Source organism: Tachypleus tridentatus, chromosome 4 (genome assembly GCF_004210375.1).
Source record: "Tachypleus tridentatus isolate NWPU-2018 chromosome 4, ASM421037v1, whole genome shotgun sequence".
In the NCBI taxonomy this organism is placed as follows: domain Eukaryota; kingdom Metazoa; phylum Arthropoda; class Merostomata; order Xiphosura; family Limulidae; genus Tachypleus; species Tachypleus tridentatus.
Window position 1 is genome coordinate 13553970 of NC_134828.1, and position 117460 is coordinate 13671429.

General features: G+C 32.6%; 3 protein-coding genes across 3 annotated transcripts; 1 reads left to right on the plus strand and 2 right to left on the minus strand.

Moving 5' to 3' along the window:
• Window positions 1–570: 570 nt before the first annotated feature.
• LOC143248595 (uncharacterized) lies at window positions 571–37010 on the minus strand. The gene is given in 16 exon segments (XM_076497081.1): window positions 571–813; window positions 1157–1273; window positions 4184–4454; window positions 5025–5124; window positions 5541–5853; window positions 7687–7845; window positions 7847–7975; window positions 10351–10652; window positions 15677–15751; window positions 22703–22777; window positions 27052–27132; window positions 27392–27634; window positions 28286–28347; window positions 30943–30998; window positions 31393–31460; window positions 36921–37010. Coding segments are annotated over 15 exon segments (2169 nt in total). The 5' UTR covers window positions 31450–31460; window positions 36921–37010; the 3' UTR covers window positions 571–684.
• A 7898-nt stretch (window positions 37011–44908) lies between these two features.
• LOC143248597 (RUN domain-containing protein 1-like) lies at window positions 44909–94894 on the minus strand. Its single transcript, XM_076497088.1, is given in 19 exon segments — window positions 44909–49604; window positions 50259–50353; window positions 52446–52543; window positions 53447–53539; window positions 60690–60803; window positions 61256–61351; window positions 61887–61992; window positions 66062–66201; window positions 73068–73163; window positions 76708–76766; window positions 77848–77938; window positions 79189–79210; window positions 79212–79275; window positions 79278–79338; window positions 79599–79706; window positions 80344–80430; window positions 80722–80866; window positions 92599–92779; window positions 94757–94894. Coding segments are annotated over 18 exon segments (1716 nt in total). The 5' UTR covers window positions 92733–92779; window positions 94757–94894; the 3' UTR covers window positions 44909–49497.
• A 4330-nt stretch (window positions 94895–99224) lies between these two features.
• LOC143248598 (cytochrome c oxidase assembly factor 7 homolog) lies at window positions 99225–104084 on the plus strand. The gene is made up of 3 exons (XM_076497089.1): window positions 99225–99542; window positions 102041–102179; window positions 103365–104084. The coding sequence occupies exons 1-3, from the start codon at window positions 99443–99445 to the stop codon at window positions 103816–103818; spliced, it is 693 nt and encodes a 230-aa protein (XP_076353204.1). The 5' UTR covers window positions 99225–99442; the 3' UTR covers window positions 103819–104084.
• Window positions 104085–117460: the final 13376 nt, after the last annotated feature.

Genomic DNA, 117460 nt, shown 5'->3' on the forward strand with positions numbered 1-117460 from the left:
AGTGTGTGGGTTAAGGTGATGCTCAACAATTGATGAAATTGAATTTTCAAAGACAGTTAAAAAGGTAAAGTATAGCAGTATGATGGCTTCTCAGTTTACCATGTTAATTATATATAAAAACTGTTTTTATCTCACACGCATATAAAAGTCATATGAAACATGTTACTTCTCTCAGCCATGCATGATGTAATCTGATCTATTTAACTCTGATAATAAAAAGAAAAACTTGTTTTGTGTGTTTTTACATATCTCCTCTCACACATACAAAAGCAACTGAATTATAAAAAATAGACCATGCAAGAAGTGATATGAAACATTACTTCTGAGATATGCATGATGTAATTTGATTCATCTATTTAACTGTGATTACATTAATTCCAAACATACACACACACACGTATTGTTTGTATATCATTCTACAAGAATTAAAATTAAACAATATCTGACACGTTAACTAAAAACCTTTGAAGTCTGAGACAGACTTCTGAAGCCAACCTTTTAACATCAGCTTAAAACTTTAGGCACTTATGACAATTGTGTAAGACGTGTTTATAATACGTACGACAAATATACAAAACGAATATATTTTACTGATTTCACAGTAATAAAATACAGTGTTCACAAACAAAAAATGTACAAGAAATTATTTAAATGGAAAACTTTCATCTTGAATGTTCAACACATTCAATCCCACTCTTCTTCATCCACAAGTGGTGAGCTGAAGTTGTCCGAACTATAAACAGAAGGTGGTCCTCCGTAAGTGGACGTAACATCTTCTTTGGTTTCCCACGCGTCGTTTCTTCTAGAAGCTCCCTAAACAAAGAATGGAAGATAAATACCAGAAGAACGGAAGATAATTACCAGATACCCTTCAAAACCAGTCACCAGATTTTGTAATTTAATATTGCATTTGATTAGATTTATAATAGATGAAGCTATGTATGGTATAGTTCTATTAAGTTCTAATAACCAAACAAAGAACTTTCTGCCTGATGTAAATACATTTTTCATTTAATTAGAAACAAAATGTATAGGACAGAATAAATCTCTGGGCACAAGAAGTTATGAATCTTATTTTGATAGAAAATAAAGAATGTACAGAATATATTTTTTACTATTATAAAGAGAAGAAACTATTTGTCTCTAAACAAACCACCTTTGCACGAAAGTCACGAGCCCCATAACGGCTTCGAGCTCCTCCAACAGATGGGACACCAGTACCAGTTGCATATTTAGCTGCTTCTTCTAACCAAGGAGGAATTTCTTGATTGGCCTCAAAATAAAAATTACAAATTCAATACATTTACTGGTCAATGAAATGTTTTCATGAATCCTTAATATCAGGTAGGTGTCAACATAACATCTTACAGAATTTTACAAAAGATACAATTAACATATTTTAGATTCATTTCCTTAAAATAAAAGTATTTAAAAAATGCACTAATGCATTTAAAAAAAATAATTTATTAATTATCTAGCACTCCACTCTTACGCTGCATTATCCCAGTTTATATTGCCTAACACTCCATTCGTACGCCGCATTATCCCAGTTTATATTGCCTAACACTCCATTCGTACGCCGCATTATCCTAGTTTATATTGCCTAACACTCCATTCGTACGCCGCATTATCCCAGTTTATATTGCCTAACACTCCATTCGACGCCGCATTATCCCAGTTTATATTGCCTAATACTCCATTCGTACGCCGCATTATCCCAGTTTATATTGCCTAACGCTCCATTCGTACGCCGCATTATCCTAGTTTATATTGCCTAACGCTCCATTCGTACGCCGCATTATCCTAGTTTATATTGCCTAACGCTCCATTCGTACGCCGCATTATCCTAGTTTATATTGCCTAACGCTCCATTCGTACGCCGCATTATCCTAGTTTATATTGCCTAACGCTCCATTCGTACGCCGCATTATCCTAGTTTATATTGCCCAACGCTCCATTCGTACGCCGCATTATCCTAGTTTATATTGCCCAACGCTCCATTCGTACGCCGCATTATCCTAGTTTATATTGTCTAACTCCATTCGTACGCCGCATTATCCCAGTTTATATTGCCTAACGCTCCATTCGTACGCCGCATTATCCTAGTTTATATCGCCTAACGCTCCATTCGTACGCCGCATTATCCTAGTTTATATCGTCTAACACTCCATTCGTACGCCGCATTATCCTAGTTTATATCGTCTAACACTCCATTCGTACGCCGCATTATCCTAGTTTATATCGTCTAACACTCCATTCTTATGCTGCATTATCCTAGTTTATATTGTCTAACACTCCATTCTTGTATTGCCTTAATATTGAGTTTATAATGAAAATCTAGAAATTAGTGTTTCACCAGTCAGTGGAATATAACACTAATTAAGAAAGTTTGGTAAAAATTTTAAAATTAGTATTTGAACAATGACAAGGTTGATCTCGTTCATGAGTATCTGTTTTGTTAACAAGACAAGGTTGATCTGGTTCATGAGTATCTGTTTGGTAAACAAGACAAGGTTGATCTGGTTCATGAGTATCTGTTTGGTAAACAAGACAAGGTTGATCTGGTTCATGAGTATCTGTTTGGTAAACAAGACAAGGTTGATCTGGTTCATGAGTATCTGTTTGGTAAACAAGACAAGGTTGATCTGGTTCATGAGTATCTGTTTGGTAAACAAGACAAGGTTGATCTGGTTCATGAGTATCTGTTTGGTAAACAAGACAAGGTTGATCTGGTTCATGAGTATCTGTTTGGTAAACAAGACAAGGTTGATCTGGTTCATGAGTATCTGTTTGGTAAACAAGACAAGGTTGATCTGGTTCATGAGTATCTGTTTGGTAAACAAGACAAGGTTGATCTGGTTCATGAGTATCTGTTTGGTAAACAAGACAAGGTTGATCTGGTTCATGAGTATCTGTTTGGTAAACAAGACAAGGTTGATCTGGTTCATGAGTATCTGTTTGGTAAACAAGACAAGGTTGATCTGGTTCATGAGTATCTGTTTGGTAAACAAGACAAGGTTGATCTGGTTCATGAGTATCTGTTTGGTAAACAAGACAAGGTTGATCTGGTTCATGAGTATCTGTTTGGTAAACAAGACAAGGTTGATCTGGTTCATGAGTATCTGTTTGGTAAACAAGACAAGGTTGATCTGGTTCATGAGTATCTGTTTGGTAAACAAGACAAGGTTGATCTGGTTCATGAGTATCTGTTTGGTAAACAAGACAAGGTTGATCTGGTTCATGAGTATCTGTTTGGTAAACAAGACAAGGTTGATCTGGTTCATGAGTATCTGTTTGGTAAACAAGACAAGGTTGATCTGGTTCATGAGTATCTGTTTGGTAAACAAGACAAGGTTGATCTGGTTCATGAGTATCTGTTTGGTAAACAAGACAAGGTTGATCTGGTTCATGAGTATCTGTTTGGTAAACAAGACAAGGTTGATCTGGTTCATGAGTATCTGTTTGGTAAACAAGACAAGGTTGATCTGGTTCATGAGTATCTGTTTGGTAAACAAGACAAGGTTGATCTGGTTCATGAGTATCTGTTTGGTAAACAAGACAAGGTTGATCTGGTTGGTAAACAAGACAAGGTTGATCTGGTTCATGAGTATCTGTTTGGTAAACAAGACAAGGTTGATCTGGTTGGTAAACAAGACAAGGTTGATCTGGTTCATGAGTATCTGTTTGGTAAACAAGACAAGGTTGATCTGGTTCATGAGTATCTGTTTGGTAAACAAGTTTTGTGAATAAAAACAGGTTCTTTCATGATCATATATCAAATTAATTTTTCAGTTAACCCCATTTCTATTTCTCATAACAAATATGATTCACTGTTTTCTAACTTTTCCATTTGGTATCTAGTCATACATCTTTACATAAATTCAGTTTGTAACCCTTTTAATACAGATGGGATGTGCATTTCCCAGCTGCAGTGAATGGTGCAAGGCTGCTAGTAACTTCAATGGTAGAAGCAGAGAAACGTTTTGTGCTGGGTTTGTAATTGTATTAGAAAAATGATTCAAGTTTGTGAAAAACAGAAAAGTCCAACAAATCTACCAAAACTGCCTACACAAATTTCCATACTCAATATGGAATCATCCAACTCATGGAAGTATTTGAAAGTATCAGTTCTTTCTATTCCTATTAACAGGTCTAGAACATCCAAAAAATTAGGCAAACTCACTTCAGCCAATATCTTTAACAAAGGCCTAGCTAAAGCAGAATCAACAGACGAATCATAAAAACTAGTTGCTCTCCCAACATTTCCCACACGACCCGTGCGTCCAATTCGATGAACGTATTCATCGATTTCTTGAGGCAAATCGTAGTTTATAACATGTCTCACATCCTTGATGTCCAAGCCTCTGGCAGCAACTGCAGTAGCAACCAATACTGGCATTCGCCCAGTCCTAAAGTCCATCAGGGCTTCCTCCCTTTCTCTCTGTAGTCGGTCACTAGAAATAAACATACGTCTGTCAATCAAATGATAACATTATGAAATGTGTCCAACTTCTGTAAACTTGCAAGAGAAAATCAAGATAATTCTCAACAGCCATGGCATATGAAATTCTTTTAGGCACGATTAGAGTAACTTAATCTACGAGACATTTCGACCTCCTGAGTCCAAAGAGATAATTATATCTCAAACTGGTCAGGAGATGAACCTACGAGTTAAAAGTTTGTACTTTTTTATAAGCCACTATGCTATGCCTAAAACCTATTCTGAAACATGATTGACCTATGCAATGTTGTTAAGAAAGAAAACTATTGTGAAATGTGACCAATATATATAAAACATTTTGAAACCTGATGGGCCTGTGCAATGTTGCTAGGGGAAGAAAAGACAAATCAACACATTAAGAAACACAACTTTCCCATGAATGCTGGTTGTAGGAAACCCCTTCTGACACATGTATGAAGCTATGAAATCAGCAGTTCTCTTAACTTACCCATGTATGCTGGTTGTAGGAAACCCCTTCTGACACATGTATGAAGCTATGAAATCAGCAGTTCTCTTAACTTACCCATGAATGCTGGTTGTAGGAAACCCCTTCTGACACATGTATGAAGCTATGAAATCAGCAGTTCTCTTCTGTCCAACAAACACTAGTGTACGATCAGTTCCTGGAATGTACATACACAAATTTTAATTAGTGGGAACTAAAAATGTCTTGGTTCCCTTTTAAAGGAAGATTGTTTATAATCAATGATACATATCATAAAGCCATAATTTATAACAACATACACTCAAGACCAGATTAAATTTTGAAGTAATGCAAATGTTATTCTTTAAATACTTATTTTATAAGTTAAAAATTAAAGCAATTCTAAAGGTTTTATTTTTAATACAATTCTCTGTGGATAAATCTGTTAAGTCAGAACTTGCAGAAATGTTGCAGAAGATAAGAGTCACGTTATACGTACAACTGGGGAAAGTTGTTACCACTAGAGTAACTTTTTCAATTAAATAAACAGCTGCATTTGTTTTCTTGATTTGTGTATTCAAAGCAGTTTGAACAATAACAAGCCTTTCCTAATACCTGAATTGTTTAATATTTCCACGAGTTTCTGCCTCTTGTCATATTGCTGGACTTGGTAGAAATTCTGTTCGACATCCATATTAGCAGAGCCAACAACACCAACTGCTAAAAATAAATAATCTGGCTTAAGAAACTCTGCTGCTAGTCGTTGTATTTCTTCAGGGAATGTAGCACTAAACATGAGAGTCTGACGCTTCGATTTTACTGTCATGGAAGGATCATCCACCATTTTTTTCACAGCAGGTATAAAACCCATGTCTAACATTCTGTCAGCTTCGTCTAAGATCAGATAACGAACTTGAGAAAAAGCCACCTGTCAAAATAATAAAATAACTTAACAGAAAGAGGTAAATAACCTTGTCAGCTTCGAACCTTTTTTATTACTACTACTACTACAGGGAGCAAAATAACATTAAGCTTTGAAAAACTTAATATATCCCCTCAAACTTTCCTCCAAAATATCTTATATGATGAGATATCAACAGTTCTTTTGATCTTTTATAACAATGTGTTTCAGATAGAGTAAGCAAAAAACTGAAACTTTTGACCATAATTTGATTTTTATTCCATTGTAATAACTATCAAAATGGTAGAGACTTAAATTTTCAGCATATGTGAATACAGTTAGGTACAGACTTAAACTTCACTGCACAATTTTTTGAAAAGTTTTTGCTAATTGTGACAGGTACCTGGTGGGTATGCACAAATATAGTTTTGGTTTTGCTTCATCACGTAGGAACTCAGAGAAATAGACAGTTAACTGTTTGCCGACAATAACGTATTTAATTGTGTTTATGTTTCTAATATGCTATTAAGTTCAAGTGTTTTGCTCCTGATTTTCGTTTGTATTCAATGTCCGATGCATCACGTTGCAGTGTCCAACAGTAGTCAGCAAGCATTGACGGATTACAGTTACCCTGATAGTTTTTCCATTGTAGCAATGTCCCAGTGAAACTGAAGATTTCAATAAAACGGTACGTGATGGGCAAATTTGGAAGTGATTTTCGTGATCATAAGCCAAAAATCTACAAGGAACACCCAACAGTGTTCAAGAAGCAAAAACTTTGTTGTGTAGTGTTTTCAGCATATGTGAATACAGTTATTCAGTGTATAAAACTGAGTAATAAATCTATAGAATTTGCTTTCAACTGAGGCCTATTTTTAGTTCAACTAAGTTGAAATCAGTGAATTATTGAAGTTGATGTAAAAAAAGTAAAATTTAAGTAGCTGCATGTTTTACTTTAGATTCTCAATTTTCTGAAATTTACAAAATCATAAATATATTGTTTGAAACCTGAGATTTTCCTTCTTTTAACCTTCCTTCCTTCCACAACTACATCCCACAGTAAAGTTGTAAAACAGCACATTTTGAGACAGCCACATTCAACTTTGGTAGCAATGCCTTTCCATTATTTAAAAGCTCCTTACTAAGTCCCCCCCATCTGTTTTGGTTTATGGTTATCAACTTTATGATTTCCAGGGTCATATTTTGCTCTGAGGTAAAGGAAAGTGTTACATTTCTTGAAGACGTACATAAATTAGTATAAGGACAGTATGCAAGTTTTCTGTATACAGTGGAAAAACACTGACTATTTATATTAGTTTTAATATTTTAATTTACCATTGCTCCATATCTAATAACAATGTGCCCTATTATGGTCTATGTACAAAAAACTATCAGATGAACAGTTAAGTAGGTCAATGCATAATAGCATAGCAAATAGTTATCTAGTAGTTTTTATTGTGCAATAAATAGTTAATTGACCAAAAATTCAAGTTGACACTAAACTGTCCCACAAGTGCACTTTACAGTCGGTAATTAATGAGTTACCATTCTATTAATAAGGTCAAAGGTTGTGTTATACTAATCACCACATTTTAAAATGGTTAATAAAGAAACTTGGTCCATAGGGATAACCATAAGAAAAATTATTATACAATGTTAAACATAAGTAACCCAAAATAAATTACTGTAACACGTACAAAAATTAAATGTTTTTTAGTAATCTTAGAAACTTTGATTTTTGTGAATTATATCCAAAGGACATTAAACTTTTCCAAGACAAAAATATTAAATATCTTTGGAACACACTGACGAGTTTTTAAACAGAACATTCCAGAAAAAGTTAAAGATAATTAAACACACCTTTCCACGTTCAACAAAATCCAACAGCCTGCCAGGCGTGGCAACAAGGATTTGGCATCCTTTTGATAATCTTTGAAGCTGGTAACCACCTGATGTTCCTCCGTACACCAACTCTGTCTTTATTATACTATCATGTGAAAATTTTCTTGCCTCATTAAAAAATCTGTATTGCCAATTCACGTGTTGGTGAAATCACAACTGCTAATGGTTCTTGAACAGTTTTAAAGGAAGGGTTTGAAAGATCAGGTGAATCAATCAGTTCTTGAATCATTGGTAGGAGGAAAGCAGCCTATATAAAAGCATAAAAAGAGCAAAGGTCTCTAATCTTTATTTATTCATAGATACTGATACTTCTGCCTAACAATATTTGACAAGCACTATTACATTTGTTCCAGACTTAGTTAGAGAATTTTAAAAACCCTATTAATTAGTCACTATTATGCTACAGATTATGACTAGAATTTCATCATATTAGGAAAACACCAACAGCTTTCTAAGTATTTAAAAGTGCTTGTTTTTGTCTCCCAATTTCATAAGGGAAAGTTCAATCAGAATTTTACAAGCTGTGCAATGCACGTGGAAGGACAAGTCAGATCAAACAGTTTACTTCACCCTGGTTACAACACCAGGTTTGAGAACAATTAGTCCACTAGTTTTGCAGTTATAAACAAACACAAACGTAGACATTTATTTAATAATGGTTTAAGGTAACATGTGATGAGAAATAGACATTGAATTGTCAATATTGTAAAAACATCACCTTCATTTATCCAAGTAAGAATGGTCTTTCTCAAATGATATTAAAAAACTAGATAAGCTCTTAAACAGCATTTTAAGCCATAAAAATATAATACAATTTATTATTTTAACAGTTTACAAATGCAAGTTTTTAAGCTATAACTGTACTTGTAGAAATCAGGGAAATCCAAATTAAATTATCAATAGAGATGGTTCATAAAAACAAGATAAGTACAGCTATATTTGACAGAGATTTGCCAATTAGTTGGCAACTAATTAATAACTTAGTCAAAAGACTTGTCTAATTACAATGGTAATGTAGACAAAATAACAAAGCACCCATTAACTGTTTCAACACAGCCCCACAAAGATTGTGCTTGTTATAATTTTCTTATTGTAATTTCTAAATTAGGTATATGTTCAAGAAATGAGAAGCAATGTTTTCTCATCCCATTTTCTTTTTGAATGTTGACTGTCCAACATGCAAAGTAATTTTCATTAAGTACTTCTGTGCATGTAAAACATATCACATGCAAAATCCTTATAATGTTCAGATAATTATCGCACAACAAAGAAAAGCTGTATTTTCAGTTATTTTTACTATGGAATATGTACAGATTTGGTCAATTTGACCAACCTTGTAGCCACCATAAAAATTAAGATGTATATATTACAACACTTTTGTTCTAGAATGATGACAATGTAAAAACAATTGTTTGGACTAAATAACTTAAATCTTACAACATTATACATTTATATCTATTACTTTTATTATATTCACCTTTCAGCTGTCCCTGGTTGACAATACAAATGTTAAAATGATATGGTATACATGTACCCATGTTACAATATCCAAGAATATAAAACTGACCTTTAGTCTATACAAAGCAACCTGTCTTGGCTGTGTTTTAGTGGACTAGTATTTTGTAAAACAATCACATATCAATTATCATATGTTACATATATGTATCCAAACAAAACGCACACATCATTACTATTTACAAATAAGTAGTTAAACTAATTTTTCTTAAAACACAGGGTAGTCAAGAAAAAAGTAAAGCAAACAGTTCTCTAGTTATGACCTTTGTACTCATTTGTTGCTTGTCACAGTTTACTTAGCTTTAACAAATTTCACACATGGAAGATGTGGATGTTCTCTTTAGGTTTTATATATAAAACCTAAAAAATTAAAAAAACAGATGTACACATACATTTGAAAACCAAAATATCACAAATTACTATATCTATACCATAGAATTTGGTATATTTTGGTCTTAAAACATATGAAGTTGACCACATTAAAGACTCAACTGACCAGCTTGAAGTTTTGTATCAAAAGAATGAGATGAAGCTGTAATACTTGAATATGGCTCAGAAAGCCACTAAGACATTCTGAACTTTTGACTGGTTATTCACATGTCAGACAAAAGTATGTATGGGAGTGTTTCCAAAAATGGAAAGAGGTGGGTAGGGTCACCGTGTTTGAATCAGTACATTAGCAATACTTCATTAAACAGAAAAAATAGATGGTTCTTATTTTATGTTACAGCTTAATAGTAGTTTCAAGTATAATCTAAAGATTGATACCAAATTTATTGATATAAATTAGGTATAAAATAAAAGTTCAATGAAAGTTTGAATGTAAAGCAACAAAGGTAAAGATATGGCCTTTGACCCTCATGGAGATGGTTAACCAGTAGCTGGATTTTTTTTTTTTTAAATCAGTACATCCCGAGTACTTTCAGAAAAAAACTGTCAAAGGAAGAACTTTTATTTTGGAAAGCAATTTAGAAATTTGTCAAACAATGAATATTTTTTGGTTTCTATGAACATATTTTAATATTGAATGTCATATTTCAACAGTTTAACTTTGGACTACCTGCTTTACAGAGCAGAAGAAAGTTAAAATCATTTTGATTTACATACCGTCTTTCCAGAACCCGTCTGAGCACAAGCCATCAAGTCTCGTTTTGCTTTAACGATGGGCATAGCATATTTCTGCACTGGTGTTGGTTTATCGTATTTGCATCTCCTTATGTTTTTCATGATGGTTTCTCGAAAACCAACATCTTCAAAGTTGTTGACTGGCCTAGGAGCATTACTACCACTCAGTTTCACAGGAATCTCTTCATATCTAGCAAAATTAATTCCCTGTGGAACACCATCAAATAGCTCATTCTCATTTTCTGTGGGCTCGGGTGGAATATAAGGTGCTTCTCTTGGTTTTCCTATAATTTGACATTTTAGTTTGTTTTCTAATCGAAAGAATGCTTTTCACATCATCACACATTTCCATACAAACTAAACTTTTGTAGTTTCAATGACACACAAAAGCTTCAATATGTTGATTAACTAACTAAATAGCAGATAAATATAATAACTATATAAGCCATATACACCTCAAAGTTACAGCAAATATGCTATGATGCATTAGAAAAATTTGCTTATAGATTTATATACAAGTGTACACACATGCAGCGAGCTCCAGGCTGATGTTCGTTTGGTTGATTAGAAACAAACATATAGCGAGGTTTGAATTATGAACTGTCCACTGGTTCTCATTTTATATTACTTTCAAATACACCAAGAAGTAAATACGTTTAAACTTTGTAGAATGGACAGCAACTGCCTGTTGTGGAGACAAGTGTAAAGGACGACATTTTGAAAGGCAGAAGACTTCAAACATCGTCCTCTATACTTGTTTTGTCACAACAGGCAGTTGCCGTCCATTCTACAAAGTTTCATCATGAATACTCTGTCTACACAATCTATCAAAGTTTTATAACATGTATTACATACATACCTGCAATATGAAGAGTTGTGCACATATAATGAATGCATAAGGAGTTACACAACAATACCTGACCAAGTAAGAAGATTCAGGTATAAACTAAGATACATTTCAGACAGTATCAACAATCAACTGTTTATCTATAAACCAATGCCTCCACAGCAGAGAAAACTGAGAAAGTTTAACTTTATTAGACTGAAAACAAATTCCAGAAACTAGAGGATGAGGAGAAACACATGCAAATAGGCTGCTGCTAACTTACTCTCTTCGATTATCACCAATTATTGAACTAGCTTCAGTCTCGAGTTCTGCAAATTACAAGAATCAACATAATTCACTCAATTAGGTGACAGATGTACTTGCTTATAGGTGTGTACATTATTTGGAAAATAATAAATAAATCTGTACAAAACAAACATGTCTTTGACCTAAAAGTCAACATTCTGGTTCGTGATATCAATCTGCTGGTGTTAAAACTGCCTGAACCAAACACACCTACAATGAAAAAAATGTTTTTAAATCTACATTACCAGAAATTAAACATCTTACACTCAAGTTCCATACAAGTAGCTGGTGCTGTTGCTTTCAGTCAAATTACATTATTAGGAATTGGATGCCAAGTGATTAGTATTAAAGAAAATTAAGACTGAAATTTCACTTAATGTCTTTATTGATAACTTACTGGTTATGTCAAGAAACTTGATGGATGCTACTGAAAGTTTAGTTGAGGAAACGTTATCTGGTCAGACTGAAAAATTAATAGTTTTAACAGCAAAACTTTCAATGATATATTTGATAATCTTTATGCAGCCAAGTATCTTAAATGTACTGAATTAAAACATTGTTTGCATTTTAAATCTCAAGTCGCAGAGACAGTTCTTTATTATAACTATACACTTTCAGCTAGTGATTTGGGTACACCACCCATGACTAAAACTGGATTTTAAAAAGATCTATTGATAACTGTATTTAAGTTGAACTATAGTTAAATATGAAAAATTCTTTCTCACCTACAACTACATGGAAACCACAAACTAGGGATATCACAAACCTAATGGATGCTTCCTCCATGATCAATTTTAATCATTACAATTTTAAAAACAGGCATCACAAACAGTGTCATGCATTTCTCTGTAACTGAGACTAACAGTAACATTAGCATGTTTTAACCTGAAAAATAACATTGAAGACCTAACAAGAGCCCAGTGATCACATGTTCATAAGGTGCCTCAGACAGCAGACAACAATTAAGGAAAATTTATTTCTTACAACTTATGTTTGAGCTAATACAGTATGTTCAGTATGCTTTACATGTTATAAATTGTACCATGTAGTTCCCATGTACACACAAAAGCTTATAAGAGAACAGTTTTGGAAAAATAAACCTAGGATAAACATGGGTGAGTTTCCAGTGAACATTTCACTGAAATATATGTATTAGCTGGAGATTTAAAAGCCACCTAGCCCTCTTCCTCCAAAGCTATGGTGTTGCACATATTTTTAGATGCATATTAAGCCATCCTGGACAACTTTCAGTACGAAATAAATAACTTGTAAACAAAAATCAGAAATCACTTGTCATTTTACCACATGAATCAATCTGACAACCACATAAACCTAGTAAAGTATTTGAAACTAATACTTGTACCTCATACATATATCCAATTAAGTTTTGTAAAACCTCTAGTTCAGGCATGCCAATGACATTTATGAGAAAAAGAGGAAAAGGTATATAGCCTGGCGCCAGAGGCGCCACAGCCGTGCCTGACTAGGGGGTCCAGGGGAACTGTCCCCATCAGAATCTAATGCTGTACATTATTTTAGCAAATGTAAAGTTTAAGTCAAAATAACTTAAAGGATATGTTTAGATTTAAGCACAAAGTTACATGATGGGCTATCTGTGCTCTGCCCACTGTGGATATCAAAACCTGGTTTCTAGCATTGTAAGGTACGTAGATGTATCACTGCCCCACTGAGGGAGCAGAAAAAAGGACAAGCATCTACGATACAGAAATTGTTCCTGTGAGTAATGGCTAATGAGAATAGTGTATGTCAATATCAAATTAAGGCCACATATGGGAATGTATTGATTCATTTTGTCTCTCCCTAAATCCAGATTTTGGATTGAAAAATTCTGTGAAAAACAATCAACAAACTACATTTTCATTGTTACAATGATACCAAACAAAGCTTTATAAGGCTCAGATATCCAACTAATGTTATACGTATAACAGGAGACAAAAACAAGTAAATAGAGGAATTATTCTAGTAATACCATGATTCTTGCTATACTTAAGTGTTTACCTTCTTACTGATATATATAAAAAAAGGTTATTTCTTTTTAGTTAAGTATATAGCTGCACAATGGGCTATCTGTGCTGTGCCCCACCATTGATTACAAATCTTTAAATGTTTTGTTCCACTCTGATAGTTAAGTAACTGCACATCTTACTGTCCTAAATAACAGATCTTAACACTTGTGATGGAATTTGTAAATACCAATATATCCATTTAAAGAAGTGTTGCTGTAACAGCAATGTTTTTATTACTAGGCTACACATAAGAATGCTAATGTTCATTTTAGATCTAAGCCTAAATCTAGTATTTAGATTGCAAATGTACATATATAGAGGTATCCACACTTTCACTGTAACAATGGTAAATATAAAATATATAAACTCAGGTTCATAACACATGCAAGACTTGCAAAGTCTTATCATTAGAATACCTGAAATATTTTATTATTAATAACATCAGTCTGTGCCAAGATAAAATTTAGAGCAAGTTATAATATTCATTTTTTTTAAATACATGCCATGGATTTCCAGACCTGGTTTGTTGAACAAACCAAGTAACATATGCATGAGAAACCTTATGTAAGCAGACATTTTTGCCACAAATTCATAAATTAAGAGTACAAAAATACAAAAGTTTAAAACATACAAAGTTGGCCTTTCCAGTCCTGGTACCTGGGGAACTGTAATACGCCATGGTGGGAATGGGCTGACCAGTGGATACTGCAATGTTATCCAAGGACAGAACCAATTCATCTAAATGCACCTGGATACAAAGACCAAAAGGAGCAATGGCAGATCATCTATTCTGAAAAAGTATGGCCCACCAAAGAAGGAAACCACAACCCCAGGTGGGATGCTTTGATAAGGAATGAAGTTTTGAAGCATATAGTAAAGACAGTTGGCAAACGGCAGAGGTGCAAAGAAGGTTCACGAGACTAAGTATAAGCTCTGAACTGGGGAGGTGCAAAAAGCCCCAGTGCAGAGCTGAAATCCTTCGTGATGAATGGGGTACAGCATCTTTAAGGCCAAGGGTCTGGTAGATCCACAGCCAAGTTTCAATCGAATAAAAGCACGATACATCTTTAGCAAAGAACATCAATCCACTCTCCAAGTGGTGGTAAAGAGGACACAGAGGATGTTCAGTTATCTTGTACATTTGACCTGTAGCTGCTTAATGTGTGGTATAAAGGTCAGCTTACAGTTAAAGATAAGCTACAAGAACTTTGTATCAGTGAAGTTGTGCTGCCTGTGGTCCCTGAGACAGAGTTCATTGGCAGCAAAAGTGCATGCAAACAGTTTTAGTGAGAGAGAGAAATTAAAACTGTTTGCCGTGGTTTACTTCAGTAAACGACTGAGGGCAGTCTGTAGTTGCTGCTCAATATACATCATGTTCAATGACTGACATGAGATGTGAAAGTCGTTGAGATAGAGCCTGTTTGCAACAGTGAGAGAGAATTGTTCAGTGATGGCATTAATTGTTATACTAAACAGTGTGACACTATTTTATCTAAATATTTATTTGGAGGATCCATAAGAAAAAAGGAAATTTCAGTGCCCACTGACCCCACCCACCATGGAGCCCTACAAGGGGATGCACTACAATGTCAAGCAAGGACACTGCAGCAACGCCAGGGTTTCGTGAGCACTAAACCCAAACACCAGCAGACAATGTCCACAACACCTGTTGAGAACTTCCAACGTTGGTCCTTGGTTGACCCTAGCCCAAGTGGACCAGCTGATTGACCAAAAGGGGGCCACGCCAAGGCTGCCTGTCTTTCGGAATTCAAGGCCAAAATGGTGTGTTAGGGTTGAACCCCTCAACCACCAGTATCCTCTCCTCCCCTTCACGGGTCGCCACGCATGGAAAACACGTGGGTGGACGTTTAGATCCCAGAGGAGGTAAACTGAAAGAACAGAACCTTCCCTGGGAGGTCCCCTCACCACATACAGGAATCCATAATGAGGGGCATCTTAGTGGAAAAAGTATACTTTATTTCATGTTTTTCTATAGCTGATTGTTGCATTACCTATCTGGAAGTTAAATACTGATGATAGTGTAAGTTCTGTAACAGGTTTTCTTTAAGTTTTTTCAACTTTTACATGAATTACTCTTACAAGTAAACCTTCAATGCAGTAACATTAATACAGTTTATATAAAACTTACCATTACGTCCAACTCGTTTGTCAGGATTTTTACAGTCTCGTGACATGTGTCCATCTTCACCACAATTAAAACATCCTGTTAAGATGGTTAAAGAAATACTATGTAACTATATGCATGTATTGTCACCCTAACTAAAAATAAATTAAAACTTAAGAGTTTAATAAGAATATAATGTTATACATTTTTCATGTTGATTTAAAAAAATGTATAATAATCTATATTAGTGTTGTAAGTTGAAAGGATTAGTTAGATTTGATACAATCTCAAACTAAGGAGTCATGTTAAAGCAGAAATTTGAATTCTAACAAAGTAATAAGATGCAGAAACTTAAACCATGTTCAAAACAACTTAGAAAAACTTTCCCCCAGAAAAATTAAATGTAAAAGATGAGCCACAGTGAACTCCATAATAAAGATTGTATTGTTCTGTGTAAAAACTTCGAAGTTCATCCCCAATTAATTAATATACTACAGGAAGTGAAGCTACTTTGGTTAGACATGAGTAGTGAGTGATATCAAAGTGACATTTGACTGTCACTCTTATAGCACACTCATGTTTTTACAACAACAGGTTACAAGTTATAAAATCTTATATTAATAGTTTTAACATTCTAAAGTCTGGGCTACATCCAGCCTAATCAGATAAGGATACTGATTCTAATCTATCCAACCTAAGTATCTGCAAGAGCTAAGTCTTAAGAATAAGTTAATAACCATTTCCTTGTTAATATTATAAATATAATCTAATATGAAATTGTTTGCTTCTTTATACAGGTAGTTCACTACTGCCCATGTTTTACACCAACCACTGTAAACTGCAATACTGTGAAAAAAATGCAGCCATGAAGAAAACTTATTTATGGTTTTAGTTTCTTTCAGACAGGTAGTCACTAATGCCAGTTGCTACATGTAATATTATATTCTGTGATATCAAACTGGTGTATTTTTAATGATTCTTGTGAACAACAAACAGCTTTTTCCTGAATCAGTACGTTTTCAGTTTTCTCCCAGTTTAGAATAGTCATTAAAAACAATGTGCCGTGAAAAAATAGATTATCTGAACCTATACTTAAAAAATTCAGACATAAATAACAGTTACAAATGAAAGGACATTGACATTGAAATTTCATTCTTTTTGGTGCAGAGAAACGTTGTTATTGACATGTATTTTCACACAAGGATTAACAAATTGTTCTTTACACTTTCAAAACTGTCATCAATAAAAATTCACATCTTATATTCTAAGTCCCCCCCCCCCAACTTTCCAGATCAACTAACCTGCACACATTTACAATGCAATTATGCTTTCAACTTTGACTCATAATACTATAAAGTAACACAAATGCAGCCTATTAACTTGCTATAAAAGAAATTGCAACGTAAAACATTATGAAAAATCTTCAAACAAGAACAGTACAACTCAACAGATAATAAAAGTATTATATTTGTGTTTATATATATAAAAAAGTTTAATCTAACCTATCATGTATTTAACAAGGTAATTATTGCCAGTTAACACTATAGTAACAGATTATAATTACATCAGAATTAATCAATAACTGGTATACCTGAGCAGCATACGTTGGGTGCAGAATTTGATTGATATAAAAAGATGAAACCCATATTTCTTAGGAATTCAAATAAAAACAAGTTAGTTTGTATTATACACCAGTATACACAATATGTATGTAAAAATGGCTCGTTTGGGTTGAGAAAATATTTTAGGTAGAGGAGCAAACAATGTTTCGACCTTCGGTCATGAACCTGACAATGACTGAAGCTCGAAACATTGTTCGCTCCTCTATATAAAATATTTTCTCAGCCCAAACGAGCCGTTTTTACATATATTTTTCTCTACAAGTGGGTTTTCTCGACATCACTGATTAGTATACACCATGTTTTTGTTAAAGAACACCATCAGTTTTTATACTCTTGTATTAACAAACATGCTTTAGAATTCTCAATTTTCAAATATAAAAACTTTAGACAATAAGAACCCTTGACATTATCAAATTTTCTACTTACATTATTTGGCAGATTATTATAAATAGAAATCATAAATTTAGAAAAAAAAGGAAAATATCTGAAGAATCTTTCCATCATTAGACTTATAAATTGGTATTCTATATTTAATGAAAAACTGTGCCCAAAGACAAAGATTACTTCAAACCTATTTATAACACTACTTCATAAACAACCACTTCTTTAAACTTAACAAGTAGTATTAACATTACAACAAATAAATAAATTTCTTCCAATTTTACAGCTATGAAGTTAACATTTTTCTTACCCAAAAATTTATTTCCGATAGATGTTGATTTTCTATACAGAATAGCGTGATCTCAGGCATGTGCCCATAAGACTTGCATACTGACACCATTTTAAATCGCATTTAATGTGAACTGAACATGATGAAATCCTACAATTCTACCTCTCCACCAACAGGAGAGCAACACAACCTTCTTTCACAGCATCTCCCCATAAACACTTGCACTTGAAATAATGTCATTCTTACAAGAGGCAAGAAGGAAGAACACCAGAAGTGAGGAAGATGGGTAGGAACCTATCACAGGTGAGTGTCCATCCATCTGAAACATTCTCAGGTCACAAAAATGTTAGAGATATTTCATCTCTATGGACAAGACGCACGGAATCTTATAACAAAATGGTGGTGAGGCTGATGTAAACATTAAACCTATATGTGATCCTTACACAAAGGAAATTAAGTATGACACTTAACAGCAAGGGCTCTATATGGGATGCATCTATGGAAGACTAATCTTGATCAGGGTATACTATTCTTTAACTAAAGGCAAAAGACCCCTATGTATCACAGATGGATGAAATTTCATCATAACTAACAAAGTACTTGCACACAAGTTATCAGAGAGCCAAGAAGTGTTGTGTTGTTAGGACACAAACCATATGGTGTGTGGTTCACCTCAAATCAACTTGACACTTGCTGCAAGATGGCTGTTTGAAGACAGATCTAAACTACACAAACAGTATCACAATTAATGAGGAACTCTCTATGGTTCACCACCCTAGTGGCTAGGAACTAGCAAGTGACATGGGTCCTCCAGTGCTCCACCTCAACAAAGGGAGAAGAATTTACACTTGGGAGACCTGAGGATGAGTCAAGATCCTCAGACACCTGCCAGAAATGTCTTTTACTGGAGACAGTAACATGAGACTATTTTTAAAAGTCTGCAAGAGCAAGTTCAAGAAGTTGACAGACACCTTCCTGGCACTGGTCTTTTCCATGACAGTCCATGGAATGGTACATGCTGAACCAGGCAACTAATATAAGTGTAATACCAAGAATACATCTAGCAACCTTGCAGATTGATTGATTGATTTAGTGTTTTATGGCACAAAGCAGCGAGGCTATCTGCGCCAGACATTCGGTAAAAATGTAAAATAAAAATAAAAATAAATAAATAAATGTAGTAATAGACACAAATGGAAATGAAGGTAAAACAAAAAAGTATAAAACCGATGTTGACACCTAGTCTACAATGTTAAGATAGAAGGCAGAGTATAAGAAGTTGTAAGGTATTTACTCTAGCAAAAAGGTAATGATCATAACCCACCAGGAAGACTAACAGGTAAGTTCAAGAACCACTGTCAGTCACCTGAAGGTGGCCTTTCCAGTCCTGGTTCCGGGTTATGTGTCATAGCAGCTATTATCAAAATGTAAAAGAATAAAAGTTTTAAAAGACACTCCGCAAAATCGTAATAATGAGTAGCCAAATGTCCAGTAAAAAGATAAAGTCAAGTAAATGGAGTAAAATTTGTAAAAGTAAATGAAGGTGAAAACAAAACAGCAATTAAAACAGAAAATGGTGTAAAAACCAATGGTGACATCCAGTCTTCAAAGTTGTAAAATATTTACTCTTGCAAAATGTTAATGATCATAACCCGCCAGGAAGACTAACAGGTAAGTTCAAGAACCACCGTCAATCACCTGAAGTTGGCCTTTCCAGTCCTGGTTCCGGGTTATGTGTCATAGCAGCTATTATCAAAATGTAAAAGAATAAAAGTTTTAAAAGACACTCCCCAAAATCGTAATAATGAGTAGCCAAATGTCCAGTAAAAAGATAAAAGTCTAGTAAATGGAGTAAAATTTGTAAAAGTAATTGAAGATAAAAGCAAAACGGCAATTAAAACAGAAAATGGCGTAAAAACCAATGTTGACATCTAGTCAACAAAGTTGTAAAGAACTACCTGTAGCAGAATGGTAATGATCGTAACCCGCCAGGAAGACTAACAGGTAAGTATAAAAACCACCGTCAGTCACCTGAAGTTGGTCTTTCCAGTCCTGGTTCTGGGTTATGAGTCAATATGGCCAGTACTAAAAAGTTAAGTAGTAAAAGTGTGAAATGATATGCAGCAAAAGTATAATAACAACTCGCCAGGATGACTAACGAGTAGTTCAAACTGATAGTTCAAACAGGAGCGTTAGTCACCTGAAATTGGCCTTTCCAGTCCTGGTGTCGAGTTATTTAATGTTCTGGCCATTGTCCAATGTCAAATTGAAGGAGAGAGATTAAAACTGTAAAAAAAGGAACCACAATGAAAAATGTGTAATGAATAAATATGCAACACTTAAATGAGATTAAAAAGGTTAATGGCCATTAAAAAATTAAAAACATTATCAAGGTGGACAGAGTCACCATCACCAATAACTCTGTCCAATGTTACAGACTGACCCTGGGAAAAAATATGTTTAAAATATTGCCGTCGTTGAGAATTGTAACGATGACAAGTAAGTAAAACGTGGCTGACAGTGATTTGAGTGTTACACAAACTACACATTGGTGCATCAGTTCCAGATAAAAGAAAATGAGTTAAAAAACTGTGACCAATGCGTAGCCTAGTGAGAACAACTTCCTCCTTCCGAACTTTACCGAAAGCTAGATGGCCAAAGTCCAATTTTGGGTTTGATTTGAAAAAGTTTGTTGTCACGTTGCTCATTCCAAGTGGACTGCCAGCTGGCACGAGCCGAGCCTTGAAGACAACACCATAGTCCATGTAATGGAATAGGCATAGGAGTGATGGTGCTGAAGCAGACATATTTAGCTGCCATGTCTGCGAGCTCGTTCCCTCAAATACCAACATGGCTTGGTATCCAGAAAAACTGGATTGAAGTAGCTGCTAATGAGAAATGGGCCAGTTGGTTTCGAATATCGGCGAGAATAAGATGTGAGCTTACGTGTAGCGATTCCAAGGCAAGTATAGAACTAAGCGAATCAGTATAAATAGTACAGTTGGAGTACTGCTCAGCTGCAATATGATCCAGGGCAAGAGATATGGCATACAGTTCAGCAGTGAACACAGAAGCTGTAGGAGGGATTCTGCACGCAACTACTGACCCATAGCAAACCATAGCAGAGCCCACTGAATTACCTGATTTGGAACCATCTGTATAAATGGGAACTGAATGATTGTTTGAAAGATATTCATTGAATAAAAGACGGTACTTCCAATCTGGAGTATCTGCCTTTTTTAGGTGACTGAAAGAAAGGTCACATTTGGGGGCTGTAATAAGCCATGGTGGGATGGACCAACCTGTGGAATCTGCAATGTTATCCAAGGACAAACCCAATTCATCCAATTGCTCCTGGATGCGAAGGCCAAACGGAGCAATGACAGATTGTCTCTTCTGAAAAAGTACTGCCCACCGAGGAAGGAAAACACATTTCCAGGTGGGATGCTTTGGTAAGGAATGAAGTTTCGAAGTATATTGTAAAGATAATTGCAAACGGCGAAGGTGTAGAGAAGGTTCATGAGATTCAATGTATATACTTTGAACTGGAGAGGTGCAAAAAGCCCCAGTGCAGAACTGAAATCCTTCGTGATGAATGGGGTACAGCATCTTTAAGGCCAAGGGTCTGGTAGATCCACAGCCAAGTTTCAATCGAATAAAAGCACGATACATCTTTAGCAAAGAACATCAATCCACTCTCCAAGTGGTGGTAGAGAAGACACGGAGGATGTTCAGTTATCTTGTACATTTGACCTGTAGCTGCTTAATGTGTGGTAGAAAGGTCAGCTTACAGTTAAAGATAAGCTACAAGAACTTTGTATCAGTGAAGTTGTGCTGCCTGTGGTCCCTGAGACAGAGTTCATTGGCAGCAAAAGTGCATGCAAACAGTTTTAGTGAGAGAGAGAAATTAAAACTGTTTGCCGTGGTTTACTTCAGTAAACGATTGAGGGCAATCTGTAGTTGCTGCTCAATATACATCATGTTCAATGACTGACATGAGATGTGAAAGTCGTTGAGATAGAGCCTGTTTGTAACAGTGAGAGAGAATTGTTCAGTGATGGCATTAATTGTTATACTAAACAGTGCGACACTATTTTATCTAAATATTTATTTGGAGGATCCATAAGAAAAAAGGAAATTTCAGTGCCCACTGACCCCACCCACCATGGAGCCCTACAAGGGGATGCACTACAATGTCAAGCAAGGACACTGCAGCAACGCCAGGGTTTCGTGAGCACTAAACCCAAACACCAGCAGACAATGTCCACAACACCTGTTGAGAACTTCCAACGTTGGTCCTTGGTTGACCCTAGCCCAAGTGGACCAGCTGATTGACCAAAAGGGGGCCACGCCAAGGCTGCCTGTCTTTCGGAATTCAAGGCCAAAATGGTGTGTTGGGGTTGAACCCCTCAACCACCAGTATCCTCTCCTCCCCTTCACGGGTCGCCACGCATGGAAAACACGTGGGTGGACGTTTAGATCCCAGAGGAGGTAAACTGAAAGAACAGAACCTTCCCCCTGGGAGGTCCCCTCACCACATACAGGAATCCATAATGAGGGGCATCTTAGTGGAAAAAGTATACTTTATTTCATGTTTTTCTATAGCTGATTGTTGCATTACCTATCTGGAAGTTAAATACTGATGATAGTGTAAGTTCTGTAACAGGTTTTCTTTAAGTTTTTTCAACTTTTACATGAATTACTCTTACAAGTAAACCTTCAATGCAGTAACATTAATACAGTTTATATAAAACTTACCATCACGTCCAACTCGTTTGTCAGGATTTTTACAGTCTCGTGACATGTGTCCATCTTCACCACAATTAAAACATCCTGTTAAGATGGTTAAAGAAATACTATGTAACTATATGCATGTATTGTCACCCTAACTAAAAATAAATTAAAACTTAAGAGTTTAATAAGAATATAATGTTATATATTTTTCATGTTGATTTAAAAAATGTATAATAATCTATATTAGTGTTGTAAGTTGAAAGGATTAGTTAGATTTGATACAATCTCAAACTAAGGAGTCATGTTAAAGCAGAAATTTGAATTCTAACAAAGTAATAAGATGCAGAAACTTAAACCATGTTCAAAACAACTTAGAAAAACTTTCCCCAGAAAATTAAATGTAAAAGATGAGCCACAGTGAACTCCATAATAAAGATTGTATTGTTCTGTGTAAAACTTCAAGTTCATCCCCAATTAATTAATATACTACAGGAAGTGAAGCTACTTTGGTTAGACATGAGTAGTGAGTGATATCAAAGTGACATTTGACTGTCACTCTTATAGCACACTCATGTTTTTATGACAACAGGTTACAAGTTATAAAATCTTATATTAATAGTTTTAACATTCTAAAGTCTGGGCTACATCCAGCCTAATCAGATAAGAATACTGATTCTAATCTATCCAACCTAAGTATCTGCAAGAGCTAAGTCTTAAGAATAAGTTAATAACCATTTCCTTGTTAATATTATAAATATAATCTAATATGAAATTGTTTGCTTCTTTATACAGGTAGTTCACTACTGCCCATGTTTTACACCAACCACTGTAAACTGCAATACTGTGAAAAAAATGCAGCCATGAAGAAAACCTATTTATGGTTTTAGTTTCTTTCAGACAGGTAGTCACTAATGCCAGTTGCTACATGTAATATTATATTCTGTGATATCAAACTGGTGTATTTTTAATGATTCTTGTGAACAACAAACAGCTTTTTCCGAATCAGTACGTTTTCAGTTTTCTCCCAGTTTAGAATAGTCATTAAAAACAATGTGCCGTGAAAAAATAGATTATCTGAACCTATACTTAAAAAATTCAGACATAAATAACAGTTACAAATGAATGGACATTGACATTGAAATTTCATTCTTTTTGGTGCAGAGAAACGTTGTTATTGACATGTATTTTCACACAAGGATTAACAAATTGTTCTTTACACTTTCAAAACTGTCATCAATAAAAATTCACATCTTATGTTCTAAATCCCCCCCAACTTTCCAGATCAACTAACCTGCACACATTTACAATGCAATTATGCTTTCAACTTTGACTCATAATACTATAAAGTAACACAAATGCAGCCTATTAACTTGCTATAAAAGAAATTGCAACGTAAAACATTATGAAAAATCTTCAAACAAGAACAGTAGAACTCAACAGATAATAAAAGTATTATATTTGTGTTTATATATATAAAAAAGTTTAATCTAACCTATCATGTATTTAACAAGATAATTATTGCCAGTTAACACTATAGTAACAGATTATAATTACATCAGAATTAATCAATAACTGGTATACCTGAGCAGCACACGTTGGGTGCACAATTTGATTGATATAAAAAGATGAAACCCATATTTCGTAGGAATTCAAATAAAAACAAGTTAGTTTGTATTATACACTAGAATACACAATATGTATGTAAAAATGGCTCGTTTGGGTTGAGAAAATATTTTACGTAGAGGAGCAAACAATGTTTCGACCTTCGGTCATGAACCTGACAATGACTGAAGCTCGAAACATTGTTCGCTCCTCTATATAAAATATTTTCTCAGCCCAAACGAGCCGTTTTTACATATATTTTTCTCTACAAGTGGGTTTTCTCGACATCACTGATTAGTATACACCATGTTTTTGTTAAAGCACACCATCAGTTTTTATACTCTTGTATTAACAAACATGCTTTAGAATTCTCAATTTTCAAATATAAAAACTTTAGACAATAAGAACCCTTGACATTATCAAATTTTCTACTTAAATTATTCGCAGATTATTATAAATAGAAATCATAAATTTAGAAAACAAAGAAAAATATCTGAAGAATCTTTCCATCATTAGACTTACAAATTGGTATTCTATATTTAATGAAAAACTGTGCCCAAAGACAAAGATTACTTCAAACATATTTATAACACTACTACATAAACAACCACTTCTTTAAACTTAACTAGTATTAACATTACAACAAATAAATTTCTTCCAATTTTACAGCTATGAAGTTAACATTTTTCTTACCCGAAAATTTATTTCCGATAGATGTTGATTTTCTACACAGAATAGCGTGATCTCAGGAATGTGCCCATAAGACTTGCATACTGACACCATTTTAAATCGCATTTAATGTGAACTGAACATGATGAAATCCTACAATTCTACCTCTCCACCAACAGGAGAGCAACACAACCTTCTTTCACAGCATCTCCCCTAAAACACTTGCACTTGAAATAATGTCATTCTTACAAGAGGCAAGAAGGAAGAACACCAGAAGTGAGGAAGATGGGTAGGAACCTATCACAGGTGAGTGTCCATCCATCTGAAACATTCTCAGGTCACAAAAATGTTAACTAAGATATTTCATCTCTATGGACAAGACGCACGGAATCTTATAACAAAATGGTGGAGAGGCTGATGTAAACATTAAACCTATATGTGATCCTTACACAAAGGAAATTAAGTATGACACTTAACAGCAAGGGCTCTATGTGGGATGCATCTATGGAAGACTAATCTTGATCAGGGTATACTATTCTTTAACTAAAGGCAAAAGACCCCTATGTATCACAGATGGATGAAGTTTGATCATAACTAACAAAGCACTTGCACACAAGTTATCAGAGAGCCAAGAAGTGTTGTGTTGTTAGGACACAAACCATATGGTGTGTGGTTCACCTCAAATCAACTTGACACTTGCTGCAAGATGGCTGTTTGAAGACAGATCTAAACTACACAAACAGTATCACAATTAATGAGGAACTCTCTAAGGTTCACCACCCTAGTGGCTAGGAACTAGCAAGTGACATGGGTCCTCCACCTCAACAAAGGGAGAAGAATTTACACTTGGGAGACCTGGGGATGAATCAAGATCCTCAGACACCTGCCAGAAATGTCTTTTACTGGAGACAGTAACATGAGACTATTTTTTAAAAGTGTGCAAGAGCAAGTGCAAGAAGTTGACAGACACCTTCCTGGCACTGGTCTTTTCCATGCCAGTCCATGGAATGGTACATACTGAACCAGGCAACTAAGATAAGTGTAATACCAAGGATACCCCCTAGCAACCTTGCAGAAGACCCTATCTCTTGACAGTGAGAACTGACCACTTTTTATTTATTTGTAGTGGAGGAGGTAGGGTTTTACCCTTTCAAAAGAATTTCAGTCGTTGAAACACAAAACTATCATGTTTAAACTTGTACCCACAAAAGTTCATCTAGATTACAGAAGAGATATAGAGAGCAAGTTGTAAAAACACAAGCAATCATACCTAAAGATATTTCAACTAAATGTACATCACAATACCACAAAACTGAAGAGTTAACTGTTTAGTTCACAGGAAAAGAATGTAATAATTTTGAGTACAAGTGCTTGAAAGTAGATACTGAGCATGGAAGATGCATCATCCTCCAAGTGAAGAAGGGCTATCATCACGTTGTCATGCTCCATTACAGTTTATCCAAACAAGATTGTTAGGTGAGAATCAGCTTGAGGCTGGTAGCACACAAATGTCATCATCTCCAAAGCCATATTGTCCATATGAATGCCAATCTATTGGTAACCTGATCTAATAACTTATGTTGGAGCTTCATCTAGATTTTGGCTTGTCTGTATAAATAGGTCTGAGTTTTTCTTTTTAGCATACCAATAAACACTTAGGAAAATTTATCAGAAAGTCTAAAATTAACAGTAGAAACATTTTATCTGTTGCTTGTTATTCTTCTGTTAGCTGTCTTACATCACAGCTTCATCCATTTATCTGTGTGCAAGAAGTTAACATCTGCAAACCTATATTTTATTCTGGTTCTCTCACATTAATATTATTTAACACCTGTAACCTATGGCCAGTTTTCCCTTTGGACAAAGTATTTTTCCAATAGATACAGAGGCAAATCTTTTTTATATTGAAATTGCTTTACACTTTTTGTTTTAGATTGTTAAACAATAAGAACAAGCAATCATTTGATTTTAAGAGAGAATTACCAACCCCAAAATCTGTCACAGTAACACTCATTTGTAAGTACCATGGGCAACTTTCCATTGACTAATCCCTCTATTCTTCAAAAATGCTAATTCTCAAAACATTATATAAACCAATTTACCTTTTCCTTTATTCCGTCTTGGTCCACTATTTTTGGGACAATCTCTACTCATGTGTCCCTCTTCATTGCATTTGTAGCAAACTGCAATAATTTCAAATTTTAAAAACTAATTTTAAAAAATGTACATGGAATGTTTTACTCATGTTATAACTATGTTAGATAGTTTTATAAAACATTTTGAACATGCAGTTGGACAGTTATATTTAATATAACTACTTTCTAACATATATAATGCATAGCTGTTAGAGGTTGCACATGAAATTCAGATTTTCTCGATATATCAAAAAGCCCAAGCAAATAAATTTTTGGCTATGAAAACAAAATCTACAAATGCTATTACCTCTGCTTGAACGATCACCAGTACCACCTCCTCGAGGGATTTCTCTATCACTACCATCAGTTGAACTAAATCTGCTACTAATTCTACCAGATACACTGTTCTCACCACGTTTAGGCTTAAAACTCTGATTTCTATCAGATTGCATATTACATTTGGCTCCATACGATGAGGTCTCGTAATCGTCCCAGTTATTGTTACTGTGACCATTAGTATGACTGCTATCTGAACCTGAAGTCTCTTGACCTAGTGAGAGAAACATGCATGAAACTACAGCAAAAAAATATTCAAGTGTTACATAAGATTGTGTACAAGTTTAAAACATTTAAGACTTGTGTCATGAGAGCTTATCCCTAAAGGTTTTCTTAAAAAAAAATGATTAAATGACAACAGCAATCACCATATACTTAAATAAATATTGCAACAAGCTGTATTAATAAAATGTATTCGAGAACAGCTAGTTGGGGCATTAACACTTTTACTGCTAAGCAGGGAACAAAGTTTCAACCTTCCTACGTCATCTCCAGGTTAACATCTTTAGAGATGAAAGGTGGAAGACTTTCTAAACGTCGTCCTCTACACCTGCATCTTCACAACAGGCAGTTGTCATCCATTCTACAAAGTTTCATCATGACCTAGGAAGGTCAAGACATTCTCTGCTAATCAAGTGTTAATACCAATACCAGCCATTCTGTAATACATTTTTATTTCAAGTGAGTTTCTCATCATCAAGAATGTATTACAAAAAGTATCTACTACATATTCTTCAAATCCAGTGGTATATAAAAAAATCTTAATATGTATTATATATTAAATGTACAAACAGAAGCATTAAAAACAATTACTATGCAAAAAGTATTGAATATAGCAGTAGCAATATTAAAAACACATGCTTACCAACACTAGGTAGGGACTGTCTGAGAAATGTCATATTGCCAAAACCTCTTCCTCGACCAATCCTACAAAGAGAATCATTTTATGTAGCAGGTTCTTGTGTAGTTATTCATTTTAAAGATGTTAAGTGATTAATAAACTTGTAATTAAAAACTTTGAAGCTCTAAAAGATTACAATGTTCTTTACTATTATAGTTTGTTAGTCAACAAACAACTTGCTAGATTTTACTTATTTTCCTCCCAGTATCAAAATATCAAACTGTTTAACCCTACAGTAAGTTTTGTTATTACTGAAAACTTAAAAATTTACAAGTAAATAATTTTCCATGTTTGACAATTGTTATTCCAAGATTTAATGCTACACAGCTCATATGCCACAAGTGACTAAAATATCAAATCTTGCACTTTCACAACTAAACAGCAAACATCAGATTGCAGTGTTGAGTTTCCACTGATAGACTAGTTTGTGAAGTGTTTAATATCATTCTAAATGTTTTCTTAGATGAACAACAAACCATCTTTTTAAAAATATTATAAAACATAAAAAATTTAACTAAAAATCTAAACTGTGGTTTTCAGGATGTAAAGTTCAAAATGCTCTAGATAAGAGACAATACTTCAAAATAAAATATTCTGGAATTTAAATAACTTAACTTTTATGTGTACATATAAACAACAGGACTGAAAAATTTATTACTTTTAAAAAATGTTTATTTTAAAAATATAGTAAACTTAGTTAATTTCATTACAACTAAATTTAACAGGTTAGGCCTCTTCAGAAATTTGATACAATCACAACAAATTATTTAACAGTTATTACTAAATACTGAGAATGACATTTTAATACTTCACAGAACTCAAAATAAACAAGAGGGAATTATCAATAGCTACAGTATTTGAAATTCTTTTAGGCAGTATTACAGTAAATTAATCTACGAGATCTTTTGTTTGCCACCAATACCAGGGGTGGGAAGTGCATATACTCAATTCATGTTTATTGCACACTGGGATACTTACCAGCTTACCCTTAAATTTAAAATTATTTTAGGCAGGATTAGAGTACATTAATCTGAGACTGGGTCCAAAGCTGTAATCAGATCTCACATGGAACAAGTGACAAAGCTAGCAGCCAAACGTTTTTCAAGTAAAAACAATTTGATCCGTTATTAAGTCACTATGCCACAGTTAAGAATTAACTCTACATGGTATTGAAATAATAAATTCTAATCAGTTATGAATATACAACACAAATTATAATTATTCAACAATTATCCAATATCAGTTCAGAATCCCAATGAATTTGGTAGTACCTAATAAACTGATTGCAAACAGCATACAAAGTCTTAACGGCAACCTTAACATGCTACATCTGTTAAACATTCTGATTATTCAGTAATTTATATCTTCTATTGATGCTATACACTAAACTTATGAACATTATTCAAAAATACTATAACAATATCAGCTAAAAAATACCAAACTTCATTAAGTAAGTTTTAAAAACACTCCAAACATTCTTTTTTGTCACTTATGACAATGAAAGAGAGGAATTGTCTGGTACTTGTTCATTACCATTGTCACAGACTGTTACTAAACCACCTTCAAAAAAACCAATGTGAGCCATAACACAAATAAGCAGATCAATTCATAAGTTAATTTATGGAGCACATGGATTAGACAATCAAGTCTGAGAACCCTAGAATTCAGCTTAAAACTGTTGACCAGACAAAGGAAGTACAACTGATCAACATCTATGAAGTTCCTGTTAACAAACGAAAATCAAAATGAATAATTACAGTAACAACATTCTCACATGAAGCACTGTCATGGTTTAAACTTTCTATCATATAGCCTGTCACAATAACCACAAGGTCATGTCTAACTTCTGGGAAAATGAACACCCATCAAGCTTGGTCTTTTCCAGAAATATCCATTATTTAACTGCATTATTTAATACATTAAATATAATTCCATTTCAGGGTTTTGGGGATAGTTGTACTGATATACCATGTTATGACATCATACTATACTAGTTATATCCCAGAATTCTGCATTAGATCTACTGATGTTTCCACTAGACAGTTACAACTTCCTGTCAGTAGTGTTGTGATTATTGTCAATAGCACTGACCAAATAAGAGACTTCTTGTGCAGGTCTGTTTTGATTAAATATCTTCAGCACATTTCAATCATAGTCCAAGGAGACTTTTAATTCAAGTGAAATACTAATATAACCTACAATCAGCCTCATTCTTGGTTATGTTAGTATTGTACTGTCAGAGTTCGGTGCTCATATTTTAGATTATTACTATGTGACATAACATCTTCAGCATGAAAAAAATTCTTCCAAGAATGACTTCTCCAACAACTGATAAAAAATAGATGTTTATTTGTTGAGACACTTTAACAGACTCATGTTGAATTAGTTTTATATAAGCCCAAACCTATATTATGTCCTATTCATGTTCTTCATAATTAAACTACATGGTACCAACACTTTTCCTGCAGTAATTATCACTAATCATTTATTTTGAAAAAAAAAAAACAGATGGAGGTTGTTTTGTTTTCTCTGTATTTTAGTTAAAAAACTTACTAATAGATAAATAAAAAACAGTATCCCTAAAAGTATAACTTCTGAAAGACACAGCCAGCAATACTTACCCCACTCCTCCCAAGGACTTGTAGCCTTTCTCAGCAGGTTTATTTAGAGATATATTCTGGAAGAAAAACATTTAACAATCAGTACATGTATGTTAGAGGAAAGTTAAAACCAAAGTAACACACTTTACTCCTGTTCATGGAATACAGACTTGTACAAAATATCATGCTTCAATTCAGATTTGCTCATTAATCCAAGCTGGAGTAGTCTTAACATAAAGAAATGCCATAGTAGTATGAAACATACACATCAACCCAACTACAGCAGACCGTCCTCTATCCATATCTCACTTCTTATAGATCTGCCCACTGTTTCTTTATCTAAGGTCTCAGTGATCTGATTGTTTCATATGCTACTTAAAATGTTCAACATTTTAAATCAGAAGCTTTTTAATCTATATAAATATTGGTTTCAGAAGAAAATACTTTCATAACTTTAACCACTTCACTTACCACAGACGTCTGCAGGTTCTCAGTTGGTTCGTCGTCCTCATCCCACATGCTAGACATTTTACATGAACCTAAAGGGCATAAAAAACATGCAGCACACAGACTCAAAAACATACAAAACATCTTCATGAAAAGTAAGTAAAACTGTGTGACAGTTCATTAAAAAATAAATAAAAAAAATCAGCTGTCTAAATGAAATGTTTGTAGAGAACTCAAGTACAAAAGAATTTAGTAAACCAGAAACAAAGTGGATATGGAAATTTATATATTAATTAAGTATGCATTATTTTGTGCATGGTTAAAATTGAGCTTAGTGTAGTTGAGATTCTAAACTTTGATTTTATTACTACTGGTACACAAACCAAGAAGTTTGGACATTAAGTGTAGTACCAGGTAATTAGATATTTTTAACCCCCTTTAGTTGTTAGGTTAACTACTACTAGATTATAGGATAACAGTTATTAAATATTAGATTCAAATACAGAATTTTAATTAGTGTCAGTCAAGTAAAAAGTAATTTGATTAACTTAAATTACTATTTCTATTATTTTTTCTTACCTGATGAGAATTTCATACATTATACCAAATTTTGCAATTGAACATTTAGTTTATTGTAACAAGAAACATGGTGTACATCACAGTTGTGGTACCGATATTAATTATCATACAAATATTGGTTGATAGAGAGTTTTAGTGTAATGCTCGTCTACTATTTAATCTACAGTTTGACTTTAAAAGTTGTAATGTAAATGAAGCTATTATAATTCAAGCTTGTTCAGTTATTGTTAGGTTACAAAACATGCTGAACAAATTGTATTAAAATATATTCTAAACATCAGTTGTCATTTTAAAAGACAAACTTAATTGGCTTAGAGAGAAGGTAATGACAGTAAAATATTTCATTGTTAACAAGACTTAACAGTATCTAATTGGGTACTTGGTGTTTATTATTCACTGTTTACATACTATGGTAGTTAATAGTGCAACTGTCAAGTGCTAACTATTTTACATGTGATAGGTGCTAAGAGTAGGCTTTACTTAGGAATTCAGGGATGACTTGTATTGAATAGGAAATTAAGCTTTGCATGCAAAGAATGCAGTAGCTAATAAGCATCAGGTAGTTTACAACTACTAAAAGGTGTACTAATAGTGAATTTGATTACAAAGAGTGGGTTTTGTCAAGCAGTGAATTTCAGCTTTTACCTAGTGCAGCTGATAGGGATAAATAGAAGGTATTAGGGCCACAACTATTGGGGACTTAATTGTCAGGATGAAATAAGTAGGTCACTAAGATTGAGTGCTATGTACAAGGAAGAGCAGGTTGACTGGTTGTATCATTTCAGTGGTAAAAGATCTTTTACCACTGAAATGATACAACATTTAAATAAGGTAAAAGGTAGCATCAAGCCACCTTTTTTTTATATACAATGGATTTTACTGTAAGGGCAACTTTAAACTAGACTAACACTAGACACTGGAGAAAGGGGTTATAGTGCAGGAACAGGAAGTAAAGGTAGCTTTAATGATAATGTTAGGATTGAAGTGTGACTTTTGAAGGATTATACAGGAAGTGTCAAATATAAAAATATAAAGTGTGCAGGGAGTATTAATTTACTTTGAAAGTAAATATTTTATGATTTAGTGTTTGCAAGTTACTGATGTTGAGGATAGAGATTTCTAGAAGGCCTATGTGATAGGCATATAAAGAGCAGGAAGTAGATGAAAGAAGGTGGGAAGAAAGAAAACGTTAAGCCAGCTGACAGAGATTTGGTCAGAAAAAGGTTACAAAACTTAAACTGAACTATCACAGAAATGAGCAGACTAGTAGTTGATGTGTTAAAGTAAGATTAACAGTTTTCTGATATTTTAAGATAATATGTTGTCTTGTCAAAGGGTATTCTAAAGCAATCAAACTTGCCTGTGTAGACTGACAAAAAAATAATTATTTGGAAATAGGCCTAAAACTGAAGAAGCAGATGAGTATTGGAAGTTCACAATACAACTGTGGTAACTCACGAAGGAGAGGAAGTAACTTATACACCGATACTATTATGACAAAGAAACAAGAAAGAGAAGAAAATAAATAAGTGAATTATACACTGATAATGTTCAAGAAAATAATTGAACTGGTCTAAATGGACTTTTGATTTACACAGTGCAGAGACTTTCTGTAATATGCTATTTCAAAACAAGCAGAATGCACGCTCTTCTTTCATTGCTGAATTTATCACCAACAAATTACAGACACCTACTGTAAAAGAACCTTTAATCCAACACACCCATGAAAATATTTGCAATACTTCAGCACACACACACATGCATGCATACTTTTAAAAAGCAAGTTACTGACAAAGGTCAATATCCAATATTCATGAATGACTTAAATTCTTTTTATCCAGCTTTTCCTAGTGAACTTAAATATTCCTTGGCTGGAGCAGCTATTAGAGGAAAACAAAACTCAATAAGATGATCATGTTAATTTTGAGACTTAAGAAAAATGGGGGTGGAGCGAGGGGCATAAAGAATGATAAAGATTTGTGGCAGTTAACCTTAACCAAGGGTTTTGAAGGTTAAGGATTTGATATACAAGTCACTTCCTACGAATTTATTCGGTCTTTAAATAGTGGACAGAATTCAGAAGACTAGAAGTTGCTAGTATTATTTTTCTTTTCAAAGAAGGTAATAAAAACTTCCAATAATTCTAGGTCTTACAAAAGTGGATAAAAAAAAGTTTTAAAATCTGATAAAAGATGCTGTACAAAGCCATTTAACAAAGATTAAAATACTGTTGGTTATTCAGCAAGTTTCACTAGGGAACACTCTTATCTTGATGTTTTCTTTTCTTACATTCTTTGAAGAGGTTACTGCTTATGTATGAGGGTGTGTATTGGATATATCTGAATTTTCAGAAAGTATATGACAAAGTACCAAAGTCTTGTATTAAAATAAAATTGATATTTATCTTTATGCGAATAATTTGGTTCATTAGATAGATAACTGGCTAGATAAAAGAAGGCAGAGGTGTGTTATAAATGGAGATTAGTCAATGAGAAGAGTGTAGATCATTTACCACAGAAATTGTTTGTACTCTGCACAATGAATTAGAACCACATACTGTTGACTTTTCCTTAATTACTGATGTCAGCACAGATACAAATGATTCAAACTGTGAATTTCTAGGTAATAGAAAAAAATCAATCATATTACATAATTCAAGCCTTATAGGTGAAAATAATTTTCACATTACATACCTCAAGGATTATGGATATTAAAATGCCAAGTCAGAGTATTTTGGAAGCAGCCAAAGATTTTAATTCTTTGCCAAGTGAATCAATACCAAAGATAAGAGGATTTTGAGTGGATGGTGAAAATGTCAATTTAAACAGGGTGTAAAACAAAGCTGGCAAGTACAGCTCGAAGGTTGGAATTTGCCATGAAGGGCATCCATTCACCTGTACTAATAAAATTCTTCAAAGATGCTTAGAGAAATATGAAGTAGCTTAATATAACATAATCAAACTGCTCTTTCTAAGCTTCTGACTAACTGGCTGAGCATTTTACTGCAGAAAGAACAGTTTCTGAAAACAACCAAAACTAACACAAAAAAACTCAGATTTAAAAACTTGTTTGACTTGAGGTGGTTTTGGAAGATAAAAGCAATAAATTCACATAGTGTCAACAAAATAACATTGTATACAAGAATATTAGACATCTCTTATTCAGTAAAGTTTCTAGTATTTTTCAATATTTTCTCGTATAAACATGTATGCATTATTACTAGAAGATGCTTGAGGAGAGCCTGTTCTAACTTCCTGTATAATAGTAGCAGAAATTGACATTAAAACCATCTGTCATCAATGCTTTGGAATAAGTGACAGTGCAATGCTACTTGGACTGTGCACTTGCCAATGTGTTATAAAGGGATTCTATAACTGGGAGGAGGAGATCATGTGCTAAACTCTTTCTGCTTGTAAGTCAGACCAAATTAATTTTAGCAGTAAAATTTTGGAAATGAATATGGATAAATTCCTTTCACCCTAGCTAATCATTATTCTGGATCATTACCCTCTGGTGTCACCTGTACTTCCTTGTAGAGAAGATCACTGTAGTACCCTAAACAAAATCAGTCCCAAAAATTTTCCACTAGAGAGTTAAATGACACCTTGAGAGTATTACCTCTTATTTCTCCAAGAGAGCACAGCAATGCAAAGACCTTCAGTCAGATTTTAAATTATGCTTTGGTCTACTACTTCAGCTTAATTGCACTGAAGCTCTAATTTTGTTTTTATTGTTAAACAAAGATTGCTTTCACCATGCTTATAGCTTTGTGTTCAGTGTCCTTAACCACCACCTCAATCAAAACTGAGAGAAAAAAAAAAGATTTCTCCACATGATTCTTGAACAAATTAGGTACTGAGGTCACTCCCTGACAAGTCAAGATAAACTGTATCCAGAAGTACTATAACATCACTATACCCACTGCTTTGACAAAACAAGTAAATGCACAGACCATGATTATTTCCAATGTAAATAATGTTCCAACAATGTTAATAGCCATCAAAGTGCAATGATTACTGGTCTACCTTAAACCTTTAAATGTTATGATTATTGCAGAATTATGCTCTAACTGTAAGGAATTTTTTTTTAAATTACTATTTCTGTTATCAAGCAAAAGTTGTCAAGAGATAACAAATAATACGTTATAATAAGTTAAAAATCAGAGACTAATTTGATAATGTTTTCATAAAAATGTAATTTCAATAGTATAACAAAAACAAAGTTCAAAACAGTAGACTGTTACAAAGTGTAGAAAATAGATTACTGACTCTGGCTATTCACCATTACGTTTTGCTTGCTGATGTATTTTGTTATCACATGAGCAGCATCTAATTTTCTCTAATACAACCATTATTTTTCACCCTGACTTTCAACATATACATGTTGTATATTTTAGTTTAATCTAATTTATCATTATAGAAAACGTGCGGTTCTAGTCAAATTACAAAATTTTTGTGCATTATATTTATTTTATCTGTCGTATTAAAATTACTTTCCTAAACAATATAATTATAAACCTAAGTAAAAATATAAGTAAAATACGCGGTAAGCCTAACATTACAGGTTGAATTATATTAACTTATAAATTTGTTTAACCTACGTTATCATTATACAAAACATGTTTGTGGTTCTTATCAAACTACAAAATTTTTTGGGCATAATATTTATTTTATTTCTAGTGTTAAAATTACTTTTCTAAGCAATATAATTATAAACCTAAGTAAAAATATAAGTAAAATACGCGGTAAGCCTAATATTACAGGTTGAATAATATTAACTGTATTATAAATTTGTAATAAAACAAGGCGCGAAAAAGTCTAATTGAACAAGTTATTCATACTGAACAGAAAAATTTCTAAAACGCTGACTTCATTCAAACACACACAGGAAAAACAGACGTTCCTAGATATTCTAGAAATAATATTAAATAACATAGCCGAAGACATTGAAATATCATTAATACCTAATCTCACCCAATTCAATCCGAACCAAAACACCCCCAAGTTTTCTCAAATACAAAACCAAACCTAGCGTTTGGTACGGTTTTATCCTTCGAAAAGTTAATTGAGCAGCCCTCTATAATTATAAGTTAAAAAAGAAATATTTCTTAAAAATCAACAGCGCCACTGCTGAGATAGCCCATCTTATTTTTTATGTGCCATATATTAAATATTTCCGAAAAGTAATATATATCAATAGTACTCATACAGGGGTGTAGAAACTGACTTTGCAAATCCCGTGATGCGGGATCCCATGTTAACTAGGGACTCATAGCAAGCACATGAGGAACCCGATGGGAAAATTCGTGCGACAGTCACACATTTTGCGCTTAATCTATACATACCAATTTTTGAAGTAACACTTAATAGACGATGATAAAAAATACATATTTAAAGTTTTATATTGAGAATTTCTTTAACTTTAATGTCTAAAGCAAAATGTAGTTATAACTAACAAAGCTTATCAGTTGTTTATTCCTAAATTATGATTTTTTTCTCATAAAACAAAAAGAAAGTATTAACATTTATACAAACTAACAAGTAAACTTCAACAAACATATTTGGCTGAAAATCTAATATCAGATTATCGTGAAAACTTGACGACTAGTAACAGTAGTAATCACCACCTGCTATTTTTACAGGGTGTTCGAAAAGTCACTGTGCACATATATATTTATTAACTGACATGTTTCAAAATAGAATACAGGAGGTAAATATGAATAACAATTAGAAACAATGTTGAAAGTGAACCCCGTTGACATCAATACAGACTTGGATCCTTCTTATTTTGTTTCTAAACACCGCTATCAGTTGTTGGCTTGAAATAGACTGAATGAATGTTGTTATCGCTGCTTTCAAGTCATCGATCTCGATACACTGCAGATTTTGCTGCTTCCCATAGATAAAAGTCTGGTGGATTAAGATCTGGTGAGCGTGGGGGCTACACGTCTTTGGAAATAATGCGGTCTCCAAAACATTCCTTTAATAACCGTATAGGGCCTGGCATGGCCAAGCGCGTAAGGCGCGCGACTTGTAATCCGAGGGTCGCGGGTTCGCGCCCGCGTCGCGCTAAACATGCTCGCCCTCCCAGCCGTGGGGGCGTTATAATGTGACGGTCAATCCCACTTTTCGTTGGTAAAAGAGTAGCCCAAGAGTTGGCGGTGGGTGGTGATGACTAGCTGCCTTCCCTCTAGTCTTACATTGCTAAATTAGGGACGGCTAGCATAGATAGCCCTCGAGTAGCTTTGTGCGAAATTCCAAAAAAACAAAAAATAACCGCATAGATCTGTGGGCTGTAGCACTATCCTGTTGAAACCATGAGTAATTGATTTCATCACTTGTCATCTGACCGATGAAGGTGTGAAGAATCTCCGAACAATAGCGCTCGCTGTTTATTGTGTTCATAAAAAATATAGGGCCAACAATTCGACGTCTGGAAATCGCAACCCACACACCAACCTTGAAATCATGTAGGGGTGCTTCGTGCAAACTGTGAGGATTATCGGATGACCACAATCTTGAATTTTGTGAATTAACGTAACCCGAGAGATGGAACCATGCTTCGTCGGTGAAAAAGGTCACATCCAATACATTAGCCGCATTCTCTTCGATAAATCGGTTAAACCATCTGCAATAGCGTATTCATTTTTCATTATCAGTTGCTTCCAGTTCTTGTACCGCCATTATTTTGTATGGAAAGAGATGTAATTTCTTTCTGACGGCTTTATGAGCAGTTCCAAGACCAATATCATGCTGCTGAGCTTACTTTCGTAATGGTTTTGATGGACTATCAAAAATATCCAACAGTTTCTCCTCCGATAGCTTTGCTGGCCTTCCACAGCGTTTGGGATCATCCACTGATCCTGTTTCCCGAAACTTATCAACAAAGTTACGGACTGGTTTAAATTTCTTAGTTTCTTAACGATCGTATGAGCGTGTACTATTAATAGTGGTGTAAGGTATGTTAGTTCAGACACAATGGTAACAGATAAATACAAACACACATAGAAACACAAAGACTTACACTTCTCGTACAATCGCCGTGATGAAATTTTTAATCAGTGATGTCGAAAAAACCCACTTGTAGAGAAAAAATATATGTAAAACGGCTCGTTTGGGTTGATAAATTTTTTTTACGTAGAGGAGCGAACAACGTTTCGTCCTTCTTCAGTATTCGTCAGGTTCACAAAGAAAGAAAGAGGTAACTGACCGGAAGCTGACCACATGTTTGAAAGGGGTTGTGTAACTGAGTGTCGGAATGTAGAGGGCGTGCTTAGATGTTTGAATATATAATTTTATATTATTTATTTTATTGTTATTATTTATTATATTGCGATGTGGAACAGGTGTATCTGGAAATGTTTCAGCAAATCGCTGTCGCACAACATCTGTGTATCTACCACCTTCTCGGAATAAGTGTTCGACGAGCCATACACGTTCTTCGGTTGTTAAAACCATATTGGGATCAAAATCTGAAATATAATAAAATATGATTACAAAACTGCACAGTGACTTTCCGAACACCCTGTTGTATACTGTTTACTTCTATCTTTTTCTGTTTTTAAATTTACGTTGTAGAAATACATTTTTCTGTGCAGGTTGACTAATATGACCATGATAATAATTTATTTATCTTGTAAAAATACCTCGCAACTTTTTGTAATAGATAGGCATAACATGTATTTTCTACATGCTTCAGTGATATATAAATGTTTACATTTTTACGTATAGTTAGTTTTTATGAGGTTTTAACACAAACACGTAGTTCAGAAGTCGTTGCGGTCATCTAAGAATGAACCAATAAACCTTATCACCATTACCATAACTTTCTACTCAAAGAAGGCTTGACCAATAACAATAATTTACTACTGCATAACAACGATAACCCCAATTATGACAAATACAATAAATTTTCTCAGGGTCCGAGAAGAACATAATGTTCAAACTTAAACAGCATGAGATCCCACTAAACTCAATAAAGCCACTGGAAACAAAAATAAGTTTTGACAAGCACGTGGATTTTATTGAACGTATCTCAACTAGAAGGAATTAAGGTTTGTTTGTTTTTTTGAATTTCGCGCAAAGCTACTCGAGAGCTATCTGCGCTAGCCGTCCCTAATTTAGCAGTGTAAGACTAGAGGGAAGGCAGTTAGTCATCACCACCCACCGCCAACTCTTGAGCTACTCTTTTACCAACGAATAGTGGGATTGACCGTCACATTATAAACGCCCCTACGACTGAAAGGGCGAGAATGTTTGGTGCGACCGGGATTCGAACCCACGACCCTCAGATTAAGAGACAAGCGCCTTAACACGCTTGGCCATTCCGGGCCAGAATTTAAAGGGTGTTATGAACAGATTATATACACACATATATATTTTTACATTATCATGTTATTTAATATTTCCTAGGTGGGAGAGTGTTTCGCAGCATTACACTGACAGTCTAAAAGCCAGGTATCGAAATAAAATCAACGGGGTAAAGAAACGTCCGTGAAAAAAAAAGTCGGTACGCAAAAAACTAAAACAATGAAATTAATTTAACTGTATTCCTGCCATTACCAATTATTTTATACATTCCCTAAGCCTTTGTTGTATATTAAAGATTACCAATTGTTATTTTACACATTCCATAAGCCTTTGTTGTATGTTAAAGATTATCAATTGTTATTTTATACTTTCCCTAAGCCTTTGTTGTATATTGAAGATTACCAATTGTTATTTTATACTTTCCCTAAGCCTTTGTTTATATTAATATTACCAATTATTTTATACATTCCCTAAGCCTTTGTTGTATATTAAAGATTACCAATTGTTATTTTACACATCCCATAAGCCTTTGTTGTATGTTAAAGATTATCAATTGTTATTTTATACTTTCCCTAAGCCTTTGTTGTATATTGAAGATTACCAATTGTTATTTTATACTTTCCCTAAGCCTTTGTTTATATTAAGATTACCAATTGTTATTTCATACATTCCCTAAGCCTTTGTTTATATTAAGATTACCAATTGTTATTTCATACATTCCCTAAGCCTTTGTTGTATATTAAAGATTACCAATTGTTATTTCATACATTTTCTAAGCCTTTGTTGTATATTAAAGATTACCAATTGTTATTTTATACTTTCCTTAGCCTTTGTTGTATATTGAAGATTACCAATTGTTATTTTATACTTTCCCTAAGCCTTTGTTGTATATTAAAGAAAGATGTAATTAACCAGTTGATATAAATATATTTTAATAAAATTAATATTTTCAAATACATCATAATTTAAAATTTTCATTTCATCTGACTTGAATTTCCCAGTATTTTAGCTAAGATAAAGTAAATGTTTGTACTTAAGGTTACGAAACTATGTTATTCACAAGTTGACGGTTTCCTTCATATTTTCACTCCCTCAGGAATTAAAGCGCTCTCACATAGTGCAGTTTGGACACCCTGAGATTAAGACTAACTAAAAGATTTTTAAGTTCATTTTTTTTTTTTTGTAAAACTCGTCTCTAATACTGTTCCTATCTAGTAATATAGTGAAGCGTGGAATTGTGGATATAGCGAAACATTTTGAAGAAACTCTTATTCATCGAGTTTACTGTTCTCAGTTATTTCATTGCAAATGAATCAAAGTACAGACACAGCAGATAATGCCAATTCAATGTGCTTTATAAGATATTATTATAAGGACACAATTCATGAAGATTTATTGTATTCTTTGATAGATTGTTTAGGCAGAGTATTCGTTATGAAACTTTGTAGAATGGACGGCAACTGCCTGTTGAAGAGACACAAATGTAGAGGACGACGTTTCGAAAGTCTTCCGCCTTTCGTCTTCTGTAGAATTACAGTTGCCGTCCATTGTACAGAGTTTCAAGATTTGTTGTTTTAAACCACTTCCAACAAGAACAACGAATGACGATATTTTTAATTAAATCAATAATAGAGCTCGTTAAATGGCAGGTTCCCACAGGAGTTTTCCAGAGGATCCGAGCAGTGGCACCAGACCATGAATGGTTACATTCACAGAAGAGGCGTTAGCTGTGAAGAAAATACCCTTACTTATGAATTCAACTGTGCAAGAATGTGTTAAATTCATAAACTATACAAAATCTAGTTCATTGAATTCCAGAATCTTTACTGCTTTGTGTTAAGAATTAGGAAGTGAACACAAGCTTCTCCAACAACACTGAAGTTCGGTGGTTGTCAAAAGGAAATCTCTTAAAAAGACTCATCGAAATGAAAAATAAAGTTACCTTGTTTTTGGAGCAACATCACCCTCCAAGAAAGGATGTAATATTTGAATTTAGACAAAAGTTTCATCATTTGTATTGGTTAATTAAGGTGGCCTATTTATGCGACACTTTTGGCTTCTTAAATGCGTCAAATCTAAATTCACAAGGTGCTTACATAATTATTTTTAAAGTCCAGGAAAAGATTGAAGCAGCCATAAAAAAAACAACAAAAACTTGTGGGTACATTTAGTTGCAAAGAGAAATTATAATCCCTTTTCTACTTTAAAAGAATTACAGAACCAAGATGAAAAAGGTAATATTCCAGATGAGATTTTTTCATCAATCAAAGAGCACCTTGTGGCTAAAATCATGCTTCAGGGAATAAACTTTTCCAACTGATAACAGTAAATTGTGGATTAAGAACCCTTTTATTGGTGACGCGAGGAAGGATTACAACTCATTGAATCAGAAATTGATTCTGTTATTGAACTGTCCTGTGATATTGCACTGAAAGACCGTTTTGGCCAACTTTTGTTTATTAATTTTTGGCTGAGCTGTCGTGTTGAGTATCCAAATTTATCATAAAAAACAGTGAGATTCCTTTGTCACGACTTATAAATGCGAATTAGTTAAAATTCAGTACTAAAGCACATGTGACGAATACATTTTTTTTTCTTTCCTTATTAAATCTTTTACTATTTTGTGCGGGCCCGGCATGGCCAAGCGTGTTAAGGCGTTCAACTCGTAATCCGAGGGTTGCGGGTTCGAATCGCGGTCGCACCAAACATACTCGCCCTCCCAGCCGTGGGGGTGTTATAATGTGACGGTCAATCCCACTATTCGTTGGTAAAAGATTAGCCCAAGAGTTGACGGTGGGTGGTGATGACTAACTGCCTTCCCTCTAGTCTTACACTACTAAATTAGGGACGGCTAGCACAAATAGCCCTTGAGTAGCTTTGTGCGAAATTCAAAAATAACACTATTTTGTGCCCGGCAGATTTTAATTTGAAGAAAATGCTTAACATTCACGCATACGTATATTGTCTATTGGTCAGACTGCTTTTTATTTTGTTAAATTAATGACCAGTTGTTAAATGCTGATGGTAAAAAACGATATTTGATAAGATAAACATTCCTAAAATCTCGAGAACCATATACTTTTGTTTGTAATAATCAAGACAGTGAAACTGTAGCTTTTGTTTACTAAAAGCTTAACTCTAAGATAAATGCTTAATGGACGTATCTTCCTACAGCAATTTTTATCCAAAACCAAATTACACTAAAACAGTATCTTGAAATGTACATATTACTGCAAACCTAGTAATATTAGAATAGTGTCTTGAGTGTGTCACGAAGTATTCATATTATTTCAAAGCTGATGACACTAATAGTGCTGAGTATATAGATATATGGACACACATATGTAGGTATACGTGTGTGTCTATATATTTGTATACCCGAAACACTGTTTTAGTGTTGGAATAATATTATATATTCTGGGTATATAAATATTCTGTGTGCATGTCATTCAAACATAGTGATACTAGAACAGTGTACGTGTTTGTCACTGTGTTTACATGGGATTTTAGGCAAAGTAGACATAGTAGATTTGAACACTATAATGGACTACAACTGCCTGTTGGTCGACAGGAGGACAACATTTGAACCTCTATATTAAGGGCTAGTTCGGGCCACTGTAGGAACTGTGTAAAGCCTCATAAACATAAGCATAGCCTAGTGGAAAAGCTCATGCTCTGAGGGTTTGGTTTCTAAATTTAGTGCAAAGCTACATGAGAGCTATCTGCGCTAGTCGTCCCTAATTTAACAGTGTCAAACAAGAGGGAAGGCAGCTAGTCATCACCATCCACTGCCAACTCTCGGGCTACTCTTTTACCAATGAATAGTGGGATTGACCGTCACATTATAATGTTCGCACGGCTGAAAGGACGATCATGTTCGGTACGACCAGGATTCGAACCCGCGACCCTCAGATTACGAGTCGAGTGCCTTAACCACCTGGCCCAGGTTGCAAGTACAGTGATTAGCAGATCTTGTCCGTTGCTATATGGAAATTTTAAGCAAAGTTTACGACTGGAAACAAAGAAAAATCAAAGATACTATTTTCATCATGTTTCACAACCTGAACTCAACATGACAATGATATGTACATCTGCAACCTAGGAATATCCACTCTCAATACATTCTACATGTAAAATAATGTTGCAGTTCGACGGACAACACCTGTCAATCACCATGCTCACTTTACCCGACAGTCCAAGTTTTATCACTGAGCTACACTTATTTTTATTTAATAAGACTTTACACAAGGTACCAGAGTCCTCTGAAGAAAGCCTAAGTGTAGAAGATGAAATGCCATCCTATTTTCAGTCAACAGGCAGTTTTAGTCCATCAAGTTTTGAAACCTGTTCTCATATTACCTAAATCTGATGATACTGTAATAGTGTCTCATTGTGTTACTGAGCGCACGTTATTCCAAACATGAAAATTTACTGTCTTGTGTGCAAGTGATTTGGTAGTAACTAAACAAAGTTAATTTCTGTATAAAAATCACATTGGACTATGGAATGGAAACACCTGATTACTACATGTGATTAATTATTGTAAAACAAACTACAAAAGAATGTTTCATCTTTCTGTAGTAAATTAATTAATTTAATTAATAAATATTTCAACTGAAAAACAATCAGGTCTCACTACAAAGAGAACAGAATGATGCTGAAATGAAAACATTTAATTTAGATAATACAGAGGTAAGAAATAAATCATACATTTTGGTCCAAACCTCTAAGTAAATGGAGATTTCCTGGTGTTTCAAAGTTACAAACAAAGTGAAGAACAGCAGTACATGTTACTTCTAAGATAAGGCAAAGTTAAAGAAATAATTTTCAGTCAGTCTATAACTTTTCTTATGATTAATTCTGTTTATTAGAATCAACAAACACAAATCAAATTTCTAGCTACTTCAAGTTCTATAACCAAACAATTTAAATACTGGAACACAATGTTTTCTTAAAATGTAACCGACCACAGACACATTTTCTCAATACAGCTTTTTATGTGGAACTTTTGATAACTGAAAATGAATAAACTGACCTAAGATCAGAAGGTTTGATCACAGCCACCAATTTGTCTAAATTTAAGTTGCTAGAAAAACATATTACTCTATATTAATAGTCAAACGTAAAAATACCAAATGACAAGATTAAACTAAGTTTATTCTTGACTTCTGTATGATTTTTAACAAAATAACATGATTTTTATATTTGTTATATTAATAGTCAAACATGAAAAATAAAATGACTAGATAAAACTAAGTTTATTCTTGACTTCTGTATGATTTTTAACATAATAACATGATTTTTATATTTGTTATATTAATAGTCAAACATGAAAAATAAAATGACTAGATAAAACTAAGTTTATTCTTGATTTCTGTATAAATAATGCAACATGTTTTTTAACCAATCTAACATAATTAGACAATACAAATTCTGTCTCCTGGATAATTATACTTAGAAAAGAAGAACTGAATCTTTACATGTATACAGACAGACTGACATAAAAACAGTTGTTTTTTTAATTTGATTTGCACAGTTTCAGTCACAGCATTAGCAAACAACTTCAGGTATTTCTGTTTACAGATTAACTGACAATCAGCTTTTAGAACATAATAAAGGCATAATAAAGTGTCCCAAGACACTTACTAGCATTAAAATTCACAAAAACATCTGGTAACAATGCTTATCCCAACAATATTCTTGTTAGTCCATGAACTGGTTACATCTGAAGATGGGGTAACAGTATTTAACTCAGTGATAGACCAGCTACAACTGAAGATGTGGTAACAGTATTTAACTCAGTGATAGACTGGCTACAACTGAAACTGGGGTAACAGTATTTAACTCAGTATTAGACTGGCTACAACTGAAGATAGGAGCTGTAACCATCACTTGAAACTTAATTAAATAAGAAAACAAGGGATAACAATCTTTATTTTTATGTCTTCATTAACCTCCATCAATATTTTTCAGTTATTAAATCTATCATTTCTATTCAGTTCAATTTGTTATTAAATGACTTGGACACTAACTAGTCAAGTTTCTTTCCAAAGGTCAGCTTCATTTCCATCTAATTTAATTTGTTAGTATACATTTCCAACACTAAACACGTTGAGTCTCTTTCTAGGGACCAGGTAAATCAATATTTTTCAGTTATTAAATCTTCTAAAGTACTTGTGACAAAGATGGCTCTCCCTGGTCCACTGTGTTTATTAGCAGTCTCTCACTACATAATGTTTTATATGTATCAGCTTAATTTAAAAACTACAGGAATGAAATTTAAATATCTTGCACACAATAACAGTAAAACAAATTGAAAGCTCACAGTCCATGTACATCATCTATGTCCAGTTTCACAGAAAAAAGTCAAATATCTCATCAATATTAACACAACTCATATTTACATCGTTTCTTTCTAGCTTAAAAGTAATAATTGCACTAATTGATACAAATACACACTTTAAGTTACAAATATTGCCACACTTTACAAATGTATACGGAACATGTACACCTACAATCAAATGTGACCATTATCTTCAATGAAATGCTCCACAAATTCAATAACAGATCACTACACTACAAAGAAAGAAGTTACAAATTAGTTTTTCCTTAAACAAATCAACAATTAAAGTTTTCTTTTATAGAAATTCATCAACTATTGACATTGTGTTTTATTTGTCTCAAAATTACTGACAGTTATGAAAAGTTGAAAGCTTAAGTCTCGAAAACTGTTTGACTTCAGAAGTTCTTAAAATTCTACTAACAAATGTATAACTTGGAAATACGAGTTGAACACAATTTTCGTTTTGAACCTTCTCATGTAATTAGCTGTGATTCCAAAATCAAATATAAAAACTACCTTTTTTTACAAAACTTTCATGTGTAGGGATAAAGTACCTATATCAAGGATTTCATATTTTTGAAGAGGTGAAAAACTGACTTATGCAAAGATAGCATGCATTTGTTTTCCTTAAAGAACATATTAATTTATTTTCTACAAACATTTTGTGAATGAACAAGAGCCACGAGGATATAATTTAGTTCATACATTTCTATCTTCTCAAACATTTAATAAAAACTTGAAAGTTTGTTTATATGAAGGAAAATTAGGATTACCCAATTAAGTTTCTCTCTGAAATTCAGCTTTGTCTTTCCAGTTTAACTTGTCAGTATGGGTCTTCAACACGAACCAGTTAAACCTTTGTCTCTGTATAGTTTAACTTGTTAGTGTGGGTCTTCAACACGAACCGGTTAAAGCTTTGTCTGTCCAGTTTAACTTGTCAGTATGGGTCTTCAACACAAACCAGTTAAAGCTTTGTCTGTCCAGTTTATCTTGTTAGTACAGTTCTTCAACACAAACCAGTTAAGTCTGTTTGTAGATGTCAATTTCATCGCAACCTGGTTTGATACATTCGTGTAAGACAGCCGTAACTAACTGTTCAAGCTAGTTTGTACAACAGAACTCTGAAACTATATAGTAAAGTCTGTTCCAATCAATTTTTATAGCTTATCCACATTTTGACAAGTAGAGAAGTTACAAAATTAAATCAAGTTATTGGTGTTGTTAACCACTCTTAGTTTTTTGTTTACCTTCTGAAGGAGCTGTAATTAGATTACAACTATTATTGGCTTTCTCTCAGTCAAGAGCATAACTAAGGTGGGTACAGAAAGTTACTTAACAGTAAAATAAATATATTTTTTTCCAAAATCATTGAAAAATGAATTTAAAAACAAACAAACAAATTTCTAGAGTTGTATCACAGGAGTACCTCTCACGTTTTACCATAAAGTCTGGGTATGTTCTCTAATATCAAGTACGAACTTCTAATAAGTTAGAAAATCACAGTTTTAACTCCTATGTAAAATGCGATTTGATTTCAAACTAGAATAATCAAACTAGTAGTAAAAGCAAACCAGCAGCACCACAACAATTATAGATAGTTTAAACATAAGCTGAAAAGAACAACTTGAATATTACAGTACTGATGTACTTCAAATTACCAGTATACCCAGATACATCCAACATGGAGGAATGAATAATTACATCAAAAGTTTTTGGTATATAGACGACAGGAGGAAAAAAGGAAACAACCTGTATATACTTATACAAGTATATCTGAGGAGTATTTAAAGTTGGCACATTATCCAGTGTAGTGTATTTCTATTTACATTCACTGGATTTTAAAAGATAAATGTTTTTCTGCAAACCTTTACAGCTTCAGTACAACAAGATTGAAAAAACTTAATGGTGAGGTATCTCAAATAGAACAAATTATCTTATCTTGCGAGTTTACAGAATTACGCTGTGGTATTTCTGTTTAATTGAAAAATCGCAGAAAGTTATAACTGTTAAAGGCTGACTACGTGTATTTAACTGTTGTTCACTTACATTAATTAGACATCAGATCTGTTGCTGCTCAGGTGAAAAAACATAAAAACAATGAACACATCTTAGATTTTAACCACTTGAAAATTTCCTTCAGCATAGCACATCTGGATACAGCTCGAACTTCCTCACTAGAAAACAGTGTTTCTATATTGTTGTTACCAGGGTTTGTAATTGCAATGTTTTAATAGTGACATTTTATTGTACAATTAAGATTAGCATATCATTCAACTTTTATTATCACAAGCAAATGCACGTCACTTTTAAAAACTACTGGAAAACAATGTTTAACTAAATATATGGTCAGACAAATGTGGACAAGTTTAAAACCACCTATTGTCATCTATAGGCTTAGCTCAAATAATTAGGTATTCAGATTAATGCTACAAACTCCTGAACAAATGCTTAAAATAATAAGACATATGAATACGTGATACGATTCTATATCTGCCAAGTATTAATGTCATCAGAATTTTATTACAGGTCATTATTTTCCATTAGCTTGAAATTACGAGGTAATTTAACAATTTTGTTTAATATTAATTATAATAATAAATCTTCGATAAAAACAATGACTGTATTTTTTTTCTCCCCAGAAACGTTTTAGGCTTTTGTTCTTCAAGCATTATTTCAAAAAACAGCCATATTCACATCAAAATCAGAACACACTGTGTGTTCAAGTGCACACCACAGTAACAGTTTCAGTAAATACATGTGAAAGAGCTACAAGAAGTGGAAACATGTACATAAGTGTTACAGTTTGAAGGACAATCTGCAGTATTTCTTTTAAGAAAACGGTACTGACATTGGACTAGAAGAGAGAAACTGGGCACATGCAGAGTTTCCAACAGTTTGTCAAAATGCGTCTTTAATGTTCTGAAGCTGTCTAACTGCCAAGTCCATTGGAAGGTCAAAGTCAAACTGATTCAGTTGTTCTAAGGATCGTAGAGAATCTTCGAATCCTTGGGTATTAAATACACAAACATCTGATTATTTATGTATAACAAGAACTAAAATATGCTGATTCACTTCTAAAAACAAAGTTTATGCCTTTAAACTGAAGCTTTAATTTTATACGATACTATTACGCAGATACAGAAAAATGATCTTTTCAGACTGATGTACAATAAAAGTTTTTGAATTCAATCAGACCAATAGTTAGTTAGATTTTGTAATGGATGTAGAAACATAAGTTTATTTGCAGATTTAAACAAATTATATTTTTCCATACTGGTGTTTTCAACCTGAACACTGACCTACACAACACATAGGCTAGACAATCAGGTCAAAGACCTCTTAAAGTTCAATTAAAGCCATTCCTAGAAGTACTGACTAAAAGTAAACCATTCAACAGTAAATGACAGCCACTACAATCACTCTAAACTAAATGTTGCTCACAATTATAATACTACCACAGCTGATAGTGTGGGAGAGAACGTTTAACGGTAAGTTGTTGATTGAACATTTTGATCAATAGCTCATCACACTGACCAATAGGCTATGATCAGCTCAACATTTTTTAAAGTAATGATTCATTCAAAATTTAATAATTTAGCATAGATAGAAAAATGTATACATTTTAAAAAAACTTACAGTATTCATGTGTTTGAACTTACCTGTCTTAACAACATAGCTCCATGGCTGATAGTACCTTTCAATCAAAGTACGGCTTCTCAAGATAAGTCTTAACCACGACACCAGCTTTTTCTCACTATCATTAAACAGTTGATGGAAAACTTTATCATCATTAAACAAAATAAATAAATAAAATAGAATTAAGCTATATAATAAAAAACAGTTGTACAAACATTATCAATGTAAAATCAGCTGAATAGAAAGTAGAAGAAAGCATCGAACTTGACGATGACCAAAGAAGGTCGAAATGTTGTTTGTTCCTCTACGTTGTGCTTTCTCTATCCATACCAACCATTTTTACGCATATAATTTTCTCTAAAAGTGGGTTTTCTCGACATCACAAGTTCTACAAACATTTGTTTGTTAGGAAATCTTACAAAACGCTTATATTTATTTATAGAAAATTTTTCAGGCAAAAGTAAGAAACTTAGAAACTACCCATGACACAACAATTACACATCATGCTTACTATCAAAAAGTTGCCCTTTGTCACGAAACTAGAGGAAAAGCTGTCTGAGCTGTGCTCATCACAAAACCTGGTTTGTCGTGGTACAAATCTGCAGTCGTACCACTGTGCTATTATGGGACTATCAAAAGATACAATCTACAGACGAGATAAGTAAAAGACTGAGGTTCTTCACTAAATATGCAAAGACATTTCACGCTTAACACGTTGGCTCCCAAGCCTATTTTGCCGATACTTTCAAGTGTTCCACTAATTATTCTACAGTCACTTTTTTTAGGAAGAGTGTAGCTGTTGTTTGTGTTCCCACCAATAAGTGGCCCTTTAAAAAGAAAACAGAATACAACTAACTAGTGGTTCATGTAAGTCTTACTGAAAGACTATCATGAACTCGCAAGTGGGTTGTGTGGGAGTCGATGTATTAAAGTGAATGTTAAACAAGTAGAAAGTAGAAAATGAATTAATTAACTGTTGGTTACCACATGACGTAAAGATTTCGATATTACATGAACTAAAGCTAAATGTATTGGATAATCAAGCAACTTTAAACAAAGAAATATATGAATTTATATAGAAATATTAAAATGGATAAATTGGATAGTATACTTAAGACTAAATCCTTTATGAAAAGTTTTTTTTTTTAAGTGGTCTAATGCCTAATATTTAAGACCTAGGTGCCATTGTACTTTTATGTATATATTAGAGTTACTGATTATTTCAGATGATCAGTTAGAATGTTTTTTTTAATTTATGAGGTTTATACTGTTAACTATTTCCTTTGTCATACCATTTTTTTGCACTTTTATGTTCTTATAAAACAAAGAAAAACAAGAAGTGCATTATTTTTGTGAAGATTTCTTTCTTCTACAGTTTGGTGAAACCTAATTATTTATAGAATTAAATAAAAAAACACTGACTGACTTAAAAGTCATATTTAATAATTTTGATAGGAATTTTCTTAAGTCAAAACTGAATGCTAACTAAATATTAATAGATCCACTACAAAATGTAAGATACTGTTTAAGAACTTTTTATCTCAAACTATATTGTCAAGATGGATTCCATTTCTGAGTTATGGATAAACGTATTTCCAAATTTGTGGGAAACTTTTGGAAAAAGCTAAAGTTACATCAGAAAGCACTTAACAGAAGTTTTTAGGATGTAAGTAGTCAGAGCTTGACCCTACTAATTGACATGTATTACTGTTTGTGACAACTTCCTTTAATATTACATATTTTGAACGTAGTTAACTGCAAATAACAAAGGTTATGGTTATAAAACCAAGTGTTACTTAAAAGCAGAAGTTACTTACTATGGGTTCAGTTTATGTACGAGAAAGCTGTCTTTTATACAGAAAATCTGTTAATAAGTGGTTCATATTTATACTGGTTCTACTAAAAGAAAACTCTTAGTATGAGTGAAGGAACGTGTGAATTTTAAAGTTTGTGAATAGATTAAATGTAAAGAAACATATAGGTATGTGTAATGTAGTTGTTCACTCAAATACAGATTTTACCAAGGGTCAGAGTTGAATGACCCTTCAGATAAAATTGTGCTCCACTAAAAGTGAGGTCAGAGATCAAACAAGCAAGTTCTGTTTTTAAGTTAATTGTGGTTAACAATATCTATAGGGATGCGAGTTAACATATTTCAAGATCATACATTACTACAAATGGAAGCATGTTACAATACTGTAAAAACTTACTTCAAAGCATAGCAGATAAAAGCTTTGAAATGGGAATCTTTACTCCTCTTCAGGGGTGTGTGAGTGCAGATGATGTTGTCAATGGCTCCCAACAGGGTCTAGAATAAATGGATGCATAACTGAATTATGCTACCCTTTGCTGTAATTATTTTTAGTTCCTATACTAACACACAGAGTCTAGAATACATGTGTACTCAACTATTCTCATGGAAACTCCTTACAGTAAGCATGCATGCTCCATAAACTAAAACACAGCTTTCGTTTTCTGTGACAAAAAATGAAATGACTATTAGTTTGTTGTTATTTGATAAATGTGGTGCATTTTTCACTTCCATTGTTGTATATTTTTGTGTGATCGACCCTAATTTCTATTTCTTGAAATGACAACCTTTATATTTTAATATCAAACCAATAAAGTTTTTCTTCAGCTGCAATAACAAGTGGACTTCAAAATACAATTAAATTCTGCTGTTTGGAACACTTACTATCATGTAGAAAGTAGATGTGTAGAGAGACACCGACAAACAACAGAATTGCTATATTCATTAAGTTTTTTTTGGAAAACTCATTCTTATGAAAAAAAATTGTATTCATGTAATTTAGGAAACCGTTAAATAGCATCACTTTTATTGAAAGAGAAATATATAACAGCTTCTGGTTTGGAGGAGAAAGAAAAAAAAATTGTAGTTGTCTTATATTGATTTCAAACAAACATTCATTTTTAGTCGATGCCTTTAATAAGAAAGTTTGGTATATAATTAATGCATTATCTACATTGCGAACTTCATTAAAATAAATCAGCAGAAACAAATGAAATGTTTTATAGTAGTAAAAAAGATATGGAACTAATTGTTTCAAGATGAATAAGCTGATATGCAAGTTAAAATATTTTCAGGCTAACATTCACTTGTACTATTTAACAATACTTTACATGTTCTGTTATTCAACACTGATCATCTAAATGCAGACAGGATTTGAAAAAGATAAAATAAAATGAGCACCTGTTTAGGAGTTATTGCAATTCCTCCTATGATTTCAAGGTTAAAACTCTGGGACAGTTTCCTAGCAGGAGAGGTGTTATACTGTTTGCCGTTCTGTAATACAAATCTCTCAAGTGACTAAGAAACGTTTTGAAGTAAAATAATGTTCTTCAGAAATCTTTTTTAAAAATCTCTGTTTGTAATCAGACATGTATAAAAGTAATTTTGAAGGATATAATAACATATTAAGATTGATGACCAGCTATCTTAAGTACTTTTACAAGTAATAATACAAACAGTTAGGTTACATCAGAATTTTAAAACTAAGTATTTTAAAATAAATGGAATTAGCAGGTATGTGTTAATAATACATCTGTATACACACGTAACAAGTATTTAGTAAGAAAAACAGATCCATCTTAATAACAGAGTGGGTAACAAGTCATTTTTGATAAGTCCAAGTCAAGTGACAAGTCATGAAAGCCAAATCATTTTGTTCAAGTTCAGAATGCATTTGTGGGTCTAGTAAAATGATTTATAAGAGAGAAAGTGTACTGTGCCTTTTTGGTAGCTGATAATGAAGGTCAAAATATTGTACTCTCAGTTTGTTTCTACACACCCTCTGTAATAGTTTGCTTGGAAAGAACCTCTTCCAGTATACATAAACGAAATAAGTTGAATATGATTTGAATCTGATATCGTGCCAAGACAAATAGATGGTACACTATACGTGTCTCATATGTCTGATATCGTGCCAAGACAAATAGATGGTACACTATAAGTGTCTCATATGTCTGATATCGTGCCAAGACAAATAGATGGTACACTATACGTGTCTCATATGCAACATTATGGTACACTATACGTGTCTCATATGCAACATTATGGTACACTATACGTGTCTCATATGCAACATTATGGTACACTATACGTGTCTCATATGCAACATTATGGTACACTATATGCGTCTCATATGCAACATTATGGTACACTATACGTGTCTCATATGCAACATTATGGTACACTATACGTGTCTCATATGCAACATTATGGTACACTATATGCCTCATATGCAACATTATAAAGTGTCCAACCAGTGTGCTTACACCTTGTGTGAACTTCAAGCTAGAAATGTACACATACAAGACTGATGATAGACTCAACTTTATTTCAGTCCACATGTGTGTGTATTATTTTTACAATAAAACACAAAAAAACATCAACTGTTCAAACCAGTTAAGCATCAAATGCAGAGCAATCTCTGTCTTTTATCATTTTCTGGACTTTCTTAATACTCCACGAGATGTGTGTACACAGCTGTGAATATGCTACAGCTTAACAGATATAACCTCAAGTTAGTGGCAGACTTATTGATTATAATTGGATGGGCAGTCACAACAAGGAATCCTCTCATCTGTGTGTCTGACCAGATGTATACAGTAGAAGACACCCAGGAAGTTTCTTATAGTTCAGCCATGATGATGTCTTGTTTGTAATCATGTCACTTACAAAGGATGATACGGTTTCTTTGTTAACTGGCTCATATTTGCCAATTAAAATACCTATGGAGTGACAAAAACCACCTGGTTCAAGTATTGATAGTAGGATCCCACAGTTAATAATTAGGTGGGATAAAGTGATACCCCACATTGAACTTCACTAGTTACAAAGGATGGAGACGATCTCTGGGTTTGATTCGTAATTTCAGCTTGTGTGTTTGAATCAGAATCTCTTTATACCTGAGCAAAGATTTAAATATATGAAACAAGAACATTTTAATAATTTCTAAGAAAAATGGTGAAGTGGAGATAAGGAAATATATCATGAAAAGTAAACTTTGATGGGTGAGTGTGACTTGAGGCCAGGTAAGTCTTACTGAAAACAAACTTTTCAAACAAGAAAAATCGTTTTTTGTTTTTTTGCCAAGTTGACTAAAAAATGGCCTTTAAATTTGGATCTCTGATTTAAACGCATTTCAGCAACAAAAATCTTGTTTGGTTCCTATAAGCTTTGTAGTGATTTTAATAATTCCACAATTGGACACATTCATGGACACGATCCAATCAGAATGTGGTTATGGTTAATCATGTGTATAACAAACATTTATATTTAAACAACAAGCAATTGCTAATTTATAAATTATGAACACTTAAAAAAAAAAGACAAATTTTTGTGGTAGTAACTTGTGGTTAAAAACAAGACAAGTGTATCAAGTGTATTTATCAACTCAAGAATTATTTCTCACAAGTAAAAAAAATATATAAATATGAAATTTTTACACCTTTTAAAATGCCAAACACTTGTTTTCATTCTTTCAACTAATATGATAATGTTATCCTCTTCTTTTCAAATCTGACACTTTATTGGAATTGTAAAAGAAGTAAAACTCACTGCCTATTCAGTATACACCTTAACTTATAATTAAAGTAGATGCTGGTATTGCAATGATAATGGGATAATATTACATCAAACTCTGATACTCACCCTAGGAAAATTGCATTGTAATTTAAACCTAGGCTTGGCATAGATGATCTAATACAGATAATGGAAAAGATGCCCACCTCATAGCATGGATTTAAGTGCTACACAAAATTTGAGGTAGCATCTGGTTCATCAATGACCTTATTTTTTCAGGTAGTGCAGAAAGTATATCTTTTCAACATAGAACACTTGTAGTCTCTAAAACCTAATGATATAATTCTGAGTCATACCAGGTCCTGCAGTAACCATTTTGTTAGCTTGTTGAATTAATAGTACATTAACAACGAACACATACACTGTACATATACAGTCAACAAATGTTGAGAAATCACACAAGGAGAAATGTGTTCAGTTCATACTGCATAGCTACTTACATAAAGTGTACACACAGGCTAGCCAATGACATTTGATAGTAACATCTGACATTTATTGGTACAAGGTTCCCACATCTTGCACAGAATGGCGAGGTCCATGATGTTGAAAAAAGCAATCCAATTATTACCATTGATTTCTGTGATACACAAAAGCACTAGAATGTACTTTCAGTGTCTACTGGATGGGCATCTGGGCAAGTCTTGTTTGCAAGTTGTAAATGATGGTAAGCTGCTGAGTTCTGGACTATAACTGTTCATCTTTAACTTTGGTAACCCTTACAATGAGATTGTAAGAGTCTGCTGGAACATGTTTAAAGACTTGTGTGTACTTTGGAGATTATGCCAACACTACATGGCATGTCCATTTGGCAAGGTTGGTTGTGGGAAAATACAGCAATGCACTTTTTCTAGTTGGATTGTCAATAAGTCATTGAAGTTGTAAATTGTAATGGGTAGGTTTTAAAGTAACGTTGCAAGTCATTTTGTCCACGTTCCATATTGCATGACTTGAGTCTATAACTGTCTAATAATAGACACGTATCATGTAATTAGTACAAAGTCAGCAGGTCCATTCAAATAATACGTACATGTATTGTGTAAAATAGTAGCAAATTCATGATAGTAATACAGGAAATACTGTGTACTTAGATAAGTGTTAGCAAATCAATGAGAATAATAGATTCATACATCGTGTATTTAGTAAAAAGTCAGCAGGTTAATTCTAATTATACTTGTTAAACATGTGTCAACTATTTAATAAAGGAAGATAGTATGGGTAAAACAAAACATGTGTCAACTATTTAATAAAGGAAGATAGTATGGGTAAAACAAAACATGTGTCAACTATTTAATAAAGGAAGATTGTATGGGTAAAACAGAACATGTGTCAACTATTTAATAAAGGAAGATAGTATGGGTAAAACAAAACATGTGTCAACTATTTAATAAAGGAAGATAGTATGGGTAAAACAGAACATGTGTCAACTATTTAATAAAGGAAGATAATATAGGTAAAACAAAACATGTGTCAACTATTTAATAAAGGAAGATAATATGGGTAAAACAAAACATGTGTCAACTATTTAATAAAGGAAGATAGTATGGGTAAAACAGAACATGTGTCAACTATTTAATAAAGGAAGATAGTATGGGTAAAACAAAACATGTGTCAACTATTTAATAAAGGAAGATAATATGGGTAAAACAAAACATGTGTCAACTATTTAATAAAGGAAGATAGTATGGGTAAAACAGAACATGTGTCAACTACTTAATAAAGGAAGATAGTATGGGTAAAACAAAACATGTGTCAACTATTTAATAAAGGAAGATAGTATGGGTAAAACAGAACATGTGTCAACTATTTAATAAAGGAAGATAGTATGGGTAAAACAGAACATGTGTCAACTACTTAATAAAGGAAGATAGTATGGGTAAAACAAAACATGTGTCAACTATTTAATAAAGGAAGATAGTATGGGTAAAACAGAACATGTGTCAACTATTTAATAAAGGAAGATAGTATGGGTAAAACAAAACATGTGTCAACTATTTAATAAAGGAAGATAGTATGGGTAAAACAAAACATGTGTCAACTACTTAATAAAGGAAGATAGTATGGGTAAAACAAAACATGTGTCAACTACTTAATAAAGGAAGATAGTATGGGTAAAACAAAACATGTGTCAACTATTTAATAAAGGAAGATAGTATGGGTAAAACAAAACATGTGTCAACTACTTAATAAAGGAAGATAGTATGGGTAAAACAAAACATGTGTCAACTATTTAATAAAGGAAGATAGTATGGGTAAAACAAAACATGTGTCAACTACTTAATAAAGGAAGATAGTATGGGTAAAACAAAACATGTGTCAACTATTTAATAAAGGAAGATAGTATGGGTAAAACAAAACATGTGTCAACTATTTAATAAAGGAAGATAGTATGGGTAAAACAAAACATGTGTCAACTACTTAATAAAGGAAGATAGTATGGGTAAAACAAAACATGTGTCAACTACTTAATAAAGGAAGATAGTATGGGTAAAACAAAACATGTGTCAACTACTTAATAAAGGAAGATAGTATGGGTAAAACAAAACATGTGTCAACTATTTAATAAAGGAAGATAGTATGGGTAAAACAGAACATGTGTCAACTATTTAATAAAGGAAGATAGTATGGGTAAAACAAAACATGTGTCAACTATTTAATAAAGGAAGATAGTATGGGTAAAACAGAACATGTGTCAACTATTTAATAAAGGAAGATAGTATGGGTAAAACAGAACATGTGTCAACTATTTAATAAAGGAAGATAGTATGGGTAAAACAAAACATGTGTCAACTATTTAATAAAGGAAGATAGTATGGGTAAAACAAAACATGTGTCAACTATTTAATAAAGGAAGATAGTATGGGTAAAACAAAACATGTGTCAACTACTTAATAAAGGAAGATAGTATGGGTAAAACAAAACATGTGTCAACTATTTAATAAAGGAAGATAGTATGGGTAAAACAAAACATGTGTCAACTACTTAATAAAGGAAGATAGTATGGGTAAAACAAAACATGTGTCAACTATTTAATAAAGGAAGATAGTATGGGTAAAACAGAACATGTGTCAACTATTTAATAAAGGAAGATAGTATGGGTAAAACAAAACATGTGTCAACTATTTAATAAAGGAAGATAGTATGGGTAAAACAGAACATGTGTCAACTATTTAATAAAGGAAGATAGTATGGGTAAAACAGAACATGTGTCAACTACTTAATAAAGGAAGATAGTATGGGTAAAACAAAACATGTGTCAACTATTTAATAAAGGAAGATAGTATGGGTAAAACAAAACATGTGTCAACTATTTAATAAAGGAAGATAGTATGGGTAAAACAAAACATGTGTCAACTATTTAATAAAGGAAGATAATATGGGTAAAACAAAACATGTGTCAACTATTTAATAAAGGAAGATAGTATGGGTAAAACAGAACATGTGTCAACTATTTAATAAAGGAAGATAGTATGGGTAAAACAAAACATGTGTCAACTATTTAATAAAGGAAGATAGTATGGGTAAAACAGAACATGTGTCAACTATTTAATAAAGGAAGATAATATGGGTAAAACAAAACATGTGTCAACTATTTAATAAAGGAAGATAGTATGGGTAAAACAGAATATGTGTCAACTATTTAATAAAGGAAGATAGTATGGGTAAAACAGAACATGTGTCAACTATTTAATAAAGGAAGATAGTATGGGTAAAACAGAACATGTGTCAACTATTTAATAAAGGAAGATAGTATGGGTAAAACAAAACATGTGTCAACTATTTAATAAAGGAAGATAGTATGGGTAAAACAAAACATGTGTCAACTATTTAATAAAGGAAGATAGTATGGGTAAAACAAAACATGTGTCAACTATTTAATAAAGGAAGATAGTATGGGTAAAACAGAACATGTGTCAACTATTTAATAAAGGAAGATAGTATGGGTAAAACAGAACATGTGTCAACTATTTAATAAAGGAAGATAATATGGGTAAAACAAAACATGTGTCAACTATTTAATAAAGGAAGATAGTATGGGTAAAACAGAACATGTGTCAACTATTTAATAAAGGAAGATAGTATGGGTAAAACAAAACATGTGTCAACTATTTAATAAAGGAAGATAGTATGGGTAAAACAGAACATGTGTCAACTATTTAATAAAGGAAGATAATATGGGTAAAACAAAACATGTGTCAACTATTTAATAAAGGAAGATAGTATGGGTAAAACAGAAGAAACTAACTTATCTGTCATCACCATGTCACAAAATTTTTAACTTTCAAGAATACATTTAAAGTTACATTTTTAGCTTTTCCAACATCACAATGGCTTACAACAAATACAATATGACACACTCAATATTATGTATTATTTCAATATATAAAACATTTCTGCCTTTCATTATTTGTATAGTATAGGATGTTGGATAAGTTCAGGAGCATTGTGAAATTTATCGACATGTAAATAACTGCTTGTGTTCAACAAGCAGAAAGAAGAGTATTACAGAAAGAAAGCAGTATTACAGAGCAGAACATATTTGTAGATGTTATTAAAACATTAGAATCAACAGAAAGCTAACTACTTAGATAAGAACTAAGTAGTTAGCTTAAAATAAATATTTAAATTGACAAACTGATTAAAAATATTTACTGTTACAATACATTACATGCCAGAAACATATAACAAGTAATGAATATGTGGGCCTTAAATCATTAGTTTAGGGTCATCACATTTAACACTGTTTACTATGCACAAAAAACAACACTGCAAAATTACTCTTACATATTTAAAACTAAGAGGGTTGGGTAAAGGTTTACACATATAATCAACGAGAGAATACTACCCTCACCTTTAATTCATAATATTTCAACACTAGATCCCACAAATGCATCATTCTGGATACTGCTGTTCCTGATCGTATAGGAAAACAGCCGACTGGAACAAGACTAGTGCTCTGTCCTATCTGAAATTGTATAATCCACAAGATCAGCTACGAATTAACAGTACATTTATTTTCTTATGATCAAAATACATAAACGACTGTTTATTGTATCTTTGTTATTATACCAGAGTCAGTCAGTTTGACAAATTGTTTAGGTACTTAAGACTTCAAGAACTAAATGTGATCATTAGCAGTTGCTTTCTATTACCATTGGAGCCAAACCAAACTTTACAGAATCAAAAAACAAAGACAGAAAATTATATTAACATAAATCAATGACACTGCCATCCACTCCAATAAAGAACTTGTAAATAAACAAAACCATTTAAAAGTCATGCAAAACTGTTTCACCAACTACACAATAAACACGTATAATCTAGATTTCTCCTTCACAAAGTGTACTGCTTGGACTGATTCTTCAACATTTTATTTTGTACATTACATACAAGAAAATTCAAATGATTCTCACTTACAGGCATTAACCCATGTTGTAATAAATCCCTTATGGCACAGGCCAGATCTTTTCTTACAGCTGCTGTTAACTTTTCATTACAGAAAATTGCTGGAGTCTAAATGAAAGAGAATACTAAACTTGTATGATAAAAACCTGTGACCACCAGTACTCAGAGTTTAATTAATGTGATAAAAACTTGTGACCACCAGTACTCGGAGTTTAATTAATGTGATAAAAACTTGTGACCACCAGTACTCAGAGTTTAATTAATGTGATAAAAACTTGTGACCACCAGTACTCAGAGTTTAATTAATGTGATAAAAACTTGTGACCACCAGTACTAAGAGTTTAATTAATGTGATAAAAACCTGTGACCACCAGTACTCAGAGTTTAATTAATGTGATAAAAACTTGTGACCACCAGTACTCAGAGTTTAATTAATGTGATAAAACTTGTGACCACCAGTACTCAGAGTTTAATTAATGTGATAAAAACTTGTGACCACCAGTACTGGAGTTTAATTAATGTGATAAAAACATGTGACCACCAGTACTCAGAGTTTAATTAATGTGATAAAACTTGTGACCACCAGTACTCAGAGTTTAATTAATGAATGAGCGATTACTATAGATAGAACAATGATACCTACATCTTCAGAATCACTCGTGTAATCACTATCAATGTTCTGTGGTTCTTGCTGAGCTGCTAAATCAGCAACTTTGGTGATAGCAACTTCTAAGTTCGCTCGCAGGTCTCTGTTGAAAAGAAATTTATGTAATCAAGCATTAATAGGTACATACTTAATATTTTCTTTTGTATTATAGTAAGTACGTCAAACTATTTAATGATGTGGTATGTGATGGTGGATATAGAAAAAATTATATGCATTGAAAAACAAAGGGGGGGGGGGTAAAAGGCCCTTTTACACAAAAGTTTAAAATTAGCATATGATTAATCTGATACAAAAATATTAAGTGATAAAGGTGTTGTATTGACACATCATGATATGATATTAATAGTAAAATTCTGCCTGCAAGCTTAACCCTATAGACTCTACATCCATTTTTAAACTTCTTCCTCCATGGTACTGCATTATATTCGAAATGTAATTGAACCACTTGAGAATCAATGTATTTTAACAAAATTACATCAAAACCAGAAATTAAAACTGCAGTTTTTGCTGTCCCATGATCTGCTCGTGGTTATAATTCTCAGCTTTCAAGAGCTCATGTCCAAGAAATTGAGTATCTAATATAGACTACTGTTTGAAGAAGACTGAAATCCAACATACAGTGGTATTTTAATACCATACGGGAATCCTTCAAGAGTTTTACCTAGAGGTAACAATTGTAAGTTTTCATGCAAAGTTGAAGCTATGTTGCTAAGTGAGTTTGAACTTCAATAGCATGCTTATAATCAACACAAAGAGAAGATTTTCTGCTAATTTTCTACTTAGGTAAAGAGACATTACCAGTGTATGGTCTTGTATGTATGAAATACTAAAGCTTAGTCCATTGTCAAGAATGGGTTCCCCTAGCATTTGGCCATACTTTATTGTTTTATACATATTAGACTGACAAGAAGTTAAACTGTATTTAGGTTTCACTTTTACATTTTTATTAGTTATGTATTATTTGAAATTTAGAATGCATATTTGAATTTTTTTTTATTTATTTAAAGTTTGACTTCTTGTCTCTTGGATCGTGAAAGCTCATGAACACAATATGTATATAAACACAATTTTGTTTTTCAATGAGTCTGTGAATGAAGTCTGTCTGTTTTGAATTTTGCACAAAGCTACTCGAGAGCTATCTGTGCTAGCCGTCCCTAATTTAGCAGTGTAAGACTAGAGGGAAGGCAGCTAGTCATCACCACCCACCGCCAAGTCTTGGGCTGCTCTTTTACCAATGAATAGCAGGATTGACCATCACATTATAATGTCCCCACGGCTAAGAGGACGAGCACGTTTGGTGCGACGGGCATTCAAAGCTGCGACTCTCAGATTATGAGTCGAATGCCTTAACCCGCCCGGCCATGTCAGGTGAGGAATGAAGTCTGCCAAAATAAGTTCGTAAAGCCTTGAAGGCATCAGATGATGTACTGTTAGAAACAGTGAAAGATGAAGAATATGAAAGGCAAATTAAAAACAGACTATAAGTGAAAAAAATAAAACAAGATTAGCACATAACAAGACAGTGTTTAAAAATCCTTTTACAAAGAATTGAAAGGTATGTATATATTTGTTTGCTACTTTTAAACATTTTATTACATAGTAAGTTGTTGATAACAGAGTTAGTGATATAGTAGAGAAAATATAAACATTTACTTTAAAAACGTTTAATAATAATTTACGAGGTTCTAAATATTATATAAATGAAATGTGAAAACTATAAAATAAAAAACAGTACTTTTATACTTTATATAAAAATCACCTTGCAGGTGAACTATTGAGAGTGCAGGGAAAAAACTAGGTTAATAAAATAAAGTTTAATATTGTATTTTTCTAAAACTACACTTTTAAAGATGTTCTTGGGAAACTTCAAATACATTTCACCCACTAGTTTTATTTTTGAAACGAAATATAAAGATAGCAATGTTAGGTGCTATTGGTCACATCACTTAGTGCATGCATAGTTAATTCATGTTGTTTATCAGTTAGTTTATGTGTTTACTTGTGTGATGGAAGTAACATGCAGCAAATTTTATCATGTACAGCACACAAACAGTCTTTAGTTAACGTCAGTTTATAAAATATTGTTTTAGGGTTATTTTAATTTAGATCTTTGTTTGCCAGAGCGCCTGTTATGATGTGATGATGGTGACAATATTTCGAAGATTTTATATAAAAGAACCAAGTACATAATAAAAAGACTAAACAGAGTTAACCCGTTTAGTGTTGGTTACTGTATCTGTTTGTCAATAATCAATTTAATCAGTATGTTTGTTATCTATCAATTAGAGATGAAATTTTGTAAGTTTATAAATAAGTTAGGCATAAGGTAGTTTCAGGTTTTCTGTTGTTTGTGAAGTTAGGCCTACCAGTGAATGTAGCAACTGTTTATGAAGTAGTAAATTTAACTTGTTACATGGATTTTGTGTTTTTTCTGAAGCATTATCAAACTTAACATTTTTTAAAAAGGATCCAGTTCCTGGGACCAACATCATAACCATTTTGTATTTGTTACAGTTTTCACGCTACAGTTTTTTAAATTAATATGCTCACAAAGTTTGACAGATTATCAGTAAATATTAAAAAGTTTTCATATGCACTATATCAGAATTTTTTTTATTAAGTCTTAAGGTTTGTTAAACAACGTTTTTCTTGTACTTTTTATATTTTTGCTTATTGCGCATTCAACACGCAAAATAAGTTTCATTTTAATATTAAAAAATACTTTTATGCATAAGCAAATTTTCAAATTTCATTTGCAAAATCCTTATAATGTCCAGGTAGTTTTATCAAATGTTTCTTAAGAAAAAAACTTCATTTCAATTATTACAAATTGTATACATTTACAGATTATTACTGTTCACAAACAAGTTCTAAAACTTGTTTTTCTGACAACATAGAATAGTAAATATAGAAACAAAACAGACAATTATCTCTTCTAGTAGTTACAATCTTTGTACTTGATTGTAAGCCACTTGTAGCTTGCTAGGCCTAAAGACATTTTGCATATGAAGGATGCAAAACAAGATTTGTTAAGGTTTTAAACATGCATTTGAATAACTGAAAATTCAAAAATTACTTCATTGATACCACAGAATTTCATTTGTAATTTATCATGTTCAATAGCTAAGCTGAATTGTTATCTAAAGAAATATTAAATATTGACCACACACTATAGAATCAACTTACTAACAAAAAGTCTGTCTGAAAAGAGAGAACACTGTTGCATTTAAAAATAGCTGAGAAAAGTTAGAGCATCTGACTGGTTATTCATGTCATATATTAAAGTGCATGTATATAAAGGACTGTTTCCAAAAAATGGAAAGAAATGAGTGGGGCCACTGCACTTCATTCATTATGTAAGCCGTATCTCAGCAAATTGAAAATATACATTTATTTCCTATTCTAGCATTGTATATTATACAGGGTGTTCAAAAAGTCACTGTGCAGTTTTGTAATCATATGTCTATTCAGTCTATTTCAAGCCAGCAACTGATTGCGGTGTTTAGAAACAAAATAAGAAGGATCCAAGCCTGTATTGATGCCAACGGGAGTAACTTTCAACATTGTTTATAATTGTCATTCATATTTACCTCCTGTATTCTATATTGAAACATGTCTGTTAATAAATATGTAAGTGTACAGTGACTTTCCAAAAACCTTGTAGCTTGTCAATATTTGTTATTTGAGTTCCTAATTCACAAAAAACTACAGACTTTGTATTCTGAAACCGGACATATTTAAATTTAACCAGTACTGAATTCGACATATCATGTAACACATAAAAATCAATGTTTGTGTATTTGTTCATTTAATATTTACTTTTAAATTAATAAATTAAATGATGTATAATAAGAAAATCTGAAGTACAATCTGTAGTTTGATACCAAAAGTAAGGATATAATTTCATAAAATAACAGTTCAATAAAATTTTGAATGCAAGTCAACAAACATAATAACACGGCCTCTGACTCATGACTCATTGAGACAGGTTTAATACAACAGTATATTTTATAAATTTATAATTTAAAGATATATTGAGAATGATAATTTAACATTTCATGGGTTACCTAATAATGTTAATAATTTCTCTGCCTATGACAGTACACTGATTAACAAAATGATTTCCTAAACATGTAGACACAATGACATACCCCCAATGGTTTCCCTTCTCTGTCTTTTTCAGCATGTTCTTATGGAAATTCTTATCTCCACAACCAAACTGAGCTAATGTGAACATGTGCAACAACATCAAGGCTCTCCTAATGATTTTTACACCTCTGTTATTCATATCCTAGAAACAAAATTCCTCTTTGAATTGAACGAACATGTTTGGTACACAATTTGATCTTCAAGTATTATAATGCAAAACCATTAGGCATGTTACTTATAATATGAGCAGATAATATGATTTTAGTATTAACAATCATAAAACAAAGATGTCAGTATAAGCTATCACAGTATCAGAATATTCCAGATTTAAACATCATGGTACAAAGAGATTTTAGTTTTAACTATCACGTTACGGTGATATATCACTTTTGACTTAATGGCACAAAAGACACAAGTGTCAACTGTCATGGTATAAAAATAATTAAATACTAACTCTTTCGATAAAGATTTCGACAATGTGACCAACCTTTTAACCATAAAGTAACCATCATAATTTTCATACAATAACTTTTAATATAGTAAATGTATCTTCATAAAAGTTGGTAACCTTTCAAACAAACGTAAAATCTTTTAAACACAAAAAATCAAATTCTTTAAGTATTTTTATTAAAGATTTGTCTGTGAATATACAGAGTCAATTTATATGTCATATGTCAGTTTATGACATAACACACATACCACTATGTGTAGCTAGTGTAACCATATTTAATGACATAACACACATACCACTATGTGTAGCTAGTGTAACCATATTTAATGACATAACACACATACCACTATGTGTAGCTAGTGTAACCATATTTAATGACATAACACACATACCACTATGTGTAGCTAGTGTAACTATATTTAATGACATAACACACATACCACTATGTGTAGCTAGTGTAACTATATTTAATGACATAACACACATACCACTATGTGTAGCTAGTTTAACCATATTTAATGACATAACACACATACCACTATGTGTAGCTAGTGTAACTGTATTTAATGAAATAACACACATACCACAATGTGTAGCTAGTGTAACTATATTTAATGACATAACACACATACCACTATGTGTAGCTAGTGTAACTATATTTAATGACACAACACACATACCACTATATGTAGCTAGTGTATCTGTATTTAATGACACAACACACATACCACTATGTGTAGCTAGTGTAACCATATTTAATGACATAACACACATACCACTATGTGTAGCTAGTGTAACCATATTTAATGACATAACACACATACCACTATGTGTAGCTAGTGTAACTGTATTTAATGACATAACACACATACCACTATGTGTAGCTAGTGTAACTGTATTTAATGACATAACACACATACCACAATGTGTAGCTAGTGTAACTATATTTAATGACACAACACACATACCACTATGTGTAGCTAGTGTAACTATATTTAATGACACAACACACATACCACAATGTGTAGCTAGTGTAACTATATTTAATGACACAACACACATACCACAATGTGTAGCTAGTGTAACTATATTTAATGACATAACACACATACCACAATGTGTAGCTAGTGTAACTATATTTAATGACATAACACACATACCACAATGTGTAGCTAGTGTAACTATATTTAATGACATAACACACATACCACAATGTGTAGCTAGTGTAACTATATTTAATGACATAACACACATACCACTATATGTAGCTAGTGTAACCATATTTAATGACATAACACACATACCACTATGTGTAGCTAGTGTAACCATATTTAATGACACAACACACATACCACTATGTGTAGCTAGTGTAACCATATTTAATGACATAACACACATACCACTATGTGTAGCTAGTGTAACCATATTTAATGACATAACACACATACCACTATGTGTAGCTAGTGTAACTGTATTTAATGACATAACACACATACCACTATGTGTAGCTAGTGTAACTGTATTTAATGACATAACACACATACCACAATGTGTAGCTAGTGTAACTATATTTAATGACACAACACACATACCACTATGTGTAGCTAGTGTAACTGTATTTAATGACATAACACACATACCACAATGTGTAGCTAGTGTAACTATATTTAATGACACAACACATGCCACAATGTGTAGCTAGTGTAACTACATTTAATGACATAACACACATACCACAATGTGTAGCTAGTGTAACTACATTTAATGACATAACACACATACCACAATGTGTAGCTAGTGTAACTATATTTAATGACATAACACACATACCACAATGTGTAGCTAGTGTAACTATATTTAATGACATAACACACATACCACAATGTGTAGCTAGTGTAACTATATTTAATGACATAACACACATACCACTATATGTAGCCAGTGTAACTGTATTTAATGACATAACACACATACCACTATATGTAGCCAGTGTAACTGTATTTAATGACATAACACACATACCACTATGTGTAGCCAGTGTAACTGTATTTAATGACATAACACACATACCACTATGTGTAGCTAGTGTAACCATATTTAATGACATAACACACATACCACAATGTGTAGCTAGTGTAACTATATTTAATGACATAACACACATACCACAATGTGTAGCTAGTGTAACTATATTTAATGACATAACACACATACCACTATGTGTAGCCAGTGTAACTGTATTTAATGACATAACACACATACCACTATGTGTAGCCAATGTAACTGTATTTAATGACATAACACACATACCACTATGTGTAGCTAGTGTAACCATATTTAATGACATAACACACATACCACTATGTGTAGCTAGTGTAACCATATTTAATGACACAACACATACCACTATGTGTAGCTAGTGTAACCATATTTAATGACATAACATACATACCACTATGTGTAGCTAGTGTAACCATATTTAATGACATAACACACATACCACTATGTGTAGCTAGTGTAACCATATTTAATGACATAACACACATACCACAATGTGTAGCTAGTGTAACTGTATTTAATGACATAACACACATACCACTATGTGTAGCTAGTGTAACTGTATTTAATGACATAACACACATACCACAATGTGTAGCTAGTGTAACTATATTTAATGACAAAACACACATACCACTATATGTAGCTAGTGTATCTGTATTTAATGACAACACACATACCACAATGTGTAGCTAGTGTAACTACATTTAATGACATAACACACATACCACAATGTGTAGCTAGTGTAACTATATTTAATGACATAACACACATACCACAATGTGTAGCTAGTGTAACTATATTTAATGACATAACACACATACCACAATGTGTAGCTAGTGTAACTATATTTAATGACATAACACACATACCACTATATGTAGCTAGTGTAACCATATTTAATGACATAACACACATACCACTATGTGTAGCTAGTGTAACCATATTTAATGACATAACACACATACCACTATGTGTAGCCAGTGTAACTGTATTTAATGACATAACACACATACCACTATGTGTAGCTAGTGTAACCATATTTAATGACACAACACACATACCACTATGTGTAGCTAGTGTAACCATATTTAATGACATAACACACATACCACTATGTGTAGCTAGTGTAACCATATTTAATGACACAATACACATACCACTATGTGTAGCTAGTGTAACCATATTTAATGACATAACATACATACCACTATGTGTAGCTAGTGTAACCATATTTAATGACATAACACACATACCACTATGTGTAGCTAGTGTAACCATATTTAATGACATAACACACATACCACTATGTGTAGCTAGTGTAACTATATTTAATGACATAACACACATACCACAATGTGTAGCTAGTGTAACTATATTTAATGACATAATACACATACCACAATGTGTAGCTAGTGTAACTGTATTTAATGACATAACACACACACCACTATGTGTAACCAGTGTAACTGTATTTAATGACATAACACACATACCACTATATGTAGCCAGTGTAACTGTATTTAATGACATAACACACATACCACTATGTGTAGCTAGTGTAATCATATTTAATGACATACCACACATACCACTATGTGTAGCTAGTGTAACTGTATTTAATGACATAACACACACACCACTATGTGTAGCTAGTGTAACCATATTTAATGACACAACATACATACCACAATGTGTAGCTAGTGTAACCATATTTAATGACATAACACACATACCACTATGTGTAGCTAGTGTAACTATATTTAATGACATAACACACATACCACTATGTGTAGCTAGTGTAACCATATTTAATGACACAACACACATACCACTATGTGTAGCTAGTGTAACCATATTTAATGACACAACATACATACCACAATGTGTAGCTAGTGTAACCATATTTAATGACATAACACACATACCACTATGTGTAGCTAGTGTAACTGTATTTAATGACATAACACACATACCACTATGTGTAGCTAGTGTAACCATATTTAATGACACAACACACATACCACTATGTGTAGCTAGTGTAACCATATTTAATGACATAACACACATACCACTATGTGTAGCTAGTGTAACCATATTTAATGACACAACACACATACCACTATGTGTAGCTAGTGTAACTATATTTAATGACATAACACACATAGCACTATGTGTAGCCAGTGTAACTGTATTTAATGACATAACACACATACCACAATGTGTAGCTAGTGTAACTATATTTAATGACATAACACACATACCACTATGTGTATGCTAGTGTAACCATATTTAATGACATAACACACATACCACTATGTGTAGCTAGTGTAACTATATTTAATGACATAACACACATACCACTATGTGTAGCTAGTGTAACTGTATTTAATGACATAACACACATACCACAATGTGTAGCTAGTGTAACTATATTTAATGACATAACACACATACCACTATGTGTAGCTAGTGTAACCATATTTAATGACATAACACACATACCACTATGTGTAGCTAGTGTAACTATATTTAATGACATAACACACATACCACTATGTGTAGCTAGTGTAACCATATTTAATGACACAACACACATACCACTATGTGTAGCTAGTGTAACCATATTTAATGACACAACATACATACCACAATGTGTAGCTAGTGTAACCATATTTAATGACATAACACACATACCACTATGTGTAGCTAGTGTAACTGTATTTAATGACATAACACACATACCACTATGTGTAGCTAGTGTAACCATATTTAATGACACAACACACATACCACTATGTGTAGCTAGTGTAACTATATTTAATGACATAACACACATACCACTATGTGTAGCTAGTGTAACCATATTTAATGACATAACACTTAAGACTATAACACAAGAATACTTTCATCAACATTTTATCTTTCCCAAGTTAACCTGATGCTTTCCTAATTTTCACATTTCAGTTACTTTTATAACAATAAATAAAGTGAGACATGAAAAACAAGAAGTCTACTGTCATTGTCAGTCTACTATCTTTGCCATCGTTTGTCACTGAAATTTAAACACAGTTTTTCTGTACTAATGGCACCAGTGGACTAAACTAATTCATTCAAATTATGCAATTATGAACACAAAATAACAAAAACATCCTATAATTATTGATGGTTTTCTAAGTAAGACAAAATAAGTTTAAAATAACTTCCTTAGCTACTCCATCTGTAGTACATGAGAACCTTCAAAACTGAAGACAAATGTGACAATACTATGTACTGAAAACAATGAACCATTATATGCCTCAAAACCTTGCCTTTTTATTTATGATAAATAATAATATAAAATGTCCAAGTAAATTGTTGGCAATTGTGTAAGAAAGGATGCAATGGGTAAAAGCAGCTGTGACAGACGTAATCAGTAGATGTTGAATTTCACAATGTGACTTAAGAATCAAGTTTCTTGAACATAATTTAAGGATGAATATCTTCTGTAACAAATATTGGTCTAAAACATCATATATAGCTGTATAATTGAAAATTCATGTGTGTGAATATTTATTTTCTTTAAATATTCTTCGTATAATGGACATAGCAAGTATCTCGGTACCTGTATATGTTTGTTTGGATTTCGTGCAGAGCTACACGAGCGCTCTCTACATTAGCCGTCTATAACTTAGTAGTGTAAAATTAGAGGGAAGGCAGCTAGTCATCACCACCCACCGCCATCTCTTGGGCTATTCTTTTACCAAAGAATAGTGGGATTGACTGTCACATTATAACACCCCCACGGCTGAAAGGATGAACACGTTTGGTGCAACAGGGATTCGGAACCCGTACCCCTTGGATTACGAGTCGAGTGCCTTAACCATCTGGCCATGCTGTGACCATCTGTGTATGTAACCAAAAATTTTACACCATCTACTGAATGATAGTACAAACAGAAATCCATAAACAATTTCACACTTTGGGTATTCAAGATTCAGTGAAAAAAACAAAACAACCTTGGTGTGTGCAACAACCATTTCTTTAAAATATAACACAATTTTAAATGAAAGTATCCTCCTGACAAGAAGAATACGACTTGCACTAGGACTGTACGTGAGTATTTGGTTTTCATCTTTATTAATGTAATATTTTATGCAGTACTGAGAAACTGAAGTTCTTAAACAATTTTTTTTTCAATAAATGGTAGAACTTTTAATACATAAAAATATTATGGTTTATATCAGCAGAATTTACAAAAAGTTTGAGATCTTTATATTGAATCGTATTCATGAAATGAATTGCATGTGTTCAAAGAACACAATACTTTACCTATGCAGTACCTCCTAGAAAAAAAACAAAACAATTAGAAAATGCTCACTTTTTTCCAAAATTATTCTCAAAGAAGTATGAATAATATGATTGGTAATTACAAGCACAAATAGCCACCCACATGGCACCATATTTGTAAGTAAAATTCAATGTTCTGACTTGAATAAAAAAATATGTTATGACCCTACCTTGGGGTAACTCTGCTGATTTCTCAGATTATGTCTGTACTGCTGGGTTGGTGAACAACAACCACTACCTATGTCAGAAGTATCAATGGAGATGGTCTGCCAGAAATATAAAATTTTAAGAAATGAAAACTGTCTATTTATAACAATAACTTAGAAGTTTTTGAAACAGTGGCCACGTAGACAAAACATTTACTAATAGCAATCTTCCATTTCATAGACAACTACTGTGGTACTCGTCTCTTATCCTGAATTAAATATTAAAATTAAAAAATGTCACAAAATACAGCCTTACCACAACTTTAATATCACTTGGGAATTTTTTTACCAAGTGAACAATTCAGCAACTGTTTTCTTTGAAACATTTTTTGTTTGTACTGAATACGAATAATACAAAGATAGTTAAATATGTCCATCTATGGTACATCCTGTTCCTTTCATAGTTTGTAATGATTAGAATAATGTCACCATTAACAAAACATTAGCTTATGGACAGTAAATTGGTAAATCTTACAAAAGATTTGATGAGACAGTATTCATATTGTATGATAATTGGACTTATTGGGACTTAAGCTATATAATGTCATCTTAGCTGAAAACTTTTCAGCCAACTTCTATGTGGATTCTTCAAGCCCAGAAGAAGGCTTATAAAAGAATACCAAGATATGTGACGAGGTACGTCGTCTTCACAAATGTTCATTCACTAACCTAAATACCGACAGGTAAAAATTTATAATCAGAGGAATGATGGTAAGACCACTTAAATAATAATAATTACTTTCATATGTGCAGTTTTAGAAGAATACTGAACATGCTCCATGATTAAACACCAAGGTTAATCACTATTTGTTTTTCACTAGCACACTATCAATCAAAACCATTTTGAGCTTGCTTCTGTTATGTTACCATTTTTTAAAAAAGTTTTTCACATTTGTTGTCAAACACACTATGGTCTAAGGCAATATGCATTAATGTTAAGTTTCACCAGAATTACCGTCTCACGAACCACAAGTTTCTAATAAAATATACATTTCTGACTAGTTACTGGTAACAAGCTTTTTAGTCAGCAATCAACTTCTACTTTTTAACTTGTTGTAAGGTGGCTGAAAGAACAAAGAAAATCATGTGTAACATTTAAATACTATTATGTAATCTGTCACAAATGTTTCCAATTGAAGATACGATAATTATATCGTTCGCACATGTGTGAACTTATTTCATTCATTGTTTGTACTACTTCGTTGATTCACCAAGACAAACTTGTATGATGTATCTCAAGACAGCTGGTACGGGTATTAAAACGTTTATTAAAATAAAGTAGAGAACAACGTTTAAAGTATTTAATAAAAGTTTTAATATCCATACCAACTGTCTGTAGATACATTTTTATTTCAAGTCAGTTTCTTGTCATCATGAAAAACTTATGATATTAATTAAATGCAGTTTGAATGATGAAGAAGAAAGGCTGACAAAAAAGCATCCTGCTACTACATTAGAGATACTTTAGAGCAAACTTTTAAGCTAGCAAGCACCAGTTAACTCTTCTGCTGGGAGGTCAGTCAAATAAACCAAGTTCTTAACACTTTGTACTTAAATACTGTTCTCACTATAACTTGTAATACAGTTTGAGTATCTTCACAAAATTAAGCAGGCTTTCAGTAAACATTACCTGTCAGATTTTTTTTAATGAAGTATTTTTACTAAAGATTTGTCTATGAATATATACATTAGTATTTCTATATACTATTACAAGTGCAAATTGATTTCCATGTTAAGAGTAAAAATACTTTTCTTTGTCTCAAAAAACTCAAATGTTATTTTTTATTTTCTTATCTCTTAAACCACTGAGATAATTTTCAAACTTTTTTTTCAGTAAAACTTTGTTTTATGTCACTGTCTGAACTACAGCTTTATACAACATTGGTCATTTAACTTAATTTTATGTCACTGTCCGAACTATAGCTTTATAAAACATTGGTCATTTAACTTTGTTTTATGTTACTGTCTGAACTACAGCTTTATACAACATTGGTCATTTAACTTAATTTTATGTCACTGTCCAAACTATAGCTTTATAAAACATTGGTCATTTAACTTCATTTTATGTCACTGTCCGAACTATAGCTTTATAAAACATTGGTCATTTAACTTCGTTTTATGTCACTGTCCGAACTATAGCTTTATAAAACATTGGTCATTTAACTATGTCACTGTCTATAGCTTTATAAAACATTGGTAATTTAACTGACCTTGCAACCACCCCAAAAAAAATCAAAATAGCCCCTATTTTTTCTTTATAGAATAACTTCAAATCATGACATGAAACTATACATGTTTATCTTAAATAATATAAATTTCATAACACTATACATTTATTTAAATTCTTTTGCCCTTTGAACTCTGTCTAACCAGTATTTGCATCTTTATCAACTGTAAATCACTTGGAGAAAATGCAGCTCACGTTCCACTATCATGTTAAGTTATACACGATATAACTGCAGGTAAATTTTCTGAAAAATTTTATTACTTATATTATTTTTTCACTTAATATAATCTTAATTAACACATTACATTTTGTTACTTTTATAATAATAAATACAGAATATACATGAATATAAGAAATAAAGTTCTTATGTGGGTCTTTTCTTTTGCTCTTCATGACATTTAACCCTACCTTCTTTTATACTAAACAATTTCTCACTTAAGTAAATAATGCACCAAAGAATACAGAATAATAGCATGTAAGGTGCAGACAATGTCCCATAACTACTACAATTTCTCTGGTTTTCTAACTTAGCAACAAGATCCATTAAAACTTCACATTAGGTCAATGTTTTTCCCTTGGGAATCATGTTTGAAGAGAAAGTGAAAACCAAAATTCTCTTTATAATAAACAATGTAATACAATGCATATCTTAATAGATGAAAACCTTTGTTTTCTATTGGCAACTTGTGATAAAGAATGTCATAGGTGGGTGTGGCAAGAGAAGTCTGTTTTTTTATGGCTCTGTAATGAAACAAAATTGAAGGCTATAAAGATTTCGCTCTGCCTAAGTGATAACAATATTATTGAGTAATTTTTGTCAAATTTTGTTCTTTTTGGAAGGATGGTAAATAGATTAGAGAGGAGGGGATGTCTAGAGAGCAAATGTCACAATTTTTATAGTAGGAAAATTCTATATTTTTTAATATTGTTTCAAAAATATAAAAATTTAAAACTTGTATACTCGTAAAATACCAATAATTATCAACATGTTTATGCTGTATTTATTGGCATATAATGATAATAAAAGTAATTTAATTAGGTTTTGACTATAACTCACTAAAAACTCATGACATGCACAGGTAAAGGAAGTGGCAGTTAGTAATTAAAAGCACATTATATATAATAACTGGACTAAGGATCTAGATTAGAGACCAAAAATACAAGACAAAGAGAGAGGGTAACACACTTAGTAAGCTTATTATAACACCTCTATACGGCTTGAGTCTTGGACCATCCAATTCAGAGCCCAGTATGCATGGAGTTTGTAGTACGAGAGAGAGAGAAAAACATGTCACACTTTTTTTTTTTCATAACTTGTAAGATTACTTCATGGTCAAAGTATAAAGAATACTTTATATTAATGTCTGAATAACATACCCGGCCATGAATAGGACAGTTACAAGTGCATCTTGGCATTCTCTCCCCTGTGGTTTCTCCTAAAAGACAAATATAGAAAGAAAAGAACATTGAGAATTATAATCCATGCTAGATGACTTGTGAAGATGATGTCTGCCTTCTTAATTTTAATTGTTATCCAATTAAGAAAAACTTAATATAGTTTAAGTTTAGAAGATGGAGGGAAGACAAAATTATCGGACAATGGGGCAGCATGAAACTTTTCAGGGACAGCATCATATGAAATTATGAATTCAGAAAAATGTAAGAAAACTTATCCATACATGCTAAGGTAGGTTTAGCAGATTTCATGAAGAGATATAGACATTGAAATAAAAAGGCTGTCAAAATTATCCTAATTATTAACAAATACTACAGGTACAGTAGAATCATATACAATGTTGGAAAAAGAGAGAAGTGTAACTTAAACTCTCTGGAGAGGATGGCCAAAAAAATCCCCAGCCAAGATCCCCTCCCACACCTGAAACCTACTGACTTTGTATAACCAAAGTAGTGCTAACTGTAGCTGTAGTCACGACAGGAACTTAAGTTTGTAATCACTGTGAAAAAAAGCAAGAAAAAATAGCAAACTAATGGTAAGTTTTCTTGATAAACTATAGTGAAGAAACTGTAGAAAAAATTATTAACAACTTAAGAGTACTACATTGAAAAGATATTACAATTCATGACAAATGAAATGTCTGCACATAACCACTGCCTAACAAGAAATGATGGTTAGATAGAATCAAATAGAGGGAGTCACATACATCAGAGGGTGTGTTACACTTCTGTTGGCTAAGGGTTTTCACATGAATACCAAGTGAACCACATTGATTGTAGGGTAGGTGGGAATTCCAAAGATTGTTGTGTGCAAAACATTTTGCAACATTGCAGCAAGAATAGTCATTATGTGAGTGAAGATAAGGTACCATATTGAAATATATCCTTTTTTCCCTCTTAACGTTATGTCTCATATTGCATTTCAATTTCTAGAACAAACTTTTAAGATTAAAGTAAATGTTAGTTGAGTACATCAGATGTTTACCCCATCTACACATAATTGCTAAATATTCTAGGTTACTTTAACCATGTAAAAATGTAAGGTGAAGTGGAAAAAATTACCTTGAACAAATTCAATAAACCTTTCCAGATCAGAAATCTGAGTTTTCAGTTGGTTAACTAGTTGTTCTTTTATCTTGACAGGGTAAACAAGCTGCATGAAAAGATTAAAACACAGGCCTTAGAAACTCATTATATTGAAATAGTTGATCAGCATAATGTTTCAATAAAAATGTTCCATGTTACTATACACACACAATCTGAAAAACAAACACCTATATACTATTAGTACATGTAAACACTGAAAAACCACACATTGTAGTATGTTCCAAGAAAATTATTTTATTAACCATGGGTATTAAAAATGAATGCTAATTCAATTTTGTGTGTGTGTGAATGCACATAAAATATGTGAAGATCCAACATTTGTGTTTGCTTTTTTTTTTTGTTATTTATGTTATGAAGGACATGTAGGTAGGTCGGTAGGTATTCAATGTTTATTGGCACAAAGCTACAAGGCTGTCTGTGCCAGACAAGATGTTGTACAGTATAGGTATAGGGAAATTAAGGTAAAAAGTAAAATATGTAAAATTAGGAACTGCCAGGAAGACTGAAGCAAGAAGTACAACCTTACTGACAGTCACCTGAAGGTAGCCTTTTCAGTACTGGGTTCAGTTCAAAATAAAAATAAAAACTAAAATGTGTAAAATTAAGACTTGCCAGGAAGACTGAAGCATCAAGATCAAATTTGCAGTCAGTCACCTGAGGTTGGCCTTTCCAGTAACAAGACATGTAACTAACAAAGTTACAAACACATGAGCAATTTGGTAGATACATAATTTAGAAAGGTTTGTTTAAAATGCCAAAGGAGTTCCTACAAGTACAAATATTAATTCTATGGTTAATAAGTATGAATAACTTTTGGATCTCCCAAAAACAAAAAAGTCTAAAACTAAAATTACTTAAGGGAAAAAAAAATGATGGATTAGTAATTAACAATAATTATAAAATTATTTATATAGTACAAGTTTAAAAATGAACCATTAGTGTAAAACCAAATGGAATTGTAATCACACATTTAATTCTTTTAAAATCCAGTTGGTGTGTTTATAATCCATTGTAATTATATAATACTATTTCATCCATTTAATATTCTAAATTATTAAAAGCTGTTTGTTTCACCATAGTAAGAAATCTTAACCAGTCTAAATAATCTCAAAGAATCTTGCAAATAAACCTTTCATTTCTTGGTACATACACATTATTCATCAAGATTTTGTTTAATGTAAAAATAGTATTACTGTTAGTTCTCTGAACCATTTGAAAACAGCCGAGTGTCTAATGTTGAGAAATATCAAAATTATCATTCATATCAACCATTTCTTTGTTGGTAAACAAAGTTACCTCTCGAATGGCTTTATCTACATGACTTGAGTTCTTCTGGACTAAGATTATCCAACTTCTCCAAATCTAATGGGAGTTTCCCTTTAGTTGTTCTATAATCACAGACTGCCTTTCCATGATCATACTCTGTGGCATACCAGCCTCGCCTGTCTATAATAATGGGACATAGGTAAGTAATAAATCTCTTAAAACATACAAATCAGCTTATGTAGATAACACATCTAATCAAATGCTATATAATTTAAGAATGAAACTGTTTGAAAAATAGATGTATACCTACATTATCATGGTAAAAGTTTTATAAACCTTAACCCGTATGATCGCTTTTCTTGAATTTGTTGTGTAGCTTCAAACACGAGAGGGATATTTCATTTTGTTAAAACATTAAAGACTAAATCTGCTTAGTTCACCTCGTAGGCATATTTCTCTAGATCTTCAAGTTGTTCCTTCAGTTGATCAATGAGTTCTTTCTGCTTTTTCCTCTGTTGAGCTAACTTCTCTTCACATTCTTGTTCTGTCTGCACAAATGAAGAAAAATAAATAAATGTGACTGAGAATACCCCACACATAACATTACACTTTAAACAGTAGCATCATATATTTAACAAGCTATCAAAATAAACATTCTTCAGAAGAAAGTTCTACCTAATTCTGAACCCTAAGTTTGTTTATATCACTAAGCCTACTTCAGAATAGTGTTTTTTACCTAATAAAGTTTAAAAACTTTAAGCTAAGTCTAATTTAAATTTAAGTTGACTTAAGTAAAATTAAATAAAACATCTATACATGTGAGTAATATTTTCAACTGCAAGTTTGTTTTTATCATTTCATATAAAACAACAGCAACTTTATATAAAATATCAGCCACTCTTGCAGAGTTTTAACATAAAATAACTATTTTGCACTTGTTATTACTTCTGCAAGAAACACTAGTGAAGAGAACATACAGTGCATTAACTCATTAAAGTACGGAAAACGAAGACCCCATAAAGCAGTGATATTTAAGATAACTAAAAAAAACCACTAAAACAAAAAAAAATATAACACTCTCACCCAAAAATACACCAAACCTAACTACAATCCTTTTAGAAGTTCATTTCTCACAATATTCTGCAGTAAATACAACTTGGTTTTAGGTTTTATAATGATACCAACCTGCAAAACAAGCTCAGATCCTGATTTGTAATCCCTTATGTCAGGAACTCCCCTAAAAGCAAATTCTTCCAGCTCTTTCAAAAGTACCTATTGTTTGGTAAATTAAGTTTCATCAATATGTTGGAATGATAATCTGTGTTATTTAAGACCAAATGAGCCTAGTTACAGAAAAGCTACATCGTAAACTTACAAATGTTTGTTTAAACAAGTTTTTAAAAATATTAATTGTGAAGTAATAGTAAATACTTCTTGTACATAATCTAACTTAGAAATCTGCAACACTGAACAATTGTTTTTCTGAATTTCAAGCTTCTGTTTTCAGTTGTTTTAGTCTCTAATAAAGGGTACGAAATTAAAACAAATAACTTCTGTTCTCACTTCTTTTTCTTCAGCAGAGGCATCAACAATTTGCTTCAACCTGAACTGAACTTGAGCAAAGTGCGTCGTCAGGGCGATCAGAGAAGAATTGAGCTGTTCTTGTTCCTCTTCCAGATGATGGAGACGTTCTGCTTCACTCAATCCCCTGAAGAGACGAACACGTGAAACATAGTTTTATCTTTAACTAATGACTGTAATTACCATGACTGGGCTCTTCTGTAGACTGTGCTGAGATTATGAAGTCACAAGACGAAACACCAAGTACTAAAGCTAATATTTCCTGAGTTATAAGGTCCACTGAACTGTTGTCTACATAAATATATAATTAATTTTGTTTTTCTTAATTAAAACTAATATTTCTCGAGTTATAAGGTCCACTGAACTGTTGTCTACATAAATACATAATTAATTTTCTTTTTCTTTATTAAAGCTAATATTTCCCGAGTTATAAGGCCCACTAAACTGTTGTCTACATTATATGTTACAAAGCTTTACAAAATATAAATATATAATTAATTGTGTTTTCCTTTATTGTTATAAATAGAGCATTTTTTTCATTTAATGCCAAATGAACCTTGTAATAGTGATTAACAAAAACAAAGTTTATAGTTTAATGTTATTGTAAGTTTAATACAAATGTAATTACTGAAGAAACTTTAGCTTTGCCACAGATATTTTTGAAATTTATATTATGAAAATAAAGTTACTTTGTAATACTCCCAATCAACAGACAAAAACAAACTTGGGAGTCATTAGTAAGTTGACAATTATATTAATCCTTCTTTGGCAATTGTTATGCACATTTAAATTACAAATTCCTGCACTTACCGATGTTTCCTATTTATTCAAATGTCCTTAAAAAACGTATTAAATTAATTATTTCTTAAAAAATACTAGTCACTATTCAGTCTCTTGAGGCAAATACTAGTCACTATTCAGTCTCTTTAGGTAAATACTAGTCACTATTCAGTCTCTTTAGGTAAATACTAGTCACTATTCAGTCTCTTCAGGCAAATACTCGTCACTATTCAGTCTCTTGAGGCAAATACTAGTCACTATTCAGTCTCTTTAGGTAAATACTAGTCACTATTCAGTCTCTTTAGGTAAATACTAGTCACTATTCAGTCTCTTTAGGCAAATACTCGTCACTATTCAGTCTCTTCAGGCAAATACTAGTCACTATTCAGTCTCTTCAGGTAAATACCAGCACTATTCAGTCTCTTCAGGTAAATAGTAGTCACTATTCAGTCTCTTTAGGTAAATACTAGTCACTATTCAGTCTCTTCAGGCAAATACTCGTCACTATTCAGTCTCTTGAGGTAAATACTCGTCACTATTCAGTCTCTTTAGGCAAATACTCGTCACTATTCAGTCTCTTGAGGCAAATACTCGTCACTATTCAGTCTCTTGAGGCAAATACTAGTCACTATTCAGTCTCTTGAGGTAAATACTGTCACTATTCAGTCTCTTTAGGCTAAATACTCTTCAGGCAAATCACTATTCAGTCTCTTGAGGCAAATACTCGTCACTATTCAGTCTCTTGAGGCAAATACTCATCACTATTCAGTCTCTTGAGGCAAATACTCATCACTATTCAGTCTCTTGAGGCAAATACTCGTCACTATTCAGTCTCTTGAGGCAAATACTAGTTACTATTCAGTCTCTTGAGGCAAATACTCGTCACTATTCAGTCTCTTGAGGCAAATACTCATCACTATTCAGTCTCTTTAGGTAAATACTCATCACTATTCAGTCTCTTGAGGCAAATACTAGTCACTATTCAGTCTCTTGAGGCAAATACTCGTCACTATTCAGTCTGTTTAGGTAAATACTAGTCACTATTCAGTCTCTTGAGGCAAATACTCATCACTATTCAGTCTCTTGAGGCAAATACTCGTCACTATTCAGTCTCTTTAGGTAATTACTAGTCACTATTCAGTCTCTTGAGGTAAATACTAGTCACTATTCAGTCTCTTTAGGTAAATACTAGTCACTATTCAGTCTCTTTAGGCAAATACTAGTCACTATTCAGTCTCTTTAGGCAAATACTCGTCACTATTCAGTCTCTTGAGGCAAATACTCGTCACTATTCAGTCTCTTTAGGCAAATACTAGTCACTATTCAGTCTCTTCAGGCAAATACTCGTCACTATTCAGTCTCTTTAGGTAAATACTCGTCACTATTCAGTCTCTTCAGGCAAATACTAGTTACTATTCAGTCTCTTTAGGTAAATACTAGTCACTATTCAGTCTCTTTAGGTAAATACTCGTCACTATTCAGTCTCTTGAGGCAAATACTCGTCACTATTCAGTCTCTTTAGGTAATTACTAGTCACTATTCAGTCTCTTGAGGTAAATACTAGTCACTATTCAGTCTCTTTAGGTAAATACTAGTCACTATTCAGTCTCTTTAGGTAAATACTCGTCACTATTCAGTCTCTTTAGGTAAATACTCGTCACTATTCAGTCTCTTCAGGCAAATACTGTCACTATTCAGTCTCTTTAGGTAAATACTGTCACTATTCAGTCTCTTCAGGCAAATACTAGTCACTATTCAGTCTCTTTAGGCAAATACTCGTCACTATTCAGTCTCTTCAGGCAAATACTAGTTACTATTCAGTCTCTTTAGGTAAATACTAGTCACTATTCAGTCTCTTTAGGTAAATACTCGTCACTATTCAGTCTCTTGAGGCAAATACTCGTCACTATACAGTCTCTTTAGGTAATTACTAGTTACTATTCAGTCTCTTTAGGTAAATACTAGTCACTATTCAGTCTCTTCAGGTAAATACTCGTCACTATTCAGTCTCTTGAGGTAAATACTAGTCACTATTCAGTCTCTTGAGGTAATTACTAGTCAATTCAGTCTCTTGAGGTAAATCATCACTATTCAGTCTCTTGAGGCAAATACTGTCACTATTCAGTCTCTTGAGGCAAATACTCTTCACTATTCAGTCTCTTTAGGTAAATAAATATTCAGTCTCTTTAGGTAAATACTCACACTATTCAGTCTCTTTAGGTAAATACTAGTCACTATTCAGTCTCTTCAGGCAAATACTCGTCACTATTCAGTCTCTTTAGGTAAATACTAGTCACTATTCAGTCTCTTCAGGCAAATACTATTCAGTCTCTTCAGGCAAATCTCTATTCAGTCTCTTGAGGTAAATACTAGTTACTATTCAGTCTCTTTAGGCAAATACTCATCACTATTCAGTCTCTTTAGGTAAATACTCATCACTATTCAGTCTCTTTAGGTAAATACTAGTCACTATTCAGTCTCTTTAGGTAAATACTAGTCACTATTCAGTCTCTTCAGGCAAATACTCATCACTATTCAGTCTCTTCAGGTAAATACTTGCCACTATTCAGTCTCTTGAGGCAAATACTAGTCACTATTCAGTCTCTTGAGGCAAATACTAGTCACTATTCAGTCTCTTTAGGTAAATACTAGTCACTATTCAGTCTCTTCAGGCAAATACTCGTCACTATTCAGTCTCTTCAGGTAAATACTCGTCACTATTCAGTCTCTTTAGGTAAATACTAGTCACTATTCAGTCTCTTCAGGTAAATACTGTCACTATTCAGTCTCTTCAGGGTAAATACTAGTCACTATTCAGTCTCTTTAGGTAAATACTCGTCACTATTCAGTCTCTTCAGGCAAATACTAGTCACTATTCAGTCTCTTGAGGCAAATACTCGTCACTATTCAGTCTCTTTAGGTAATTACTAGTCACTATTCAGTCTCTTGAGGTAAATACTAGTCACTATTCAGTCTCTTGAGGTAAATACTAGTCACTATTCAGTCTCTTGAGGCAAATACTAGTCACTATTCAGTCTCTTTAGGTAAATACTAGTCACTATTCAGTCTCTTCAGGCAAATACTCGTCACTATTCAGTCTCTTCAGGCAAATACTCGCCACTATTCAGTCTCTTCAGGCAAATACTCGTCACTATTCAGTCTCTTGAGGCAAATACTCGTCACTATTCAGTCTCTTTAGGTAAATACTAGTCACTATTCAGTCTCTTGAGGTAAATACTAGTCACTATTCAGTCTCTTTAGGTAAATACTAGTCACTATTCAGTCTCTTCAGGCAAATACTCGTCACTATTCAGTCTCTTTAGGTAAATACTCATCACTATTCAGTCTCTTGAGGCAAATACTCATCACTATTCAGTCTCTTGAGGCAAATACTAGTCACTATTCAGTCTCTTGAGGCAAATACTAGTCACTATTCAGTCTCTTTAGGTAAATACTAGTCACTATTCAGTCTCTTCAGGCAAATACTAGTCACTATTCAGTCTCTTCAGGCAAATACTCGTCACTATTCAGTCTCTTCAGGCAAATACTCGTCACTATTCAGTCTCTTTAGGTAAATACTAGTCACTATTCAGTCTCTTCAGGCAAATACTCGTCACTATTCAGTCTCTTCAGGCAAATACTAGTCACTATTCAGTCTCTTGAGGCAAATACTAGTCACTATTCAGTCTCTTGAGGCAAATACTAGTCACTATTCAGTCTCTTCAGGCAAATACTAGTCACTATTCAGTCTCTTTAGGCAAATACTCGTCACTATTCAGTCTCTTCAGGCAAATACTCGTCACTATTCAGTCTCTTGAGGCAAATACTCGTCACTATTCAGTCTCTTTAGGTAAATACCAGCACTATTCAGTCTCTTTAGGCAAATACTAGTTACTATTCAGTCTCTTTACGTAAATACTCGTCACTATTCAGTCTCTTGAGGCAAATACTCGTCACTATTCAGTCTCTTTAGGTAAATACTCGTCACTATTCAGTCTCTTTAGGTAAATACCAGCACTATTCAGTCTCTTTAGGTAAATACTAGTCACTATTCAGTCTCTTCAGGCAAATACTAGTTACTATTCAGTCTCTTTAGGTAAATACTAGTCACTATTCAGTCTCTTTAGGTAAATACCAGCACTATTCAGTCTCTTTAGGCAAATACTCGTCACTATTCAGTCTCTTGAGGCAAATACTAGTCACTATTCAGTCTCTTTAGGTAAATACTAGTCACTATTCAGTCTCTTCAGGCAAATACTCATCACTATTCAGTCTCTTGAGGCAAATACTTGTCACTATTCAGTCTCTTTAGGTAAATACTAGTCACTATTCAGTCTCTTCAGGCAAATACTAGTCACTATTCAGTCTCTTTAGGTAAATACTAGTCACTATTCAGTCTCTTTAGGTAAATACCAGCACTATTCAGTCTCTTTAGGCAAATACTAGTTACTATTCAGTCTCTTTAGGTAAATACTAGTCACTATTCAGTCTCTTTAGGTAAATACCAGCACTATTCAGTCTCTTTAGGTAAATACTAGTCACTATTCAGTCTCTTTAGGTAAATACCAGCACTATTCAGTCTCTTTAGGTAAATACTAGTCACTATTCAGTCTCTTCAGGCAAATACTAGTTACTATTCAGTCTCTTTAGGTAAATACTCATCACTATTCAGTCTCTTTAGGCAAATACTCGTCACTATTCAGTCTCTTTAGGTAAATACTAGTCACTATTCAGTCTCTTCAGGCAAATACTAGTTACTATTCAGTCTCTTTAGGTAAATACTAGTTACTATTCAGTCTCTTCAGGCAAATACTAGTTACTATTCAGTCTCTTTAGGTAAATACTAGTTACTATTCAGTCTCTTCAGGCAAATACTAGTTACTATTCAGTCTCTTTAGGTAAATACTAGTTACTATTCAGTCTCTTTAGGTAAATACCAGCACTATTCGGTCTCTTTAGGTAAATACTAGTCACTATTCAGTCTCTTCAGGCAAATACTAGTTACTATTCAGTCTCTTCAGGCAAATACTAGTCACTATTCAGTCTCTTCAGGCAAATACTAGTTACTATTCAGTCTCTTTAGGTAAATACTCGTCACTATTCAGTCTCTTTAGGTAAATACTAGTTACTATTCAGTCTCTTTAGGCAAATACTCGTCACTATTCAGTCTCTTGAGGCAAATACTCGTCACTATTCAGTCTCTTCAGGCAAATACTAGTTACTATTCAGTCTCTTTAGGTAAATACTAGTCACTATTCAGTCTCTTTAGGTAAATACCAGCACTATTCAGTCTCTTTAGGCAAATACTAGTTACTATTCAGTCTCTTTAGGTAAATACTAGTCACTATTCAGTCTCTTTAGGTAAATACCAGCACTATTCAGTCTCTTCAGGCAAATACTAGTTACTATTCAGTCTCTTTAGGTAAATACTAGTTACTATTCAGTCTCTTCAGGCAAATACTAGTTACTATTCAGTCTCTTTAGGTAAATACTAGTTACTATTCAGTCTCTTCAGGCAAATACTAGTTACTATTCAGTCTCTTCAGGCAAATACTAGTTACTATTCAGTCTCTTCAGGCAAATACTAGTTACTATTCAGTCTCTTTAGGCAAATACTAGTTACTATTCAGTCTCTTTAGGTAAATACCAGCACTATTCAGTCTCTTCAGGCAAATACTAGTCACTATTCAGTCTCTTTAGGTAAATACCAGCACTATTCAGTCTCTTTAGGTAAATACTAGTCACTATTCAGTCTCTTTAGGCAAATACTAGTTACTATTCAGTCTCTTTAGGTAAATACCAGCACTATTCAGTCTCTTTAGGTAAATACCAGCACTATTCAGTCTTTTTAGGTAAATACTAGCACTATTCAGTCTCTTTAGGTAAATACTAGTCACTATTCAGTCTCTTTAGGTAAATACTAGTTGCTATTCAGTCTCTTTAGGTAAATAATGAAATTAAATAGTGTTGATGGGGTTGTCTTATGAATATTTCAGTCATTTTAAAAAATGCCAGACTTAAGATAATTCTGTAAAAATAAACTAAAAAAAGATTTGTTTCTAGAATTGGATACAAATAATGTAACTAAATTTTTCTTTGTTCTCTTCAATAAAACCATATGAACTCGTGTCACTATGACAATGATTTTGTCGTGTTTACAACAGCAAACACTGAAACTATAAGGCCAAAAATGATGCATTTTGTTCACATTATCATGTGACACATAATAACATTTTAGCTAAAAATGAAAAAGTGCCTGCTTTTAAAACTTCTAACACATGTTTATAGGTAAGCTTGTAAAGCTACATTGAAAGAAAACAAACTGCTGTTGTAAACATGTGTGGCAAGTCTGGTCTAGGATCAAATGTTGATCTCTCTTTCAAGGGGTGAATTACTAACAGAAGGTTTTGAATTGTTTGGAAAACCTACTGCAAAGTACATGTGAGCCAATAAGACTTAAAATTTTCAAAAATCAGAGATAAAATCATGAAACTAGAAGAAACACATTGTAACTAAGTGTATTGCAGACAGTAAGCAATATGTGATTCAATTTGTATCTTCAAATAATTTTTATAGAACTTATGAAACTTAGTTTTTGTATATACAGTTTTCATTCACCTGTTCAAATCTGCAGATACTTCCCTTTTGAATTTCATGTCAAATAATGTTATGACGAGAGAAACAAGTACTGTGAAAAACAATTTTGTGAAGTCAATAAAACACACACACAAACATAAGTTGCAGTGTGACTTATTGTGTAAACATTTGTATCACCATTTAGTATCCACATATTTCAAGACTGATCTCAAATAACATTACAATCACAGAAGCAAGTACTATGAAAAGAAAAACTGTGCAATCAATAAACACGTATCCAAGTTGTAATGTAACTTGTATAAATGTGTATTACATGTCAGGCTGGCAGGCATTTATGGAGTTACATATACACACATTAAGACCATGGACCCTGGGGCTGAGCCCTCTCTAGCCCCTACCAAAATATGTCATTGACTATGGCACTGTATTTTAAAATTGTAGGAAGAAAATAATTAATATAATATCTTCAATATTATGTGAAATGATGATTATAAAAGCTTGACAATGAACACAAACCAGCTAATATCTAAGTTCAAACATGTGCTGTATGTCAAAAACAGTGACAAAACTGAAATTGTACTTGCCAAGAGAAGCAATAAAAAAATGAAAAAAACAAAACACTTGTGAAACTGATATAACAAATATTATTCATATAAACTCATTTGCTGAGGTAAAATTACTTTTAAATTCTGTTTATAGCCTGTAGATACAAAAAAATATAAGAAAAATTACTTGAAGTTTAGGTACATTTTTAGGTACATGACACAAAATATAGAAAAATCCTAAACTCACAAGAGAGCTAGAAAAAATTGTTATCAGGAATGTATATTCAGTACTTTTATTTTCATTAAAAAGTTGAACTTATATTCATAAAAACATGAATTTGGGACTGTTACTAAAACACAGTGTAATTGAATGGAGTGCTGACCCTTCATGCCTCAGAACCACTAACATTTCACTTATAAGACCACACCTACTATATTCCATACCTACACAGATCTGCACCCCAAAAATGAACTGGAATAAAAATAAGTAGAATCCACTGTAGTGCTGCCAAAATAATATGTGACTTACGACACAGTTGTCTGAATATTAGAGCTGAATTTGAAAGAGACCTCCTTGCACTAAAATTACCAGGATAGCTTCAAGCTGAATTTGAAGGAGAACTCCTTCCACTAAAATTTCCAGGACAGCTTCAAGCTGAATTTGAAGGAGACCTCCTTCCACTAAAATTACCAGGACAGCTTCAAGCTGAATTTGAAGGAGAACTCCTTCCACTAAAATTATCAGGACAGCTTCAAGCTGAATTTGAAGGAGAAACTACCAGGTCAGCTTCAAGCACAAATATATCAGTTTGTAATAAAATAAAAAAGTAAAAGAATAAATAAATTGTAAATAAATAAAAATTGTTGTGTTAATTAGATCATTTTAATTAGTGCAGCAGTTTTTAAGTTTTTTCAAATTCCTTCACACATGAATAAAACTGATATCCTAGCAAAACAAAGCAGCTGTGAATCAAGATCCCAGAAATAAAAAACAAATGCACAACATCTACTAAAACAGAGGAATGGTATACATATTGAAAAAAACAAAATCACAGCTGGTACTAAGGAAGTAAAAGCCTGACACCACAGTTGCAAGCAGTTTAAATAGACGAGTCGAATCTTATTGCAAGACTTAAATAGAGACACCTCAAGCATACAATGTTTCGATATGGAATAAAAAGCCACCCTACTTGTACAAAATTCAATAGTGAAAAAACAAGGGCTTATTTTTTATGTAGTTAGAAACTAAATCTGATGAATTACTTAATACCCTTGAGAAGACAGTTTAGTGAATGTTCTAATGATCTGGGGATCAGAAATTACATCTAGCTTTTGGAATGTAACCTAGCAAAAGAAAATGATGAATTTGGCATTTGTATTACACTACTGAAAAACCTTTTTTCCACAACAAGAAACTGACTGCCCTGCAAATTTGTTGTTGTTTTTTGTCAATTAATAAAACACAAAATGAACTGCAAGCTGTTAGCAAAGTGTGACCTACAAGGGTACCTGACAGTGTAATTTCACATACATCACAGGTTATCATGAAAGGTGTCTGTTTTTTGATAATCAGAATTTCAACTCAAGCTTGGAATTTTATCACTTCTGTCATGTTATCTCATGCTTGATAGAGATTTAAATGTTACACCAAATCTATGCTTCAGATAACACTTATTTTTAGGAATATTTTTATCAATTGCATAAACATTTAAAATCACTTTCAAAGTAAAAAACAACAAAAAAACTAAACCTTCAATGTGTTATGAAATGCATAGAGAGTAGAAAAAATTATTAAAAGCTTCAATATCATAATACATAAAGTGTAAAATCTAATCAACATTATCAACTGAACAAACAAAGAATTCTTAGGTGACTTCATTCCCCCACTTCTGAATACAATCCTATGAAAATACCTGAATGTGAACTTTTGCACATTATATTGAAAATTGTGACTAACAAAACATAATGATTAATTAAGATGAACAACTTGCAGTACACTAAATTATGCACCCTTTATGACATGCTAAAGTACCTGTATTTTGCTCCTCTTGGAAGAATACGTTTCCCACTTAATAAAACTGTAAGGTTTGTTTATTTTGAATTTTGTGCAAAGCTGCATGAGGGCTATCTGTGCTAGCCACTCCTAATTTAACAGTGTGAGACTAGAGAAAGGCAGCTAGTCATCACCACCAACCACCAACTCTTGGGCTACTCTTTAACCAATGCATAATGGGATTGACCATCATATTATAATGCCCCCACAGCTCAAAGGATGAGCATGTTTGGTGCAATGAGGATTCAAACCTGTGACCCTCAAATTACAAGTCGAACGCCTTAACCCACCTGGCCATGCCAGGCCAAAACTGTGAAGTATAACAAAAAAAAAACAATTATTAGAATGAAAAGATATTTCATTCATTGAAAAGTGTTATTCTATAGTAATATTACTCTGTTGCATTTCTTAGCTAAGAATACATGAGAAAATGTTCTTTTGATAAGTAAATAATTATTAAGAATTAAAAACTTTAAAATTGAAGTGTTGGAATGATTCAATTGAAATATCCAAAATTATTAAAAGATGTGATGAGATTGGAGGCCAATTATTTTGTGTGTGCTGAACTCTGACAGCAGTTGGACAGAAGATTTTAAATTGAGAAGTTGGAAAAATGGGACATCTCCAGATGAGTTAGTTTTATTTTGTCAATGGAGTAACAAATATGTGGAACACATTGTTATGTAGAGAGGAAGAAAATGAAGCCTTAGAAAATTAAAATGGTTCTAAGTGTCTGGATTACTGGTAGGACATTTAGTGAGTGATCTTTTCTCTTTGAGGTTAAGAGTCATCCTTGAGAGGCTAAGGGTCAAAGGACTCCTATAACATACACTTTATAAAAGATTGAACAGGCTTATCTTGAATGCTACTAATGATGTACAGAAATTTCTTTTTTGTGCTACTTATTGTATCACAATCTGATGTCAATCATTTTCAATACACGATGTTTTATCAAATACCGTTCTTGCTTTGGATGACAAAAACATGTAACTTAATGAATAAAAAGCAATAGGCAGAATAAAACCTAAAATTTAAATAAGTTAATAATTTTTCAAAAAATCCAAAACAGAGAGTCTACTTATATTTTATACACAATATGTATCAAAACTACGAGGACAAGGATATAAATATCTTGTCACAGACACAGCTTTGTAATTATTTATAATTACCACAGCAAACAAAAGGGGTGCAGACTTTAGACCCAGTATTGCTCATGGCTTAATAGCAAAGAAAATGTTAACTTGAATAATTCAGCAATTTCAACTGGAGGTTTGCAGAACATGAAAAATGGATTACTTGGGTTAAGGAAATATAAGGGCTTAGATATTCTATATGGCTAACGTATGGAATCATATTAAGATAACTGTAAAATATGGATATAACTAATTTTTTAGTTTCAGTTAAATTATATGATGTTTAATAATCAATACGGATCACTGTTAAATACTGTCATAAAATATCCCATTGTCTTAGCCTGTGCCACATGGTTAGGGTTTTCTCCTTGTTTCAGCATGAATATTAAAGGAGGTAAGTACATTTCATATTTCCTCTTAAATATTCAGTTCACGTGATCACGAACAAAGGAGATCTCAGACATCTCATCAGCAGCCACGCTTAATTAGTCAAGCATACTAGTGAACTATTACACTTCTATATTACACATTTAATGTTTAACACATTAACTCACTGTTCAACTAACTGAATTAGAGGACAAAACAGTTGAACAGCTCGATCTCTGACTGGTAATGAACTGATTCATTTATTACACTACAGTGAGAAAATGAAATTACAAATTATAGTAACTTTTCCAAAGTAATCATTGGATTAGTTATACTTAACTGTACCTTAAACACAATAATCAAGTGAAAAGTTATAATGTCTCACCCAAAATAATCATAGGAACAAGATGGCATATCAAGTTCACTTGCTCCAACTGGAGCCCACCGTTCTGGAGGCCTCTCATCCTGGCTGTCGTAACCATTCAGTTCCATGGGTAAACTAGGTTCTTCTGTCATCATTTTGTTGTGTTTTTGCTAGTTCATGAAATACCGTGTTCAGTTTCTGACTGTTTAATGAAGTTAAGTAAGATACAATGGATTATTATTAATCTTAAAACATCTGTAAAACTGTAATACAAGTTAATGAAAAATAACCGATTTTTACACATGAAACTGGACTTTAATCATACCAACCTCATAATCTGTTATAATTTCAACACCATCACATGCATGGTTTGACAAAACATTCTTATGATTTAACATTAAAAATAAATGGTCTTTTTCACAAAAATAAAACATTCTAATTTGGTGTTATTGACATAAAATGTGTTCTGTTGACAAGTAATTTATCTTGCTGTACCACATACATCATTTTTCTCCATACTATCAAAATATTTAATCTAACAACTTGGTGTACTTGCCCAGGGTCCCTCAAAGTGTTCCATTTCAAAAGTCATTAAAATGCAAATTAACGATAACAAAAAGTTTTATTTGTTGCCTCTCAAATTCATATGTCATGCTGTGTTGTTGCCTATAGAGTGCATAATTCTTTCTGTGATTCACAGCATGTGCATATTTTATTAACATCATGACAGTACAGATTGCAACATTAAGCATCCCCCATGTGACATCATTTTAATGTCTACATATTGACTGACAGTCAACACACTACTGTATAGTGGGTATAAATTGTTAAAATAGGTGACCCTAAAAGACCCTTTTGGAAAAAATGTATTTTTTAAAATTATTTTTTGAGTTACCCCAAGATATTGAGAAAGATTACTATTTCCCTTACCCCACCCCAAGAGTATGAAAAAAATAATAACACAGAGAACATTTAAAAAAGACATCCATATGTCAGATACAGTAATAACTACTTTAGAAACCAGTGTGCAGAATTAACATTAACAGATGGAATGCAAGAAGAGAAACAGACCAAAGAAAAAAGTTATGACATTCTAAACTGGACAGAATTAAAAGAATAAGGAAAGCTCTTCAGAAATAGAAGGTGAGCAAAAACATTTCCTTAAGCCACAAAAATATGAAGCAATGGATGTGGTAGGTTCACTTGTACCAGTAAACTGTTGTAGAGGTCAGTAAGGTAAGATAATACTGGATTATTTAAGCATGCTAACACAGTGCATCCAACAATATTGAAATCACTTTTGACTACTCCTGACTCATCTATTGAAACTAATCTCACCTACTACTAACTCATCTGTAAGATATTTGTCACTGTTAATGTTAAAACTAGAATAATCACTCAATATTTGTTACCAATCAGACATGTGTCCTAATTACTACAAGTTTGTTGTGATCACATGGATACTAAAATGATCTGTTTGATTGGTCTTATATTTTTGTTATTATTCAAATTTTTAGCAACATTAATAATTTTCTTAAACTACAATTGTAGAAGTTAAATTAACTGTGTTTTGGGTGTGTACATCTTTTAAAGAATTTATAATTTTTGGGATATTATAAATTGAATTATACGAGATATTTATGAATGTTGAGAAACATCCATTAACAAATGTCATTATTGATAATTTTGTAATTGTATATCAATACCCAACACATTTAGCAGACACTTTTATTTAAAATATTGAACAAATAATATTTATATTAATTATTTTCATATTATACATAACCACATATGCCTATTCTCCAGAAATACATTATAAAAATTACAATTAAAGATTTTATCACAAGCCCATATTACATCGCATATCAACAGCACCACACACCTTGTGCGATCACATTCTGTGTATCACGTTTAGTAACTGTAATTACATTTATATTACAGTATTATAAAACTAATTTAGTATTACAATTACTGCTGTCAGTGATTGTAGTTCTTACTACTAATGAATAGTCTTGTTGTAATTGTATTTCAGTTTATACTAGTTTGTATTTTACAATTTGCCATATGATGAGTTAAGGGCTAAGTTACAAAGCACTTAAAGAGTAAGTCACATATAAAAATTAAGTACATATGTAATCAATGCATAATAACAATATTCCTTTCGTTCTAAGTGATATACCTTGTATTATCTCTAGGTTATTTACTTCCAAACCCAAGTGCCATTTCTTCTGCAGTCACTCAAAACTCAACGTATGTTGCACAACCCAGTAACGTGTATACGCCTGTGAAACGATTGCTGCTATTTACAACTTTCGATTTATGCCCAGAGTGTACCTCAGGGCGACTCTTGTTACTTGCGGACCAGGATTCACAACATTCACGAAACTTTGGTTTTATCAAATTTCTCAAACACAGAGCGCTACACTTTAAAAAATAAATTTAATAAAATCAAATATTAACAAGAAACTTTAATATGTCAATCTATGAACTATATAAGTCGCTGCTAACAACATTGTGCAGATTATTCAGAAACACTGACAATATTATAATTACATTAATTACAAGAACAAAATCCTCCATGCATTTGTAGTGCAGGATATTACATTTCTCTGATTATTGTGTTTTTCAGAGTTTTAATTCTGAATGCATAAATACATTCAAATATCAATTTAAATTTCGCTGTTTAGAGAGCATAACAGATGAGTTCGCTAGTTGTCAATTACTTTATGCAGGGAAAATAAAATGCGACGTACATAAATAGAAAATATCTCCTGTCTGTGTCTTTTGTGCGTTTTTCTTTTAGTAAAGCCACAAAGGCTATCTGCTCAGCCCGAGGGGAATCGAACCCCTGATTTGAACGTTGTAAATCCGGAGACATACCGCTGTACTAGTGGGTGGCATCTACTGTCAGCCAATCGGATAGGATAGAAACCATGAGAGATATCCAAAAAGGTATCAAACATAGAATGCCCTTGCAAAGCAGTTGAGGTGAATGTTAATTAGCTCACATTATAAGAGATTCTAGAGTTTGCTGCCTTTTTTGAATTTTGCGCAAAGCTACGTGAGGGCTATCTGCGCTAGCCATTCTTAATTTACCAGTGTTAGACTAGAGGGAAGGCCACTAGTCATCACCACCCACCGCCAACTCTTGGGCTACTCTTTTACCAACGAATAGTGGGATTGATTTTAACATTATAATACCCCACGTCTGAAAGGGCGAGTATATTTGGTGTGACAGGGATTCGAACCCTCGAATTACAAGCCGAACGCCTTAACCACCTGGCCATGCCAGGCCTCTTTCGTGAGAGAGATCAACTAGCTATAAGCTATTGCCCAAGTTTTAAGACTTTTTTTTTTTTTATGCTACAGGATTTGTTGGTGTTCTTCTTTCTGTTAACTTTGTTAGAATGTCATCTCTGAAAGTAGACAGGCTATGTCTAGATTCTCTTGTACTTAGTTTTACTTTACTTGTTACTCAGGTACGTTTACACATGCACAATGTTTTTTGTGGGTTACAGGGTATTAATATGTTCACCTTTAAAGGGCTATTTCTAGATTTTGTAATGTATTATTTTGGGTTTTAAAATATGTTTGAAGAGTTTTCTTTTAACAGTTTTTATCATATAGCATTGTATTTTACATGACATAGTTAAGAAGACTTATTTTCATTCGGTCATTATGCATTATTGGTTGTGTATGTGTATTTTCGTATAACAAAACCACATCGGGTTATATGCTGAGTCCATCGAGGGGAATAGAACTCCTGATTTTAGCGTTGTGTGTGTGTTTTCTGATAGCAAAGTTACATAGGGCTATCCGTTGAGCCCACCGAGGGGAATCAAACCCATGATTTTAGCGTTGTAAATCCGTAGACATACTGCTGTACTAGCGGGTACTGTGCATTATTGTAAATGGTTACAAACCACAAATAACGTTGTTGTTTTTTTATTACTTTACCTCTTTTTTTGTATCGGCCCAGCATGGCCAGGTGGTTAGGGTGCTCGGCTTGTAATCTGAGGGTCGGGGATTCGAATTCCTCTCATACCAATTATGCTCGCCCTTTCAACCGTGTAGGCGTTGTAATGTGACGTTCAATCCTACTATTCGCTGGTAAAAGAGTAGCCTAGAACTGGCGGTGGGTGGTGATGACTAGCTACCTTCCCTTTAGTCTTACACTGCTAATTTACGGTCGGTTAGCGGACATAGACCCCGTATAACTTTGTGCTAAATTTAAATCAAACAAACTTCTTTTGTGTTATTTCAATTTAATTCATTATTAAAGGATTCTATTTTTTATCATGCATTAGTATAGTTCTTTGTTGAATGGTTTCTGTCATTCATGTTACGTGTACCTCTTTTTAGGAATAAAATTTAATTACGAGTTTAAAAGTGATTAGTTTTAAAGTTAAATTTAAGTATATACGTGTGACAAGTGTGAAAAAAAGAAAGAGGGGTGAAATTGCGATTGCAAATATTTGACACATTTTATGACACTGCTTTAATGATATAGAGATTTAATTTTTTTTTTTAAGTTTCCACACTGTAATTGAAGCAATATGTGCTCCAGAAGGTGATTAAGGTTACACTGTTGTAATTGTTCTCTGTATGTGATGTTTCTTTCGCTTAAAAGGATATTGCATCAATATAAACTGCTCAAAAAGTAAAGGAACAAGTACGTTTTTTATATAATTTATCTCAGTGTTCCAAATGTGATGATATTTTTATTTTTTTAGGTAATTTGCTTCATTTCAGTTCCATCTGTATTCATGTTTTAATGTGTGATGAACGGTAAAACATGGAGAACTAATATTTAAAAAAAATGACCAATATTACCAAAACTGATATCCCATATGAGACGATACTTTAAACAGTTTTATGCGTTTATTCAAGAAATGTTTGAAACATTCAATATTTAGTGTCACCTCCATGGGCTGTAACACACTCCTGACACTGATTTGGCACACTTTGAATCAGTCTATCCACGTTATCTTGGGGTATGGCAGCCCACTCGTCTACCAGGGCTTGTCGGAGTTCCTGTACATTCGCTAACTCAACTCGACAACATATCCCAATAATGTTCAATAGGACTTAAATCTGGAGATCTAGCAGACCACTCAAAAGTCTCTATTCCTTCCTCGTCAAGGAAGCCCATAGACAGTCTGTCGACGAGGGCTCGCGCGTAAGCTTGCATGAGAATGAACCCATCTCCGACAGCATCGATAAAAGGCCTCACAATGGGTTTCTGAATCTCGTCTCTATATCGTCGTGCGTTTAGAGCACCCCTGTTGAGGATGAGTAAGTCCGTGCGGCCACCCAAGCATATGCCTGCCCAGACCGTTACAGAACCTTCTTCATAAGCGTCGACTTGCTCAATGTTATAGGTGGAAAATCGTTCTCTCTGGCGTCTTCACACTCTCACACGTCCATCTTCACGAGACACAGTGAATCTGCTCTCGTCTGTTCACAGCACGGTAGCCCATTGACGAAGTTCCCAGTCCAAATGCTGAAAAGCAAACTCCAACCTCGCTGCACGGTAACGCGCTGTCAGAATAACGCCTCTTGCAGGCCACCTGGCTCTAAGGCGTCCTTCGTGCAGACGATTGCGAACTGTTTGGGCCGACACACAGGTTCCAGTGGAATACTGAAGATCATTTCGCAGTGGCCGAGCCGTTGCTAACCAATCCCTCAGAGCAGTAGTCACGATGTAGTTGTCTTCTCTGGCTCTTGTGCAGCGATGACGGTCTTGACCTGGTCTCCTGCCATAAGAGTTCGTCTCTTAGTACCGTTGCAAAATTTGACTGATGACGCTTGGTGACACGCCGACGCGCTGTACCACCCTCATTTGAGTCTGGCCATCCTCCAGCATTTGGACCGCCCTGGCCACCTTGTTCTCTGTCAGATGGCACCTAACTGCTTGGGTACACAAGATGAAGGTACACACTGACAAAACGAGCCGCAAAAGATCCATGTTGATGTTTATTTCGAGAATTAATGAGGAATGCATAGTTTCACGTAACAGTCTTATAGATGGTACCTTCAGTTGTATTCTCCTTGAGTTTCGTTTAAGTTGCTTCAAACTTCACTTGCAAGCTTAAAAAATACACTTCTAGACGAATGGATATGTTTTTCATTCTTAAATTTAGTTATGACAGAAATGTAGTGAAATATGTACTTGTTCCTTTAACTTTTTTGAGCAGTATATAACATCTGGGTTAAAAACGTCGATACTGTAATGTCCTTTGCTGGTTGGTTGCGATATCGATTAAGTACTTAACCAGTGCTGTGAAGAGAGATAGGTCACGATATAATGCTTTCAGTTGGACAAAGACACAAAGTTATCTGTTTAATTAATATGCGCTATCATCAGCCACTGTTCTTATAGAAGACAGTCGATTGAAGACATGGATTCACAGCATTGGACTTTGTGTTATGATTCAACCCAGCCAGAACGATAAAAACCATACGATAAAGTTTAAAGTTAATGATATTTCTTATTCTTTTATCAAGCTGTAAACTTTAACATACTACTCATAATCACATGATTTTAATATATACACAGACTTATTTTGTATTTTATGTCGTATTTACATAACAAATAATGGGAAAATGTATATTATTTGTGCCTATTTTTACACTTATTATTCGAAAACAAAAATGTTTTAAAGATGTCGTTTAAACTAGTGTAATTACTTTACGGCTTTGATTTGTTTCGAATATTTTCTGGCTTGTGTAGTAAAAGAAAGTGAATCATACTGTATATGATTGTTACGTATGTTACTACGCTGTGTTTCTAAACTAAATTTTGAATGAGTCATTTATTTGTGTCGTTAATGGATTGTGATGCACAATAATCTGTGACACAGTGATGGCTTTTGATTTAAGAAAAGAAGAAGATGTAAAGGAATTCTTGGAGAACCTTGGTATCGAATATCGTTTTCAGTGTTATCGAGAAAAGGAACCAGACGGTATGTTTTAAATTTACGTATTTAAATTGTAGATGCATCTAATTTAGGTAGTTCCTACAATTAAGATTATAATTTTCTACATATACCGATCTTACAAAGAACTATTATTATTAAACTTATTCGAGAATGTACGTCCTGCACAATCAGTGTTATCGAGTTATTTAGATCATATTAAAAATTCTAATGTTGAATTAATCACTCATGTAAGTTAAATATGAAAGACCGTGTAAGTGTTGATATTATTAGTACCAAAACAATATTACAAATAAGTAAAGAAACAATTACGTTAACGAAATGACTTGTATCTGAATGCTATACTAACACTGATAGTAACAGATGAACGTGGTTAGCGAAAATATTTTAAAATATGGACAAATGTAATTGGATTATGAAAAACAAAAATCTGCAGCTAGCATAATTTTTGTCACAAATCTTAGGCCTAATGTTTTAAACAATATCTTTCAATATAAGTGTCCCGTATTTAAGTGGAGGGTGTGTAATAAACACCAACATATTGGGAATGGGTAAAAAAACTAAAACACCAGAAGAATGTATTAATATAACTGTCTGGGCAGTGTGCTTAAATCATTCTAAATGACACACGTATTTCATTCAGTACTTGAACTTTGTCATATGGTAATCGTATTTTTAAATGTATCATAGTTGTTCTGTGTAATATAAAAATAACATGCTTTTCTCTGGATAAAGCACTTAAATAGTACTAAATACTGCAAATTGTATGTCATTCATTTACTACGATTACCCTCTTCAAAAATAAATAACCTCTAAATCTAAATTGGTTTTTGTGTAAATCATAAATAATTTCTGACTAGTATATATTTGCCTGGATGAAGCAGTTAATTAATAATGAATTATCCATTTCATATGTAACTCAATTACTCCAGTCTTCTCCAACAATAATCTTAAGAATTATCTTCAAGTGTATTAGTCTTTCTCTAATATCAACAACCTATGTGGATTAGGATATATATTTACCTGGATGTTACTGTTGTTGTTTTGAATTAAGCTCACCAGTTTTTCCAATTTATTATTATTTGTTTCGGAGTGACACAGTATTATGTCTGTAGACTCACACCATTATAACCTGGGCTTCAATACCTGTGGTGGGCAGAGCATAGATAACCTACAGTGTATCTTTGCACTTAACTACAAACCAAACTGATTGATTATTAAGGTGTTATGTCTAGCTGAGGTTTTCTGTTTATGAAGATTTATACTCCATTATAGATATGAAAACCCAAACACTGTAAGTGAATGTAGAGTATTTGATTTCCTTACAACACAAAAATGGTAAATAAACTGTTTGTTTTACTGATACATAAAGTAATGGATAACATAATTTAAAAATCTTATTGTAACTCTTTTGTCAAATATGTAGAAAACTGAATTATAATCTATTATTAATATTTTATTTTTTTTCCAGTAAGCTGAAATAATGACATTCCAGATTGGTTGTTTTCATTTCAAATTTTTTCTATCTTTGTCTTTTACTATCAAGGATACATTTAGAGCAAAGACACATTTAAAGAAATTCATGATGTAAACTTTGTACACAGATATCTCATTAAAATCGTTACTTATTCAGTGAATCATGATTTCAAAGCTTGTCTTAATTTTGTTTTTGAAAGAAAACATTCTGAGATTTGTTTCAAGCCTCTAACACAAGGCCAGCGTGACAGTTAACCAATATCTGTTTTAATTATATCCAGTGCTCAAAGTGGAGTGTGTCACTTTTTGTGTACTTTCATTAAGAATTCCAAACAATTAAAAACTATTTCCGTTTTATGCACAAGTGTGTAGCCCTAATTACATCTGATTTACTATATAAACATGGTTTTCTTGCAACTAGATTGAGAACCAAGTATGTAACAAAAATATCCTTGAAAAGTAGTATTGTAGTTGGTTATATTTGATTATGGAAAATCCTAATTAAACTAGTTTGAAGTTAATGACAAATTCTTGATTATTTTGATTAATTAACATGCTACAACCTTTCTGTGATATTTACAATTGTACATTTTCTAGTCTCCAGGGCATTGTAAAACTTGGGTCTGTGCACTCAAGAGATATTCTAAAGGACAGTGAGATTTTAATCACATCTACAAAGGTTTAGTAAAATTTCTCTGAGATTGGTTTTCTGTAAAACATTTAAAACTTTACCTTCCAGACAAATCATTTGAGTGAATGAAAAAGTTTCAGAATCTTCTAAAGAGAAATTAAGCAAATGACACCATTTAGGCTAGTAGTAATTTCTATTTATTCTCAGTATGTATTTGAAAGTTCAAATCTTTCAACTTATAAGTTGATAATTGTAAAATATCAAAAGAGCAATGCTGTAAGTTACGTTTTTCAAATTTAAGTTGTAAAATATCTTGCCTTATCTGTACCAGGTAAAGAAAAATGTGTAATTTCCATAAATTCATATGGGAAAATTAAGTCAAATTTATAACACATGAACAATTATATTTTCGGTGTAGGATGCCATAGGTTAGGAGATTTTTTGGAAGCTGTCAAGAAAGATTTCCATAAAGCCTGTAAAATTTACAAGTTCAACTGTGATGACTATAAATACGGGAAGAGCTGTTTTAAATATGGAAATTATAGTTTTCTTGGAAAGGTAATGTTGCAAGTTATTTTAGTATTCAAGTTCCATTTTATAATAAGTCAAACGTAAACAGCCGTAAAGCTTTAACTAAAAACTTGTTTGAAGCTCTTGGTTTTAATCAGTTTCTTTTCTTTTTTTTAGTAGTAAATTACCTTGGTAGAAAGTCACTTGTGACATTTAAGTGATTCTAGAAACATCTTATTTAATGGTAACATTAGAATTATTTACTAGAAATACATCCATTTTATCAACTGGTCATATTGAAGCTGCAGTTCACCATGTTTAACTATGTTAAGCCTACACCACTATACAATTTTATTGAATCTTTAAGGCTCAAGTTAGTAGTCTAGAGAGCTCTGATATCTGGCATACGTATTAAACACTTGGCCGTAATCTTATTTTGGTAATTAATTACAGACTGTGCAATATTCATCTATCATGACAATGTATAGTTTTTGATCAGAAATTGGTGTATACTATTTGAAGTTAAACAACATTTAAAGTCTTTTTATTTAATAAATAGATATTTTTTGTTGGAGAATTTTTTTCTTTTGGCAGAACCAAATATGATCAGTTTTTGTCTGCTACATTTATCTCTGAAAACATAAGGGTTTTATAACAGCCCTCAAGCAGTAGTAAACATTTATAAAGATTTGCTAATCAATAATATTGATTTTTACTTATTACCCCTACTTGATATATCATAATGCATTATTTTTACCAATAACTCCAAGACTGTCACAGGCTTTAAACTATTCATGTTTAATGTAGCTTTTGACATAACATTGGAAACATATTTCTGCATATTAAAAAGACAACAGGAAGGGTAACGAATTTCAAGCCACTATTTTCATGAAATGTGAGAAATACTTACAGTTTACTTTAATGAACACCCAATACCACATGTATGTACACAGTGTTAAGATTTTTGTTTTCAAATTATAATTAGTTCCAAAGTGTTTCTAATTCATAGATAATTTAATGGTGAGCTTTTGGATAACCATTCTTCTCATTTTGTATAGATTTAAATAAACACTCAAAGAAAAGCTGAGATAATTTCTATAGAGTTTCAAAAGGGTTGGAAAAACATTAAGTAAAATATTTTCATATTTATTTCAAAGTTTAAGTAGGTTACACAGGCTCTAAAATGAAACGATTGTTTTATGCTTAATGTAATTGTAATTTCTTTTTTTAACAGGTTGCAAAGCAGACCTCGACAGAGCTTTCGAATACTATAGTATAGGTTGCGAGAATGCTTCCCCAGAATCGTGCCTGCACGCTGGGTTGATGCTTACATCCACAAACAGAGATGAAAAAATCCCTTGGCGGAAAGACTATGTGAAGGGTGTAGAATTTCTGGATAAAGGCTGTCAAGGAAATAATGGTATGAGCTGCTATTTTGCCAGTGGAATTTATATTACTGGTGCACCAAATGTTCTTAAGAACATGGAAAAGGCTTTTGAATACACTCGGAAAGCTTGCGAGCTGGACAACATCCATGCTTGTGCAAACCTCAGCCAGATGTATCGAAAAGGTGATGGTGTCAAAAAAGATACATCATTAGCTCAGAAATACAAGGATAAAGCTCTAGAGATGCAAGAACAGATTACGAAGGGATTTCGACAAATAGATTTCGAACAGGGAACATAACCAGTAGGCTTCGATTTGTCACGATTCCTCCCTGTTCTAGAGTAAGGTTTGGTGTTACTTTTACAGAACTTTATGGTGAATACTTGATTTGATTAATTACACTGTATCTATGTTTCATAGATATTAAATAACTGAGTCACTTTGAACTGTTAATAATTAAAAGAATGTGAGAATGAATATTTCATGTATAAAAATGTATGATGCTGCTCAAGTAATACTGAATGTAAATGCATTACAGAAAAAATTAAAGAGCAGTTTCTACCAAACTGAATGAGAACTGATGATTTCAGTAAAGATATTACATTTTTTAAGGAGAAGGAAAGCTAAACTATGTTGCAGGTTGTTGTAATAAAAATAAAAGTGTAGGATATCTTTCTGAACACAGTGATATGTAACTTTTTAATATTACACTTCATCAGCTAATTGCTCTTATACAGCTGAATATTACACAAAACTGGTGATTTCTTTTTCAAAGATACATTTCTCTGAAGTTTAAGAACACAATTTATTCTTTTGAAGAGTGAATGTCGGTCAACAATCCACAGAAAAAAACCTGTTAATGACCGAAGAAGGTCGAAAGGTTGTTCGCTCCTCTACATAAAAATGTTCTCAACCCATACCAGCTGTTTTTTAAATGTATATTTGTCAGTCAACAAACATACGTAAATCTTACTTTTAAACAGAAGGTGATGGCCAGGACTACAAATCAGGAATTCTAAGATCACAATATTACACTGAGCATGCTGTGAGCAAGTCATAAATATAAAAGCCAGTTCTACAGTTAAGAATAGATGTGGAGATCAGGTGTTGTCTGTTGGTTGGCATTTTTATACTCAGCATTTCGAAATTGGTGGTTTCCAAGTGGGATGTTTGGCTCATGTGTTGCTGGTTGTAAAACCAAGTACTGTAAACTTGACATACAAGAATGTTATTCTGTATATAAAATCAAATAATCTAAGAAAAGATGAATTGAATACAAATCATTTGTGAATTTTAATGTTTAATAACATAATAAAATATTAAGTAACTAATTATATTTTGTGGTAAGTTATATTTCCCAGTTCACATAACTAACAAGTACCAATGACTTAACTGTACTAAAACACAGAGTAATAAAATTCATTTTTACCCAATACCAAGGTATAGCTAGAAAAAACTGACACCATCCAAATATTAATTTCATAAGTTTTATTTCTTTTTTACAGAGATTCATTTAACATGAAAAACCAAAGGCACAGTACACACTCCAGGAAATTAAGTACAGGCGCTGAAATTTTGAACACGCCATTTCTAACTGAAGAGCATGGGCTAATAGTGAGCTTTTTAGGAAACAAAAATCAATACATCTGTGGTTTACTAATATTTATAATATTAACAAAAGAGAATTTTCCTTTTTAACTTGAAAATGGATCTTTAAATACGAAACTTCTAGGTTTTCTATTTTTTGATGCTAGATTAATAGCACTTTTATATTAAAAGCAAGCATTATGTTATTTATTTTTTGCTTTAAGGGAAAGTTTATTAATTCAGCAAGTATACAGCTTTAGAAGAAAACAATCAAGTTTTTCTATTGCCCACTACAACAGTGGTTTTTATTTCATCTTCTCTTGAGTTTAAATGAATATTATGATGACAGTGCATACACTTCTTTTCAGTTATTTTCCTAAGGTAGCCATAACAATGCTGCAATCTTTAGATTTTCTGAAACAGATGACACCACAATGTTTTCTGTCAATCATCGAAGTTTTGAGACAAGAGAAAATTGGCTGCTAGATTTTCGTTCTTGTCACAAGCAAAGTAGGCTTGAATTACTAGATACTCTGGAAATCCTAAGGCTTTTAGCTGTGGGAAAAAAAGTAAATATTGAATGTAAAACTATAAACAGAGGGTTAACTTTGAAACTTCTCTCCTAAAGCTTAAGAGACAGAGGTTAAAGTGGCTTTGACAATACATCATTGTAACTATCTATCTATTATGTGGCAGTAAGTATAAAAAATGCTCTTAAGAACGATGGTTTTTTAAATTATCTTGTTGTGAAGATTACTGAACTATCACTTAATAGTATGTGGGTAAAGAGGAAAAAGGACAATTCATTTGGTTAAGTAGGTCACAATGTAATATTACTAAATGTCCTTACTCTTTCAAGAACAATTCATTTGGTTAAGGAGGTCACAATGTAATATTACTAAATGTCCTTATTTTTCAAGAACAATTAATTTGGTTAAGGAAGCCACAATGTAATATTACTAAATGTCCTTACACTTTCAAGAACAATTGATTTGGTTAAGGAGGGCACAATGTAATATTACTAAAAGTTCTTACTCATTCAAGAACAATTGATTTGGTTAAGAAGGGCACAATGTAATATTACTAAATGTCCTTACTCTTTAGAGTACAACTTATTTGGTTAAGGAAGCCACAATGTAATATTACTAAATGTCCTTACTCTTTCAAGATCAATTCATTTTGTAAGAAGGTCACAATGTAATATTACTAAATGTCCTTACTCTTTCAAGAACAATTCATTTGGTTAAGGAGGTCACAATGTAATATTACTAAATGTCCTTACTCTTTCAAGAACAATTCATTTGGTTAAGGAGGTCACAATGTTATATTACTAAATGTCCTTACTCTTTCAAGAACAATTCATTTGGTTAAGGAAGCCACAATGTTATATTACTAAATGTCCTTACTCTTTCAAGAACAATTAATTTGGTTAAGGAAGCCACAATGTTATATTACTAAATGTCCTTTCTCTTTCAAGAACAATTCATTTGGTTAAGGAGGTCACAATGTAATATTACTAAATGTCCTTACTCTTTCAAGAACAATTCATTTGGTTAATGAGGTCACAATGTAATATTACTAAATGTCCTTACTCTTTCAAGAACAATTCATTTTGTAAGAAGGTCACAATGTAATATTACTAAATGTCCTTACTCTTTCAAGAACAATTCATTTGGTTAAAAAAGCCACAATGTAATATTACTAAATGTCCTTACTCTTTCAAGAACAATTCATTTGGTTAAGGAAGCCACAATGTAATATTACTAAATGTCCTTACTCTTTCAAGAACAATTCATTTGGTTAAGGAGGCCACAATGTAATATTACTAAATGTCCTTACTCTTTCAAGAACAATTCATTTGGTTAAGGAAGCCACAATGTTATATTACTAAATGTCCTTTCTCTTTCAAGAACAATTAATTTGGTTAAGGAGGCCACGATGTAATATTACTAAATCTCCTAACTCTTTCAAGAACAATTAATTTGGTTAAGTAAGCCACAATGTTATATTACTAAATGTCCTTTGTCTTTCAAGAACAATTAATTTGGTTAAGGAGGCCACAATGTAATATTACTAAATGTCCTTACTCTTTCAAGAACAATTCATTTGGTTAAAAAGGTCACAATGTAATATTACTAAATGTCCTTACTCTTTCAAGAACAATTCATTTGGTTAAGGAAGCCACAATATAATATCATTACTAAATGTCCTTACTCTTTCAAGAACAATTAATTTGGTTAAGAAAGCCACAATGTTATATTACTAAATGTCCTTACTCTTTCAAGAACAATTAATTTGGTTAAGGAAGCCACAATGTTATATTACTAAATGTCCTTTGTCTTTCAAGAACAATTAATTTGGTTAAGGAGGCCACGATGTAATATTACTAAATGTCCTTACTGTTTCAAGAACAATTCATTTGGTTAAAAAGGTCACAATGTAATATTACTAAATGTCCTTACTCTTTCAAGAACAATTAATTTGGTTAAGAAAGCCACAATGTTATATTACTAAATGTCCTTACTCTTTCAAGAACAATTAATTTGGTTAAGAAGGCCACGATGTAATATTACTAAATGTCCTTACTCTTTCAAGAACAATTCATTTGGTTAAAGAAGCCACAATGTTATATTACTAAATGTCCTATCTATTTCAAGAACAATTCATTTGGTTAAGGAGGCCACAATGTAATATTACTAAATGTCCTTACTCTTTCAAGAACAATTCATTTGGTTAAGGAAGCCACAATGTAATATTACTAAATGTCCTTACTCTTTCAAGAACAATTCATTTGGTTAAGGAAGCCACAATGTTATATTACTAAATGTCCTTACTCTTTCAAGAACAATTAATTTGGTTAAGGAAGCCACAATGTTATATTACTAAATGTCCTTACTCTTTCAAGAACAATTAATTTGGTTAAGGAGGCCACAATGTAATATTACTAAATGTCCTTACTCTTTCAAGAACAATTCATTTGGTTAAGGAAGCCACAATGTTAAATTACTAAATGTCCTTACTCTTTCAAGAACAATTCATTTGGTTAAGGAGGTCACAATGTAATATTACTAAATGTCCTTACTCTTTCAAGAACAATTCATTTGGTTAAGGAGGTCACAATGTAATATTACTAAATGTCCTTACTCTTTCAAGAACAATTCATTTGGTTAAGGAGGTCACAATGTAATATTACTAAATGTCCTTACTCTTTCAAGAACAATTCATTTGGTTAAGGAGGCCACAATGTAATATTACTAAATGTCCTTACTCTTTCAAGAACAATTCATTTGGTTAAGGAGGCCACAATGTAATATTACTAAATGTCCTTTCTCTTTCAAGAACAATAAATTTGGTTAAGGAGGCCACAATGTAATATTACTAAATGTCCTTACTCTTTCAAGAACAATTCATTTGGTTAAGGAAGCCACAATGTTATATTACTAAATGTCCTTACTCTTTCAAGAACAATTCATTTGGTTAAGGAAGCCACAATGTTATATTACTAAATGTTCTTACTCTTTCAAGAACAATTCATTTGGTTAAGGAAGCCACAATGTTATATTACTAAATGTTCTTACTCTTTCAAGAACAATTAATTTGGTTAAGGAAGCCACAATGTTATATTACTAAATGTCCTTACTCTTTCAAGAACAATTGATTTGGTTAAGGAGGTCACAATGTAATATTACTAAATGTCCTTACTCTTTCAAGAACAATTGATTTGTTTAAGGAGATCACAATGTAACATTACTACATGTCCTCACTCTTTCAAGAAAAATTCATTTGGTTGAGAAAGCCACAATGTTATATTACTAAATGTCCTTACTCTTTCAAGAACAATTCATTTGGTTAAGGAGGCCACAATGTAATATTACTAAATGTCCTTACTCTTTCAAGAACAATTCATTTGGTTAAGGAAGCCACAATATAATATCATTACTAAATGTCCTTACTCTTTCAAGAACAATTAATTTGGTTAAGGAAGCCACAATGTAATATTACTAAATGTCCTTACTGTTTCAAGAACAATTCATTTGGTTAATGAGGTCACAATGTTATATCACTAAATGTCCTTACTCTTTCAAGAACAATTCATTTGGTTAAGGAGGTCACAATGTAATATTACTAAATGTCCTTAATCTTTCAAGAACAATTCATTTGGTTAAGAAAGCCACAATGTTATATTACTAAATGTCCTTACTCTTTCAAGAACAATTCATTTGGTTAAGGAGGTCACAATGTTATATTACTAAATGTCCTTACTCTTTCAAGAACAATTCATTTGGTTAAGGAGGCCACAATGTAATATTACTAAATGTCCTTACTCTTTCAAGAACAATTTATTTGTTTAAGGAGGTCACAATTTTAAATTAGTAAATGTCCTTACTCTTTCTAGAACAATTCATTTAGTTAAGGAGGTCACATTGTAACATTACTAAATGTCCTTACTCTTTCAAGAACAATTCACTTGGTTAAGGATGTCACAATGTAATATTACTAAATGTCCTTACTCTTTCAAGAACAATTCATTTGGTTAAGGAGGTCACAATGTAATATTACTAAATGTCCTTACTCTTTCAAGAACAATTCATTTGGTTAAGGAGGCCACAATGTAATATTACTAAATGTCCTTAATCTTGCAAGAACAATTCATTTGGTTAAGGAGGCCACAATGTAATATTACTAAATGTCCTTTCTCTTTCAAGAACAATTCATTTGGTTAAGGAAGCCACAATGTTATATTACTAAATGTCCTTACTCTTTCAAGAACAATTCATTTGGTTAAGGAAGCCACAATGTTATATTACTAAATGTCCTTACTCTTTCAAGAACAATTCATTTGGTTAAGGAAGCCACAATGTTATATTACTAAATGTCCTTACTCTTTCAAGAACAATTAATTTGGTTAAGGAAGCCACAATGTTATATTACTAAATGTCCTTACTCTTTCAAGAACAATTCATTTGGTTAAGGAGGTCACAATGTAATATTACTAAATGTCCTTACTCTTTCAAGAACAATTCATTTGGTTAAGGAGATCACAATGTAATATTACTAAATGTCCTTACTCTTTCAAGAACAATTCATTTGGTTAAGAAAGCCACAATGTTATATTACTAAATGTCCTTACTCTTTCAAGAACAATTCATTTGGTTAAGGAGGCCACAATGTAATATTACTAAATGTCCTTACTCTTTCAAGAACAATTCATTTGGTTAAGGAAGCCACAATGTAATATTTACTAAATGTCCTTACTCTTTCAAGAACAATTAATTTGGTTAAGGAAGCCACAATGTAATATTACTAAATGTCCGTACTGTTTCAAGAACAATTCATTTGGTTAATGAGGTCACAATGTTATATCACTAAATGTCTTTATTCTTTCAAGAACAATTCATTTGGTTAAGGAGGTCACAATGTAATATTACTAAATGTCCTTACTCTTTCAAGAACAATTCATTTGGTTAAGGAGGCCACAATGTAATATTACTAAATGTCCTTACTCTTTCAAGAACAATTCATTTGGTTAAAAGGTCACAATGTAATATTACTAAATGTCCTTTTCAAGAACAATCTTTCAAGAACAATTCATTTGGTTAAGGAACAATGTAATATTACTAAATGTCCACAATGTAATATTACTAAATGTCCTTACTCTTTCAAGAACAATTCATTTGGTTAAGGAGGCCACAATGTAATATTACTAAATGTCCTTACTCTTTCAAGAACAATTCATTTGGTTAAGGAAGCCACAATGTAATATTACTAAATGTCCTTACTCTTTCAAGAACAATTCATTTGGTTAAGGAGGCCACAATGTAATATTACTAAATGTCCTTACTCTTTCAAGAACAATTCATTTGGTTAAGGAGGCCACAATGTAATATTACTAAATGTCCTTACTCTTTCAAGAACAATTCTAAATTTGGTTAAAATGTCCTTACTCTTTCAAGAACAATTCACAATGAGGTCATGTGTATATTACTAAATGTCCTTACTCTTTCAATTCTTTCAAGAACAATTCATTTGGTTAAGGAGGCCACAATGTTAATATAATATCATTACTAAATGTCCTTACTCTTTCAAGAACAATTCATTTGGTTAAGGAGGCCACAATGTAATATTACTAAATGTCCTTACTCTTTCAAGAACAATTCATTTGGTTAAGGAAGCCACAATGTAATATTACTAAATGTCCTTACTCTTTCAAGAACAATTCATTTGGTTAAGAAGGCCACAATGTAATATTACTAAATGTCCTTACTCTTTCAAGAACAATTCATTTGGTTAAGGAAGCCACAATGTTATATTACTAAATGTCCTTTCTCTTTCAAGAACAATTCATTTGGTTAAGGAGGCCACAATGTAATATTACTAAATGTCCTTACTCTTTCAAGAACAATTCATTTGGTTAAGGAAGCCACAATGTAATATTACTAAATGTCCTTACTCTTTCAAGAACAATTCATTTGGTTAAGGAAGCCACAATGTTATATTACTAAATGTCCTTACTCTTTCAAGAACAATTAATTTGGTTAAGGAAGCCACAATGTTATATTACTAAATGTCCTTACTCTTTCAAGAACAATTCATTTGGTTAAGGAGGCCACAATGTAATATTACTAAATGTCCTTACTCTTTCAAGAACAATTCATTTGGTTAAGGAAGCCACAATGTAATATTACTAAATGTCCTTACTCTTTCAAGAACAATTCATTTGGTTAAGGAGGTCACAATGTAATATTACTAAATGTCCTTACTCTTTCAAGAACAATTCATTTGGTTAAGAAAGCCACAATGTTATATTACTAAATGTCCTTACTCTTTCAAGAACAATTCATTTGGTGAAGAAAGCCACAATGTTATATTACTAAATGTCCTTACTCTTTCAAGAACAATTCATTTGGTTAAGGAGGTCACAATGTTATATTACTAAATGTCCTTACTCTTTCAAGAACAATTCATTTGGTTAAGGAGGCCACAATGTAATATTACTAAATGTCCTTACTCTTTCAAGAACAATTTATTTGTTTAAGGAGGTCACAATTTTAAATTAGTAAATGTCCTTACTCTTTCTAGAACAATTCATTTAGTTAAGGAGGTCACAATGTAATATTACTAAATGTCCTTACTCTTTCAAGAACAATTCATTTGGTTAAGGAGGCCACAATGTAATATTACTAAATGTCCTTACTCTTTCAAGAACAATTCATTTGGTTAAGAATGTCACAATGTAATATTACTAAATGTCCTTACTCTTTCAAGAACAATTCATTTGGTTAAGGAGGTCACAATGTAATATTACTAAATGTCCTTACTCTTTCAAGAACAATTCATTTGGTTAAGGAGGCCACAATGTAATATTACTAAATGTCCTTACTCTTTCAAGAACAATTCATTTGGTTAAGGAAGCCACAATGTAATATTACTAAATGTCCTTACTCTTTCAAGAACAATTCATTTGGTTAAGGAAGCCACAATGTAATATTACTAAATGTCCTTACTCTTTCAAGAACAATTCATTTGGTTAAGGAAGCCACAATGTTATATTACTAAATGTCCTTACTCTTTCAAGAACAATTCATTTGGTTAAGGAGGTCACAATGTAATATTACTAAATGTCCTTACTCTTTCAAGAACAATTCATTTGGTTAAGGAAGCCACAATGTAATATCATTACTAAATGTCCTTATATTACTCTTTCGAGAACAATTCATTTGGTTAAGGAGGCCACAATGTAATATTACTAAATGTCCTTACTCTTTCAAGAACAATTCATTTGGTTAAGGAAGCCACAATGTAATATTACTAAATGTCCTTACTCTTTCAAGAACAATTCATTTGGTTAAGGAGGCCACAATGTAATATTACTAAATGTCCTTACTCTTTCAAGAACAATTCATTTGGTTAAGGAGGCCACAATGTAATATTACTAAATGTCCTTACTCTTTCAAGAACAATTCATTTGGTTAAGGAGTAATATTACTAAATGTCCTTACTCTTTCAAGAACACAATGTGTAATATTACTAAATGTCCTTACTCTTTCAAGAACAATTCATTTGGTTAAGGAAGGTCACAATGTAATATTACTAAATGTCCTTACTCTTTCAAGAACAATTCATTTGGTTAAGGAAGCCACAATGTAATATTACTAAATGTCCTTACTCTTTCAAGAACAATTAATTTGGTTAAGAAGGTCACAATGTAATATTACTAAATGTCCTTACTCTTTCAAGAACAATTAATTTGGTTAAGGAGGTCCACAATGTAATATTTACTAAATGTCCTTACTCTTTCAAGAACAATTCATTTGGTTAAGGAAGCCACAATGTAATAATACTAAATGTCCTTAATCTTTCAAGAACAATTAATTTGGTTAAGGAGGCCACAATGTAATATCATTACTAAATGTCCTTACTCTTTCAAGAACAATTAATTTGGTTAAGGAGGCCACAATGTAATATTACTAAATGTCCTTACTCTTTCAAGAACAATTCATTTGGTTAAGGAGGCCACAATGTAATATTACTAAATGTCCTTACTTTCAAGAACAATTCATTTGGTTAAGGAGGCCACAATGTAATATTACTAAATGTCCTTACTCTTTCAAGAACAATTCATTTGGTTAAGGAGGCCACAATGTAATATTACTAAATGTCCTTAAGAACAATTCTTTGGTTAAGAACACATTCATATTACTAAATGTCCTAAAGAACAATTAATTTGGTTAAGGAAGCCACAATGTAATATTACTAAATGTCCTTACTCTTTCAAGAACAATTCATTTGGTTAAGGACAATGTAATATTACTAAATGTCCTTACTCTTTCAAGAACAATCACAATTCATTTGGTTAAGGAAGCCACAATATATTACTAAATGTCCTTACTCTTTCAAGAACAATTCATTTGGTTAAGAGGCCACAATGTAATATTACTAAATGTCCTTACTCTTTTCAAGAACAATTCATTTGGTTAAGGAGGCCACAATGTAATATTACTAAATGTCCTTACTCTTTCAAGAACAATTCATTTGGTTAAGGAAGCCACAATGTAATATTACTAAATGTCCTTAAGAACTTCATTTGGTTAAGGAGGCAAGAATATTACTAATTCATTTTTGGTTAAGAAAGCCACAATGTTATATTACTAAATGTCCTTACTCTTTCAAGAACAATTCATTTGGTTAAGGAAGCCACAATGTTATATTACTAAATGTCCTTACTCTTTCAAGAACAATTCATTTGGTTAAGGAAGCCACAATGTAATATTACTAAATGTCCTTACTCTTTCAAGAACAATTCATTTGGTTAAGTCCTTACTCTTTCAAGAACAATTCATTTGGTTAAGGAGGTCACAATGTAATATTACTAAATGTCCTTACTCTTTCAAGAACAATTCATTTGGTTAAGGAGGCCACAATGTAATATTACTAAATGTCCTTACTCTTTCAAGAACAATTCATTTGGTTAAGGAGGCCACAATGTAATATTACTAAATGTCCTTACTCTTTCAAGAACAATTCATTTGGTTAAGGAGGCCACAATGTAATATTACTAAATGTCCTTACTCTTTCAAGAACAATTCATTTGGTTAAGGAGGTCACAATGTAATATCATTACTAAATGTCCTTACTCTTTCAAGAACAATTCATTTGGTTAAGGAAGCCACAATGTAATATTACTAAATGTCCTTACTCTTTCAAGAACAATTCATTTGGTTAAGGAGGCCACAATGTAATATTACTAAATGTCCTTACTCTTTCAAGAACAATTCATTTGGTTAAGGAGGCCACAATGTAATATTACTAAATGTCCTTACTCTTTCAAGAACAATTCATTTGGTTAAGGAGGCCACAATGTAATATTACTAAATGTCCACAATGTTAATACAATTACTAAATGTCCTTACTCTTTCAAGAACAATTCATTTGGTTAAGGAAGCCACAAAGAACAATTCATTTGGTTAAGGAGCCCATAATGTTATATTACTAAATGTCCTTCTCTTTCAAGAACAATTTATTTCTTTAAGGAGGCCAGAATGTAATATTACTAAATGTCCTTAATCTTTCAAGAACAATTCATTTGGTTAAGGAGGCCACAATGTAATATTACTAAATGTCCTTACTCTTTCAAGAACAATTCATTTGGTTAAGGAGCCACAATGTAATATTACTAAATGTCCTTACTCTTTCTCTTTCAAGAACAATTCATTTGGTTAAGGAGGCCACAATGTAATATTACTAAATGTCCTTACTCTTTCAAGAACAATTCATTTGGTTAAGGAGGCCACAATGTAATATTACTAAATGTCCTTACTCTTTCAAGAACAATTCATTTGGTTAAGGCCAGGTAATATTACTAAATGTCCTTACAATTCATTTGTTAATGTATTTACTAAATGTCCTTACTCTTTCAAGAACAATTCATTTGGTTAAGGAAGCCACAATGTAATATTACTAAATGTCCTTACTCTTTCAAGAACAATTCATTTGGTTAAGGAAGCCACAATGTAATATTACTAGAACAATTCATTTGGTTAAGCCACAATGTAATATTACTAAATGTCCACAAGAACAATTCATTTGTTAATATTATATTACTAAATGTCCTTACTCTTTCAAGAACAATTCATTTGGTTAAGGAGGCCACAATGTAATATTACTAAATGTCCTTACTCTTTCAAGAACAATTCAAGAACAATTCATTTGGTTAAAGAACAATTCATTTGAAGGAGGCCACAATGTAATATTACTAAATGTCCTTACTCTTTCAAGAACAATTCATTTGGTTAAGGAGGCACACAATGTAACAATGTATTACTAAATGTCCTTACTCTTTCAAGAACAATTCATTTGGTTAAGGAAGCCACAATGTAATATTACTAAATGTCCTTACTCTTTCAAGAACAATTCATTTGGTTAAGGAAGTCACAATGTAAAAGAACAATGTTAAGGAGGCCACAATGTATATTACTAAATGTCCTTACTCTTTCAAGAACAATTCATTTGGTTAAGGAGAAGCCACAATGTTAAGGAGGCCACAATATTACTAAATGTCCTTACTCTTTCAAGAACAATTCATTTGGTTAAGGAGGTCACAATGTTATATTACCACAATGTTAATATTACTAAATGTCCTTACTCTTTCAAGAACAATTCATTTGGTTAAGGAAGCCACAATGTAATATTACTAAATGTCCTTACTCTTTCAAGAACAATTCATTTGGTTAAGGAAGCCACAATGTAATATTACTAAATGTCCTTACTCTTTCAAGAACAATTCATTTGGTTAAGGAAGCCACAATGTAATATTACTAAATGTCCTTACTCTTTCAAGAACAATTCATTTGGTTAAGGAAGCCACAATGTAATATTACTAAATGTCCTTATCTTTCAAGAACAATTACTGTAATATTACTAAATGTCCTTACTCTTTCAAGAACAATTCATTTGGTTAAGCCACAATGTTATATTACTAAATGTCCTTTCTCTTTCAAGAACAATTCACAATGTAATATTACTAAATGTCCTTACTCTTTCGAGAACAATTCACGTGGTTAAGGAAGCCACAATGTAATATTACTAAATGTCCTTACTCTTTCAAGAACAATTAATTTGGTTAAGGAGGTCACAATGTTAATATTACTAAATGTCCTTACTCTTTCAAGAACAATTCATTTGGTTAAGGAGGTCACAATGTAATATCATTACTAAATGGCCTTACTCTTTCAAGAACAATTCATTTGGTTAAGGACAATGTAATATTACTAAATGCCACAATGTAATATTACTAAGAACAATGTCCTGTACTATTACTAAATGTCCTTACTCTTTCAAGAACAATTCATTTGGTTAAGGAGGCCACAATGTAATATTACTAAATGTCCTTACTCTTTCAAGAACAATTCATTTGGTTAAGGAGGCCACAATGTAATATTACTAAATGTCCTTACTCTTTCAAGAACAATTCATTTGGTTAAGGAAGCCACAATGTTATATTACTAAATGTCCTTACTCTTTCAAGAACAATTCATTTGGTTAAGGAGGTCACAATGTAATATTATTACTAAATGTCCTTTATATTACTAAATGTCTTTCAAGAACAATTCATTTGGTTAAGGAAGCCACAATGTAATATTACTAAATGTCCTTACTCTTTCAAGAACAATTCATTTGGTTAAGGAAGCCACAATGTAATATTACTAAATGTCCTTACTCTTTCAAGAACAATTCATTTGGTTAAGGAGGCCACAATGTTATATTACTAAATGTCCTTACTCTTTCAAGAACAATTCATTTGGTTAAGGAGGCCACAATGTAATATTACTAAATGTCCTTACTCTTTCAAGAACAA

Excerpts from the sequence above, each read along its gene's own strand:
- LOC143248598 (XM_076497089.1), top strand. The coding sequence starts at position 99,443 with ATGGCTTTTGATTTAAGAAAAGAAGAAGATGTAAAGGAATTCTTGGAG. Across the intron at positions 99,543-102,040 it reads TCGAGAAAAGGAACCAGACG|GATGCCATAGGTTAGGAGAT; the intron begins GTATGTTTTAAA and ends TTTTCGGTGTAG. Across the intron at positions 102,180-103,364 it reads AATTATAGTTTTCTTGGAAA|AGGTTGCAAAGCAGACCTCG; the intron begins GGTAATGTTGCA and ends TCTTTTTTTAAC.